The 105,814-nt window shown below is 33.4% G+C and overlaps 7 protein-coding genes and 1 non-coding gene across 8 annotated transcripts; 2 read left to right on the top strand and 6 right to left on the bottom strand.

Annotated features, from left to right (window-relative positions):
- The first annotated feature begins 3,509 nt into the window (after positions 1-3,509).
- Positions 3,510-3,614, top strand: LOC133293601 (small nucleolar RNA R71). The gene has a single exon (XR_009749078.1). It is a non-coding gene; the product is annotated as a small nucleolar RNA R71 (small nucleolar RNA).
- Positions 3,615-14,761: 11,147 nt separating this feature from the next.
- LOC133293593 (uncharacterized) lies at positions 14,762-15,983 on the bottom strand. The gene has a single exon (XM_061492184.1). The coding sequence runs from the start codon at positions 15,952-15,954 to the stop codon at positions 14,950-14,952; it is 1,005 nt and encodes a 334-aa protein (XP_061348168.1). The 5' UTR covers positions 15,955-15,983; the 3' UTR covers positions 14,762-14,949.
- A 10,329-nt stretch (positions 15,984-26,312) lies between these two features.
- LOC133293599 (uncharacterized) lies at positions 26,313-27,360 on the bottom strand. The gene has a single exon (XM_061492189.1). The coding sequence runs from the start codon at positions 27,358-27,360 to the stop codon at positions 26,371-26,373; it is 990 nt and encodes a 329-aa protein (XP_061348173.1). The 3' UTR covers positions 26,313-26,370.
- Positions 27,361-46,556: 19,196 nt separating this feature from the next.
- Positions 46,557-47,567, bottom strand: LOC133293541 (uncharacterized). The gene has a single exon (XM_061492117.1). The coding sequence runs from the start codon at positions 47,565-47,567 to the stop codon at positions 46,557-46,559; it is 1,011 nt and encodes a 336-aa protein (XP_061348101.1).
- Positions 47,568-53,101: 5,534 nt separating this feature from the next.
- Positions 53,102-53,687, bottom strand: LOC133293595 (basic blue protein-like). The gene is made up of 2 exons (XM_061492186.1): positions 53,495-53,687; positions 53,102-53,384 (listed from the first exon to the last, which is right to left on the bottom strand). Exons 1-2 carry the CDS (start codon positions 53,685-53,687, stop codon positions 53,176-53,178), a joined length of 402 nt encoding a protein of 133 aa, XP_061348170.1. The 3' UTR covers positions 53,102-53,175.
- A 7,922-nt stretch (positions 53,688-61,609) lies between these two features.
- On the bottom strand, positions 61,610-62,118 carry LOC133293579 (basic blue protein-like). The gene is made up of 2 exons (XM_061492168.1): positions 61,929-62,118; positions 61,610-61,818 (listed from the first exon to the last, which is right to left on the bottom strand). Exons 1-2 carry the CDS (start codon positions 62,116-62,118, stop codon positions 61,610-61,612), a joined length of 399 nt encoding a protein of 132 aa, XP_061348152.1.
- Positions 62,119-69,341: 7,223 nt separating this feature from the next.
- On the top strand, positions 69,342-71,661 carry LOC133293578 (uncharacterized). Its single transcript, XM_061492167.1, has 4 exons — positions 69,342-70,124; positions 70,230-70,626; positions 70,773-70,892; positions 70,958-71,661. Exons 1-4 carry the CDS (start codon positions 69,342-69,344, stop codon positions 71,659-71,661), a joined length of 2,004 nt encoding a protein of 667 aa, XP_061348151.1.
- Positions 71,662-88,254: 16,593 nt separating this feature from the next.
- On the bottom strand, positions 88,255-89,836 carry LOC133293594 (transcription factor MYB54-like). The gene is made up of 2 exons (XM_061492185.1): positions 89,640-89,836; positions 88,255-89,389 (listed from the first exon to the last, which is right to left on the bottom strand). The coding sequence occupies exons 1-2, from the start codon at positions 89,785-89,787 to the stop codon at positions 88,602-88,604; spliced, it is 936 nt and encodes a 311-aa protein (XP_061348169.1). The 5' UTR covers positions 89,788-89,836; the 3' UTR covers positions 88,255-88,601.
- Positions 89,837-105,814: the final 15,978 nt, after the last annotated feature.

Here is a 105,814-nt window from a genome sequence, read left to right as displayed (position 1 = left end):
AAACCAAGGAGCTTGTTTTTCAGCGATCATTAGAAGCTGCTCATCAGGGAATGTCTCCTTGATATGATCTCCTTCTTGCGGGCTTGCTCTCTCTAATCGAGATAGGTGGTCAGCCACCTTGTTATCACTTTCTCTCTGGTCCTTGATCTCAAGGTCAAATTGTTGGAGCAATAGTACCCATCTAATTAGTCTTGGCTTTGCATCCTTCTTAGCAAAGAGTTGCTTGATTGCTGAATGATCAGTGAAGACTATGACTTAGGAACATATTAGATATGAACGAAACTTGTCACATGTAAATACAACTGCCAGCATCTCCTTCTCCGTCACTGTGTAGTTGGCTTGTACCGGAGTAAGAGTTCTACTAGCGTAGTAAACAGTTCTGAAGACTTTGTCTTTTCGCTGCCCAAGAACTACTCCCAAGCCGAAGTCGCTGGCGTCACACATTAGTTCAAAAGGAAGACTCCAATCTGGGCTTTGAATGATGGGTGCAGACATCATCCTCAACTTGAGCTCCAGGAAGGCTGTCAAACATTTTTCATCAAAATTGAACTTCCTGTCTTGCTCCAGAAGTTCACAAAGTGGTTTGGCGATTTTGGAGAAGTCTTTAATGAAACGTCTGTAGAACCCAGCATGTCCCAAGAAGCTTCTGATCCCTTTTACGGTGGTAGGGGGAGGTAGCTTCTCGATTACTTCCACCTTAGCCTTGTCCACCTCGAGGCCCTTGCTTGAGATTTTGTGTCCTAGCACAATGCCTTCTCTTACCATGAAGTGGCATTTTTCCCAATTCAGCACCAAATTGCTTTTGACACATCTTTTCAATACCTGTTCAAGGTTATTGAGGCAAGTAGGAAAAAAGCAACCAATGACAGAAAAATCATCCATGAAAATTTCTACTGTTTCTCCTACCAAATCAGTAAACAAAGCAAACATGCATCTCTGAAAAGTTGCAGGGGCATTACATAGCCCAAAAGGCATTCTTCTGAATGCAAACGTCCCAAAGGGGCACGTAAAAGTGGTTTTGTGCTGGTCTTCAGGAGCAACCGGGATTTGGTTGTATCCCGAATACCCATCTAAGAAACAAAAGAATTCTTTCCCAGCTAGATGATCCAGCATTTGGTCAATAAAAGGAAGGGGGAAATGATCCTTTCGGGTAGCATTATTTAATTTCCTGTAGTCTTGACAAATCCTCCACCCAATTATTTTTTTGGTGGCTATTAACTCTTGTTTGTCATTTTCAACTACAGTAATGCCACCCTTTTTTGGAACGCATTGCATAGGAGCAACCTATTTACTATCTGAGATGGGATAGATTATACCTGCATCAAGCCATTTGATGATTTCTTTTCTTACCACCTCCTTCATATTGGGATTCAGCCTCCTTTGATTCTCCGCAGATGAGCTGTCAGGGTCTTGGAGCAAAATCTTGTGCATGCAAATTGTTGGGCTAATTCCTTTTATGCCAGCCATGGTCCAGCCGATTGCTCCTTTGTAATCTTTGAGCTTTTGTGTGAGTTGAAGTTCCTGTTCATGGGTTAGCAAAGAAGAAATAATCACAGGGAGAGTGTTGTCTTTACCCAAATAAGTATATTTCAGGTGTTCAGGTAAGGGTTTTAACTCCAAGGTAGGTGGTTGCTCTACTGAAGGCAATTTCGGTCTTTGCTCTTGCTCTGATCGATTTAAGGATTCAAAGACCCTTTCTTTCCTTCCCTGGGGTTGGTGGAAACTGATGGATGCAAGGTATTCTTCCAGCTCCTCAAAGTCCTTAATGCCTATCTCTGGCTGCAAATGCTCCTGCTGTTCTTCTCGTATGACCGAGTCAAGGATCGAAATGCTAGAGCATTCCTCAGTGTTATCTTCATCAAACCTTATTGCTTTCATGACATTAAACTTCACTTCTTCTCCGTTTACACATAGAAAGTTCACCCTTTCTGACATTTATGATAGCATCACCGGTAGCCAGAAATGGTCTGCCCAAAATTATTGGAACTTCTTGATCTGCTTCAAAATCTAAGATGATGAAGTCAGCTGGTAGAATGAACTTGTCTACTTGGACAAGGACATTCTCAATTTTTCCTTCTGGCTTGGCTATAGATCGGCCTGCAAGTTGAAGAGTGATTGTGGTTGGTCTTGCTACTCCTATGTCAAGCTGCTTGAAGATGGAAGCTGGCATTAGATTTACACTTGAGCCCAGATCACAAAGTGCCCGACCAAGATAGTTCTTCCCAACTGTACACGGGATGGTGAATATACCAGGATCCTTTAGTTTGGGAGGAATTTTAGTCAGGTACTTGCACGATTGTTGAGTGAGGGCTACGGTCTCAAACTCTTCGATCTTTCTTCTTTTTGACAAAATGTCCTTCATGAATTTTGCATATGAAGGCATTTGCTCCAGAGCTTCTACTAGAGGGATATTTATGTGAAGTTGTTTCATCAAGTCAAGAAACTGGCTAAACTGCTTATCCTCGTGTTGCTTTTTCAACCTCTGTGGAAAAGGAGGCTCGATCGGTTCACTCCTTCTCTTGCATGGGGGAACATAAGTTGGAACTGAAACTGGTTCACTGACTTTTGTTGCTCCAAGTTCTGCTACAGGTGTTGCGTCATCCGATTTGATTTCAGCAGACTCATTGCTTTGGACCTTCTCTTCTGGTCCTGTCTGAGCTTCAAGGTGTGAAGGGTCAGTGGCTTCTTCAACTTCCTTTCCTATAGGCTGTTTTGCTGGTTCGCGCTTTCGAGGTCGTGCCACTAAGTTTGGGGGTGGTAAGGTTTTTCCATCTCGCAGGCTTATAGCATTACAATGCTCCTGGTTATCTTGAGACAGCTTTTCTGTATCACTAGGGAGTGTCCCTGATTGCCTCTGTTTGAGTGCTCCAGCCAGCTGACCAATTTGGGTTTCTAGGTTTCGCATGGCTGCGCTGTTCTGATTTATGTACTCCTTGACAGAAGTCTCAAAGGATTAGGACTTCCCTTCACCCTTATCCCAGTTTTGTTGGTTCTGCCTGGGATACGGGGGTCGGTTCTGGTAGTTTCCTCCACTACCTCCAGCATTATTCTGAATCTTCCAGCCTCGGTTATTGTTCCCTTGATGGTTGTCATTGCTCCTGTTGTTGTTGTTATACCCTCCTGCATAGCACACAGCAGCTAGATTGTTACTGTCCTCATATTCATGAGGACCTCCACAAGTGGGGCAACTCTGACTTGATTGAGTCAAAAGAAGCTGCTCAGTTGTTTTTTTCTGTTCCATGGGCTTCCAGTTTTTTATAGTGTTTTGGAGCGAAGCCATTTGTGCAGAAAGAGCATCAGCTGAGCTTAGCTCAAGAACTCCTGCTTTCTTAGGAGCACTGTGTCGTGTGGAAGGCCATGAAATATGTTTTTTTGAAAGTTTTTCCAACAACAGGTAGGTTTCTGGATAAGTAAAATCCAAAAGATCTCCCCCTGCGGCTGCATCAACAGTTGCTTTCAATGGTGGGGTTAAACCATGATAAAACGTGTGAATGAAGCCCCAATCAGAAACTCCATGATTCGGGCAGATTCGTATCAACTCTTTAAAGCGTTCCCACGCTTCATACAGACTTTCTCCATCATACATTTGAAAAGAAGTTATATCAGCCCTCACTTGGGCTTGTTTTGCTTGGGAAAAAAATCGGGTAACAAACTGTTCCGCCAATTGCTCCCAACTGGTGATAGAGTTTGGGGGCAATGTTCTCCTCCATTCTTTGGCTTTTCCAGCTAAGGAAAATGGAAAAAGCCGCATCCGCATGTTTTCTTCCGAAATACCATGAACTTTGAAATTGTCAACTATCTCAGTGAAGTTGTCCAAATGACTGTGAGGGTCTTCCATGGGTAGTCCATGGAACTGACCAGCGTTCATAATCATTTGGAACATTGCAGGTTTTATTTCAAAGTTCGGGATATTCAGAGGAGGGGGAACATATCCTCTTTCTGGACCATTTCTGAAGGGAGCAGCCATATCATTCAATGATGGCCCTCTTCCTTCATTCGGTCCTTGTTCAGGCTCATGATTATGATTTCCATTGTTATCATTGTTTACAACCTCCTCCATTGTACTGTTTTTCAACCTTTGAACTCTTCTTCTATTTCTGAAGGTTCTCTCGGGTTCTGGATCAAAAAGTACTATTTCCAGTCCAAGTTCTGTAGGTTCTGTGCTCATACAAATGGAGGAGGTTTATTAAAACAAAAAGACTGCGATTAAACAGAAAAAATGTTTCCTTAAAAACGCCCGTTCTTGCCAAATGATCCCCGGCAACGGCGCCAATTGCTTGGTCGAACCGAGAGTTGCTCGGGAATATTTCTTTCAGAGAGCAAGAGTGTAGAGTAGTAATCAGGATTGTCAACAGGAGCAATCTACTCTGACTAAGAGCAACCCTCTTCAACTATACGCAAGCGTACGTGTCAAGCAATATAGGGTATTATAGCCCCAGATTTATCGTCCTCAGGGAGCAGTTGTGAAGTAAGAAGCGCTAAAGGAAACTTAATTTGTAAAATGGAGCAATAAAAGAAATCACTATTCTCAGCTAAGCTTCACAAAGAGCAATCTCTGGGCAGCTAGTTAAACAATGTTAACCATTCTGAACCAGATGAAAGCAGTGAATGACTTAGCATGGTCATCGAATAAAATGGCATCAATTGAAGTAACTTTAAGAGCAGTCAACGAAATGAAAGTAAGAGCATCAGCTAGTAAAACACAGTACAGTTATCGTGAGGAAAAGGTTGTGATAGGAATTTAGTTAAGATTAATTTCAGGAAGAAAAAGATCAAGTAGGTGTTACGGGTTCCATGTTTTCATCTCTTTGGTTAACCCTGCCTGGTAGCATATTTTACAAGTGGATTTTGCTCCTTCCCTTGTTTTGCTATAGGTAAGCAGAGGGTAAGGCCTTACTCTCCATGTTACTCCATAGTACTTGGAGTTATATGCAAGGAAACCATGCTGCCTTCTCAAAAGAGCATGGATTCACATGGCAGTGCTCCCCATTCCAGGTGTTTATCCCTCCTTTCTTCACGCTAAACTACCCCAGGATTTTGAGAATGCTCTACACGCCTTTGTCAGTGTTTCATCAACCGAGTGGTCCCGGGATGAGGTTGCCAGCCCAAAGGGTTTCACAAAATCAACAAATTAAACCAAAGAGCAACTCAAAATTCATTTATAAAATATGTGTTCCTTACAAAGCTATCCTAAGACAAAAGGGATTACTTCTATGGAACCCTCACCTACTTAGAGGAAGTTAGCTCCTAGTGAGCATTTTTACAAAGAAATAAGAAAACAAAGAGATAACCAGTCCTAGGATGGGTGTTGATCCCCTTTATGAGGATTGTTTGTTCCTTTTATAGGGTTCTTCATTTGATTTTCATTGTTCCTTTCATCAAGGGTCGTGCTTTTTCTAAATCCTCTCCAATGGTAGCTTTGCTTCTTGCCAGCTTGGCCTTAAATGGAAGTGGTCCCCCTTGCTTTTGGCTCCCTTTGTGAGTAGGAGTATCGGATTCAGGGTGGCACCTCCACTCCTTCTGCTGTAGCTGACGTGGCGGCTCCCCATTGCTCAGCTTCTTTGCTTTCGTACTGTAGCAGAGGCAGCACCTCCACTCCTTCTGTTGTAGCTGACGTGGCAGCTCCCCATTGCTTCTTTTGACTGCTGTTGTACTATAGCAGACTTCTTTTTCCTTCCTGCGCAACACTCCTTCTTCTCTCTTCATTTTGTGGTTCCTTTTGATGGGCCTTAGGTGTCCTGAACAAAGCAAACTAACCCAATAGTCATATGTGAAAAAGATAATGTTAAATTTGCTCCAGGTCTACCTTAATTCCCACTTTCGGCATTGCTCTGGTCCACTATTCAAAACAGTTGCTCTATATGAAAAGAAGAAGGTTAAAGGGCGTGATTTATAACCAAAACATGGGTTTTGTGAAACAATTTGCACTTAATGGGCCTCAACTCTTGAGGACTATCAATCCATAAAAATCCATGTGTTGTTACTGTTAAGAGCATTGATTTCTTCCCTCATAACAGCAACCCATTCAATGGATTGAGCTGCCTGTTTATATGTGTCTGGCTCAACTAAAGAGCTGATATTATTACATAATGTGGAATATGCAACAGAAACACAATTGTAGGACATAACAGAGGAGATAGGATAGAGACAAGTACAAGAATTTTGATGAGGTGAAGTAGCATGACATCCAGTGATTAAGTTGCATTGGTAGTCCTGAAAATGTTTAGGTTGTACCTTTATACGAGTAGATCTCCTTGGAAGAGGAGGTACTGATGTATTGTCCAAGGATGCATGAGTGTCAGCATCCAAAGAAATTGGTATATAAGAGTTGTTTAAAACAAGATTTTCTGAAATTGGAATTTGATACTCAATATTAGTGACATCTTTAGGAACGGATTGCTCAAGTTCAATATGCCCTTATTATGGAGGCATATCATACAATGTAAAAGAATAAACAATGAGTGGCCAAGGGAAGTCTTGCTTGGATTGATTTGGCACAGAAAAGGGAAAATGCTCCTAATAGAAAATAGCATTTCTTGAAATTAAAATCTGTTTAGAAAATAGGTCATAGAGCACATACCCTTTGACACCATCTTTGTGACCAAGATAAATACATTTTCGAGCTCTTGGATCAAATTTGGAATGACTAGTTGTCAGGGTAGATGCATATGTCAAGCATCCAAATGTCCTTAAGTGGATGAGGACTGGTGGTTCACTGTATAAAAGTTCAAAAGGTGATTTTTTTTGCGGTGTTGGAGAGCAAAGCCTATTAATGATGTGAATAGCATGACTAACACAATAAGACCATAGGCTTCGTGGCAAATCGCTTTGAAAGAAAAGAGATCTTGCAATATTAAGAATGTGTTGGTGCTTTCTTTCAAAAGTCCTATTTTGTTGAGGGGACTCAACATAAGAAGTCTGATGGAGAATGTCTTTTGAAGCAAAAAAATTCATTCATACGAAATTCTTGGCCATTGTCACGCGAAAACATTTTACAACCACCTTAAATTGATTTTCAATGAGAGCCACAAAAGTCTGAATATGACTACGAGTTTCAGATTTTGATTTCATAAGAATCCCCCAAGTATAACGACTATAATCATCAACAACAGTTAAGAGATATCGGTGTCCATGAATTGAAGTGACAGAGCAAGGCCCCTATATATCTATGTCCACAATATCAAAAGCAGAATTTGAAGCTGAAGAGCTGTTAGAAAATGATAACTTTTTTTTGTTTTGCCAAATGACAAATATCACATGGATCATCTAAATGTTTACAAGAAATGAATGAAAATTGAATCATCATGGATTTTATTACAGACTTGGAACAGTGGCCTAAACGTGAATGCCACACTTCAGCATAGTTTGATTGTATAGCAAAGCTACTATTACAAGGATAACTATCCTTTATTCCATGACTACAAATTGCATTTTCAGAACTTGTATGTTGCAGCACGTACAATCCTTTCATCAACTCATCTAAACCAATCCTCTCTATGGAGGGCACTTGCTAAATAATACACATTGGATGCTGAAAAACAACACGACAATTAGAATCCTTTAGCAGTTTATTAACTGATATTAAGTTCACTGTGAATTCCTTGACATACAACACATTTGTTAATCTGAGAGAGTTTGAAAATACTACTATTCCAGAGAGATAAGAAAATACTTGACTCCCGTTAGGCAAAAAAATTGCAATACGCTTAATTTTCTGAATGTTAAACATATTTGCACAGGAACAAGTAATGTGATCTGTGTCCTCCGTGTCTAAAATCCATTGAGGATTAGAAGTACTCGATGAGGTCTCTATGGTTTCTGCATTAAGATCCTTAGCTTGTACCATGTTACTTGTATGAGGGCTCTGCATTGTCTGTTGGATCATTTCAAGGATCAATTTGTATTGCTCCTTTGTAAAGTTATCTTTCACATCAGCTTGTGAAGAGTTGTTGATCTTCTCCATAGTGTTTTGTACTTCATCAGTGCCTAAGGCTACTGCATTGGCCTTGTGTGTGAATCCTCTCTGCTTGAAACCAGGAGAAAAACCATGTTTCTCAAAACAAGTGTCAACTGTATAACTTGTTTTCCCACAGTAAGTGCAAAGTCATGATGGACCTGATCTTCCTCTTCTATTGAAGACACCACCACATCCTCTCCCACGTGGATAAGAATGTCTTCTCCCTTGAACCTGCTCCACAGAATTGTAGAATGATCTATGAATATCTTGATTAACAGTACTTTCTTCTATCTTTAGTTGCCTTTCTTGTTGCATGACCAAAGAAAATACTCTTTTGACTGATGGCAATGGGTCCATTAACATTATCTGAGACCTCACATTGGAAAACTGATCACTTAACCCCTTCAGAAAATGAATCGAGTAATCCCTTTCTCAAATCTTTTTGACTTCTGCTGAAATTGAACAGCAATGGTGTATGCATCTGCATGTTGGTGTTGGCTGCAAAGCTTCTAGTTCATCCCACATGATCTTAAGTTTGGTGTAGTAATTAGAAACATTACTATCACCCTGATGTAACTTGTATAGGTCATCTTGTAAATCAGAGATCCTAAAAACATCATATTGAGAGAACCTCTCTTTAAGATCATTCCATACGTCTAAAGCGCTATCCATCCATAATATCGATCGAGAGATAGAATATGTTATTGATCGATGCAGCCATGAAAGGACCATGGTGTTACATCTCTCACATGCTGCATACCTCTGATATGTTGGATCTGGTACCAATATTGCTCCATTCACAAAGGAAAGCTTGTTCTTCGAAATTTGGGCCATTTTCATGGCTCTAGCCTAACCATGGTAGTTCTTACCATTCATGAGTGTTGAAACTAATACAAGAGAAGGATTCTCATTAGGATGCAAAATATAAGGACTACCTGTATCTGAAGCATAAAAAATGTTCGATGCATTTCTTGAGGTTGTGCTCAAGTTCAAATTCTGATCTGCTACTGGTTCTCGACTGTCAGGGATCATCGCCATTAGAAAGAACCTCAGAGAATAGCAAGAGTCAAACAATCCATGAACAATTCATGAACAAGAAACGAATTTAAAGAAAATTGAAAATGGCGATCAGAGCTCTGCGTAGAGCTCTGATACCATGTTACAATTGAAGACAGAGAATATGGGAATATGAATTATCATTTGAGAAAGTATGAATCAAGTGAGTTAAGTTACACTTTTCACACATATATATAGTGTGAACTTAACAGAAATGTAGAGTAACAAAAAATGACTAACTAACTTCCTAACTAAACTAACTAACTAATACTCAACAGATATTGTGAATTTTGTGATAAACCTATATTTTAGAAATTAAGTATTTGAAAGTTTTTACATTATTATTCAAATGATGTAGAAAATATGAATTTCAAAAATTAATTATACTTTTATTTAATTTAAAAATGACTTTTATAATGTTTGACTTAGTTTTAATTTATACTGATAAATATTATGGAAGAATATGATTCATTTAAGACATGTTTATAATATTACGCTTGAATATTTGAGAAACATGTATTTGAACAATCCTAATTTTCCACCACATCCATCAACACTAAAATCTTATACACATTAATTCGATCAGTAATGAAAAAAAATATGTAACTCACAATAAAACTCAAAATGATTAATAATGAAACTCGAGCACACAAGCACTCAAACATCATAAGTAATTTGATACGTGAAGAACAACTAACCCTAATTTCATCCTTCATGTAAAATTAAAAGTTATATGCATCATTAAAACAGCTTTTGCATTAAAGGATCCTCTAATGATGTATTGTATTTCAAGAGAGGATTTTTAATTGTCTTGAATAAGAGTTGGATATTTATTTTTAGATCTTTTTAGGGAAATAAGGAAACATAAAGAAATAATAAAGAAAAACCTAATTGCGGATTATCCGGGGATACGCCACCCACATCAGATCATTACCCACAAATACCTTACCATCTTGTGGAGAAAAATTAAATACATGCACATTCCAATCATGGACAACTGTATAGGAAGCTAGCTAACCAACTATATTATGGCATTTTTGTGTGTATGAGACAACTTCACATTCCTTGGTCGTTTGATAAGAAAAAAAATCCTGGTAACTAAATTGAAGAAAGGTTAGTATTCCTTACACCCTGAAGCCATTAGTTTAACAGCTACTATTGTGTCTGTTATGTTTATGTTCTTTTACTAGAATCTAATTGGGCTGAGAATAGCCTAAGAGGCCTAGCCTAGAGCCCAAGAAACTTAGGGCTAAGGTTTTTCGGTGTCTATATAAATAGTCTCATTTTAGTCATCAACCTTCAGTGTTATTGCTGACAGATTTGAGAACTGAAACCCTAGAATACCCACACATTCCTCCCCCTTCCATTTTAGAATAGTCTGGAAGATACTACCATCCTCCGAAGGCCATATTCATATATTTGATTGTGAAGCTTCAGCAAAAAGATCTGTTCATGCTGTGACGCAGAGGAGTTTTCATGCTGAGATGCGAATGAGTGTTTGTGCTGAGACACGAAAGACGAGATTCCATGGCAGCAGAGGCGAGGGGGATCACCACACCGATACAAAGGGGGATTCTTGTAGATCTGCACAATAAGAGGTAATATTCTGTGAAACCAAGAACATAGATAATCTTTTGCATTTTAAACCACAACGATCTTTATACTTCTTCAGATCTAATTGTGCCAACATAGTCTCACCCTAGAAATACATCTATTTATTTCTTCTAAGTTTAGCCCATGAAAGAGCCCCAATGTTCTGCTAAGAGGGAGTTTCTACTTCCCAGACTTTTTTTTAAACCTGTAATCCATTGCCCAGAGCTATTTCTAATCACTCATCCACATCCTCTTATGTGACCTTTCAAATATATGATCCACCAATATTAATTTAAACCTAACCATCATTGGGAAAGATCAATTTAATCATAACCTCCCAATTAAGTGTTGCGAGGATTCCTTTTGAGGAAAGGCTAACTTCTGCTTGCATAATATCATTCACATATATTGTTGCTCTACAAACCACAACTTATGGGGTGAACGTGTTTCCTATTAAAACAAGGTCATTTTAATCTCTCCAAATAAACCAGTAGACCACTCCAAAAGTGGTTCTCTTGTTGAAGATCAATTGATCTTGAACCCATTTTGCTCTAGGTTAGGAAAATGTTTTCGGTGCTCCAAGAGCACAGAGTACGTGGTACTCCTTTTACCAAATATAGTAAAAAGTAACACTTTTACACTACCCTTACCTTTATATTTATTTCCTCTCGTATCCCACATTTTCCCATTTTTGGGCAAGGAGCATGTGCTTCTGGAGCACAAAAATAAGCTCCTAGGTTAGATGTTAATCAATCGGCGAAACTAAAACTAAAGAACCTTGCTTTGTCTATTTGTCAGACTAGTCTACACTATGGGTGTGCATGATAATCATTCTGTTCCCCAGCACTGTTTATGAGATGATACATTTTTTTTTTCTGATTCTGTGTCTAGGAAGAGTTCTGAGAATCAGAATTACGTTTGTTAACACATTTTATTTTTATTCGAAGAATTAGAATTATGTTTGTTAACACATTTTTTGTTATTCCAAGAATCAGAATTGTTTTTTGTTTTACAAATTTGATCAACTGTATAAGATAACAAATTGCAATAGATTTTAACCAAAATGCCAAAATTTCATATATTAAAAAAATATATCTAAAAATTATAATATTTTATTATCTAAAAATCACAATGCAAACATTATTGTTGTTGTATTGAATGGGAATGGTTGATTGATGGCCGAAGAGAAGGGTCAGTCAAGGTGGGTCTAGGCTTTTGGAGGTTAATGGAAAATGAAATGAGGGTTTCACCGTGGTAGTGGGAGTGGGTGTCGAAGGTGGTGGTAGGCGGAGAATAGGGTGGTTCGATGGAGGAAGGCGGTAGGCTTAAACGACGACAGTGATGGAATGGGTGTGGTTGTGTGAAGGTGTTTAGATGGTGAGTGGTCCTGTTGTAGTGGCGATTGGACAGTGAAGAATATGGTGGTGCGGTGGAGGTGAGTTGGATGAATGTCTATCTTTGGTGGCTGGGAAGGTTTACCGGCAGTGAAGCTCCCACGGTGGGCTGTAGGTTTTTTTGGCCGATGGAAGAATGGTGGTTTTGTAGGTTCGGGTTTAGTTCAAGGAAAAGGAAGAAGATGGCAGCGATGGGGTTGTTGGAAGGTTGCAGTGTGGGAATGAGTCACTAGTGGTAGTGTGTTTTTGGCCGATGGTGAAGGCCAGAAGTTGCATATTATGGCTTCTTGGTGTAATGGTGGGTCAGTTGAAGAGGATGAGATTTGGGTTTAAAGAAGAGGCTGGAGCTGTGAGGGGAAGAAATGACGAGGAAAAAAAGTCATTCTCATTTGTGCCCATAAACAGAGAAGCTAATATTTTTTTATTCTTTTTTTCCTTCCTCAACATACAAATTGAATCGGTTCATTCTATGAAACAAAAAAATAAATCGATTTTATCAAACACTGTTTCTATCCGTTTCTGTTCTTGAGAATATAAATTGAAGAAAAATTGACTCTGGGATGGTTGTCATGCACACCCTATATGTCCCTAGCATTACAATCTCTAAATATATAGTTACTATCCTCCACTTGGTGGTTGCATCTGGGACAAGAAGCATGGTTTGGCATGTCTCTCCTTACTCCACTTGTTGGTGAGTAAGGATTTATGTATGAGGGGTAACAATAAACAAATTCGTTGAAGATTTAAACAAAACAATGTTCGCATGAATAATAATTAAATATTTATTTCATCCCCAAAACATACATAATTTTACAAGTGAAGGAGATATAGCTATAATCTATGTTGCACAGACATCGACACGTGACACGACACTCTGACATGTTAATTTAAAAAAAATTAGATTTTGACACGTTAGGACATATTTCGATATTAAATAATATTTTTAACTTATAGGTAGTGTATATAATATTTAATATTTAATAATTTAATAAAAAATGAAGCTAAACTTATAATACCTATCAATTTTACAAAGAAATATAAGATATCATAAATATTTATATTAAACTCAATAAAATGGTAATTGTAATCCAACAAATCTAATAGTTGAAACTAGAAACATAACGCAACGCAACTTTTGAATCCTTTTTTAAGTCTTTTCAACGCGTGTTGGAGTGTCGGAGTATCGGCGAGTGTGGAACACGATACATCAAGTTTTTTGAAGTGTCGGTGCATCATAAGCCCTAATCTTATTTGTTCATCTAAAATTGGAAGTCATCAACAACTAAACTTTTACACTAAAAAATATGCGTTTAATATATCTACTATAAGTTAGAAATAAAATTATCTCCTACAGATACATAAGAATGAGTAGGGCCCAATAAGGAGAAGCCAAAGAAAAGGAAAAGATGGATCACATCTAATTTCATCTATCTCCTACAGATACATATATAAGAGTGAGTATGGCCCAATAATGGGTTGAACTATTGTGGATTTGACGCTTGGACTGTATCCCACAATGGGTGATGTATATCTCTATGTAGGTATGGGTACATGTAGGTATGGGTACGGTATGCAAAAGAACTAAAAAACTGAATTGCACATGAAAAAACTGGTTTTTAAAAAGCAGTTCTTGAACTGAATTGGTTTAAAAAACTATGAACCAGATTGATTTTTTCTTCTTCTTCTCTTATTTTTTTTTATCTTTTTTTCCTCTATTTTTCTTCTTTATTTATTTTGTTCCTTCTTTTATCTTTATTTTGTTCTTTAGTTTTTATTTTTATTTTTTCTCTTAAGTATTTTTCTCTCTTATTTTCATTTCATTTTATTTTTTAATTATCTATTGCTTTTTTTTTTCAAATGTGTAGTATCATTTGTATTTTTTATTTTAATTTTTCTTCAATATTTTCATACTTTTTTTCAAGTTTGGTTTTTTGAACCGAATTACTTTAATTCGGTTCAGTTTTTTAAAAAATTCAGTTCAATTCGACCCATACCTACCCCTGCGTGCAGGTGCTCGAAGTAGTAGTGGTATGGAACAAAGTATCATGAGAGACACCATAGGTGCAATCTCAAGCAAGGATGAGAAAGGGAAAATGTGTATGGGCATGGTGGTTATAGATTTTGATAATGTAACAACTCATAAATATATGGTAATTTTCATATATCTATTCAATGGAAGAAGAAGGATTAATATAAATGAGAATTATATTCCCTAATGCTATGAGAGAGAAAAGGAACCTAACCGTTTTTGCCCACTTCTCACTGTCGTGTGTGAGGAATTGTTTCACTACTATGTGTAATAGATGAGTTATGCAGGGGGGTAAGAGATTCTCAAATGAACCTTTAGAGGCCAATCCACATGTAGTGGGCTGTTAAAGCCGGCCCGGAGCACACGTCATTATATTTTGTACGAGTAGTAACAAGCAGATTAGAAATGTTTTTCTTTAGCAGGATCCATTAAAATTTCTGCAAGAAAGTCTAGCCCGCCTATCATCTATTTAGCGGAAGTAAGAATAAAATTATTTTTTTAAAAAAAAATTGAAATGTCAAGAACGAAAATAATAACGTTTGTATTATAAAAGTGTAAATTTACTGTAAAATGAACCCAATTTTTGTATACCTGCAGGCTGCAGCTACCACACACAGAGTTAGGCCAAGTCAGATTTTAAAGGAAATTCAATGCTGAAATTCGTTAGTTAATTCAGCTAATATACAAAACCTTTATGAACAAATTAAACTCAAATTATTTATTAATATCGTATGCAAAGAAGCCACATGCTTTCATTATACAGATGTCCTTTGGAATTCACTACATATAAATATTCATTTCTGCTTTGATATCACACACACACACACACACATATATCTTAAGGCATAAAGAAATTAAACTATAGCAGATATATGGAATATTCATTTAGATTTATAGATTATGATTCATCTAGCTAGCTATCAGACATGGTAGTCCAGCTGAACATCCTTAGCCATCAATGGCTCATACTTTGCTTGATAACCTTCCAGGTGATCTGATAAAACAGACTTGTCAATATTCTGATTGTGGTAAGATTTGCAAACAAAATAAAGCACAGTTTGCAGAACAAGCATCAACAAAAACAAATGAGACAACAACAAGAAACATAGTATCCCATATGATGTTCTTCCAATGGAGCTCATTCCGAACAGCTTCCATCCATTCACAACCACCATCATGAACAAAAACTGTATCAGAAAGAAGGAAACATTGAGCTTCAAACAAATGAATACGGACAAACCCATCTTCCCCTTTATCAATTCCTTGCTCTTCGTCATTGCTTCAAATGCGTACGAGTCTTCCAACACGGTAACAACACTAGCTAATTGCCAAACCACTGTCAGATACATAATCCCAATTAAATATAAGATCGTTATGACCAACAAAATTGCAATCCCACCACTTCTTACACCAATCGTAAGTGCCCATATGATTATAACCATCACTGCCATAACGTTGTAAACGAAAAAAGCAACAACGGTGCACAAAAAAGTTACCACAAGCCTCTTCCAGACCTTTGGGACAACGCTTATGACCTTGTTGAAAGTTACCTCTCTGCCAGTGTAAATGGAAGCGACGGTGTAAACCACCGCAGAGGTGGAGATGAGGGAGAAGATGAGCATGAAAGTGAAGTAAACTAGCTTGAAGAGAGTCAAAGTGGCCCATTCGGATGAGATCATTTCAATGAGTTTCTGTTGTTGGGGTGTGCCAGGTTCGGTTTCGGTGATTTGCACCGAGTCATGTACAATCTTCCCGAAGAGGAAATCGGACACTTGTATGTGACCGAGGAAGATGAAGGTGAGAGGGAGGATAAGAGTTAAGGTAATCTGGCTGAAGATCTTCCTCCATGAAAATATGATTTTGTAGGATTCTTTGTACACGCCTAAGAGCCCAAGAAATTGCATATTTTCTTGTTTTGTCTCCATGGTTCTGTTTGGAGAGGTGTGGAAAACGTAAAGGTTTTAGGGACGAGTGAATAGGAAGAATAGGTGATCACTATTTAAAGGGAAGACAATATACCAAGCGTTGACATGAAATATGGTTAGAAACTATACCCTTTTACTTTATAAATGAGTTCATGTTCAAAGACAAAGGATATTTTGCTTTTGCTAACAGTACAGCGTCTAATATTTACAATTTAAAAAGAAATAAATGTGTTTCCTCTTTTCTTTTCTTTTTGGTTACATGTTTTCTTATGTTGCATGAAAATATGAGATAACAAAAGTAGAGACAAATTACATGTGGATCCCACATTTTATATTAGAAAAAAAAAATTAATTAACACAGAAAACGAATTAGTGTAGGAAAACTTTTTGCTCTCCTATTGCATAAGAGTATAATTTCCCTTTCTTTTTTTCTTTCCCAGTTTGATTTTGTAGATATATATATATATATATATATATATATATATATATATATATATATATATATATATTATTAAGGGATAAATTATTGTACCTACTTTTTTTTTTATGTCTACTACTTTTTAATATTGTTGGATCAAAATCTTTACTAACCTTCATCATTTATCTCTTTTCTCTTAAGATTCTAATCTAACAGTATTGGAGATTAGTAGGTAAGACATGAAAAAAAAGTAGGTAGAATAACATATCATTGTTATTAAATAAAAATGTAAGAAGAGAAAAATATATGATTTTTAAATGAGTGACTGTGATCAAATAACATGATCATATGATTAATATGTCCACATGACCATTTTTTCACATAAAAGATATAAATTCATATTTTAATGCTTATTTGTGGTAATAATTCAGATCGTACTCGTGAATCGTGATAGTATTTAAGGCTAAAAATACCATTTGCTTCACAATAAATCGAATGTAATAAACCAATAATTTGTTGATAATTAATATAGCTGAAAAATCAAATGAAAAGTTCAGCTTCTCCAAAAAATACAAAAGTAAATCACTTTAAAAAAAATAATTCACCGTATATTTGACTGTTATATATCTCTTAAAGCTATTGCGGTGTGGAAAAACCTGATTAACACCTAAAATTTAATTAAAAATATTTATGACTGAAACTATTTAATTTAATTTTGGATTATTTTAATATAAAACATTTCAAAGACTATTTCATACATTATTCAAATAATTTAAACTTTATGGTAATTATTATCACAATAAAGTATTTTTAGTCATTTAAATACTGTGTCCATAAAAAATATTTTTAAAAAAATATTAATTCAATGATCAGAGTTTAAAAATATTATGTTTAGAATAATTAAAATTAGGCAAGAAAAAAGATATTTTGTTGAATCCTTGTGTAATAATAGACCGAATCTGATTCCGCTTTACATATTACTTGAACTTATTTTTTTCATTCTTATATTAGATTTTAAGTTTTTATAACGAAATAATTTCAAATTTTTCAATAAATCAATTTTTTTTTTTTTTTTCTCTAAACGTTGATTGAACAATAGCTGCCCGTAGTTTCGGCGAAAGCGAACGGGGGCTTCCAGTTCCAGATAAGCAAAGACTTCTGTTTTGTCATGAAAGGATACGGAAACGAAGACCGACTTATCTAGTCGTTACCGTAATGCAGGGGGTGAAGAAAACGAGTAAGATTAAGAATTGTCCTCCTTCAACTCAGACAAAAACTTTCTTCGGTCTCATCAAGGACGATAGTTCCCATAAAGAGACAGTGATACTATGCTGAAAAATTGGCTTTTCCTTTTCTTCTTTTTTTAATCGTATTTTTCTTTTTTCTTTTTCTGGTAACACATTTTTAAAGGTTTGTTTTTTTTAAAGTTACTTTAGATAACTTTATCTATTATTCACTGAAACGACGTCGTTTTGGAGCACAAATCATAGTGTTTTTATAATTTGAATTTTTTTTCAGGATTATAATAGTTTTTATCATTCTAATTTTTTATTTTTTCAATTATAAATCAATGAACATTAGACAAAGTTGTCTAAAGTATCATTAAATACTTTTTCCCCTTTTTTAATCGTATTTGTCCACATGTAACTTTGTTTTTACAGGAACTCATTACTCACAATACACAAGCATAACCAAATTCATAGTTTGAGGATGCATCTTTTTGTCGCATTTTGATTAGTGAATATGTTAGCGAATAATATAAATTATTAAAAAGTCTTCATCCATGCTTTTGGGTTGAATTGATTATTCTATTGAGGGGACGTGTTAAAAAATAATATAAACCATTAAAAAATCTTCACCCATCAGCCTAGACTTTTGAGTTGAATTGGTTTTTAACAGAATATTAGTTCAGGGATTATGACCATGAGTTACTTCCATTTCGAGCTAGGTAACATTGTCTTGTGCTGCACAAATTCATTTTCTTTTGGTCGGCTTTTCTTAATTTCATCTGAAAGTGGTGGCAGTGAGGATCGAACTCGTAACCTCGTGGTCACTAAAGCTCTAATATTATGATAAAATTCAATTTAACCCAAAACCTTAAGGCTTTGGGTGAGATTAGATTAATTATTTTATATCTCTATAATAGATTTTCTTCATTATTATTTTTATTTTTTATTGCTGGTAATCATATATGATTTTCATAGATTGGTTTGATTTTTTATTTTTTATTTAAATAATGAGATTGACACTGCAATTGGTGATTCTAGGACTGCTTAACGGTGGATTTTGATTATATTGGCCAACAAATGATCAATGCACGTTTTCAGACGGTCAGCATGTGCATTTTGGGTCTTTTTTCTGCCGTTAACGTAGATAAGTTATTTACATTGAACTCAAAACGATATAGTTTTGGGAGTGAATACAGATAACTTATCTATATTCACTGTATAAATATATATATGCTTGCAAGATTTTGTTTTTCTTGACAGAGACAAGTTGCCTTGTTCCGAACTTGGTCCTTTCTTGTTCATTCTCACTCTTCATTGTTTTATTTAGTTAGACAGAGTCATAGACGACATTTCTTATTTCACGTTGATAGACTTATTTTATACCAAATATTGAAAGGTCTTTAATTTTCTCTAAAGCTCATTCAACTGCTTTTACTTGTCTAACATAAATAAGTCTTTTTCGTCCACTTATTTGCACGGCGTGCACGCTCACGTAGATACAACCTACTTACAGACAGATAATTGCAACTTGTCTCTAATTAATATATAGTTATATACGTATCTAAGCCGGTCGATTTTCTCATTTACGATAACTATGCTCTATAAGATTTTTGTTTTCATTATTGGCAGTGTACATTTGTAAATTGGGGGCCTACTAGAGTTTTGAACCAATAACCTCATGCAAATTACTTAAATTTCTCACTTTTAATATATAAAAAATTATTCACCAAATAAAATTAGGATTTAGTGTGTGTTCTTTTAATGGATGTAAGTTGTGTCCTTTTAGTTTTTTATTCTAAGTATTGTTATAACATGAAAATTTGTTTTTTTTTTCAATTTCCACGCCAGTTGATGTGACTGAGGAAAGAAAAAAAAAATTAATTTTTCATATTATAACTATGTACTACTACCGAGAGTACATATAAAAATTAAAAAGACACAACTTATACCATTTTAAAGCACAAATAGTTTTTCCGTAAAATTATCTATAAACTAAATAAATAAAATATATATAATTTAATATAAAATATTTGGTGATGTTAATCCATTAAATAATTTAAAAAATAAATATATTATTTCTCACTTATTTTAAAATATCCTCACTTTAAAATAGTATTTTTCATTATATACAATACATTATGTACATTGATTAATAATTTTGTGTATCAAGAGAATAAGGAAATAGAGTTAGTTTTACGCAATGTTATCAAACCCGGCCCGATGACCGAACTGGTAGAGGTACTGGGTCAATGGGTCACTGGTTCAACCTCTTAAACCAGATAAATATATATTAATTTAAATTTTATATTTCATATTTCAAAATTTTTTTAAAATTATGACATAAAATTAATATTTGTGGCATCAAAATAAAATAAAAAAACACAAATGCAATACTCGTTATAATAAAGAACGTAAAAATAATAGAAATAAAGAATTGTAAATTTAAATAATAAAAAATTAAAAAAGAAGAAGATATAGATAAGAAATGAGTGGCCCAAATGAAATCAGATGCCAAAAAGTAAAACAGTCCATGGTTTTGTGATTTTATTGCGCAAGTCTCTCTCTCCTTGTTTTCTCTTTCTCCTGCATATCGTTTTGAAATTTCAGTTTTTCTCTCTATGTCTTCTCCTCAATGGCAATTGGACATCATGCCGATGCTTTTTCTAATGTCTTCGACTTCTTCATCGTCTTCGACTCTTCCTTCTTCTTCTCTATGTCTACACTGTATGGTTTCATTCCAAAAGTTTTTTTTTCTGACTAGGCGAGTCACCGATTTTAGTAAAAACGGTCGGTTCACTCCGATTCGCACCAGGTCACGCCGAGTCACGTACATCTTCTATCTATTACTCTACCCGGACTGGTCACATGACCGGTTTACTGGTTTTGGGTTCGAACCGACCGATCCGATCCAATTTTTGTAACATTGACATAACTAATTCATCATCCTCTTCGTTAGGGTAGTCATTTGACTCATCTATCATTTCTTTTTAAACAATTTGAGGTCATTTTCCCTTGTCATTCTTTTTGGCAATATCTTTTGTTTATCAACTGCTGACATTTTCTTGTTCTTGTATGATGATACCTTTACTTTTTATCATTCTTCTCGGCTTTAAGATTTCGAGGACCTAAAAAATAAAAAATGTACATAACAAAATCTACAATTACATATATAAATAAATGAGATAAGGCGTTTGACTAAAAGAAACACTATACGAGCAAATATACCTCTCTTTATCTTTTTGCTTTGGTCTCCTTCATCAATGTTGAAGACTAATAGACATCCATCGAAGATTCCCCATCCATTACAGAAGGCTCCACTTGCTCAATAATCCATTCATCATCGAAATCTAAATCTGATAAACAAATAGGATCATTTGTGTCTCCTTTCTTCTCCATTTGCTTTTGCCTAATTTCAAGTTAGAGGTTGTATTAAACAAAGACAACAACATTCAACCTTTGTTGCTCTAAGCAGTTTCTTCTCTTAGAGTGAATTTGATCAAACACACTCCTTGGCTTTCTTTTGCGTACGTGTGCTCATCTATCCTTTAATAGAAAGAAGCAATTTCTCTGGTCGAAATTAAGCTACGAGCCATCTTTGATGGCGGTAGAACAGCTAGCAAGTGGTGTGTGCCCAGCGTTAACGAGCTCATGAATTTCACTTTCAAGCGAACCTCATGCCTTATGGTTTTAGAGTTTGTTTGAGGATAAGTCTTTAGAATGGTTATATATACTTTAGAAAAGGGCTATCTCTCTCTAGCTTTCCTTTCTTGCTTGCGTGCCTACCTACTTGCTTGCTTTCTAGCCCCGATGCCAATGCCTTTCCTACTATCGAGTCTTTGCAATCTTCTGTCATTCCTCGAGTACTATCCCTTTGAAATGGTTAAACTTTTTTTCTTTCCATGTAAGAACCCGCACCGCTAAATAATTAATTAAATAAGAGTATCGATGCCGGAGCATGGATTTGATAAAGATTATGCATAATTATGGTAAGATAAATATTTAGAAAGTCGAATAATGTTTAAAGTTGCTTTTCAGACGAAAAGTGCAGATACCGGTTCTGATTCGCAGTATAAATGTGTACCGGTGAAGTATCCCAAAAAATTATAATAAAAATATAAATATTCCTAAAAAAAATATCTAGGTCGATTTTTGCAAGTTTGGAGTAAGAATAATGAGCGTTGATGTTAGAACTAATACTGGCCATGTATAAAACGCGTGCCGGCAAAGTGCTGCGAAAATTATAAGAAAAATATGATAAATCCTAGAAAAATGGCTAGGTTTAGAATATGAAGTTTAAAATTAAAATAATTAGCGGAGCTATTAGAAATAATATGGATGAATTAAGTTAATGCACCTTTAAATAGGAGGGCACATTAACCTAGGTCAGAAATATGCACCCTCCTACGTGACACTCAGAAGCTGCACTTTGCTCTTCACATTTCCACCACCCATCTTCTCCAAGGAAACCTTCAAGAGACAACTTTTTCTCTTGATTTCTTCACAAAAACTCCATTTTTGAGTGTACATAAGCCTAGGGAGGTTGAAAGGCACTCCATTTCTGAGTTGTAGCCATTTAGTAGAGTCAGTTGAGGGCTGACTTCTTTGGTTAGTGAAGGGGGAGCCATTTCATTGGCACTTGAAGCTTCAAGAAGCTATTTTGGGAGAAAAATAGACCAAGCTTGTGAACCATTTTCGTGGCCTTGAAGTGGCAGAATCATTGAGTTGAGTAGAGAGCTCCAAGATCATCCATTTCCTCTATTTTGGAAGCTTGGTATACATTCTCAACCTTTGTTCATGAGTTTCTATGTTAAAGATTAAGTATTGGCATGTAAAATGATATGATTAAGTAACTAACATGAACATTGTCCTGAATGTGTTTAAAAATACATGTTTGAACGTCTGGTCACATGAAAAATGAAGTCTTGGAAGGATACCTTCGTGAAATGCAGAACAACATTTTGTCGTGAAATGTCCGAATATGATATCCGAATATTGATATCCGGATATGGATATCGGGATATTGGATTTGTGATATCCGGATATGCCTCGAGGAATATCCAGATATTCTGGAAAATTCGTAGTTTGAGCCATTCTGTCCAAACAGAGGTGTGGTTTGGATTTTTGGATCCTATAGTGGCTAGGGTGAACCCTGTAATGAAGAAACTAAGTCAAAATATATAATATTGAAGACTTATGGCTTTGAGAGAAGCCTACGGTCATTAAACGGTAAAGGAAATGTGTTTAAATATAATGAAAACCTAGACTATGAATGTTGATAATGTGAATATTATGAAACTAGATCCTTCACTATGCTGGACCTTGTTATTGCTTGTGACCCTATGGACACCGTGTTGTGAGGAAGGAGTTAGCTTGACAGGTAAGCTTCTGGTCCTCGGATTGATCTGTTGCTTGTTCCATCGACCTCCATGGGAGGGTGATTTATGTGCATGGTATGGTTTTATGAAAATGATATATGCATTGTTATATACCTAATATATGTGGATATGCCTGTTGATCTAATGTATGGATGTGATGTTGATTACTTACACGATCAGGCTGCGTCCCTGGTGTGTAAGACATACGGCTGCGACCCTTATGTTTAGGTAGGTCGCAGACGTGTATAATTCCTATCATGTTCTCTGGCCAGTTGAACCACACTTGCATATAAGGGTGGCTATACAGGTATTGACCCGCGGGTTGACCCGTGACCCGACCCGCCAAATCACGTGTCGTGTCAACCTGCGGGTCAGGGCGGGTTGTGTCAGGGTTGTGTAAATGTGACCCGTTTTTTTTTGTGTCGGGTCACGTGTCAACCCGCGGGTTCGCGTGTCAACCCGCACAGTGTCATTTTTTTAATTTTCAATTAAATATTTTATTATATTATTATTTTTATTCATTTATATATTGATATATATAGTCATTGTTTAGTATAGAAAAGAATACAAGGAACTAAAAATCTCAAGAAACAGAAGCTAATCTTTTTTTATTTTATTTTTTATTTTTTTGTTGTTTTTAATTTATTTATTTTTCAAAAAATTCCACTTTTTTTTAAATTTTAAATTTTGTGGGTCGTGTCGTGTCGACCCGTGACCCGCAACGGATCGTGTCAGGGTTCGTGTTTTGTGACCCGTTTACAAAACTGGTCGTGTCAAGGTCGTGTCAAATAGTGTACGGGTCGAAAACGTGTCATGTCGTGTCGTGTCTGGTTGACCCGTATTGCCACCCCTACTTGCATACATCACATGAGATATTAGCAGTGGTATTTGACTCGCTGAGTATTCATATATATTGTCATGATTATACTGTTTTATCAGAAACATGCATTGTACTTAGCTTTTTGAACGTATATATATACTTGTAAGTGAGCTTGGGGCGGAAGAGTCCTTGAGGACCCCTTGTCTTACTGAGATTTTTTGTTAGAGATCTCACCCCGTGTGGGGCATATTTTCAGGTACAGGTACCTCTGAGGTTGAGACCTCTGGCGTAGGGAGGCCGAAATTGAGCTGATATTATGCATGCTGCCTTACTGTCATATCTGGTCATGATTATGCTTTATTATTGCTATATGGCTTTATGGTTTGAGACTTGATTTAGATATGTGTTTTATTTGGGGAGCATGAGGGTTGTCCATGCCACATTGGTATAAGATATGTTCATTCCAGACTTGAGTTGTATATTGTATCAGAATATTGTCCAGTCTACAAGTTGTAGTTTCGTGACTTGATACATAATTATATTATGAGGTTATTCAATGTAGTTATTTATTGCAATTTACATACAGGCGATATTTTGAAAAGAAATAAGTAAATTCACTTGGTTAATATAATATGATTCATAATTGAAAAAAGTTAGCTTTCGCATTTATTGAGCTGCGCTATTACCATTTGTATGTTTAATACACCGGGTGCACACGGGGTGTTACAGTCTACAACCTTCAAGTACGATTAAGAAATAATGGATTGGAATACCAGGAAGTAAGTATGACTAAGGTCAGAGTCTGGTTGAGTAACTCATGATAGAAAGAGTCCTTCATTTCTAATGTACCAATCACAATAAAAAAATAGAAAACGAAGGAAAATGACAATTAATTGTAATTAATGTATTAATCATAATTAATGTATCAATCACCAATCACAATTAATGTTCACAATTAATTTTGATCGCAATTAATGTATCAATCACCAATCACAATTAAAAAATAGAAAACGAAGGAAAATGACAATTAATTGTAATTAATGTATTAATCATAATTAATGTACCAATCACCAATCACAATTAATGTATCAATCACTATTCACAATTAATTTTGATCGCAATTAATGCACTAATCACCAATCACAATTAATGGATCAATCACCAATCACAATCAATTGTTTGTGATACTATTGTTACAAATTTGAACGATGTTTGTGAGAGATAAAATATGTCAAATGAAGTGTCATTGAGTAGATCTCAAAAAATTATGTGAAATAAAATAAAAAATATCTGATTTGGATATCCGAATTAAAAGTTATGGCCCTCCAAAGTGATTGGTGATTGATACATTAATTATGATTGATACAGTCAAAAGTTAATCCCATTTGTATGCTAATTGTGATTGGTGATTGGTACATTAATTGTGATTGGTGATTAGTATATTAATTTTCTTTTTTTGATTGTGATTGATACATTAATTCTGATCGGACAACGAGATTGTGCCACGTAGCGCACCAAGTTCGCTAACCCAGGTAGCGAACTTTGTCCAGTCAGCTTTTCCTGCAAAAGTGTGCCACATGTCACGAAATTATTGGCTACCAAGTTCGCTACAAGTAGTAGCGAACTTGGACACGTGGCAGTCAGCTTTTCCTACGAAAGTGTGTCACGTGTAACAAAATCATTGGATACCAAGTTCGCTGGGCACTGTAGCAAACTTGTCCGCGTGGCATATTGAAAAATAACACTGTTCGCGAGATATTTGGGTAAAAAACTTAATGAACAGTAGTATTTTAGTCACTGTTCCGATTTGCTCATTGACGTGACTTCGGGATGTAGGATAGAGAGACTGAGAGTCAGAAGAGATAGCAGAGAAAGAACAGTATCTCAATGCCATTTAAGCAAACTTATATGAAAATTTAATAAATGCGTCGCAATTTGTGTTACGGTAGTACTAAAACTCTGAAATACTCCAAAATCATAGAATTTCATATTTGGCCATCAATTTTATATGGACTCAATGATAGCCCCTCCCACTTTTGTTTCTTCCTTAGGGTGTTCGTTCTTTTCTCCACACAATATAGTCGAGTATACGAGTGGTGTACTCGAGTAAATTCCATCAACAACCCAGTTCACAAACAATACTTGAGTATGACACTTGTGTATCTTAATATTTATTGTTTCACGTAATATACTCTAAGTACATAACTTAGTTAGGTCAAATAGGGACAGGTGAGTGAAATATTTTGGTACGACAGTGAAGCAATAATTTTTAATTAAATTAGGGGTACAATGGTCAAAAAAACCACTTAATTCGCTCAATAGATTCAATCTACTCGGATTTTACAGGATTTAAATGACTTCCGGATATCATTTTCCTTTTAAGAAAATAAAAATCAAGCATTCATTAATATATTATGCAAAGAAAAGCCACAAGCTGATGATAATCCTCGGGAATTCAATGCACACACATATCTGCTCAATTTAATTTCACACATACAGATATTTCTTATGACATCAACAAACTATAGCAGATATACGCATAACAATTTAGATAAATAATGTTTGATCTATCTATCAGACATTGTAATGCTCTAGCTGAACATCTTTAGCCTTCAATGGCTCATATTCTCCGTGATAAACTTCGAGGTGATCTGACAAAGCAGACTTGTCAATATTCTGATGGTGATAGGATTTGCAAACAAAATAGAGCACAGTTTGGATGACAAGCCCAAACAGAAACAAATGAGGCAAAAGCGAGAAACACAATATCCCATATCCTACTGAGCTCATTCCCCATCCTTGCATGACCGCTTTCTTGAACAAAAACTGTATCAGGACAAATGAAACATTGAGCTTCAAAAATATGAGTATGGACAAACCCATCTTTCCCTTTATCAATTCCTTGCTAATCATCATGGCTTGAAATCCACACGAGTCTTCCAACACTGTCACAACACTAGCTAATTGCCAAACCACTGTAAGGTACACAAACCCTATTAAATATAATATCGCAATGACCACTAAAATGACAATCGCTCCACTATGTACCCCAATTGTAAGTGCCCATATGAAGATAACAAACACTGTCATAGCGTTGTAAGCAAAGAAAGCAACGAAGGTGCACAAAAAAGTGACCATAAGTCTCTTCCAGACCTTTGGAACAACGCTCATGACCTTGTTGAAAGTTACATCTCTTGCGGTATAAATGGAAGCGATGGTGTATACCACTGCAGATGTGGATAGGAGTGAGAAGATGAAGAGAAAAGTGAAGTAAACGAGCTTGAAGAAAAAGAAAGTGGCCCATTCAGAGGAGAGTATATCAGAGAGCTTCTTGTATTGGGGTGTGCCCTGTTGGGTTTCGATTATTTCCTGTGTGTTGTGCATAATCTTCCTGAAGAGGAAATTGGACACCTCTATATGAATGAGGAAGATGAAGGAGAGGGGGAGGATTAGAGTTAAGGTGATCTGGCTGAAGATCTTCTTCCATGAAAGTATGATCTTGTAGGATTCTTTGTAGATGTCAAAGAGCCCAAGAAATTGCATCTCTTCTTGTTCTCTGTCCATTGCTCAATTTTTCTTTCGATAGTGTTTTAGTTTGCAATGGTGGGGAAGCTATGGATTGAGAATAGATGATGAAGAGGTAGGAGACTATAATAGCAAGAGAATGCGTCAAAGTTTTATATCGTGGTAGCAAATTAGACTCAGTTGGTCTTCCATGCGCTCTAACTAGCGCTACTTTTTAAATGAACGTGTTATTTGACAAGTATAGGTCAATGGTGAAGTTTGTTCAAGGGAAAAGTGTGTGTCATTTTAAAGGACGTAAAGTTGTGTCATTTTAAGAGAGTAAAAGAGATAGATAAACGAGGAGAGATAGTTGACAAAAAAAATAAAGGTATGGATCCCACCTCTTTGTGAGAGTGAAAGGATATAAGTTATGTCATTTAAAAGGATAAACATTTTTTCTTTTGTTTAATAATGTCCAATACTACATAAATAAAAAGGAAAAAAATGTGCTTTCCACGTGTTTTCTTTTTCTCAACGATGTTTAATTACCACGATAGTATAATTAATCAAAATTGTCTAGAAGTTTAATTAATGTTTAGTAAATGGTGAGCATTATAATTTTGTTATTAACAAAATCACTAGTTTACTGAGAATTGATTAACTGTCAAATATTTGTTTTTCTTTGATTATTCTTGTTTACTCTAACAATAGCATTAATGAACATTATTTTGATAAGAATCAATTTAATTACTGGTACAAAAAGTTTTACCTAGATGTTTGAATAATTACATCATACCCTGATGGCATACAAATGCAAGGCCAAAAGAGGAATTTACTATGAGATACAAAATAAAAGAAGATTCATTGGTAGTGGACAATATTTCCGGAAAAATCAATGGCTTTGATTTTGTCTTGAAGGACGGCGAAGAACAAGTCTTCGGAAAGATATAAAGTTATTGTTGTGCAAGTATTTAATATGAACCACACAAGAGATTGGGATAATATAAATCAAGCTCTAAAATGAATTGTCAAATCATTTTAATATTTAAGTACTTAACATCAGGAACTAAGCTAAGGCGAAGACTACGAAAAAGATTATATCTCAATAAATAAATAACAACGCTTCATTTTTGTTCTTTTTTATAACTTTCTTCGGTTTCTTCGATACTTCCAATTTCAAATCCTTGTCAAATAAATAAATCCTGCCATATTATTTATAGGGATGTTTTTTGCTTCTTTTTGTTTTGGTAGACTCCAAGGTGCTCTTTTACATAAATTATTGATGTTTTATTTAATTTTATGCTGAAAACTGATTATTATTTTTTTTTTAGTGGAAGTTCTTATGTTCTTTATATGAAAAAAACAAAATCTTTACTTAAACCCTGGTTTGGCTCTATAAATAAAATGCTACCATGATGCTGTTGTAATTCAGTTTATAAAATAAGCCAAATTTCTTGTTTAAATTGGTTTTATTTTATTGTATTCTCCATATTTAATTTTTGTTTTGATATTAAACTCATTACTTTATGGGTGCATATTTTCTTATGTTGTAGAATAGTAGGAGAGAAAAAAAGTAGAGATAAGTTAAATGTGGGTCCCACATTTTAAATTAAAAAAGAAAAGAAAAATTAATTGGCACGGAAAATGAATTTGAGTAGGAAAAAGTTCTTATCTCATGTAGAAGGAGATAATGATTTCCCTTACTTTATTACTTACTATTTGTTCTTGGTCACGTGCGTGAGACAAAATTCTGCGTCCCAGACCCTTGTAGTCCGCCAAGAGAGACTAGGGAGGAAAGAGAAGAGAGAGGGGAAAAAAGGGGAGGGGACCTGGAAATTAATTCCCCACTCGCGTAGCCCAGCAGCCAACCGATCAAGCATCTCAGCAGTCAGCACTTGTTTTGGCTTCTGACATTTGTGTTGCCCCGCGGTGTCTCAATATATCTTAATATCTCAGTGTATGTACCACTTATATGATATGTGACATGTGATACGACACGATATTTTGACACGTTAATTTTAAAAAAATATGAATTTTGACACGTTAGGACACGTTCTAATATTAAATAATATTTTTAATTTATATAGTATATATTTCATTTAATATTCAATAATTTAACAAAAAAATAAAACTAAATTAATAATACCCATCAACACGTTATAAAGGTGGAAACTTTAATAAAAAAAATAAGAACTGGGATGAGAGATAGATAATATCAGATAGAGAGATCAAATCATATTAGAGAGAGATCAGAGAGAAGGAGATACAACAAGAGCGTAATAGGAATTGACAACAATAATGCTGAGATGATCTCTTATCTACTTAAGGGAAAAAAAGATAAAAAAATAAAATTGATATGATCAGGTGGAAACTTTATTAATATATTTTAATTTTATAAAAAAATATTTTTTTTTTTTTAAATTTAAAATTTTTTTTACAAAAATGTCATTTGACCGTGTCGGAGCGTATCGGACACAATCAAATTCACGTGTCAGGAATGTTGACCGCGTGTCGGACACCGTGTCGGGAATGTTGACCGCGTGTCGGCGTGTTGGACACGACACTCCTTGTTTTTTGGAGTGTCTGTGCTTCCTTGACCTCAGTAGTCTTCTTTGTACCAAGAAAATGCTACCTTCCTTAACACGTGTTATATAAATCGTTTAATGTGGTAAAAGAAAAAAAGATACAAAGATTCAAAATATAATATAAAACTATTAATTGACTTTTTCAAAATATCAGAAAGGCTAAAAAATTTAAATATTTTTTTTATTAAAAATTACAAAAATATTACATTTTAAAATTTATTTACGAATTTATGACAATAAATCCCGCCAACAATGGGGTGGGATTGGTTCCGCCTAAAGCTAAGTACATTAGGGGGCTTGGTCACGCCTGTTTTGGACGCGATCCAGCCCAAAAAGTGTCACCGCATTTGTTTCTTCCTGTATATCCTTTTCTTTTTCTTCTAGATTCTAACCACACAATAGAGCGTACCCCCACACCCTTTCGTGTGCTCCTTCATCTTCCATTAATGTCCCTTCCCTCACTAACTTCAAACTCTCTCTAAAGAGTAAAACCACTCTCTCTAAAGAGTAAAACCACCCCTTCTTTTCCTCCTTTTTTCTCGCTTTATATATATACACACATATATTTTGGAACGAACTTGGTCCGTCATTCTTGGCTAAGAAGTCTTTGCGAAAGTCAAACATCAAGTTAGGAGCTTGGCTATCAAAGAGGTCGACCTGAACTCACCAGGTCGGCCTATACGCAGCAGAAACAAAAATATAGAAAGGGGGGAGAGAGAGATAAACATAAACAAATTTTTAACGTGAGAAAACCTTCTCTAATGTGAAGAAGTACAAAACCCAAGATGTACTAGTCTAAAATCAAACTTTCACTATGAGATTAATGGGTACAAGATATCAAACTTCACCAATAATGGTGGTAAACTCCTACAATAGTGGTATTCTCTCAAACTTTCTTAAGGAGGTCTAACATTCAAGTTTCTCCCTAGAGGTGTTCTCAAAATTGTCTCAAAAATGTCTAACTCTAAGGTCTCATATAACACAAACTTATATAGTAGAGGAGGGAAAAATCTAGAATATCAAGAGTGGGAGAAGCTTGAGTGTTAGACCTCCTTAGGAAAGTTTGAGAGAATACCACCATTGTAGGTGAGGTTTGAGTGTACCACCATTATTGGTGAAGTTTGATATCTTGTACCCATTATTTTCATAGTAAAAGTTTAATTCTGGACTAGTGTCCTGTGAGTTTTTACTTCTTCACATTGGAGAAGATTTTCCCACGTTAAAAATCTGTCTGTGTTCATCTTTCTCTCTCTCCTTTCTATATTTTAGTTTCTGCTGCGAATAGGTCGACCTGTTGAGTTCAAGCTGAGCGCTTTAATAGTCGAGCTCCTAGCTTGATGTTTGACTTCCGCAAAGGCTTTTCAGCCGATATTGAAGGTATTAAAGCCAGGGTTAGACAATATTGTTACAATGGCTTGCCCTTCATCGGAGAAACCCTGCAGCTCATTTCGACTTGCCTTTAAACGCTCTAGTGACAGTATTGTTACAAATTCAAACGGTGTAAATGGGAGATGGAACTTCAACTAAAATATACTTCTCTCTGCTTGCACTCGCCAGATTTGAATATTTTTAAAAAGGGTAAATACTCATAAAAATTACATATAAAATATTTGAATAGATCGAATTTTGATTTAAATTTCTTATTATTTAAAATAATTACAAAAACATAAAATCTATAATTACGAGAACATCGATATATAGATACACACACACACACACACATATATAGGTTTAAAACTTTTTATAGCCGCTTTAGATAAGGTTGTCTACAGCTACTTGTTTTTAACTAAGTCTGACTAGTAAGACATAAAAATTGTATTTTCTCTCTCCGCCACGTCAGTCGACAATGTCGGAGAGAGAAAAAAAAGAACAACTTTATTATTACAACAAAGTCTTACTGATCAGACTTAGCTAAAAAGGGGTATATGTAGATAATGTTATCTAAAGTGACTATAGAATTTTTTTTTCACATATATATAATTAAATCGATTGATTTATTAAAATGATAATAAATAAAAATTAAAAAAAGAAATAATTATTTGTTTGGCCGGAATATTCAGAAGTGAGTATAATTTCATATAAGGGACTATTTAGTTGTAAGTAGCTATAAGTTATCAGAAGTAATGAGTGCCAAAAAGTGGACTTTAAGATGATTTAGAAGTGAGTATCATACCATATAGGGCAGTGTTATAAAAATCGAACCGGACCGGCCAGGTCGAACCGAAAACCGGTAAACTGGTCATGTGACAGGTCCGGGTAGAATAATAGATCGGACATGCAAACAAACCAGCGTGACCCGGTGTGAACCGGAATAAACCGGTTGGTTTTGCTAAAACCGGCGACTCGCCAAGTCAAAAAATAAACAACAAAAAGGAAGAAAAAACGTCGAAAAAAATGGAACGCTGGCCGCCGGGAGATGACTTGGCCAACAATGGGGTCCACCAGGGAAGACCACACGGTGGTACAAATGTCTAGCCAGAGATCTGGTCGGTGCAGAGGCGATAAACACACAAAGAAGAAGAAGAAGAAGTAGCACATAAAGAGACGATAACTATTTTCAAAAAAAAGAGAAAGAGAGACGATAATGGCAAAGAAGAAGTAGCAGATAAAGAGATGATAGCTATTTTCAAAAATTAAAGAAAGGGAGACGAAGAAGTAGCACATAAAGAGACGATAACTATTTTCAAAAAATAAAGAAAGAGAGACGATAATGGCAGTAGTAGATAATGAGATGATAGCTATTTTCAAAAATTAAAGAAAGGGAGACGATAGTTGTTTTCAAAAAAGAGAAATGCTTTTGTACTTTGCATTTATTACATTGTATTGGAAAATGAAATCTACAGAAGTACATTATTGCATTGATAAATTGAAAGGGGTAGTTTCGGTGGAAGGACTATATACAGAGCCCTAGCTATTACCCACACTCAACCGAACCTAGTGAAAGGAGTAGTTAATCACTTAATTCAAATGGAACGACATTTTGCAAAGCTACGACCTTTTTGAAAAATTTATTATATTAAATTATATTTAAAATATGATATTTTTCTTTTGGAATACAAAATGTAATATTCATTATTAATAAAGTTAGAATATTTATTTATCAAAAAAAGGAGAATATTTGAAATTGAAATTATTTTTATAAGTATTTAGATATATTTAAACTTTTTAATATAAATTATAAATTTATATATATTTACCGGGTCATGCGATTGAACCAGTGACTCACTGGTTGAATCAGTGTTCCACTAACCCAGTACCTCGACCGGTTCAATAACCGGGTCGAGTTTAACAACATTGATATAAGGGATGGGTTGCGCCTCATTTTAGGCAGGATCCAACCTCATTCGCTCCTCATTTTGGATGGGATTGATTGCTATAGATTTATAAATATATTTTAAAATGTAACATTTTTGTTTTTTTTTTTCCTTAAAAATATAATAATTGATTTTTTTTTGCCTTTGACAAAGCTTATAAGAGAAATAATTCTTGATATAGTATGAGAAGATCTTTATAAGTCCCTACATCTTTCATACTTCCACTGCAAAAAACAGGGGTTTAGCCACGTTTAAAAACGTGGCTAATTGGCACAAAAGTTGTGGCTAAATAAAACAACCACACTTTTTACTAAATGTGGCTAATCGTGGTGTTACAAAATTTTAGCTACATTTGTTGTTTTATGTAGCTACACTCTATATAAATGCAGTAACATTTATTTAGCCATATTTATTGTTATATAACCACGCAAACAACCACAACTAATTACTGTAAAAGAAAATTTGATATCCTTGTTTAGGCACGTATTAACCGTGGCTAATATATTGTTATTTTTATATAAAAAAAATTAATAGCCAAACGTGGCTATTGTTTTATTTTGCTGATATTATTTAATTGTGAAACCAATAAAACCAAACCTCAAATTGAATATACATGCAGTCAAATTTTTCGCATAAATAGAAATAAGATCCATAAATTTTATTTTATTATAACCTAATTAAATTAGCCTTCAAACTAAACCTTGTAAGATCAACTTGGCTATTTTTAGAAATAATATTAAGTATTTTTTTTCATTCAATTTAGAGAATATTTAGTACAGAGCATTGTATTGTCAATATCATAAAAAGAGGATAGTTGCAATAAAATGGTCAATTGTTTTCCTGAGAGAAATATAGATTTCAGGTAAAGGGTTTCCCCATCAGAACTCATCGTTGCATTGCCTCCCACATTGATATTGTTGGCATCACTTTACAACATATGAAGTTCTGAACTTCCACTTGAACTCTCACCAAGTTGGCTGTGCAATGTTTGCTGCTGTTAAGTGCTGAGTAAGGTTGTTGAGCACATAGAAGGGAGGACCATTGAGATGCCTTCAGCATATAGAGATTTCTAAGGTAAAAAGAGCAAGAAATTGATCTTAATTCAGTGATAAATGATGTTATTTGATAGAATTATTGACAATCCATTCTCAGACACACTCTCACTGAGTTTTTATATTTTGCAGAAGAAAATACATGCAAAAAGATTACTTTCAAACTGACAGCCATCCATTGGCGCGAATCGCGTGAGATTGGCGCTGATCGTGCCAAGGAAAAATACATTCACTGGACAACCACGCTAAACGCGCCACACTGGCGCCAATAGCGCCAAGGAGGAGAATTAAACAGCAATCTTCACTGATTTCCTGCGCAGATCGCGCGGGTTCGACGTGTTCAGCATCTAAATGATTTGATTTTAATCAGATAAGGATTGTGAATCAAATATTTGGAAAGATATGGCTGGATTTGATTTGTTTCTTATAAATAAGGGAGTAAAAATCCTTAGAAGGTATCTTTGGCAGAGTGGATTGCAAAAAAACACAAAAAAAGAGAGAGCTTTTGGAGATTGATGCTGAAGATCAACGCTCAGAGAAACTGAAGACTAAAGATTTCTTCTTCGTCTTCTTCTTCTTTTCCATTCTTTCATGAATTCTTTTTATTTTGATTTGTTAAAGTCAGATATGTCAGGCTAAATTCTCTTTGTAGTTGGGATCACGGATCCAATAGGAATCTTTTATAGTTTTTAAATTGTTTTTATAATTAATTTAATTTATTTAGTTTTATTCTACCTGTGTTAATTTTTCCATACTCTTTTTAGAATTGATCGTTCTATTATAGGGTTTCGAGAGTTAGAGCTCACATTAGGAATATTGGGGTTTTAATTCTGACAAGGGTAGAATAACAAACTGTGTATAATCTAGACATAGGCTTACATAGGTTGCAGACTTTTAAATTCATCTGCTTCATACTTGATTCAAGAGAAATTACTAGGACACTAAGGTTCTAATTGGGTTAAAGGGTTGAATACACTAAGACATTAGGGTTCAACTTTTAATAGGAAAAAGATGAATTGTCTGAGCTAATGAATTAATTAATTATAAGAATTAATTTATAATTATAAGGGAGGATCAAAGGTGAAGTGCATCCGACTGCAGTTTCCTTTACAACCTTATTTACTCATATTTCTTTTACATTCTTGATTATTATTGAATGCTGTAGATTATTATTGTCTTTAAATTACAGTCAACAATTACTTTATCAATTAAACTGAGTTTTCCAAATTAAGGGGACTAATTAGAGTAATAATTGGTGCATTAGTCCTTGAGGGAATGATATTTCTTATCACTTTATTACTTGGCACGATCGGTATACTTGCCGTAATCGCAACAAGTTTTTTTTCCTGTGAATATTATTTGGTGCCGTAATCACAATAGATTTTATTTTATTATAACCTAATTAAATGGGCCTTCAAACTAAACCTTGTAAGATCAACCTGACTATTTTTAGAAATAATATTAAGTATTTTTTTCATTCAATTTAGAAAATATTTAGTACAGAGCATTGTATTCACAATATCATAAAAAAGGATTTGATAAATATTGATAACTCTCGGATAGAGTATTAGAAAGGAAAAATCCATTAGATAATGAACTATTGGGTGAGAAATATAGATTTTAGGTAAAGGGTTTCCCCACGAGAACTCATCGTTGCATTGCCTCCCACATTGATATTGTTGGCATCACTTTGCAACATGTGAAGTCCTGAACTTCCACTTGAACTCTCACCAAGTTGGCTGTGCAATGCTTGCTGCTGTTAAGTGCTGAGTAAGGTTGTTGTTGAGCACATAGAAGGGAGGACCATGCAGCCATTAGTTGTTGTTGTATCATCTGTTGAGCCTGCATGCACTGTGCTCCCTGCAGGATCATCCCACTAGGAGGGTACTGCAGCAAAAAACCCAAAATATTGAGCACTAGTATTTATTAGTAGTGATAAACAAATTAAAAGTATTTGAACACATTTGAAATGAACACCATATAATCATATAAATAAAAGAGAATCAAATTAAGATTAATAAAAAAAATATACTTATAATATAAATGTTTCTTTGCGCGAATTAACTTTTCACTTACTATTTTAAGGTAAAAGCTTTTCAAACTTACCAAGTAGTACCCCTGTAAGCAAAGGGGTTTAAAATATTTAGTCTAGTTTTGATTTCTCCAATTCAGTTGTAACACCATCAGCTATGTATATCCTCACCTGCATAAAGAGAAGAACGAGTTCCACAACACGGACCAAATATGGCATTAGGATCTATAGACTCAAGTTCATAAAGAGAACACACTGCCAAGGAGTAAAGAAAAGTATTATTCTTGAAATGGACAAAAATGAAATACTTCCATTAAAGTTAACTCATACAGTTTAGGAGCCTCTCTTTATATACAGAGGTATACACCAGCTATCAAAGGGAAAAATAACCAAAAGATCAAAACTGAAATCTAACAAACTTCCAATGCAAAAATATTTTGAGAGGAGAAGGGAGGTAGGTCCGGGTAGCTCCTATGTGAAGGTACAATATTAACCCTTATGTCATGTCCGGGCCATGGTACGTAAGATCAGTAGGGTCCAATTCTTTAATGTTGAGGAATTAATTACCAGTGACAACTTCTATCGGCGAGTTTCTAAACAGTTAATAAATTAAAAAAATTACATTTGTACCATTTTTTTATTCTTATCTTCTTGAACGACTTAAATATCAAAAAAAAAAAAAACTTTTTATCACAAGTATTTCTTGAAGCTACAAATTTGTAATTAAGTTTGAGTTTCGAAAATAAGAGTCAAACCATCATTTACTTTCATTAAAGAATGTAACCACTAGTTCACCAAAAAAAATAAAAATGTAACCACTGTATTTGTTAGTAGTTGCAAGGGAAGTGTAAAAAATGATTAAACACTTTGACGTGAAAATATTATTTTCGTTTTGTAAATGATGTTATTCGGGATGGATACAGTAATAAAGAAATAAAAAACATAGAGAGTTGTGGCAAACAAGAAATTGACTCTGAAGTCTGAACTTCAATATGCGGCTATTTGGGTTTACGGATGTGCAAAAATAACAAAAACCAGTCATCAAATTTATTTGAACTACATGCATTACTTAATACAATGAAAGAGACTTTAATAGAACCCAACGCTTGCACAAGATACAAGAATATTTTATAAATGTATAAGCGCAAGTATGATATGATTTATGGATATAGTATATGTTAAAAATATGACAAATTCAATTGGCAACTGTGAAAAAAAGTTTTTGATTTCGGAAGTACAGCACTGGCATTATTAGGATGCAGTTACTAACCAAATCAGTTATACTATTCTGTGATAGCTAGGAAAGAGAGAGGGTATTACAAGATGACAAATGTAGGCTCTTTTTAGCTTCTATCTCAACCCATCTGTTTGTCCCCCGATCCTCTCCTTCCCCAATGCCCATCCTAGCAAGTGGGAGGCGGGTTCCCTCTCATCTACATATGAAATCTTTATTTTTTTCCCATCTACATATGTGGTCAAGTGTAGAATAATTACTTCGAGAACATGATTGCAAGATAATTTGTTACTTTCACGAAAACAAAGATAATATGTTCCATACAATCCTTGTCTAGTTCCTTTTCCCTATATTTTTATTTATTTATTTATTTAATTTTCTCTTTAATTTATCTTTCTCTTTTATTGATCTATTTTTATTTTCTCTATTTCTTTATTTCATTATTTTTTTTCTATCATCTTATTTATTTTTTATTATTTCATTATTTCATTACAAAATTATATCATCTTATGAGCCAACTTGCTTCATTATCACCTCATATTCTTATATAACACTTAATTTTATGTATCACCTCTAATTGGCTAGCCAATATTTGACTCATGCTCTAATGTGTACTCCATGTAAATAATCTGATGCATGTCTCCCTTGTGGAAAGATATTTTTAATCCGATCAAATGCCAATGTAAAACGCATACAGCTTAGTGTTATTATTTTCACCCACTTGGCTTATTTCTAAATTCAACATAAGGTTTCTATCCTTATCTCCATAGGACAAGGTATACAGTTGCAAAGTGGGATTAAATTTTATACAATAACAAAAGGAACCGTTTATACTGCTATCTAACTCACCTTGACAGAGTGCCAATGAGATCACTTATGCTAGTTATAGTACCCATGTACCTGCAAAACAAAGGGGAGACATGGATAAGTAAAGGAAAAATAGTATGGTGCAGCACTACCAGAGAATAATTTTTATTTATGTAGATTGAAAATCCCAATAATAATAGAACATTGATAAAATCAATGGCTTTGATTTTGTCTTGAAGGACGGCGAAGAACAAGTCTTCGGAAAGATATAATTGTTGTGCATGTATTTAATATGAACCACACTAGAGATTGGGATAATAGAAATCAAGCTCTAAAATGAATTGTCAAATCATTTTAATATTTAAAGTTAACATCAGGAACTAAGCTAAGGCGAAGACTACGAAAAAGATTATATGTCAATAAATAAATAACAACGCTTCATTTTTGTTCTTTTTTATAACTTTCTTCGGTTTCTTCGATACTTCCAATTTCAAATCCTTGTCAAATAAATAAATCCTGCCATATTATTTGTAGGGATGTTTTTTGCTTCTTTTTGTTTTGGTAGACTCCAAGGTGCTCTTTTAGATAAATTATTGATGTTTTATTTAATTTTATGCTGAAAACTGTTTTTTTTTTTAGTGGAAGTTCTTATGTTCTTTATATGAAAAAAAAAATCTTTACTTAAACCCTGGACGGAATTTCATTGATTTTCATTGATTTTCCGTCGAAAATCTTTACTTTGAGGTGATCTGTTTTTCATTGATTTTCTGTCTGTTATCTGTGGAAAACAATCACAACATTTTTCGACGGAATTTTATTTATTTTTCGTCGAAAATTTTCGACGGAATCCTTAATTCCGTCGAAAAAATTGTTAGCAACAAAGGAATTGTCGACGGCCTGAATTTCGTCGATAATTCCGTCAAAAACTTCATTTTCGACTGAATTTTTACAATTTTCGACGGAATTTTTCCATCGAAAAAATGGACTTTTCTAGTAGTTGGGTTTTGTCTCAGAAAAAGGCAAATGGAGTTGTCAAAGGAAAAGAGTCATTCTGGTGGAAAATGTCTAAAAACAAAACCAGATAGTTTCATACCAAGGTGAAAATACTAAAGTTTCATACCAAGGTGAAAATTGTGTGTGTACCAAGGTGAAAATACAAAAGTTTCATACCAAGGTGAAGATTGTGTGTGTGTGTCTACCAAGGTGTGTGTGTGTGTACCAAGGTGTGTGTGTACCAAGGGGTGTGTGTGTGGAACACTCAGGTCAAACACGTCATAATACTTCAAATCTTAATGTAACACAAATTTCAAAACATCAGAATAATAATAACGTTGTCCACATCATTCCTAGGGTATGAGCAGAAAAATTGCATCCCTCTATTAAAAAAGGACATCCCATTTTTAAAAGTCTAAGAGGCAAAACAACAATATACATGATGATACATTTACCCACAGCAAACTAGGAATAGTGAGGAAATATTAAGTCAGACATTTCATCAAACATGTTATGTTCAATTACTGAGATACACATCATAGTTACCACATTGCTTGGTTCAACTCTTGCGGTGCTTGAAGTAACTATTGAATGCGAAACAAAGTCCCTGATAATCTGCAAAAAAATCACCAATCGATTCATACAGGCACATTCAATTTGATAGACAAAAAAACACAAGGAAGAAACACCATACAGCCACTACAATTTGAATGAATGCAGTAACACACAACTAGATCGAAAGAACCAATTTACAATTCTTTGTGAGATTGGCAAGCGCGTTAGTGGCGCACTTGGCCATTACTCGATCGGCTTCGTTCAATTTGCTCGTTAACAGAAAAGAGAGAAAAAGAGATAAAGAAATAGAAACAGCTGTTTTAAGATTTTGAAGGAATGAATTCAAAAAAATCAAAAAGAGCGAGATTGAATCCTAGTATATGAAATCGAAAAAATTAAGCAATAATCACATTGTAGTCATGATACAAACACGAAATAGGTGCATAGATCCAAAGAGTGTGGAAGGAGAATTATTGGGAGGGTGTGTGAAATGAACCCTAAATAGCTCCTTAAGAAAGAGAGTTAAGGAGAAAACGAAAACTGTGTAGGATGCAAATGCAGTTCTGTTTTTCGTGTAGTGGAGAGAGAAATTATTTGGGTTCATTTTGCTAAGGGGACTCATTGTGTTGCACATAGAGCTGGCAAAATGGGCCGAGCCCGCCGGGCTGGCCCGCCCCGCCAGCCAAACAGGGCGGGGCGGGCTGAGTTTTTCAACTCGCCAGCCCGCCAAGCCCGCCCCCCAAGCCCACCAGCCCACCAAGATCGCCCCGCTACGGGGCGGGCTAGCCCGCCAAACCCGTTTTTTATTATTATTATTATTTTTATTTATTTTAAGTTACTCAAATTAGATAAGATCAAAATATTTTCTTCATTCAGACACGCAAACAATCTTGAATCCTGACCCACGTGACATGACAGCGCTGATCATGAAAAAAAATTTCTTTGCTGCTAGAAATCTTTGAGCATCACCGTCAGTCAACATCCTTTCTTTGTAACTCTTTCTCGACGCCAGCTCCTGCAAGGAAACCGCATGGTATATTTGGTTTAAGCGAAAGCTACACACGCATTAAGTCATCTTCATTCTTTTGATAAACTATCGATTAAGTCATTTGGTTTATCAAACCGCATGGTATATTTGATAAACTATTGTAACCCATTTTTTTATTATTATTTTTGTTCTTTTTCACTATCGATTATCTGCAACCATTAAGTCATCTTCATTCTTTTTTCTTCTTCAGTCACATCTTCATTCTTTTTTACTTGTCAAAATAATGTGTAATGAAGTAATTTTTGTTTTATGTAGGATCCTTCTAATGAACTTTGCTGCAAATCGTTGGAAGTGTCTGCTAAGGTATGTTTTGTATTGTTATGGTTTTCTATCATACTATTTTGATTGCACCTTTTCATCTATTGTGTGTTTTGGAAGCTGTGATATGTGAATGTAATATTGAAATGGCTATTGCTATTTTGTTCGGTTTTGTTTTGATTTGTTTTTTCTTCTTCTGTGTGTCTTGGTTGAGGAAACTAAGAGATTTTTGGATTTTGGATTTTTTTTGTGACTTATCTTTTTAATTTGAATGCTTGATATTATGTTTATAGTCTATTTATAACACTGAATGGAACCCTAAACTTTTTTTGATGTTTAATTGATACCTGTGTTGTCACGTAATACTTAGTGAGAGTGATGTTTAATTGATTTCACATCATAACACTAGTACCCAATTTGCATTTATAATATGCTCTTCCTTCAGCGAAAAAAATGTGCACATGGATGATAGTACTCTGCATCCTTGGTATTCAATAATGCAGATGAGGAAATTGATTTTGAATTTTTCTCTTTCTTTAATGGTTAAAAAAAATCTAAATGCTATATTATGTTTGAAATGAGGTCACTAAATTAGTTTTGTATATTTTGATATTTGCAGAATTGCAGTTAATTATTTTATCTAATATCTGCATTGAAATTGAAACTATTACAATTGATATCCCTATTGATATTGAATCTAATGATGTGGAAAAAAGTCAAGAAGAATCTCAAAGCAACAAAAGGGTCAAGATATCAACAGCAGATTGTTGGAAATTTTTCACAAAATTAGGACCCGATAAGGATGGTGTTGAAAAGGCAAAATGTAATGCTTGTGGTCAAGAGTATAAGGCTGGTGGAAAAACACATGGAACAACATCTTTAAATCGACATATTGAAAAGTGTAAAGAAATCAAATTTGAAGATATAGGTCAGATGGTGATAGTTATGCACGGTAGATTGAAGCCAGGAAAGATAGATCAAATGGTGGCACGTGAGATGTTGGCAGTTGCAATTATTGAACATGATTTGCCATTTAACTTTGTTGAATATGAGAAGATTAGAGAATGGGTAAAATACTTGAATCCTGACTTTGTTCCTATTTCAAGAAATACTGCCAAAAGTGATATCCTAAATATTTACAAGAGAGAGAAGGAGAAGCTGAAGCTAACAATAGCTAGCATTCCTGGTAGAAATTGCTTAACTTCTGATTTATGGACATCTTGTACAACTGAAGGTTACATATGTTTGACAGCACACTTTGTAGATAAAAAATGGAGGTTAAATAGCAAAATTATCAACTTCCAACATATGCCTCCTCCTCACACTGGATTTGAATTGTCTAAAAAAATACTTGGTTTCTTGAAGGAATGGGAAATAGAGAAGAAGGTTTTTAGCCTTACTTTGGATAATGCATCTTCCAATGATAATATGATTGGTCATATTTTAAAAAGTCAACTTGTTATGCATAATATGTTGTTATGTGATGGAGAATTTTTTCATGTGCGTTGTTCTGCACACATTTTGAATCTAATTGTGCAAGAAGGGTTGAAAGTAGCTAGTGTTTCTTTGATGAAGATTAGAGAGAGTGTCGAATATGTTAAGGGCTCAGAAGGTAGAGCAATAAAATTTAAGGAATGCATTGAATATGTTGGAGATGTTGACAATTCAATTGGCCTGCGCCTGGATGTTCCTACTAGATGGAACTCTACTTATTTGATGCTCCAAAGTGCTCTTAGTTACCAACGTGTGTTTGCATGCCTTCAATTGAATGACAACCATTATAAATTTTGTCCATCAGCTGAAGAATGGAAAAGAGGAGAAAAACTTTGTATTTTCTTGAAGCCATTTTATGATATTACCACCTTGATTTCTGGCACATCTTATCCTACTTCCAACATGTATTTTGAGCAGGTTTGGAAAATTCAATGCATTCTAATTCATCATTTGAATGATGAAGATGAGGTTTTAAAGACTATGGCTGAAAATATGTTGTTGAAGTTTGAGAAATATTGGGATGAATATAGCGTTCAACTTGCATTTGGATTTGTTCTTGATCCCCGGATGAAGTTAGATTCATTGAAATTTTGTTACTCACAAGTTAATGAATCTACAGTTGATCAAAAGGTAGAGCAAACAAGGAGAAAGTTGTACATGCTCTATGAGAAATATGCAAGTAATAATTCTTCTACTTCCACTTCCACTGATCAAAGTGATATTACATCTCTGTCATCAAGTGGGTCAAGGTCAAGGGATAAGAAAGATTGGGAATTGCCAATGTTTGGTGTAAGTTTATATAGTTTATTTACTTTAAATTCTATCCTTTTGTAAGCATAATCTTACTTATAGTTTCATTTTTCATGTTACAGAATTTGAAGATGCTCAATCATCACCTTGCAATAAAAACTGGAAGGTCTCAACTTGACATTTATTTGGAAGAGTCATCATTGTGTTTTGAATATTATGAACATTTGGATGTATTGCAATGGTGGAGGGAAAATAGTAAACGCTTTCCAGATCTATCGTTAATGGCTCGTGACTTATTGAGCATTCCTATCACCACTGTGGCATCTGAGTCTGCATTTAGCATTGGGGCACGTGTCCTTAATAAATATAGAAATAGTCTCTTGCCCAAATGTGTTGAAGCTTTGATTTGCACCCGTAATTGGTTAAATGATTTTCATGCCAATGGTAATTTATTTAAATTGAATGTATTTGCTATATTATTTTCAACCATAATTTTTTGTTAATATGATTATTTTCTTTTTTGAATTGTGATTTGTAGATAAAGATGTTGAAGATGGAATTTTAATTGTGGCATCAAATAACGAACAGCATGGTGAATCGTGATTGTGTTGGAAGTTTGAGTGGTTTTTTTGTTTATGTTTTTAGTGAGATTAGTATTTTGGATGTATTTTGCTTCTCACTTCTAACTGAAATTAGTATTTTGCTAATAGAATTGTCAAATGTTGTTCATGAAACCATAGTCCTAGTCCCACTGTCAACGTCAAAGTTACGGCTTTTTGGAGAAAGCAAATGCAATCCGCCAAGTATTGTTATCTAATACTCTTTTCCTTTATTGTTTTTGGTGTTTGCAATTTATATCTAACTTAGCATCCATAATGGAGAAACTTTCAGGTTGTTGCAGCGACCAGCAAGTGATGATGGCTAAGATGATGATAACTGGAGTGATACGTGAATTTTATTTTAGTTTTTTTTTTATTTTCATACATGAATAGTCCTCCATGTTATTTAGCCTCTTAAAGTGATGTTGCATAAGGTTTTGTTGTATTTGTATGTACGTTGTACGCATGTGTGAATCAATCTTGTGTATATATTATTAAGTATAGTGCAGCAGCAACATCTAGTTTCTCTAATTTCATTTTCAATCGAATTTGTCTTTACATGTAGTTTTTGCTTTGCTTTGAGTCTCTGAGCAGGCTGATTGGTGATTTCCATTAAAAAAAGATTATTTAGAGTACTCAAATAAGTAATTAATATTGTAAAATCTCAATACATAGGCGGGCTGGCGGGGCGGGGCGGGCTGGCTTTCTTAGCCCACTATCAAAAGCGGGGCGGGGCAGGCTAACTCATTTTTTGGCGGGCTTATGACGGGGCGGGGCGGGCGGCCCGCTTTGCCACCTCTAGTTGCACATACGTGGCATTTTAAGGTTTTGCCACATGTTTTACGAATGTGGATAAATGAATGTACCTAAAAGCCGCATTTTTTGTAGTGTTCAATCCCAAAAAGAGTTTTTATGTGATGAACCTGTATATTTTTCACACTTCAAGCTTTAAAAAAAAATATTCTTGGCATGAACAAAGGTGTTAGAGATTGAATATAAAACTTTATATTTTCCCTAAACCAATTACAAAATCTTTTTAACGATATTAAAACAAATACCGTGTTAGTGATTTTAATATAAAACTTTATATTATCCCTAAACCAATTACAAAATCTTATTAACGACATTAAAAAAAAATACCCCTAACAGATTCGTTATTCCAGCTTTATTATGCATAAAACAATGCATAACAAATGAGTATTACCACAAATTATGCTTTATTCTATCTATGAATATCACAATTTTAAGTCATATGCATTAATCATCAAACAACTAACAATTTAAAAAAAAATGCAACTCACCCTAACTTATCTCTTTAAATAGAATCACTTAACTCAACTAGGCCTCTTTGGATGAGTTTTTGAAAAAATAACCTTTTATGAATTTTTTTTTTTAAAAGTCAAAGTTATTTTTCGTTTAGATGTAATATTTGAAAAATATTTTTAAGTAAAAATACTATTTGGATGTTAAAAAAAATCACTTTTTAAGTATATAATTATGGGTTTTATTAGTGTTATGTTACATGATTTAAGTGTTGTTTCCAACATTCACAAAAAAAAAATGGAGAGAGAAAGTGGAATGACGAAAAAGAAAGAAAAACATGTGGACCCCACCTCTTTAATGTGTGGGTAAAAAGGTGATGTTATATCATGTTACATGGTAAACATAAAACCCTATAATTATTGTTGTGTCCTTTTCTCTTTGTGCATTCTGCTTCTTTTGCAGTGTCATTTCTGGCTTGTCCATTGTGACTGTTTCATGCATTATAGGGTTTGAAACTCTCCACCGTGCGCCCTTGTAAGTTTGAATAGAAAGAATAACAATTTTTTATTTTCTCTTACTCTTTCTCTCTCTAAGCATTTTTCCTTTTCATTTTGATCGTTGCAACAATGCATTATGCAGATCCTTCTTCGCAAAAACTCTGTTCATGGATCTACAACTGCGAACAGTCTCGATTATATCATTGCATATCTCCATCCTTGGCGTTCTCTAGTTTAGTACATGAGTGTTCAATTTGCTTAATTGATTATGATATTTTCTTCGCATCTACCCTATTCAGTAACGAAGGAAACAAAGGAGAAACAAGTGAAAGATGTTGAAGATGGTTATTCACTAGCTTTTGACTTCTCTTTTTTTCCAAAAGTTATTTTGAAAAATGTTAGATTTTGGCTTTTTTTATTGCCTTTTGCTTTTTTTAAAAGCCAACGTCCAAATAGTCAAAAAAAAAATTTAAAATCACTTTTTTTCAAATACAAAAAAGAAGAAGCAACTATTGAAAAAGTAGAATTCCATCTAAACACTCTTATTCCTGCGATAATGATAATTCACTTTCAGATATCAAATAATTTCCTATATAAAAAAAATAAAAAATCCAAGCATTTATTAAGATACTATGCAAAGTAATCCACAGGCTGCAAACAATCCTCGTAATCCAGTACTCATACATGTACGCATAATGATAATTCTTATGACATCGATAAACTATTATAGATATCCGAATCCCAATTTAGATAAATGATGTTTTATTTATAACTATCACACATGCGATTGCTCCTGGTGAACATCTTTAGCCTTCAATGGCTCATAGTACTCTCCGTGATAGTCTTCAAGGTCATCTAACAAATCAGACTCGTCAATATTCTGATACTGGTAGGACTTGCAAACAAAATAGAGCACAGATTGGAGAACAAGTCCAAAAATGAACAAATGAGACATCATCAAGAAACGCAGCATCCCAAATGCCGTTCTGTCCACCAAACTCAGCCTCCATCCATGCACGAATACCACTTCCACTTTCTTAAACAAAAACTGTACCAGGATAAAGGAAACGATGAGTTTCAAAAATATGAGTAAGGACAAACCCATCTTCCCCTTTATCAATTCATTGCTCATCATCATGGCTTCAACTCCATACGAGTCTTCCAACACCGTCACAACACTAGATAATTGCCAAACCACTGCAAGGTACACAAACCCTATTAAATATAAGATCCCTATAACCACTAAACCTAGAATCCCACCACTCTGTACCCCAATAGTAAGGGCATATACGATGAAAATAAACACTGCCATAGCGTTGTAAGCTAAAAAAGCAAAGATGGTGCACATAAAGGTGACCATAAGTCTCTTCAGGACCATTGGAATAACGCTCATGACCTTGCTGAAAGTTATATCTCTTGCAGTATAAAAGGAAGCGATGGTGTATACTACTGCAGAAGTGGATAGGAGTAAGAAGATGAATAGAAAAGTGAAGTAAACGAGCTTAAAGAGCCAGAAAGTGGCATATTCAGAGGTGATCATGTCAGAGAGGTTCTGGTATTGGGGTGTGCCCTGTGGGGTTTCGATTATTTCCTCTATGTTGTGAATGATCTTCCTGTAGAGGAAATGGGATATTTGTATGTGAATAAGGAAGATGAAGGAGAAAGGGAGGACAAGAGTTAAGGTTATCTGGCTGAAGATATTCCTCCATGAAAGTATGATCTTGAAGGATTCTTTGTAAACACCATAGAGCCCAAGAAATTGCATATCTTCTTGTTCTCTGTTCATGGCTCTGTTTTTCTTCGATGGACTTTTGATTTGCAGTGGTGGAAGAAGAAATGGGTTGAGTATAGATGATGAAGAGGCACGAGATTGATGGCAAGAGAATGTGCAAAAGTTCGAGTAATTTTATGGGGAGTTTGGCAGAGGAAAAAAAAAAATTTAACTGCGAATCTCAATTTTCCATAATATCTGTAAATTTAAAATTTAAAAAAATTTAATTTTCCAAAATTATTGAAGAATCTCGCGTACCAAATGCTTCCTCTTAGCCATGTGACGTTAATGATAAAAGGAGTGGTTAGAATAATTGGAGACTTTTTTATTTAGTAGGTGATACCCATTTCAAAACTTCATATAATATAATGTTACATTAGACTCAGTTGGTCTTTCGTATCCTCTAACTACCCCTACTTTTGAAGTGAATAAGTTATTTGAAAACTGAAGGTCAATGGTTACTTCGTTGCTCTCTTTCCCCCACTCTAATAATACTATATATATAAAAAAAGAAACAAAAAATGTGTATAGAATTAAATATTATTCAGTGATAATAAATAAGTTTATAATCAAAATTATCTAAGAGTTTAGTGCTAAATAAAGATCTCCACCCTAAAATTTTATTTACAAAAAAATACTAGTTTATTGAGAATTTATTAATTGTTAAATATTTGCTTTAATTTTGATTCTTCTATCTCTCTTACAATAGCATTAATGAATATTATAGATGTCATTTACATTTACATGTAAAATAAGTTTTATCCAGATGTTCGAATTACAGAATATCTGGTAGTTCACAAATGCAAGGCCAAAAAAGGAATATAGGATTAGATAAAAAAGTTAAAATAATTAAGTTATTTGAGAGTTGAGAAAATAGTGAGAACAGTGACCAAAGTACCACGTTTGGACAAAAAATTTACCGGACTGTCACGCTAACTTGGTTCTGTGCGTTTTGACGTGGCATATTTCGATAAATTTTGCAAAATTCGCTACATAGGTAGCGAATTTTGCAAAATTTGACATGTGGCATTTTTGGTTCTGACGTGGCATATTTCGCTACACTGTGTAGCGAATTATGCCGCGTGACATTTTGGCAAAATTTGCTGTTAGCGTGGCAGTCTGATAATTTTTTTGTCCAAACATGACAAAAATGAAACAGGGAGAATACTGGCATATCCGTAATTCTGGTGAAGCGGGATTGGGTTTCCGGAAAACAATGGCCGTCATTTAGTCTTGAAAGGGATAAGAAAAACTCATTGGAAAGAAAAATATGCAATTATATTTTATTTATGAGTAATACTTTTCTTATGTTGTATAAGAGAAATATTATCTGTTACTCAAACAATAAATAAGATAAAGAAAAAAGTTGAAAGTGAGAGAAAAAAAATTTATATAACCCATATAAAAATTATGAGTGTAAGAAATAATATTTTTCTTATGTAACTTAAAAAAATATTACCCATTATTTATTGATGCAAATGTAATGTGAACCCTCAAGAGAGATGGCAATGATAAAAGTCAAGATCTAAATTATATGATTACAAAGATTCTGATCATGTTATGAATTAATTATTTTAAAATCTTATTATATAACTCAACATATAACGCTCATGCGAACGTCAACGTTAGGCATTTAGCCACTACGAATAAGATTAATTCTCAATGAATGATGCCTCGTTTTTGTTTTTGTGTTTTTTCAAAACTTTCTTCGGTCACACGTCATCAATGACGAAACGTCCGCACGCTGTTTGAGTTCAGTTTATTAAATAAGCAGTTAAATTGGTTATAGCTATTTATCACTTTGTTTTATATTATTGATTTGTCGGTAATTTTTTTATTTAAGGAAGGTTTGAACTTATAATTTTATACAAATTATTTGAGTCCTTCACCATTAATTCATTTCTATATTAAACTCATAACTTGTATTCCTTACTATTCATAACCAACAACAAAATTCAAATGTTTAGAGGATGCATCTTCTATTCTGATTAGTGAATATTATTTTAAGGATTATGTCTACTTCTATTTCCAGCATGCACCAGCAGCATTCGAGAAGACTTTTTTTAAAAACTAATTGAATGATCTATCATATTTCATACTTCAATTTGGGTACAATTTTTTTTTCCAAGCGAGCAAACTCAAATTTGGAGTCAAGAAAGTGACCCATGCATGTAATTAATTTATCACGCATCATAGATGTATGTCTTGTATCTGAATATTGAGTTTTTTCACTAAATAATTTATAATTGTGATTTAAAATCTTGTTGTGATTGGTAATTTATTTGTACCATAGAATGGGAAAAATATCTCTTTACTTTACACTTATCTACATAAAAAAAAAAGTTTAAATTGAATGAGAAAGAAATATTAATAAATGGGTGGGACTAAATTAAAAAAAAAAAAAAAAAAAAAACCAATAGCAGACGGGCCGTTGGGTCAAACTTTATTGGGTCAATTCAATTTTTTACATTACCATATTGATTTTGGCCTCTTAGACCCAAAGTCATTTAACTTGTGAAAAAATAATAAAAATGAAGGATTAAAAGCTCTAAATATCATATTCTTATTCATGCTATTGTTATTGTTTTGAACTTTCGTTTACTTACATGTATACATTCGTGCGTGTCTATTCAAGTAGTTAAATTTTGACCAAATCATGTATCACCATTCTTCTGTCCAGTTGAATCAATTTTTTAAAACTAATTCAATAGTCGCTAACATATATCTTTCCAAACTGGAGAAATCAAATATAACTTATCCGTGATACTTATCTACTAGAGTTTATCTTATTATATTTTTGGTTATTAAAGAATCAATTCAACTCAAAAGCTTAAACTGTTGGGTGAGATTATATTAATGATTTTATATATCTCTGCCTCTCCATACGAGAGCTCACTGTACTTGAAAGGTGAATAATGTACAGCTCTACATACCTATGTTAAAAAATTTCACAAAACTTAATTAATTATTAATTAAATAAGGACGGTGAGGATCGAACCTGTAATACCAAAGCTCTTATACCATGTAAAGGAATTTTTTAGAAGATTGTTATTATTATTGGTCATTTAGGATTTGCATTATTAATTATTTTTTTCCGAGATTTTTTACTACAAATGTTGGTTATTGTTTAGCTTTTCAACGGATTTGGGCCAACAAAACATCAATGCATGGAGCGATTTTAGAGGATGTTGGACATAGTTGCTTTTCTGTGTTCTTTTTTATCTTAGCTCAATGAGATTGGATATTTATATACGTCTATGAGAAAATGCTGACCCAAAAGAACGAGGCTCTGCCGTATCATTTCACTTTCGGCCTAGGCCCGCAAAAATAGCAGATCTTATTGCCACTAGTAAGGATCCAACTTTCCAATAGTTCCTGAACAAACAAAAAAAGTTGCATAAGTTTAGGAAGAAGGTTATATTTACAAACTTTTTATTTACAACTCTTACAAACTATACTACACTAAGTATGACCGGTCATACCTTAATCAAGAGTATATAATCGGTCATACTTAATGTAATTTGTAAAAAAAAATTATAAACAGATCTTTTCCCAAGTTTAGGAGCGATATCGTGTATACATTATTACTTACATATGTTAAAAAAACCATTTTGTACACTTGCATGCACAAAATCAATAGAAATGAGCAAATAATGTACCCAGAGAAAAAGGAAAAAGAAAAGTAAATAATTAAATAGTCATTTTAACAAAATTGTATGGTAAGACTCGTTTATATTTATTAACTTGGTTTTATAAGAGTTATGTTGTAGGAAAAATGATTGTGTAATGTTATAGAGATTCGTTTTGCGTGCCTTAATTTTTATTTTATTTTTTTGTTTTAAAAAGTGTGGGCCCCACAAAATGTTGTGAGAGTAGGAAAGTTTGTTGTGTTATGTTAAAGGATAAAAGTAAAACCCATTAACTTTATATAGAGTTCGCTTGCATGGGTTCTTTTTTTTTTTTTTTTTGGTAAACACATGGGTTCTTTTTTTAGTCAGCAAATGCTTCTTCTTTTAAAAAAAAAAAAAAAGTATTTCTACTACAAAACTTAGGATTTTTAGTTTATCCTGTTACATGAACACTATTCATCATTCTTGCTGATACATAAAAAATCTCACTTTCCTTTATTTTTATTTTTTTTATTCTTTTAAAGTGGCCCACCAAAATCTCTTTTCTGCAGGACTACTATTCATTTTTCCCGTAACATAACAAACTAAAGGCCCCAAAACTTATATGGATATTTGCTTTAAAAAAAAGTTACAAAAAGTCAAAAATTTATTTATTTTGGAAGCTAAAAATTTTAGCATCTAAAAATAATAATAAGTTAAAAGTCAAATTTTTTTTAAAATTTAAACAATTTTAATTTTTGTGAAAAGCATTTCTAAAATAAGTTAGATATAAAAGTCTTCTCTTTACAAGCTCATCCAAACGGGCCTTACATAGTTTAGGGCATTAAATAAAGAAATAATTTCTAAAATAAAAATAAAAATTAGTTTAGTGCATAAATTGGTTAAAACATTATACGAATATCTAGAGTGATGATCATTTTACACTGGTTTAAGTTACATTCAGAGTCTTAGTCGTTAATCCTATTTATTTCAACGACTTTGATTTATTAGCTATTTAAACTGTTAAATGTAAACAAATAATCAATAGTCAAGATTTGATATAAGATTACATATTGTTGTACCGGTATAACAATAACAATTGACACTTTATATGAATTTATAAATCATTATACTTATATGTATCATGCTTAGCTCATTCCCTTAATTCCACTAGAAACTGAGGTATAGTAAGAATCAAACTCGTAATTCCGTAATCACGGACAACAATTAATCACCTAATAACTTAAGCTTAGAAGTGAACGACTTAATAAATTTTATTATATCCCTCTAACATCTATCATTATGGTAAAAGTAATAACTATTAGTTAGAGGGTAATTTTTTCTATTTAAGAGCTTATAAATAAATGTCACGCGCGGTCCCAACTTAAACTTTGCCAAAGTATAATACCCACTTACAACAACAATTCATAGTGCTAATGATCATTCCTTTCAAAATAAGAAACTCAGAGATCATACTAGAAAGTCAATTATATAATCATTAGTATGCAGGCACTGAATAATTTCACACGTGATGGATACTCGACTAATTAAAGAGTAGAAATGATTTGTTCAGTTTCGATGTAAACAGACAAAACAATTTTGAGTTGTACTAGTGGTCAATATAATAACATCAATACTTATCCTCAAAGCTAGCTCTCCCCAAATGCTTTTGCGGTCATCCTTAGTGGAGCAATGTAGAAAATTTAATTTATTTGCACAACCACACATGACGACGCCGTCACACAAATACACATTATTGGCACACAGACTTAAATAATTTTACAGTATGCAGATACAAGGTCCAAGAAGAGTCCGTTACTGAGGGACCGTCTCTGCTTCATCCTAACATATTTCTCACCACAAAGCCAGCTCACTCCCACTCTCTGTACAAAACTATGATGTGATTGATATTCCAAATCCATACAATACAACAAAGTACACACATGATCAAACACTAATACTATTATTTTGGGATAATTAAAGAGAAACTCTTGGTTAATTGACCATTAACTATTCTATCTTAATACTGCATTGATGGCAAGCTTCATCCCAGATTCACAGTGACCAGTAAAGTTGCATATGAAGCAGTTCATCCCTCTGTATACCCTGATTTGGTCATTCCCTGAACTGTAAACTTTAGCATTCGCCGGCGACGTCTTGCAGTTGCTGTATCCAGTGCTGTCCACGGCAACCACATTGTGGGTCGTTGGGTCGTAGTTGAAGACTGTAACAATTAGCATATGCATAGTTACAAACTTTATTCTAGACAATATCTAGAAAATTAAGAAAGGGACATAACATAAATATAAGGGGTGGATGCTTAATTTAACTTACTTAGCACATCATCATGTAAAAACTTTTGTCCAATGGGCCAAGTATCAGTGTTGAAGGTCCATCCCCCAGGTCCTCCAACGATGTGTGTTTTTGCTGCAGGACTATGGCGTTCCACCATAACCAACAGGCATAGTAGTGAAATCAAAGTGACCATAACTATAACTGAAGATGCACTGCCTCTTCCCCGAGACATTTTCTCAGTAAAGAACTTTGCTATAATTAAGAACAAGAAAATTAAGTGGAAAGGTTGTGTTGTACTGCAAGGTTGAGAGGCTTAGCCCTTTATATAATGGGATTAATTGATTATGTTGGATTATGGGATTTAAAGCATGTTTAATAAATAGATTTAATAACGACACAGGCAGACACAAATTGGTGGCTTTTCCTCAATAGTTAAGGTCAATTCATTAATTCGTTGATAAAGTTGGATGCAATGCAACCGCTAGGTACCACATGATAACCCTCCACTTTTGATTTTTTTAACTGTTCAATTATATGATAAGTGGGGTCTAAATAAATAAATAACTTAGTGTATTTTTAAAAAGTGTGCCCTTAGGCCTTAGCATTAGACACATTTAATTTTAATGAAATTATTTATTTACAATTTATACCAATAGTGATAAAATTATTTGATATTAAATAAATGAATTGTTTAATTATAATAATAATAATAATTTAGTTCATATGTAAATTAATGATTATTCCAAAAAAAAAACTCGTTAACGGTGTCCAATAAATTAAAGGCTATTAACTAATACGAGTCAATTAAGTTGTCATAGGGTTATTCTAATTTAATTAATAATTTTAAATTCATGCGAGTCTTAAAAATGGGTTTAATGTGTGTCCTTGTAAAGAAGGTAAATTATGTCTTTTTAGTGACTTACAGAAAGTCTGATCGGTCATATTTTATGTAAATCTGAAAAGTTACTTTTTTTTACTTTACACGTCAGCGATGTGAATGGAAAGAGAGAGACAAAAAGTAACTTTTAAGATTTACACAAAATATGATCAGTTGAACTTTGTGTAAATCACCTAAAAGGATACAAGCTTGTGTCCTTTCAGAGGATACTTCTTTTTTCCTTTTAAAAATACAGCTTTGTTAAAAAATTAATAGAGAAAATTTTAACACTCTTATGAACCTATTTGGTTCGAATCTAAATCAATCGGTATCGGTTGACAATCGAATGCTGAATAATTTATGGGATTTATTAATCTCCTTTAATAGAAGACAACTTACTTCATGCCATAAAAATAAATTATGTGAGTCCCATTATTTTAAAAATAATAATATAATTTTCTATATTTTTCTGGCATAAGATAATTGTTTCCTACGAAAGGAGACAATTTAAACCCATAATTTATATCAAAAACATTAAGTTAAAGTCTAAGAACTAAACGTCGATCTTGTCAGAAATCTAATTATAGAATTAATCGCATGAATTTCGGGGCCATAATGGAGAGGATCAAGGCCGCCGGAACATAATTAAAGCAATTGCAGTAGTAATTGCAATGTTGACAGCATACTTTAATGAAAGTTTCTTGTGCCCACCCGTGAAGCTTGATTGGACAGCTCTTTCACTAACCTCATATCCAATTCCTGTCACTTTGGTACTGCTTTGATCTCTGGGTTGTGGGAGGGAATACTTCCAAGCCTACGAAGACTAGTCATTTGTACTTTCATGTTATTCATATAATAAAGAGTAAAATTTCTTTTGAATTTCTAACAAAATAACAAACAAACAAAAAACGGTTTTCACTTTCATTTTTTACAAAACAATAAAATAAAATTAATTTTTGGTTCTTTTATAATTTCAGTTTTTTGAAAATATAATTTTTCAGAAATTTAACGAAGATCCAATTTAATCTATAAAAAAAGATTAATATAAATATTTTTTTTATAAAAGATGAAAATGAGAATTGTATTTTATATTAAGGACCCAATAGACACTTTAGTCTATAATAAATGTCATTCTCTTTAGAATTTCTCGAAAGACTTTTTGGCCTCAGCTTAATTAACAAAATTTCTATTCGAGCCGGTAGCATTGCAGCAGCTTTCTAGCAAATAAGCCATGCTGTGTTTTAGTAATAGACATGGTCATGTTAAATTAAGACGTGGTCATATTCTCTTTTAAGAATACACACAATTTTGTAACTAATTAATTGTAAATAAGTATATTATTATTAGTCGATAATTAGTTGGTATTTTTATCTCAAACAGTATATAAAATATACTTTCGGATCTAGAAGAATGAGTGCTTAGATACTGGGGAGGGGAAAAAGATACTTTCGAACAAAGGAAGAGTTCATCAATTCATAGAAAAATTAAAAGTACGGGAATAATACACGCTTTTCTTCTCCTTCTTTTATTTGCCTCAGTAAATATGATTATGATCAGCCATTCAAATAGATGATGTGGGCGGTGCGGTGGTGGTGTCGAATTGCTTTGTGTTGGGTCCATATTTTCGTTACTGTTAAATACTAATTAGTTCCTTTAATTAACTACGTCAAAAGGCAATAATTACGCATTGACTATAGAGGAGAGACCGTTTAAAATGCTTTACATTGTTGCCCAACCACCATTGGATGGATTCGATGAGAAAATGAAACCAAAGAAAATGCAGGAAAGAAGTAAGATCACATTTGATACAGTGTAAAGAGTGCAGCGGCGGTGAGAAAAAATTTACACATCAATTATAAATTGAATTTGGAAATTGTCTGTATAATTTTACTATCTTGAACTATAGCGTTGAAAATGAAAACCATCCTATACGTGAGATGTTAATTCTTTGATTTTCTAAAAAGAAACAACTATCTTGTACGATTTTTTAAAATTTAGGTAAAATATAAAGAATAAATGTTTAATTTAGTCATTAAAAAATTAATGTATCACAACATCAATTATTTGAAGATTTTTTTAATTGTATTAGTTCTTCTTTTTTTGAAACATCTAAGGAAAGAAAAGAAACAAAAACTAGCTATAGATCAGCCTAGGGTACATGACCCCTCTAAGATCATTCCTAACAAGAACATTACAGCCCTCAGGAGGAGAATAAAACAAATGTATGAGCCAGTTGGCCTCAACCTTATGTGTAGCAAGCCAGTCAACAACACCATTAGCGTCTCTATGCACATGAGTAATCTTGACATTCTAGGTTTTGGTAAGCAGGCTTTGAATTCTTCTCACTAAACTAGCAAAAGGTTGCTGAAAGTTCCCCAAATTCTGGATCGCTTGGATAGCCGAAGAGGAGTCGGTCTCCAACCAAACGCACGTATACCCTGACGACCAAGAAAGATCAAGGCCAATAAGGATACCCCAAAGCTCAACCATAAAAGAGTTGCAAGCACCAAGGTTCCTGGAAAATCCCACAAGCCATCAACCACTGCAGTCTCTGATAACTCCTCCACAACCAACCTAATTACCATTAATACTACAGGCATCATCAGTGGTAACTTTCACCCAGGTTGGGTCAGGAAACGTCCAAGCGATAAGGGCTTCCTTTTTTTCCTGTCTGACAAGGCCAACATCTGACAACATGGCTTTAGCGAAAAAGAAATTCTCAGCTACATGGCCAGCGCTAAAGCTAAGCTTATGAGGAGTGACAGAAAGGCATTAAAAATAAGATTGTTTATGGGTTTTCATTTTATCATTTAACATAACACAACAAACTTTTCTACACTCACAACATTTTGTGGGGCCCACATTTTTTAAAACAAAAAAAAAATAAATAATTAAGGCACGCAAAACGAATCTCTATAACATTACACAATCACTTTTCCTACGACATAACTCTTATAAAACCCATTGTTTATTTCCTTCCGGATGAGCCAACAAGTTCCACTAAAGATAAGGCTCCAACTGCAATTGTTATCTCCTTCACCCTTCTTACTTAAGTTGCCAGACACCCATTCGATGAGATTTCCTTGGAACAAAGCTGGTCTATCACCAAAATGGATAAAATGGAACCAAACCTCTCCATCCTAACTGCAATCTCGAAGAAGGTGAAGACAACTCTCTACCGCAGCATTGCACCTCGGGCAGATATCATAGTCACCCAACCTTCTTTGGGTCCTAAGCTCATTTGTCATCAATTTGTTTACCAATAGAGGACATAGAAAGGTTTTGACTATTTGGGGGCCTTCCCATCACTATGGAATCTTCCAATCAATAATACTGCCATTGGGAAGGAGATGATCAAGGATCCTATAAGCACTCTTGACCGAAAAGACCCCATTGTGAGATAAATTCCAGATGGCCCTATCCTCTTCATCAAGAGGGGTGCGGGGAGAATGGATGCGAGAAAGGTTTTGACTCTTTGGGGGCCTTCCCAGCACTATGGAATCTTCCAATCAATAATACTGTCATTGGGAGGGACAGGATCAAGGATCCTATAAGCACTCTTGACCGAAAAGACCCCATCGTGAGATAAATTCCAGATGGCCCTATCCTCTTCATCAAGAGGGGTGGGGGGGAGAATGGATGCGATAATAATAGAGATGTTTGTGGGAAGTCAGTTATGAAACATGTCCCAGTTCCAGTCTCCATTCGGATAAACACAAATAGCAACCTTCCAACTTAAGGCTTCCGACGGAACAGAGCTAATGGAGTAGGACAACAAAGCGTCAGTTTTATTCGTCCACCTATCCAACCAAAACCTAGTCGAGGTGTCGTTACCAAGAAGGATCTGAGAGCCTTTCTCCACAAAGTCTCTATTCCTCCTAATACCCTGCCAAAGATTAGAGTAGGTTCCAACCCTGTCGATGGAATGGATGGGATCGTTTCCCATCTTATACTTATTCCCTAAGACTTTGGCCCACAGACAGTTCTTATTGGATAACAAACCCTGCCCTAACTTCATGATCATGGCATTATTGACACTCCGAAGATTTTTGAGCCCCAGTCCACCTTCCTTGATAGGAGAACAAACAACATCCATTAACCAAATGAACTCTTTTATGGGATCAATATAAGAAGGAAGAGTAGACACCTTCCTTGAGTTCAACTCTTAACGAAAGCACCAATATAATAGGAGCTAATATTGAGAATTGGGAACAGTGGGAAAAGAGAGCAAGAACATAAGATATATATATATATATATATATATATATATTGAATATTACCTATCTATTTTACTCATTCCACGGTGTAGTTATACTCATAGCTGAGTTACATGATAATAGAAAGACTGTAATTAATAATTACTTGGGTAATTAGAAACACACAACAACTATCATAGTTACTGAATTAACCCATAGGCCCTTCTACTTCAGCCCAAAATATAATCCTTCAGATAGGCTGGTGTACTCTTCCTTCTTATATTGTCACCATGAGTGAGAGTTGGGTCTGACTCTACAACTTGGCCCGTTATAATAACCTTAATTATATGACTTTTAAATTAGAGAGTTATGACGAGGACCTTAGGGTCATAAATAAAATAAGGATGAAATTCTAAGAATTTTGATATCCATATTGAGGGCATTTTACACAGCTGAATTTTCAGCTGTTAATTTTGACTGCTGACACAGTAACAATTTGTAGAATAGCTCTAAGTTAGTAAATTAGAGTTATAGAGCTAATCTAATTATATAAACATCATGAATGTGGTTAGTATATGATTTGATAAAGTTTGATACCTATATTGGGGTATTTTGAAAAAGTCACTTATGTCAGGTATTTTGTACTGTTGTAGAAGCAGCCGGTAGAATCCCGGAACGGGAAAAAGATGAGAAAATGGAATTAAAGACCAATATATGCCTAAAAATTCATAATTAGACCAATAATGTTAAAGTTAAGAAGATTATGAAATCCGGGTACAGTTAAGAACATCGGTAAAGACTATAGTGCAATTAAATAACTGTTAGTGGATCTGTGATCTACTAATCAAATTTTTAAGTTATGAACATGATAATTAGACAAAATTAATGTTAGGTACTTAAAGTTATAGTCTTGGGTGTTTCTGGATAAAATTTTGATAATGGTTCAAATAAAAATTACACCTGATTTCACTAAAGGACAAGGTGCCACTTAAGTAACATGGCAAGGGCAACATCCCTCCCTTCTCCCCATTCAGATTAGCCGCCCAACTCCTCCCCTCTCTCTCTCTCAAATTTGAATTTCAACTTTGCTCTCACTTCTCTCTAGAATTTCATCTCCAAAACCTCTCCAAATCACAAAACCTCCTTCACCAAACTTGCTCCCATCGCTCTCCTCTTCACAACCATACCATTTTCATGGTGTGAAGCAAATTTTCAAGGTCCAAACCTCCATGAACAACCACAGTTATGTGAAGTTTCAAGGACATGGAGTTGTGTTCTTGAGTTCTCTTGAAGAACAACACATGTTTGCTTGGTTCCCTTGATTTTAGTGTAAGTTCTCTTAAACTTTTCTTGAAAAACCTCATATTTCTCTCTTGTGTTCATGAGCTCTAACTCTTGAGCATGTTGTTAAAGGTATGTTCTTATTTATTAATAAAATAATATAATTTTAGTTTAATTGTTGAATGTTTACTAGGCTTAAACAGGCTAACAGACCTAGGCCAAAACTTTTATTTTTTAAATATAGATCAGGCCAGATTCTTAATTTGGGGCCTACACAGGCTAACAGGTCAGGCCAGACCCAATATTTTTTATGCAGATTTGACCTATTTAAGTCAAAGTCTAGTCTAACCTAGCCTATTTACACCTCTATCTCCAAACATATTATGGATCTGTTAATAAAATAATAGAAAAATATTTTTGCAGTTAATGCAGATAAATTATCTGCATTTACTTCCAAATCGACGTCGTTTTGGGATTGAAATATTAAAAAATTATAATTATAAAGATTATAATAATTCTAAAATAAATTAAAATTACAATAATACCATGATTTTCGCTCAAAATAACGTCATATTGAATTTACTGCAGATAACTTATCTGTATTAAGCGCATAAAAATGAACCCATAAAATAATTATATGAAACCCACCGAATAACTATGGTTGGATATTAGAAAGTCAATTATATGATCATCAGTTTGCAGGCACTGAATAATTTCACACGTGATGGATACTCGACTAAAGAGTAGATATGATTTGTTCAGTTTCGATGTAAACAGACAAAGCAATTTTGAGTTGTACTGGTGGTCAATATAACATCAATACTTATCCGCAAAGCTAGCTCTCCCCAAATACTTTTGCGGTCATCCTTAGTGGAGCACTGTAGAAAATTTAATTCATGCAAAAAATATATTGTTATTTTAAAAGAAGTAAAGTTATATTATTTGAAGAGAGATGTAGATAAAGAAAGAGAGAAAGTTCACAAAAAAAAGTGAAAATAGATCCTCTCATACAATATTATTAAAATCGAGATCTTAAGTAAAATTAGAAGGGGATTAAAAAATCGTAAAACATAAAATCGTAATGTAAAAAAATCAAAAAAAATCATAAAAACGTAAAAGCGTTTGAAATATTAGTAAAATCATTTTGATGAAAAAAAAATCGTAAAAACCTAAAATCGTAGTGATAAATCGAGATTTTAACAACAATGCTCTTATATGAAAAAGTAGTTATGTTATCATATTATTTGATCACAACCATTAATTTAAAAATTATACACTTTTTTTTCTCTTATCTCATCATCAATGAGAGGTTGTGAATTTGTGATCAAATAACATGACCACTTTTTCACACGAGAGGATTCACTCCCAAAAAAAATTAATGTATGGGTCTCATCTCTTTACGAGAATGAAATGACACAATTTATGTCATTTAAAAAGATAAACACTTCTCCCTTAATTTATTTGCACAACCACACGTCACGACGCCGTAACACAAATACACATTATTGGCACACAGACTTAAATAATTTTACAGTATGCAGATACAAAGTTCAAGAAGAGTCCGTGACTGAGGGACCATCTCTGCTTCCTAACATATTTCTCACCACAAAAACAAATGAAACAGAGCAAGTTCTAACAAACCAGCACACTCCCACTCTCTGTACAAAATTATGATGTGATTGATATTACAAATCCATACAATACAACAAATTACAAGCATGATCAAACACTAATATCTACAAATACTATTATTTTGGGAGAATTAAAGAGAAACTCTTAGCTAATTGACCATTAACTATTCTACCTTGTTATTGCATTGATGGCAAGCTTCATCCCAGATTCACAGTGGCCAGTAAAGTTGCATATGAAGTAGTTCATCCCTCTGTATACCCTGATTTGGTCATTCCCTGAACTGTAAACTTTAGCACTCGCCGGCGAAGTCATGCAGCTGTTGTATCCAGTGTGGTCCACGGCAACCACATTGTGGGTCGTTGGGTCGTAGTTGAAGACTGCAACAATTAGCATATGCATAGTTACAAACTTTAGTCTAAACAATATTTAGAAAATTAAGAAAGGGACATAACATAAATATAAGGGGTCGATGCATAATTTAACTTACTTAGCACATCACCAGGTAAAAACTTTTTTCCATGGGGCCAAGTATCAGTGTTGAAGGTCCATCCCCCAGGTCCTCCAACGGTGTATTTTGCTCTAGGACTAAGGCTTTCCACCATAACCAACAGGCATAGTAGTGAAATCAAAGTGACCATAACTATAATTGAAGATGCACTGCCTCTTCCCCGAGACATTTTCTCAGTAAAGACCTTGGCTATAATTAAGAACAAGAAAATTAAGTGGAAAGGTTGTGTTGGAATGCAAGGTTGAGGTTTAGCCCTTTATATAATGGGATTAATTGATTATGTTGGATTATGGGATTTAAAGCATGTTTAATAAATAGATTTAATAACGACACAGGCAGACACAAATTGGTGGCTTTTCCTAAATAGTTAAGGTCAATTCACTAATTCGTTGGTAAAGTTGGATGCAACCGCTAGGTACCACATGATAACACTCCACTTTTGATTTTTTAACTGTTCAATTATATGATAAGTGGGGTCTAAATAAATAAATAACTTAGTGTATTTTTAAAAAGTGTGCCCTTAGGCCTTTGCATTAGACACATTTGATTTCAATGAAATTATTTATTTACAATTTATACCAATAGTGATAAAAATATTTGATATTAAATAAATAAATTTTTAATTATAATAATAATAATTTAGTTCATATGTAAATTAATAATTATTCCAAAAAAACTCGTTAACGGTGTCCAATAAATTAAAGGCTAAACACAGATACGAGTCAATTAAATTGTCATAAGGTCTACACCAAAAAAAAATAAAAAATTGTCATAAGGTTATTCTAACTTAATTAATAATTTTAAATTCATGCGAGTTTTAAAAATACAGTCATGGTAAAAAATTAATAGAGAAAATTTTAACGCTTCTGAACATATTTGGTTCGAATCTGAATCAATCGGTATCGGTTGACGATCGAATGCTGAATAATTTATATCGAAAATATTATGTTAAGGGCTAAGAACTAAACGTCGATCTTGTCAGAAATCTAATTGTAGAATTAATCGCATGAATTTCGGGGGCACAATGGAGGGGATCAAGGCCGGAACATAATTAAAGCAATTGCAGTAGTTATTTGTTCTTTCACGTTATCCATATAATAAATGTCATATGCCCTTTAGAATTTCTAGATAGACTTTTTGGCCTAAGCTTAATTAACAAAATTGCTATTCGAGCCGGTAGCATTGCAGCAGCTTTGTAGCGAATAAGCCATGCTGTGTTTTAGTAATAAACATGGCCATATTAAATTAAGACGTGGTTATATAAGGCATGTTTGATTATGTTTTGATTTTTTTGTTTTAAAATTGTTTTGTAGAATAATTATGAAAATAGTTATTTTTTTATGTTTTTTTTTAAAGTTAAAAATCAAAACAGAAAACAAAAACAACTCAGACATGTTCTTTAAATTTGATTCTAAAAATAAAAAATAGTTACAGTTTTAATTTTCTTTTTACAAAACAAACTTTACTAAATGAGTTTTTTTTGTTCTGAAAATTAAAAAAACTATTTTTATAAACAATAATCAAACAGAGTCATATTCTCTTTTAAGAATACACACAATTTTGTAACTAATTAATAGAAAATAAATATATTATTATTAGTCGATAATTAGTAGGTATTTTTTATCTCAAACAGTATATAAAATATACTTTCGGATCTAGAAGAATGAGTGCTTAGATACTGGGGAGGAGAAAAAGATACTTTCGAACAAAGGAAGAGTTCATCAATTCATAGAAAAATTAAAAGTATGGGAATAATACATGCTTTTCTTCTCCTTCTTTTATTTGCCTCAGTAAATATGATTATGATCAGCCATTCAAATAGATGATGTGGGCGGTGCGGTGGTGGTGTCGAATTGCTTTGTGTTGGGTCCATATTTTCGTTATTGTTAAATACTAATTAGTTCCTTTAACTAAGTACGTCAAAAGGCAATAATTACGCATTGACTATAGAGGAGAGACCGTTTAAAATGCTTTACATTGTTGCCCAACCACCATTGAATGGATTCGACGAGAAAATGAAACCACAAGAAAATGCAGGAAAGAAGTAAGATCACATTTGATACAGATACAGAGTAACAGAGTGCAGCAGCGGTGAGAAAAAATTTACACATCAATTATAAATTGAATTTGGAGATTTTTCTGTATACTTTTACAGTTTTACTATCTTAAACTTTAAACTATGGGTTCGCTTTTTCTGGAGTTATTGCGTATAAGTCCAATATGACATTGTTTTGGGCAGAAATCATGGTATTTTTATTATTTTAATTTATTTTAATATTATAATAGTATTTATATTTATAATTTTTTAAAATTTCAATACCAAAACGACGTCGTTTTGAAAATAAATACAGATAACTTATCTGCAGTAACTGCATACATATTTTTCCCTTAAACTATAGCGTTGAAAATAAAAACCATCCTATACGTGAGATGTCAATTTTTGATTTTCTAAAAAGAAACAACTATCTTGTACAATTTTTAAAATTTAGGTAAAAAAGAAAGAATAAATGTTTAATTTAGTCAATAAAAAATTAATGTATCACAACATTAATTATTTAATTTGAAGATTTTTTTAAATTGTATTAGTTCTTTAAAGTCGGTAAATCATCACATTAATTCTTGGAAAATTTTGTCAGTGAATCAACTCTCAATCTTACAAAACAATTACTGAATTCATTTTTTTTTTTTTGGAAATTTAATGAATATAAAAACAAAAAACAAAGAAAAGTCTAACTAGAAATCATTCTTGGAGTAGCCACTCCTATACGATCTTCCAGAACAGGTTTATGCAACCATCAGGAGGGTGATCAAATTCCTGCACCTCAAAGTTGTGAGCCTGGGAAGCTAATCAATCTGCAACTCGATTTCCCTTCCTATAAGTGTGTGTTATCTCCACCTTCCAAGCTCTTTGCACGAGGGTCTGAATGTGCTGAATCATATTAAACAGCGGGTGGGTGAATTCAATATTGCATTATCATCATTTTAGTAAGTATTTTATATGATCACTTTAGTCTTATATAAAGATAAATATAGGGTTGAGTTTGAATTACTCTCCTTAGTCACTGTAACAATAAAATACAAAAGAAAAGAAAAGAAAAGAAAAACAATTTTTAAAATTTAAAAATCAAATAATTAACATAACTGAAAAAGGCTCAAATCCAACTATATATATCTTGGAAAAGAATCATCACACGTTATTTAACATGGTCCTTTTATACGAGAGAATCATAAACATACAAAGATAAATTAATAATAATTAAAGAAGAGAAAAAGAAATAGAATGAATTGTTACAAAATCATCACCGCCAATTCATCATTGTATGGTTAGAATTATCTTATATGACATCATCATATTAAATAATATGTGAGAAAATCCATTCATATATATATATCTCATTACTACAAGAAATTTTTTTAAAAATAAATTAAAAGCTCAACTTTATGTTTGTTTGTAAAATGTAACATTCGGTAAACTTCAAAATCATAGCCATGTCCATGATCGATCTCCCTCTCTCTCACTTTTCAAAAGAAAAATAATTTTTGTTTTTGGAAAACCAAAAGAAAAATAATTTAAATATTACAAGAAATATATGATTTTTTTAAGCTATATATTACTATATTGTACAATAAGTTAGCAGTCAAGTTACTAGAATTTGACTAATCGCCAGTAAATAATTTATACAAAAATATTAGTTCAATATTCATTGTCACTTTGCATTAAAAATAAGGCAAGCTTTATTAATAATATTGTACTTCAATAAATAAGTACTAAAATAAAAATGTTCAAGAAGATTGACTATTGTGCAATGCTTACTTCATTCTTTTTAATTCCAAAAAAGTCTGCAGACCTTTATTATAGTAAGATGAAGAAGAGCAAGGATAAATACGTAGGAGTAATATTTGAGTACAGTTGGAAAAGTATACGCACCTTAACATGAAACTGATCATTTTGTGACCTGAAAATATTTTCTACGAGTCAAGATATAGAAGGAGTTCATTCTGCATTGTATTTGGCTATCAAGAAATCATATTACATAGTATGGCGAGATAAGATTTTTTAAAGTGATATATTTTTTTAAAATAAACATATATTTATTATTAATTTAAATTAAATTTCATCATATTTTTGTTGGGTCTTACGCCTTGTCTAGTTTTGATGATAACAAACAAGTGGAGCCAAATTATTTAATAGTTTGTTTAGTTTTTGAAAAGTTGTTGCAAGACTGAACTTGTGATCAAGGTTGTTAAAATCGCGTGGAATATTGTAGGATCGTTCGATCCTACGATTTTTTCCCTTCCAACGAGCTGAATCGCGCATAGGATCGTTTTCTTCTCAGATTGATTGAGATCGATGGGTAAACACGTAGAATCAGTGAGCTCGGACGATCCCACAAATTCAGCGATTCAAGAGAAAAAAACCACAGAAAAAAGAGTGGGAGAGAGGAAGGAGTTGGCTGTTGCTGTTGTCATCGGCGACCATCACTGAAAGAGAGAGACAAAGAAATCAACCCTATCGCTTGAAGTAAGAAGAGGACTGTTCTTTTTTAAGAGAGAAGAAGACTATTTTATTTCTTCTTCTTCTTTTGAAATCGGAGGAAATAAAGAGAATAATTGAAAGCAAAAACACAGAAGCTTCATCCTAGTTTCAGCTAATACATCCTTCAAGAGCAGGTCGCAGGTCGAAGCAAGCCAACAGTGGAGATTGAAGATTGGGTTTTTAGAATTAACGTGTCGGCGTGTCGTGTCCCGTGTCAGTGTCGGTGTATCATAGGGAACCAATGAGGTAAATTAATCTAAAATTGATCTCTTAATGCATCAATATGAATTATTTACCATGAAACCAAAAGAGTCAATTAGAGATATAATTACATGTTTTACTAATATTATAAATGAGTTAAGTGCTTTAGGCAGGAAAATCATAGTTGAAGAACTGATAATTCATATTTATTACACTTATTTGTTACTCTTGATTAGTGATTTTTGGATTGTTTAGTGTGTAAATAATGGTTTTTGGGTTAAACTAGATGTTGGGTTTTTAATTGGGTTTATTTTGAATTTCGTAATAAAAATCCAGATTTACGTTACTGCAGTATTTTGACCGTAACTCATTCCAAATTTTTCCGATTGACCCCATTCTTATTGCGTTTTGCAGCTAACTCAAAGGGATACAAATGTTATGAAGACATGAAAGCCCAGTTCGGACAATAGGATGGTCAAAAATCAATCCCAAGTTGGTCACGAGTTGCTACAGTTTTAATTAGTTAATTGGATTTAAGTTTGTAATTGGGAACCCAATCTTTATGTGGCCCAAATCTATTATTTATCTTTTATTTCCTTTTATAATAGGTCAGACTTGTAGAGCCTATATAAAGGCATGATTAGGAGACCTTGTGATTCAGTTTTAGTTTTTGTTTTCAGAGTTTATGTTTTTACAGTTTCAAGATTCAATTGCAATTTACGTTTTCTCTCTTCTACTCTTTTGTTTTTCTTTATTTTCTTAATTTCAATTATGGTTTTCTACTTAGCCATGCTAGGCTAAGCGTTCTTTAATCAATCCAAGAATTAAGGATTCCGCGGTTGAATTCGGACGACCTGCGCTTCATCTTGATCCAAATTGTTTCTCTTCCTTCAACTCAGATTCTAGTTCTGCGATTGCAGCTAAGGAAAGTGATTGAATGTTAGATTTAATGTTTAGGTTGATTAACCCAATGATCTTAAGTCAAACGGGCTGATACTCCGCGATTGCGCGAGTAGATTTGTCGTATTGATCAAACGTTAGGCGATCGTCTAGAGAGGGGTTCCTAAGCAATTGCAGGGATTCTGAATTTCTTAGGGTCAACCACGATTTGGAAATCCTTTGTCCAATGATGGATATCTTGGAATCCTAATTCTTGGGTTGATTGCTTTTAATTGATAATTTCAGTTTTTAAATCCTTGTTTTTACTTTCTATTTTTAATCACACAAAACCCCTTTTTTTTACTTCTTGTTTTTAATTGATCGTTTAAGATCCTTGCAAATTCCTTGAGAGACGATTCAAGTTGCCCACTTTATTACAAATCTTTATTTTTACAAACCTAATTCATTTGAGTGACTTCGACAGCTCACATCAAATTTGGCGCCATTGCCGGGGAATTTGCATCGTTCTTTATCGTTCTTGAATCTTTCTTGAATCTTTCTTCTTCGTTCTTGAATCTTTCTTCTTCTTTCTTAAATCTTTCTTCTTCTTTCTTTATTCTTTTTTGAATCTTTCTTTAATCTTTCTTCTTGGTTCTTTTCTGTTTTACTTCTTTGTTTCTTTGCGATTTTGGGTGTTTTTGTGATTGGGAAGACAACTGTCTTACCCAATCCGATCTCAGAAGTTCAATTCCCAAAGAAATTTGACCTTTTGAGCAAAAGTCACTCCCTAAAAGGGAATGAGGGCGCCCTTAATTTCGCGAAATTCTGTTATTTACTAACCCTTTTTACTATTTCTTAGTCATTTTAGGACGAATCAGGTATTTCGACAGTTGTTCGACTCGCTCTTATTGCTCTGGGAATTGGTGAGCTGAAGGAGACGATCATCCCTATCAAAAGTCGTGAGGCATAGTCTCACGATTCAGGCCCTGGTTTAGCCAAATTTCTTCGTTTACTATTTTATTTTATTTTTTGAAAAAAATTTATTTGAATTTTGAGTTCCTAGATAGGATTAGAAATTTTGTGTGGTGGTCCCATAATTTTTAAAAATCGTTTGATATTTTTTCTGTATTTTTTAGGTCAATTTTCAGTGTTTGCCATGATTTTCGTATGTTTCATATGCTTATAGCGATTTTACCTGTTGTAGCACCTTATGATGCATGACTAGGAGTAGTGGTAGTCCTCTATTTGAACTTTACCCTGAGATAGAGAGACAATTGCATGCTGCTAGGAGAGCTCGTAGGTTAAGTTATAGTAGCGCTATTGAACTTGGCTCTGTTTCTGAGCATTCTGAACATACTGAACATTCTGAGTTTATTTCTTCTTCTAATTTTCCTAGTTCTTCTAGTAGAGTAAATTTTATTTTTCCTAACTGTAATGTCATTAATTCAAAAAATAAAAAAATGGACAATAGAAGTTTAAAGCAGTTAGCTGCACCTGAGGTTGACTACCAACCTTCATGCATTCGTTATCCTGAACTTAATACTGCTTTTGAACTTAATTCTGGTCTAATACATTTGCTTCCCAAGTTTCATGGCCTTGCAGGTGAGGACCCTCATAAGCACTTAAAGGAGTTTCATGTGGTCTGTAGCACTATGAAGCCGCAAGGAGTTGATGAAGAGCAGGTCAAACTGAGAGCCTTTCCTTTCCCCCTGGATGGAGGAGCTAAGGATTGGTTGTACTGCCTTCAACCTTCATCTATCGAGACTTAGAATGACATGGCCAGATTGTTTTTTGAGAAGTTTTTCCCTTCCTCAAGAACAACTTCAATCAGAAAGGAGATAAGTGGCATAAAACAAGCAAATGGGGAGAACTTGCATGAGTACTGGGAGCGGTTTAAAAGACTTTATGCAAGTTTTCCACATCACCAGATTTCGGAGCAATTGCTAATTGTCTACTTCTATGAAGGCTTGCTGCCTATGGAGTTGATTGCAAAGATGGCAGCCAATGCTCAACAATTTGACACTAGAGCGAATAGCAGTGCAGTGTTCCAAGTGCAAGCATCTTCTATCCAGAATTCAGTAGTAGCAGCAGCAGTGGCGTCGAGCACAGATAATCAGAGAATAGAGAATAGGTTTGACGAGCTGACTTCACTGGTGAGACAGTTGGCTGTGACGCAAATAGTCCAACCTCCTACTCCCACTCCACAAGTGAGCAACTCATGCGGTATTTGCTGCAACCGGCCGCACCCCACTGATGCTTGCCCCAGTATACAAGAAGGTGCCCCTCTAGTAGACCAGACAGTTGCTGCAGTAGGAGTCTTCCCTGGTAAATCACAGTACCAGCAGCAACAACAGTACAACCTATTCTCTAACACCTATAACCCTAGCTGGAAGGACCATCCCAACTTGAAGTGGAACCAAAACCAGAATCAGAACCAGTACCAACAGAGGCAGCAGTTCGTACCTCAGCAGCAGAGGCAAAATTTCCAACCTGCTGCACCTCCACAACAGCCACATGTACCGCAACATCCAGGAAGTGGTGCTTCTCTAGAATATTTGGTTAAACAGCTTGCCACTAGTAATCTGCAATTCTAGCAGCGAACTGAATCATCAATTCAGAACTTACAGACTCAGATCGGGCAATTGGCTTCTTCTTTGAGACAGACCCAACCTCAAGAGCCTGGTTCCCTTCCTTCCCAGATAGTTCCAAATCCGAAGGGAAATCTGAATGTTAGTGCTATATCCCTAAGGTCTGACAAGCAACTAGAAGAGCCCAAGCAAGCTGTATTTGACCAGCAACTAGAAGAACCCAAGCAAGCTGCATCTGAGACTGAACCAGCATTAGAAAAAGAGGAGACAGTGCAAGATAAGCAAGGTCATGATGAGCCTGAGTTTTCCATTCCTCTTCCTTTCCCTCAAAGAGCCATCAAATCTAAGAAGCTGGCAGAGACAACACAAGAGAAGGGAATCCTAGAGACGTTCAAAAAAGTTGCAATTAATATTCCTCTCTTAGAAGCAATCAAGAAGTTTCCTAAATATGCCAAGTTCCTGAAGGAGTTATGTACCAACAAGAGGCGGCTGAAGGGGGACGAATTAGTAAGCATGAGCTGAAACATATCCAGCCCATGCTTGAGAAGTGCAATGATCCAGGAACGTTTACTATTCCTTGCCTTATTGGAAATTATAAATTTGATGATTGCATGCTAGATATAGGTGCTGCCATAAATGTTATGTCTAAATCTGTTTATGATTCTCTTGGTCTTGGTCCTTTACATGCCACTAGTGTTGTTATCCAGTTAGCTAATAGGAATAGTGCTCACCCTACTGGTTTGATAGAAGATTTTTTAGTTAGGTGCATGAATTGATTTTCCCTGTTGATTTTTATATTTTAGACATGGAAGGTGAATCTCCTAACAGTAGGCCCCCAATCATTCTAGGAATGTCTTTCATGAAAACAGTTAGGACTAAGATAGATGTACATACTTGTGCTCTTTCCTTAGAATTTGGTGATAGTATTGTGCATTTTAGTATCCTTAATGCCATGAAGCATTCTAGGGTCAAGGTTGAGCATTCAGCTTCGTGCAATAATGTGATTCATGATGTGAATAATAATGTTGATACTGATTTGATTGTGGATTCTGCATTACTTGTGGATTCTGACTTGCCTACTGATAATAATTCGGATCATATGTCTAATTTGATTCTGTCTGCACTTAGTCCTAAAAAGGAAATTGATTATATTAGGAAGAACAAGACATCTTGCACACACATTGTATGCAATAACTATGGTAAGATAAGACACATTTCTTATTTGTGCTATCATAGAAAGAACTTTATTATGAGAAAATTTTCTACCAACTTTGATCCTAACTCTCATGGACCCAAGATGAAATGGGTATCAAAAAGTCCTCCTTTTGTCTTCAATATGCAGAATACTATTCATAAGGTTGGACGAAATGATCAAAAGAAGAAAAATTTACGTGATAAAAAGACTGGGCAGACCTTAACTGTGAATGGACACCCCCTCAAGCTTTTTCATGAGGGACCCCAGCAGCAGCCTGTGGAGGCAGAGCTCAGGCTCACTAACGCCACTTAACCTCCCTAAAGAGGACATAGAGTTTTCCTTGTCCTTTTCCTTTTCTTTATTTTAGTTTATTTTGTTGTATCTGCAATTTTAATTTTAGTTTTAATTTTCAATAAGTAGATTTTCCTTTTTTTTCCTTATAATTGTTGAGTTATACATAGTGTGAACTTGGATATGTTGTTCTTGATGGATCATTCTAATTGGGCAGAGTTCTTGATTGTCAGATTACTTGGCTTGGTAGTTGAATTCATGATGCTAATTGCATGAGTTGGTATTAACCTTGTGAGAGTTTGAGCCTTTATGAATGAAATTTATCTTTTTGTCATTCTTTCTTTGCTGTGTGTTTTTCCTCATGATTTTTGTTCTCTAGAGCTTGTTCCTTTTCTTTTTAAAACTACATTTTTCACTTGCATGCATAAACATGATAGATGCCTTCTTTCTTTTATTTCTCTACTTTGGCCAAATAGCCATCCCTTACATTACATTTCCTTTGGTTAGCCCCTTTGTGCCTTTTTATCTCATTCTTTTCTTAGCCACATTACAAGCCTAAGTGTAAAATCATGTAATCCTACACCTTGGAAATTTATTGAGTATTGGTTTCATCTTAGTTTGGTGTTTAAGTGTGGGGGTTGCCCAAGGCGTTCAACATCTTAAGTGTGGGGGAGGTATTTTATGCCATTCATCACTTGGCATTGCATTTGTTGGTCATTGGATTATGAAAAAGAGAAATAAAAAGAAAAAGAGTTCTGAAAAAAATGATAGAAAAGTAGCGTTGAAAAAAGAAAAGAAAAGAAAAGAAAAGCAATAGAAAAATAGAAAGGAAAGAGAAAAACAAAAAGAGAAATGACCGCTTAGTCTTAATCTTTGTCTCATTTTTTTATTTTATTTCTTGTTTTGTTTTTTAGTTTGATTTTAACTAGTGCTCTTTAAATTTTCTTGGGTGCTTAGCCTCTTTTTTTCATATTTTTCCATACCTTCACTCTAGCCTCAATACAACCTTGTAAAAAGTGATCTTGATTTTTGCATGCATGTGTTTTGAGTAGTGGAGAAGTAGAAATTGAGCAAGCCTATGGTAGGGCAATTTTCTTGAGTTGAACTTGAGTGATACACTGATTTACCCTATACACTTGAGAGATTAATTGAGAGCATTCCATGAGAAACCATCTTGTGTGATTAGCATTAATAAATGAGATTACTATGTTTTTGTAATTTAAGATAAAGGAATGTCTATCTCAATTGGTTGATCTTTTGAAGCTTTATTATCCTTGTTTAGATTATTGTATTCTTAGCAATTGTTTGAAAGCATTGGTTATCTTTAAGTCTTTTTCTTTGTTGTGTCATTTCTTTTAGTTTTTGTTTCAAGTTTTAACTATGCTCAGGAGTGCAAAAGGATAAGTGTGGGGAAATTTGATAATTCATATTTATTACACTTATTTGTTACTCTTGATTAGTGATTTTTGGATTGTTTAGTGTGTAAATAATGGTTTTTGGGTTAAATTATATGTTGGGTTTTTAATTGGATTTATTTTGAATTACATAATAAAAATCCATATTTACGTTACTGCAGTATTTTGACCATAACTCATTCCAAAGAATTGAAGAAAATAATCAATAGTCTTAGAGAGGAGATCATTAGGCTTATGAACAATACTTTTAAATTAGAAAGCAAGAATGCATCTTGGATACAGAAATTGCAAGAAACCAAGAAAGAGGAATGTGTCGTGATAAGCGATGCACAGTTGGATGAAGAGATTGATCGATTTGAGGGCAAGGTAAAAGAATTGACTAAAGAGAAATAAGACTTCCAAAATAAGCTAGAAACTACCCTTAGGACCCCATGGTAGATAGACCAAAAGTTGTCAAGTGGTTGAATAAGAATTGCAACAAATCTAGGCATGGGTTAGGATTTGAAGGAAATAAGAAATCTGCTTAAAAAACCAAAAGTAAGCATGTGAACTTGTATGAGAATAGGGTGTGCTATCATTGTGGTAATTTAGGACATCTAAAATTTGAGTACAAGGCTAGGATAAAAAGCAATTGAAAAGAATGTATAATATATTAAAAATAGCTCTATGTATATATGCAAAGTAAAAAATATGGATTATAAAAGATGTGTTTTCTATTTTTGTTGAAAAGAGGAAGGGACCTAAGCTAGTCTGAGTTCCCAAACCTAACAAGTGATTTAAGAATGCAAGTTAGATTGATGGGAAGCAATATAAGTATCTTGACAACGATTGTTCTAAGAATATTACAAGAGATATTTTCATATTTCTCTCACTCAAACCATTCCAATATGAATGTGTGACTTTTGGTGACAACCACAAAGGTTAAATTATAGGCAAAGTAAAGTTTGTAAATAACCTCATACTCCATTGATAATTTTTATTATGTTAAGGGATTAAGGCATAATTTTTTGAGTATTTGCTAATTTTGTGAAAAAAGAAATAAGATCTTGTGTGCATAATGTATAGTTAAAATTAATTGCTCATGATGTTAGTAGTATATCAACTTAATCATGTGGGTCTGCTGATGTGCTAAATTTTGACATTGCTAAACTATTTTCTTTATAACTTGAGCTAGAAAAATCATTTTTTGATTAAACCAATTGCTATTGAAATCTAAGATGATGAAGTTTGACTCTAGAAATTTTCATAATTTTTTTCTTAACCCAACTATTCCCATAAATTTTGTGAAAGTGGTGTTCAGTTCTAAATTCTATTTTGAGCTAAGTTAACTTTAAACAGTCACAACTTGAGTTATACAAATCTTTTTTGGATAAAATCAATGGCATTGGAAAGCTAACTTCATAAACTTCAAGAATTTCAGAATTTTTTGATGTGTATACTACTACTCTTAGTTGATATGTCAATGTGATAGAATTGCTGATTATTTTATTTTTTTAGATAATGTACTTTAACTGGTTATATCTTGACTTGTAGGACTCCAATTTTAGTGATCTATACCGCCTTAAAAAGCTTGAGATGTGTAATATAATATATACAACATTTATAATTTTTTTCAAAAAAGAAAAGGGAGTTGAGGTTGGAATTAGGATTGATAAATCTAAACTAGGTATCAAAACTTTATTCCTTCCAATGATTGGCTAGTTAAGACAACTTCATCATTCATGATAGAGATTCTTGTGCATAAATAACTTTGAGTTATCACAATCAATTGTGTTTGCTATTTAAGCATAATCATCAAGTTTCATCTTATCATCTTAATCATGACTTTTTCTAACAACAAATATTCATTTAGCTAGAACAACTTGTTAAACCCAATATTTTGTTGGTTGAATAATATTTCTTGTGTGCATGACTTGATTTTGTTGTAAATTGAGTGTTGAAGTGCAGATACAACATTTGTGTGAGATAGGTGAGGAAAGGCTATCTAGAACTTGTACAATTAAGGCTGAAGACTCATTATTGAAGTACTCTACAGGATAACCAAAAAGGAAATATGCCATCTTTGAACGTTTTAGCCTTTCAAGCCAACCCGTATATTAAATATCACTAGTCACATATTTTGCTCCTTAAGCCATTTTATTTCTTTTGTAAAAATAAACATATATATCTTTTTTTTCAATATTTTCTAAAGGTGCAGGTATGCATAGTCTATAAAACCATATCACAAAATTACACCACAAGGGCTAACAAGAAAGAATCAGAAGAGCATGTATACAACAAAAAAAGGTTGAAGAAAAAGAAGAATAAAAATAAATAAATAAAAATGGGCTAGCAGCATGTACTTTGAAGAACATCAATATTGAAGTCAGGGGAACTTGTATCAAAAGTAAAAAGATAAATATTAGCATACCCTTTGACACTTGCTGCAAATTTTAGCTATGTTACAAAATATGCCATGTGAAAAAGTTAAGTTAATGAGGGAAAACTGCAATATATTTGGTTATCTAAGATGCATATTCGCGCTTGACCACCAATACTTTAAGTCTCACACCTTGTTATTATTTTCTCCTTACCCTTTTGCAATACAATTCATCAAAGTCATATGAATTTAATGTCTCATGGAGGAACTTCATCACCACAACTGGTGGACCCTCATGACGTACGAGCTTATGTAACTCCTTAAGTGCAAACACTTAAGTGATTCCTAAATTTATGAGAGTGAGAATTTACTATAATTTTAAGTGTGGGTGAACATTCAAGAGAAAGAGCGCATTGAATATATAGTAAGTATTTCTTCTTAAGGTGCATTTAAAATTATTCGGCAACCAAGGTATGAGCAAATTTGTTGAGTCCACCATTTAAATTTTATTTTAACTTATTTGCTTATTGATTAGAAGTGTCCAGGTAACCAATTTGTAATGTGTTTTTATTACCTTAGAAAATGCCGTGGCTTAGAAATAAGTTGATTTTTATTCATTGTAAATAAAGACGAGGGCCTTTTAGCTTCGGCAAGTCTTTGATTAGACTTCGTGAAAATCCTAGGGTTAGGGTTCCAGAAACCCAGGGTTATGTTTCAGGTTAATTCTTGTATAAGGATAGAATATATTCTATTTTGTACTTTGAATTATGAGTGTGACTCACAATAATGGATTTATCTCCAAATTCAATAGAGGTATCCTGATTTGGGTCGTGAGTTTTCTTCCTCCAGTTGGAGTTTTTCTCACATTAAAATAACTGTCACTTTTTCATTTTACTCTCTCTCTTTTTTCTGTAAACTTTTATTTTACTCTTTATTTTATCGCAGTTGTGTGTATTTTTAAATTATAAATTTTCAATAAATTTAATTTAATATCCCACTTGAGTTTATCTGAGACCAATAATTTTTAGTATGTTAAAATTTATAAGTGAACACACACACATATATATATAAATAGGATCCTTTGACACTAGTGTCAAATTTAAAGTTTGACACCTTATCTGAGATCCATTAGATCAAAAAAGATGAACAACTCTGATTTGTAAGCATGTGACACCATTGATCTTTTTTGATCTAATGACTCTCAGATGAGGTGTCAAAGGATCCTACTTATATATATATATATATATATATATATATATATATATATATATATGTGGGAAAAACTACTCTTATGCTACATGTGATAAATTTCTCTCGTACACACCCTACGATAACTGTGCCACCTTTTTTTTTCAGATGGTGGAGCCCACAAGTTTATCTCTATGACATGAGATAACTTATCTTCTTTAAGATGAGATTAATAAAACCCTATATATATATATATGGGCTTATCATTTCTCAAGCTGCTTGAGGTAATTTTATCTCCGACTACCAAATAATAACCGTATAAAGATGGATCAATTGTGATAAAGGAAGAGAGAGAAAAAGGGAATCATAATCATTCAAAGGTGAATCAATATATATAAGGAAATAAATAAACAAAACGACGTAGTTTTGGAGTGGCCGGAGATAAAATTATCTCAAGCAGCTTGAGAAATATTTTTTCCTATATATATAGGGCTTATCATTTCTCAAGCTGCCGAAGATAACTTTATCTCCGTCTACTAAATCATAACCATACAAAGATGGATCAATGGTAATAAAGGAAGAGAGAGAAAAAGAGAATCATAACCATTCAAAGGTGAATCAATTAATATAAGAAAATAAATAAATAAAACACGTCGTTTTGGGGTAGCTGGAGATAAACTTATCTCAAGTTGCCGGAGAAATATTTTTTTCATATATATATATATAGGTTTATATTTCAGCAGCAGTTAATTATTTATCATATATATAGGTGACAATATTAAATGTGGAGAATTTTAACCACACAAAATGTGAAAACATTAAACATGGGTAATTATAATTATGCACTTGTCTTTACTAGACGTCAAGAAGCAGGAGAAATGATATATATAGAGGATCCGGATCATTTTACACCAGTGTAAGATTAATAAGTCTTACACCACATCTAACCGTTGATTTTCGTACATCCAACGGTTATAATTTAGGAAGTTATACGAATTAATTAATATTAATTAATTACATTACAAATATCAACCGATGATTTCTGTCCATCAACGATTGAGATGTGGTGTAAGACTTGTTAGTCTTACACTGGTGTAAAAAGAACCTACCTCATATATATATATATATATATATATATATATATATATATATATATATATAGGGAAAAACATTTCTCAAGCAGCTTGAAATAAGTTTATCTCCGGCTATCTCAAAACTGCGTCGTTTTATTTATTTATTTCCTTATATTAATTGATTCACCATTGAATGGTTATGATTCCCTTTTTTCTCTCTCTTTCTTTATTACCATTGACCCATCTTTGTACGGTTATGATTTAGTAGCCGAAGATAAGATTATCTCAAGCAGCTTAATAAACGATATATATATATATATATATATATATATATATATATATATATATATAGGGAAAAACATTTCTCAAGCAGCTTGAGATAAGTTTATCTCCAGCTACCTCAAAACTACGTCGTTTTATTTATTTATTTCCTTATATTAATTGATTCACCTTTGAATGGTTATGATTTCCTTTTTCTCTCTCTTCCTTTATCACCAATGATCCATCTTTGTACGGTTATGATTTAGTAGTCGGAGATAAGATTATCTCAAGCAGCTTGAGAAACGATAAGCCCATATATATATATATATATATATATATATATATATATATATATATATATATATATATGGGAAAGATTCGTTTACAAACTTTTTTTGCAAATTACACTAAGTATGACCGGTCATACAGCAGTCAAATATTTGCCATATATATACGTGAAAATATTTAAATATGGGGAATCATAACCATACAAAATGGAAAATCATTAAATGTAGGAAATCATAACCATACAACTGTCACTGTTGTACATAAAGCAGCTGTAAAAATAATTTTACCATATATATATATGGGGTAAATATTTTTACAGCCACTTTAGATAAGCTTATCTACAATACTCCAAAAACTACGTCGTTTTGATTAATGAAGGGTATTTTTGTAATTTTAGGTGAATTAATGAAGGGTGTTTCTGTAATTTTGTTTAATTTTTTTTATCATGTACATTTTACTGAAACACCTTCATTAATTCATCTAAAATTACAAAAATACCATTCATTAATCTAAATGATGTAATTTTTGGGTAGCTGTAGATAACCTTATCTAAAGTGGCTGTATAAATATTTTTTCATATATATATATATATATATATATATATATATATATATATATATATATATATATATATATATATATATAGGGTTTAATGTATGTCATTTAAAAGGACACAAGTTGTGTCTTTTTAGTGACTTACACAGAGAATGACCGGTCATACTCTGTATAATTTTGAAAAGTTGCTTTTTTTCACTTTACACGTCAGCGATGTGCCTGAAGAGAGAAAAAAAAGTAACTTTTCAGATTTATAAAAGTATAACCGGTCATACTTTGCATAAATCATCTAAAAGGACACAACTTGTGTCTTTTTAAATGATAGTCTTTTTTCGCATATATATATATATATATATATATATATATATATATATATATATATATAGAGAGAGAGAGAGAGAGAGAGAGAGAGAGAGAGAGAGAGAGAGGAGGGGTAGGATCATTTGACACCAGTGTCAAATTTGAAATTTGACACCTCGTCTGAGAGCCATTAGATCAAAAAAGATCAACGACTCTTATTTGTAAGCATGTGACACCATTGATCTTTTTTTATCTAAAGACTCTCAGATGAGGTGTCAAATTTTAAATTTGACACTGGTGTCAAAGAATCCTACCTCATATATATATATATATAGGGGTTATGTTTATCTCATTTTACATGAGATAAACAACTCTCCTACACACACAAAAAGGGTTTGGGTCTCACCCCTCTTTTTTCTCTCTTCTCTTACCTGTGGATCCCACTTATACTTTTATTTCTATAACATGAGGTATTTTTTTCCTACAAAAAATATATCCATATATATATATATATATATATATATATATATATATATATATATATATATATATATTCGTATCCAAATTATATTTACTTTAAAGATAACCTTATTTTAATTGTTTTTCAGTCTTGTAAGGTTGAAGAGTTCCCGTATTTCCAAATTGACGGATTCAGTAAAATTAAATACTATAGTAGTGTTTGGTTCGGGAGAAAAGAATTTTAACTAGGGAAATGTAATTGATAGGGAAATGGTTGAAAAGTGAGTTTGGTAAGAAAATGTAAAAAAATTTGTTTGGTTGACCCAAATATTACTAGAAAAATTTATTTAAATATGTAAAATCTATGTTCAGGAGAAACTTTGCACCTGTTTTTTTACTTCCCCAGTTATCTCAAAATACCACATCTCAAGTGGTATTCTGTAACAGTAAATTTCATCCAAAAATCAACACAAAAGTCATTTTCCCATCTATCCTATTTTCCTGGTATTTTTTGAAAAAACCTAAATCAAATGTGGTATTTTTCAATATCCACTTACACTTTTCCATCAATCTCAAAATAAATCTTCAACCAAACACTACGTAAGAAAGTTTCTGTATTCAGTACTCTTATTCTTTCACAAGACCTATATACCGATATATGTCAAAGATAGTGGCTATGACTAGAACCTATGATTCAATGAATGCTGCAATTTTAAGAAAAGGAGTAATATTATATAATAATATATTAATTATAGGTTAAATCAGAAGGAAAAGCTGTGATTGGGAAGTGCATGAGTGTGCATGTGTAACACTTGATTTCGATGGTTAATTCTATTTGGCTCATACAAAGAAAGCTATCGTGCGCTAATTAATTTTGCATCTGCCAACTGCCGGCACTAGCTTTTTTAAGTTTTTAACCGGAACTTTATAGGATATTTAGTTTCTGTTGTTCTAGAAGAATGACACATATCCAAGAAAAAGTATTAAAAAAAGAAGTGGGTAACGGATTTATAAAAAAATGAAAGGATTTAATTTGTATATACTTTCAATGTATAAAAATATGTACATCGTCTTAAATAGTCAACCACATTATGTATTGTTAAATTCATTAAATGATATAACAACATATTATAAGATAATATTATAATTTTTTACACTAAAAGTGTATCAAAATTAAATTCACGATAAAACTTTAGCTAAGTCAAAAAATGAAAAATTATATTACTATTCAAATATATTTATTATGCTATATTTCTTGCTCAATTTCATAAAATAATTTTTTAATTTAAATTAAAAAGGATACATTTTTTTAAAGCTTAATAACAAAAAAATTTGATTTAAAATTGAAGTTATTTCATTTGTTCATGTTTGATTATCATTGGCATCATTTTTTAATTTAGTAATTTATATATATTATCGTAAGTTTTATTATATGTTGATGCAAGTAACTAGCCAACTCGGATTTTTTACCGGTTTGGCTCACAACAAGTTATTAATAACGAGCTAAATTAAATTGGTTAAATTTTAATGGATTAAAAAAAGTTAATTTAAGCTAAAGAAGGTGGGCACAATTGATTAAGGATTAGACTCATACTCCACAAGGGCGTGATGCGAGAACCTTATTGATGATGCGATTTGTAATCCGTCTGATGCCGAAAGCGCATAGAAAATGTAGCTAAACAGAAAGTTAAGATTTTAACAAAAGATTAACCCTCTGGTTCTTAAATTCTTTTAAAAAAATAATAAAATTCCACATACAATAAGGGTCATAAGCACTAGGGGTGAAAGTGGGCTGGGCTGGGCCAAGCTTTGTCTTGAAAAGCCCAAGCGTACGCCAAAAAATTTCAATTTGGTCTTACTCAAGCCTAGTACGAGTCTAACTGTTAGCCATGTTTTGCCCGTTTATAAAAAAATAAATGGCCTGGCCTAGCTCATTAGCCTGTTAATTTTTAACTTCCAAGTAGAACCATGAATCAATTTTATAAAATACTCAAATTTTGTTGCTAATCCAAAAATCATAATCTCAACGTCCAAACAGAATCATGAATAACAACAAAACTCATACAATCTACATTTAAGTCACTTTCAAAAGCAAAATGCTCAAACTAAATAACATATATTTCATCAGATCCAACAAACAAATCCACATTATGTAAATTAAAATAACTATATGAATCCAACAAAAACATCATGATGTTTGTAGTAAGTATAATCTCTCCCAAAAATCTTTTAATATATTTATATACACAATCTAACGTGCTAAGATGTTGGTTCCTCCTACCTAAAAAATAAAGTCAGATTTCTATTAAAATATAATCAAATATAATTAAGTTTTAAATAATTGGAATTGATTAATTTATATTTTTTTGTTTTTTTTTCAAGGCATACTTATTCTTTTCAATAAATAGTACAATATAGGCCAGACCTTCTGAAAGTAGGCCTACATCCTTTTTATTAAACAAGCTTTTTCAAGGCTCAAGTTCGACCTATGTTACGAAATATACTAGGTCAGATTTGGCCTGATGTAGGCCGAGCCGTAGGCCCCTGTAGGCCGGCTCAACCCAGTTTCACCCCTAATAAGCACCCTTTCTTAGACTAATTACAAATTGATCCAAAATTTCAAATCTAAAATCCTAATAATTAGAAAAATTTCTAAAAAAAAATCTAACGGTAATTAAATTCTAAAAATAAATAAATAATTACAATTAAATCATTCAAACACATTCCAAATCTTAGATCTCATATCATGCCAAATGTGTTGCTTTTATTTTCTTTCTAAACAAATCGCAATCATATTTGTTGCATCATTTGGATGTAGATTTGATCGTAATTCGTTATATTTCAAATTACTATTTCTTTTATCAATCGAGCTATACTTATTAGGCTATTATCCTGGTTGACTTTGGACTTCTTAAATTAATGGTTGGGCTATGTGCAATGATTCTCCCTTACTACGAAAAGATTCGTCCTCAAATCTTCTTCATCTTCACTGATATCAATCTCTTGAGGTAGAAACTCGAATAATAATTCTTTCTATTTTAGATCTTCATCATCAGATTCTCCATCAGATTTAACATAGACTGGATTATCATCATAAAATAAATTTTCATCATAAGATGGATAATCATCATAAATCGAATAATTATCACAAACTGCGTTATGATCATAGACATAAAAGTTAGGAATGTTGAGTTGCATCTCGATATCTTGAAAGGTGAACTGATTTCCAGGTCGTACTCCCCAATTTCGTCCCTAGTTTAGAATCCACAAAGGATTGACGTCCTCATCTTTGTCATCAAATGCGTCCTCTAATTTCATTCCCTCTGCGAATTGAATGCCTAACTTTGTTCGCGCAATTAATTAGCCGCTCCAAATCTTCGATTTTCATGCTTTGCGTCTCCAAAAGTTATCGTTTCAAAATTTGGATTTTCTCGTTATGCGCCTGCACGGTTGGTGCTCCAAATCTTGAATTTTCTTGCTTTGCGCCCGCACAAGTAGTCACTCCAAAACTTGATTATTCTTGTCTAACGCCTGCTCAAGTTGTCACTTCAATTCCTGGATCTACCTTCCGAGCTCTTTTTTATGTCACGCAGGTCTATCTAACGTGGTTGTCTGTTTTCTTTAGGAACAAATCCATATCCCTTGCCTTCACGGCTCCGCCATCGATGACCTCTACGATTTTGTTCAGCCATTAGTTGAAGGCAATTTAGTGCTATAATACCAAATGATGCCGAAAGCACATAGAAAAGTGACTAAACAGAAAGTTGGGATACGATAAAAGAGTAACCATCCTGTTCTCAATTTCTAATTTCTATTAACAAAGTAACAAAATTTCACCTACAAGAAGGGTCATAAGCACCCTTTTATAGACTAATTATAAATTGATCCAAAATTTCAAATCTTAAATCTAAAAATTAGAAAAATTCCTAAAAATAAATATAACGGTAATTAACTTCTAAAAATAAATAAATATTATAATTAAATCATTCAAAACAAGTCATAAATCTTAGATCTCGAATCATGCCAAATGTGTTGCTTTCCTTTTCTTGTTAATCAAATCACAATCATATTTGTTGCTTCATTTGAACGTGGATTTGATCGTAATTTATTATATTTCAAATTATTATTTCTTTTAATAATTAGGCCATACTTATTGGACTATAATTCTTGTTGACTCTGGACTTCTTTAATTAATAGTTTGGTTATGTGCAATGGGTCAACTGTAAGTGTATCACCCTCCCAGAAATCCTTAAAGAAGTTGAAGGGTCAGCTTGACCCTGATGTAATACCGGTGTCTAATCCTATCCAAACTTTTATGTGAAAACATTGGTGGGATGACCCAACAATTTTTCATTTGTTGATCATTTTATTAAAAAAGAAATTATTGTTATTTTTTTAAGTTAAGGTAATTTTATTGTTGATCATTTTCAAATTTTATTGTTTTTTTTAATTATGGGTTCGCTTTGCAGATAAGTTATCTGCAGTAAACTTAATATGACATTATTTTGGGGCAAAAATCATGGTGTTTTTATAATATTAATTTATTTCAATGTTATTATAGTCTTTATAATTTTAATTATTTAATTTTTCAATCACAAAAAAATGTCGTTTGCGAATAAATGCAGATAATTTATCTGCGGTAACTGCAGAAATATTATTCTGGTTAATTATATGGTGTAAAGTTTTTCATCAATTTCATATTCACTTTGTTTTTGGAGAGAACGATTTAAATGAGATCAAGTTGCAAAGATTATGCTTCAACTCCTATATTCTCTTAACATTTCCCCCGTATGACAATAAATTTTTAGCTTGTGCTTTCTGTTCTTCCAATATTAATCCTCCCCCCATTTCACCTGTTTGATGTAAATGTGTAAGATTTTCTTCGGGATAAATAAGGATCAAAAGAAAAGCAATACTATTTGACACCTCAGTTTCTACAATTCACATACGCGTACGCATCTAGTTTTTAGTACGTACGTACGTACACATCTTCTCATATATAAAAAGATTTATTATTTAATCATAATTATATCAATGGTGAAAATAAGGTATTAATTAAGGGTGTGCTATAAAGAGGTGCATGTAGCATTTCTTTATAAGTAAGTATTTGGAATGACAAGTAGAAAAATAAATAAATGCTCTGCTTTTTTGGATGTCAGATAATTGAGTGAAATAGCGATAAAGAAAAAGCTGCATAAAATAAGAAAGAATAATTTAAAATCTTACTTTATTTGGAAATTACGCACCCATTGTAAACGCATAATAAACAGACTATTGCACTTGATCTATTGAATCAGCATCTACTGACATTGACACGAAACACGACACGATATGTATGTCGACACGTTAATTCTAAAAAATGTTATATTTTGATACTAAATAATAATTTATATTTAATACATATAACAGCCTATAATAAGTTATATAACCAATCAAATATTCAAATTTCATAACATAAATATAAACAAAAATAATTTTTTGTACCTTGTAATTTATCATGTAAATTTCATATAAAAAAAAATTAATTTATATTTTTTTTTTATTTTTAGTTAATAAAATAAAATTAAGAAGTAAAAAAAAATGTGTCGGAGCGCTGACCACGTGTCCCAAAATGTTGTCATATTAAGTTTACTGCAGATAACTTATTTGCAAACCACGTGTCGGTATTCGACATGTGTCCGACACGCACATTTTGAAAAAAAGAACGTGTTGGTGCTTTGTTGAGTGTCACACTAAATCTGACAATCCAATGGCATGCAAAGGGGTCTTCGACCGTTGAAATAATTTTAACATATATATATATATATGGGTTTCGATTTTCTCATGCGGTAGTAGGAGAAAATTTTCTCACGTCGTAGACACATCTTATCTGGACCCCAAATCTCTTCAAAAAATAAAAAAGTAAAAAAAATATTGCACGAAATTCGAAGGGTCACTAGTAGGAGAAAACAACTCTCCTACGACATGAGAAATTTTTTTCTATATATATATATAAGGTAGAATCTTTTGACACTAGTGTCAAATTTCACATCTAAGAGCCGTTAGATCAAAAAAGATCAAAGACTCTGATTTGTAAGCATGTGACACCATTGATCTTTTTTGATCTAATGGCTCTTAGATGAGGTGTCAAATTTTAAATTTGACACTGATATCAAAAGATTCTACCTATACACACACACACACACACACACACACACACACACACACATATATATATATGGGAAAAATATTTCTCAAGCAGCTTGAGATAAGTTTATCTCCGGCTACCACAAAACTACGTCGTTTTATTTATTTATTTCTTTAAATCAATTGATTTACCTTTGAATGGTTATGATTTAGTAGCCGGAGATAAAATTATCTCAAGCAACTTCAGAAACGATAAGCTATATATATATATATATATATATATATATATATATATATATATATATATATATATATGACTCACAGCAAACAATAAAATTGGTTTAGGTTGAAAAAAAAATTAATTTTAAAAAACATTTAACTTTTGTTTTCTATTTTTTTCAAGTCAAAAATTTTAATTTTTCTTTTACTTTTTTTTTTATTAGAAGCGTTTATAGTGAAAATAACTTTAAACAAAAATAACTTATGAGAAAGAAAAAAAACTATCCATACGAGCTCTAACTCCATGTATATTCACATCAATTACTAATACCTTTTGTACTAAAACAAAAACTTATTGATATTTTGCTAAAGGAAAAAATGTTTGTCGTTTTAAATGACATAATTTATATTCTTTTACATTTACAAAGAGGTGAAACCTACACTTTTATATTTTTTGTCCATTATCTCTTCTTTTTTATTTATTTCTTTCTCTTATTTCAAATAACACAATTTTACATCCTTTAAAATGATACATATTTTTTATGTGGTTTTGACTTTTAGTTTTTATACACCCGATGAAAACTTATTGTCCGCATTATTCCGAGGTCTACATACATATTTCTTTTTTCACTCTCCCCCTCCTCCACTGTCTTTGCATTTTATTGGCATATGTCCAAATTGACAGTTTTGACGTCATTGTTTGATTCCAATGACCATTTTACGTCAGAATATGAAGTTTCAATACGGTCAAGAATGGAAAAAAATATATGGGCAGTTGCAAGTTCAGAGGATCCGTAGTATATATGGGGTACTGCCCACCGAGATCCTGCTTAAAATCATTTAATTATATATTGTACTTTATTCAAATTTAATTGATCATATGGGAGTGGTTTGTTTGTTCACTTCGTATGTATGCTTGGGGGTTGGGATTTTGGGGGGAGGGGGAGGTGGTGGCAACGAAGTTAAATTGCTTCACAGATTTTAATCATAAATAATGATTAATTTATCTTGGATTTGAGGAGGAAAAAAGGGGAAAATATTAAAAAAGAGTGATGTGAAAACTATTTTGTAATATGATAAATAAAATAAATTCCTGTAAAAAATAGAGCTAAGGATTTGATTCTTTTCTTTTGAATTACTTTATATCTATCTCTACCTAAACATCGTTAGGAAATTCCATATTTTACCGAAAAACTAATCCCACGTTCGAATTTAATAACTGTGTGCTTAATTGTGATAATTAAGTAGAGTTTCTACACACAAAAATCAATCCAAACCAATTTTTGGCTCGGATTGTATATTCTGAATTCTAAGTCAGTCATACATTAATTACACATTATTGAGTGTTTAGAAATCATAGTAAAATGATACAAATCAAAGATATTTTAGCTCATTAAAAAATCTATGAAAATTTTGAAAGCTTAATTAAGGGTGGCAATTTTCAACACAACTTGTTAACACAACATGAACATGATACGAGAAATTTATATTCTGGTCGACTTATTTTTAAATTTGTGTTATATTCGTGCTCGTAAAACTAACATGAAAAATTTTGTATCATGTTGCTTGTCAATTTGCAAATACAAAATTGATCTGCATTAGTTTTCTTACATGTTATTTGTGTCGATATAACGTTGGTAAAAACAACATTTAATATATTTATATCTTATCATGTCATGTTAATCTGCATAATAATCATACTTTGAGATTGACGGATTATTTATATCATGTCTTGTCCACAGGTAAAATTAATAAGCACGCCACAGTGTCGCAGGTTTTGACTCAGGTTCAAATTAATGTCACGTTGTTATCTCTAAGCTCAATAGATCTGTGCATTCTATAATAATAATAATAATAATAATAATTTTTGAGATATGTACCTTAGTTTAGCAATTTCAAACCGTGTGTAGTGATAGCCAAAAATCTCCCAAGGATTTAATGCATTTAAAATGATATCATTTTAAAACCATTCCGTAATCAATCAATCAACCTAACCCTATAGTGGTCCAGAAAATTTTCAAATAAAGCATCGTAAACAATCTTTACTATACAATTTAATCTCATAGGTTATAAACTTACTTTCTAAATATGAGACTCTACATAAACACATGGAGGAAGGACAAAGTTGGCTTCAATCTCATGAATTTTTTAGCAGGGAAGAATTAATGCATGCATTATATTCATTAAGAAGTTACACCTACATTTACAACCTTCCAATTAGTACTATATGCTAATTTGGCATTAAAGACAGCTGTATCTGGCACCACTTTTGTTCTTCGTGTGAGCTTACAATCGAAGTTGCCATTACATAGAAACAAGAAATTTCAGTCAATGTCTGCAAATTTTCAATACCTTCTGTACTTTCTACATTCTCATAGAGAGCTCCAAGCGACGCGCAACAAATGTACATGTACCTCACACGAGTTACTACCCTTCATCTGATCCACACTGAAAGCCTTATCCCTCAGATGGGACAAGAAAAAAAGATAAGCACAAAAAAAGTTGGAAAATTTTCACTCTAATCACAACCTATAGAAGAAAATGAGGCAGCATCCTTACATCTGAATTGAAAGGCCTCATGATAAATGCGAGCCTCGTCCAGATAGACTAAAATTGCTAGTTGCTAATTGCTATAAATTATAATGGAGTAAAAAACTAGTAAACTAAACTATAAATATTTATTTATAGGAAATTAAATAATTAAATACTCTCTAGTTATTATGATGAAGAGACACCCACACCAAGAAAATCAATGAAAGGAACTTCTTTGTGCTCAACATTGGACTCATTATCTGCTTTCTCTTTCTCCATAGAAGCCCTCAAATTCTTTAATGTGGATGAGTTATCACAGAAACTCATCAAGTCCCTCTTCATCCTTGCATCTTCAGAAGAACCGACGAATCCAAAAGGACTAGGAACAACCCTCTTGTAGTTTGGAAGAGAGAATGGGGTAGTGGAACCGCGAAAGCTTCCTAGGGATGTTGTTGGATTTGGATAAATTCTATAAGGACTATTAACATATTCTCTCCCTCCTTTTCTAACTGAATCTGCTACAGAAGAACTGTTTGTGGTGGTTGGCACTGATGCAAAATTCCAAGAGGCCAAAGAACTAGAAGGAGTATCAGCAACTTTATTCAGGTTCCGGAAGTCAAAGAATCTCGTATTCTCTAACCCAATTCTCGTCCTAAATACTGAGTCTTGAGGTTGTGGTCTCTTTTCGGGGAAGTTAATGTACGAGGAACTGTTGGAATGGTCATTATAAATATCTGGAAAGCTTCTCTTCCCACTTAGCTTTGATTGTTCTCTTTGTTTCCTTGCCATTATAACATGCCAGTGATTTTTCACTGCATTATCTGTTCGACCAGGGAAAAGCCTCGCTATGAGGGCCCACTTGTTCCCATGAATGCGATGAGCTGCAAGTAGCTTCTCTTCTTCCTCTTCCGAGAATGGTCTTCTGTTAATTCTGGGGTCAAGTTGGTTGAACCACCTTAGCCGACAACTTTTCCCTGCAATAAAAAGGAACAACACATGAACATAAGTTTAAGGTTAATTAATCATACAGACATGATAATTTTTATGTAATATATAGATAATAGATCGATGATAATGAAATGAAATATATATGTATCTACTAAACAGATAAACATGCTCAAGGAATCTTGTAGGTGCAATATTATTAATTCAAGCTAATTAAACCTTTGAATTAGATCTCCTTCAATTGATAATCCAATTTAATTAGATGAGATTAATTTATACCTGATCTTCCTTGGAGCTTCTCAGCAATTGAATTCCAATTCTGAGCACCATATTGTTCAACAAGTTGCCGGAGCTTTTCATCCTCAGCGGGTCTCCAGTGACCTCTAGGACAACTCTTGGTGTCTTCACATGCTGAAGAATCCTCCATGACAGGGTGGTGTTACTGTGGATGCAGGCTCAGGGTACCGATATTTTGCAGAAAGAAATCTTGAACATGAAGCACAACAGAGAGAAGAAGTCTTGAACAAGATATATAAGGAAGTGGAGGGGAGGGGTTGGTTTAGGGTTGTGGATGGGAAGTCACTTTTGTTGTCTTCACACGACAGATTGTGCCCATGTACATGTGCATAAATAGACCTTAATTATGTCATTGGCCCTTGAACTTCTTTATCAAATTCCTCTTTTTCTTTCGACAAGAAAAAAAGAAAAAAAAAAAAGAAAGAAAGAAAAAAAAACCCTATTGCCTGTGTTTTCAAATTCCCTCAATTATTGTATAAACCAAAGAACCAAAATCAAATCCACTTGTTTGGTTACCGTATAGTTTTTATTAAAGGGACATCTCGCCTTGATCAAAGACTGACTGATTTCCCACATTAGATAATTGTGACCTTAAAATGAAGCATTTTCTAAGCAATATCAATAAAGTTGTTGAAGAATTACCAATCTTAAAATATTATTTTATGCACAATAAAATCCTTCCAAAATGTTCCTTTCCATATGGTAGCACAATATTTTTGAACAATACGTATGTGATGTACGTGTATTTTTTTTTTCTGCGATGTAGGGTAGTACATTTGTATATTTATCCTAAAATATACTTTCTTGGATTATTGCAATTAATATGTTAAACTTTTGTAGTTCTGCTAAAAAAACTAATATTGTCATTGTAATTGTAATTGAAACGATACGTAAAAGTACCTTATTGATTGGGGGATAATATTGATCACCTATATTTGGATGTAAATGCAATTAATTTTCCATCAGTTGAACTTTGCCCCTTTTGGCTCATCCAGCTTTTAACTTGAAGAACTCAGGTAGTAGATGAAAATTAACAAATCATATATTCATTAATCAATGCAAAAGAAAGTTTGGTAAGCCCAAAGTCATCATGTCCTAAATTGGAAAAAAAGCAGTATTAAATTTGGTGAGTTTAAAGACATCCACATTTACCCAATATCTTCAGCTGGTAAGTGGTAAGAGCAATTTGCTCACAATATTCATCACCTTGTCAAAAATGCATTGAGCATTATTGAGCAATTGAGCGTAAGCTAGTACGATCAAATTAGCTTCTACCGTGTACATAATGCACCAGCTGCGTAAGATCCACATATTAGAACTTACGATATTCTCCGAAAAATATTGAAGTATTACGTCAATAAAAATAAGTTTTGTTAACAATTTTTTTCTTGGCAGACAATTTGTGAATATTACCGGAAGAGAAATATAATATAAAATTATTAATATAGTTTCACCTAATAACTTAAGTTTTTTTGTTGAAATAATTCTTTACATGGATGGTATCAGAGCCTCCGTAGCCAAGTGGTTAGGAGTTTGATTCTTACAACCCCATTCTAATAATAAATAACTAAATATTATTTAATTTTTTTGCACAGGTAGGTGAGTTAGGCCTGTGCACTATCCACCTTTCAAAATCAATGGACTCTCGTATGAGGAAGAGTATTAGAAAAATATAATATAAAATTATTAACGTAGTTTTACAACGCTAATAAACTCGAATCAATCATCGACTCGGTTAGGGTATCAAGTCAGTGGGTCACTGGTTCAACCAGTGGATTACTGATTGAATCGCATGGCCAGATAGATGTATATAAATTTATATTCAAAATTCAAAATTACTCTATAGTAACTTCTATATATTGTTTAGCAAAATACATAATTAAGTCTATTCATAATTATCCAAAATTATGTCTGACAACAAATGCAATAATTGGTATACGAAACAAGGTCTTGGCATGAAAGAGGATATTATCATCTTTAACGTTAATTATGTATGGAGATTTACTTGTTTTTCAACAAATGCAATAGTATATGGTTAACCAGCCTCCTCCTGAAATGATCCGTTTATATGATGGAGATTTACTTGTTTTTCATAATTATAGAACTCTTACATCTTTATATTTTATTTTTCGCGCTTAGGCCCTCCCTAATTACTGAAGAAAATAATTATCCATTGGGTGAGTAATAAAGAAAAAAATTAGTATCATTTTTCATATTTCACATTACCTTTCCCTATTGTCTTCTATACTTTCAAATTTCAATCCAACTTACATAGGATTTTCATTTTCATTTCAATTTTATTATTCTTAACTTTAAATGTTTAATCGTGTTTTTTTTTTCTTTTTTGTGATTCTTATGTGTATTAGTAAATTGAAAATGGTGCATTGCAACTTAGAGATTTTGCACTTGGTTGTTGCTTAAAAAACGTTGTTGTTTCGCTTTAATTTTTTTAATAAAAAAAAATATGCATGACCCGACTGGGTTAACAAAAATCGACTGGGTCACTGATTTTGATAAAAATCGGCCGGGTCAAATCGATTTTCATTGGTTCTGTTGCATGGCTGATCCATTGGCTAACTCGAACCAGTTAGGTACCGGTCCAACAATTCTTGGGTCATCCTGACCGAGTCGAGTCGGATTTAATAACATTAATTTCATCTAATAATTTAAGTTTTTGAATTGAAATGTGTTGGGATAAATCAAGAGTGATGGAGTCCCACATTAGTTATTAATGGGTTAAGTAAAGTTCATATAAATGAGAGGACCCATGAATTCAATGCATTAAAGTTTTGGTTTGAGACATGATGTTGGATACACTTGCTACAGTTGGTGTAGCTTGGCATACATATGGTGATCCCCCGCCAAAGACTTTCCCCAGCTCGTTTGATAGTAGTATCAGAGTTGAGTTGGGCTTAGGCTGCCCTAGTGATTATCAATATGGGATTTCACATTTGAGAAGGAGATTGTTAGATATTCATGTGTGATGGAGTTTCTCAATGATTGGTAATAGGCTAAGTAAAAATTATATAAATGGGAGGACCTATTAACGCAATGCCTTAATATTTTAGGTTGAGACGTAATGTCAAAACTATTTACTATGATTGGTGTAACTTATCTCATTAGTAATTGTATCTCGCCATGAATTCCTTTTGCTCCCTTGAGAGTAACTAAAATTTGATAAATAAACAGGAGTAAGACGTATAATATAAGTTAAAGTTGATAAAGAATATTTAAGGGGCTAGCGGTGACATAGCTCCCTAAGGCAGAAAGCACCTATTAAAAAAATTAAATTTACTTAAAAATTTGTAATTAAGACGTATAAAATTTTAGGATTTTATTAATTTCATGTTAAAGGAAATAAGTTATTTCATGTCATAGAGATAAACTTGTGAACTCCATCACCTAAAAAAAAAAAAAAAAGGTGACACACATATCGAAGGATGTGTAGAAGTAATTTTTCCCAAAAATTTATATGCGAAACATTTAAAAGAAGTAAAATTAATATAATTGTCCCCCCCCCCCCCGAAAAAATATATATAATTTTTAGCTCTGCCAAAAAAAAAGTGTTATTGTAAGTTTTTGATAAGGCATGTGATAAGCCTTAACTTCTTTCTGAATGTAAATATAGGTAACATCCCCTTAACATTGTATATTAATTGTAATAAACAAATTTTACTTCGGCCACTTTAATTCAAAATTTCCTATAATCTTCTTTCTTGTTCAATAAGTCACAAGTAATAGAGCAAGTGCTTGCTTCTCTTACTGAACTTTAGAGTAAATATCTTTTTGGGTAATAACAAAAAATATGGAACCTATTTTAATTTTTTAGGGAAAAAAGTTGATTTGTGATCCCTCTGAAATTTTAATTTTTTGAACTTGTGGTTTCTTATAAATTCAAAAAAGATTCATATTAGTCCCTCAAAAAGGACTAATATAAATTTTTTTTTAAGAAATTAAAATTTATTCCGTATTTTTTATTGAAGACCCAGTATTTACTCTAAACTTTATGACCAGAATTCTATATATGTCGTCTCGTATTATAAAAACATTGAAGGTTTGTGACATTAATAATTTTAGGGTTTAATATTGAAAAATTGGATGCGAGGTGTGATAGGTACCCCAATTTAGGGATGTTATGCTCATTTCTAGTAGTGCAGCAAGTTAATTGGACGACTAAATCAATTTGTTTTACTAATGTTATTTGCCTTGAATGAGAATAACTAAGTTGAAATATTAATTACACCCGTTTTGATTTATGTATATTTCTATTTTCAGTCGACCTTCTAAAAATGCTTCCATAAATAGAAAGAGTTTGTTTTCCTTTTTGTTTAAGGAAAGATCCGCCTTTAAAATAATCCTAAAAAAAGTCTAAATGAAATCGCACGAGAAAGAAGAAGGGAAACAAATTGCATTATGAAATTTGAACTCGCATATTTGATTTCTAACTACGTAAAGAACACTTATAATAGGTTACTGCCGCGTAAATCGTTTAAGATACAAATAGCTATCTTGAAGACAATTGATCCGCATATGATGTAAGATTGTTGGCAAAAATGTTTTGGTGGCAAAATACAGGAGGTTAACTTGTTTCACGGATCATACTCTAATTATTTATAACAAAAAAATACAGCAAGACTGGTAAACATGAGGAAATCATCCTAATTTTTTTATTCAATTTTGTTTGTAGGGGATGTAAATGGGCTAGGCCGGCTTACAGAGGCTTACGACCTAGCCTATATTAGGTCTGACATGGTCTATTGCAAATAAGAAAATAGAACAGGCCTAGGCTTTTAAAAATTATAAGTAGAAAACAGGCCATAGGTTTTTTGTACATGTCGGGCCTATAAGCTTACAAGCCGGTCTGTATCATATTATTTCTTTTAAATAAAATTATTATTTTAATAATTTTGAATAATAAAATAATATTATTTTAATTATTCTTTTAATTGTTGAATGTTTAATATGCTTAAATAGGCTAACAGACGGCCTAAGCCAAGACTTTTATTTTTAAAATATAGATCAGGTCAGACTTGTAATTTGGGCCAGGCTAGACTCAATGTCTTTTTACATAAGTCTTGCCTATTTAAGTCAAAGTCTAACCTAGCCTAGTTACACCCCTAATTGCTGGTCATTTTGGAGAGAGTTTTTGGTTGGGCGATGGTACGGTAGTCTCCTCCCAAAATAGAAAAAAATAGAGATTAATAAGAGGGGAAAAATCAAAAACTGAGGGATAAAAATGGAAGAAAAATTATTATTTATAAAAAAAGACCCCCGAATAAATGATGGGGCGCGAAGATAATAAATTTTTCGGTCATTTTGATGGGCATAAGAGAGGTAAAGAGGTGTCAAAATCAGCTTTAATCTTAAGGATTAGTTCAAATGCCGTGTAAGTATAGCATCAAGAAAAGTACTTCTAAACCGTCTGCCTTTAATTTCCATTCTTCAATTCCATGCAGATGGCAAGTCAAATAAAACATTGAGACGCACAGTGAAATAAGTATTACTTTAATGTGTTTCTTAACCGATTGAGATTTCATACCCCACGAAATCAAATGTTTATCTTCCCGTCAAAATATGAGTAGAGTTTGTCCATAAACATCAGGTTGATCAATCTAACAGTAAAATTACCTCACAGTTCACTGGATATTAAATGGATATCTAATAGTAATTGGTGGATCTAACCCATCCAACAGCTGAATCACATCTCAAACCAAATTTTCTTCCTTTTTTATAATTCAACTAGGGGTATATATGGAGAAAAAGGAGATGGATCTTATTTGCAACTTAAATTTTATGTGGAAAAATTTTATTATATAATGTATAATTGGAAACTCATAGGATGATAACAAAAGCCAGTGCGAGAAAATAAGGGTCTGTTTGATTGTGTTTTGATTTTTTTTTGTTCTTAAAATTATTTTGTATACTAGTTAATGAAATAGGTATTTTTTATGGGTTTTTTGTTTTGTTTTGAGAGTTAAAAGTCAAAACACAAAATATAAACAATTCATATATGTTTTTTAAATTTGATTCTAAAAACAAAAACAAAATTACAATTTTTCAAAAAAAATTTACAAAATAGACCAAGTTTCAAAACAGATTTCAAATAGGTCCTAATATTCCGACTATTGACTAAGTTCACTTTTGATTACATTTGATTTGATATAGTTAACGATATTAGGTTTGGTTTTTTGGAAAGCCCAACGACGACCATTTGCTTAAAAAAAAAAAATTAATTTCAATCACATAATTATTTAGATTGATATTTGATAACTCCAATAGTATATCTACCGAATGAAAATTTTACTGTTACTAGTTTACTGCATGTCTTAACGTAAGATTTAAGAATTATTATTTGATAACATTTTTATTTTTAAAAATAAATCACATTCCGTACATAAACTTTTTTATAATAGACAATTTATTTAAGGAATTTTTTGTAAGAACTTAATTGTAATTAAAAAACTAAAAAAATGAATATATCAATTCTGAATTTGATTTTGAAAAATATTTTCTGGCCCATTTACATTTGAAATTTTCAACTAGAATTTCAAATAGAAAATTTCAAATGTTTTATAGTTTGCATAAATTTAATTTCTTTGTAGTGTCCAAAATTGAAACGTGTTAAAATACACCAATTAAAACATGTAAAATTTGAGCTGGAAAAAATATAGTAAAGGCACAAGAAATATTATAGGCTATGTTTGATTACTGTTTTTCAAAACAGTTTTTTAGTTTTCAGAACAAAAAATCTCATTTGATAAGGTCTATTTTGTAAAAAAAAAATTTAAAAACTGTAACTATTTTTTTGTTTTTAGAATCAAATTTAGAGAACATGTCTGAGTTGTTTTTGTTTTCTGTTTTTGTTTTTAATTTTCAAAACAAAAAAAAAACACAGAAAACAATTGTTTTCATAATTATTCTACAAAACAGTTTTAAGAATAAAAAAATCAAAACACAATCAAACAGACCCTATATCTCTCAAGGATTAATATATTAGTTTCATTCAAATTAAAACCTTTTTATTTAGATTGATTCATAAATTGCAAATTGTCATGCGAGCATAACTATTACAGTTTTATGGCTTATCCAAACTATCCATCCTTTTTTACAATCATCTCCTCCCATTGGAGAACATCTTTTTTTTACAACCATCCCCTCTCACGGGAGAACATTTTTTACAATACCATCGCACTGAGTGATGAGTAGGACTTGTTCAAAATAAAATTATATATTATGTATTTCTAAAAGTATATAAATATAAAAAAAAAATTCTCTTCATAAAACATGTCAGTACAAATATTATGATTTTATTGAGCGGATATAAATAGTATATATTAAAATTTTCGCTCCCATGGATATGCAGTGCTATTCACAACGTGAACTTTGACTTGGGCGTGTGTGTTGGGGAAACATTTGATTTTGAACCTTCGTAACTGTATAGGGCAAATAAATTTTGAATAAATTATTTTCCAGAAAAATCTTAGAAAAAAATTTATTCCTCTTCCGTCATTATTTGAATTGAAAACTGTGCTCAATACTGCACATAACTAACTATGGTAATAGCACACGCCCGGTCACAAGTAAGACCAAGTCCAGTCATATATATCAATCTTGCAAGCTTTTAATACATAATCATAAATTAATCCTTTTTGAAGTCTTTCATATGCATGCTACTTTTCATGAAGATCACACTGTCAAAGTAATAAATTGACCTAGCACACCCTATAGCATTCTTGAATATACCACCTGAAGACTCTTTGATATCAAATATTAATTTGGGCGCGTGCAATCTTAAATAGGTTATAATAATAATTATTATTATTTCTATAATCGTTGGAGCCGGAGGCATCAAAAGTTTATAATGTTTGGCAAGATCATAAAACTAATTCCTGATGGAAAAACAAGATGACCTGTCTAAATTAATGGGGTATGAACTATTACTTAACTAAGTAAAGTTTCAATTAAGAAGAAACTCGCCAAGTTGAGGTAGTCTCTCAAATTTGAAAACGACTGCAACAGAATCCTTGAAGGTTCAACCCTCGTGGATGAAATAATGCAATCTTAAGCAACCATAAAAAAGGAGAGGAGTTAACCCGCAAGGTGGCTCGATCAGTTGGTAAGCCGAGTGTTCAAAGGTTTGCTTTTATAAGGTTCAAATCTTGGCTAAAACAAATTTTTAGATTTCTTTAGGGGCCAGAGGGAAATTGTCTTCCTGTCAAAGGGAATTAGTCTAACATTTCTTCCAGGGAACAAGGTGAATGGAAGAAGTTAAATGAGAATACCTTCATGAGACGTTTGGTACGAGAGATTTTTTTTTTTACCTAGAAAAATAGATGGTTGAGGATTTGGTAGGAATTTTTTTATCCCAGATAAGTTACGAAAAAGTTTTTGGTTAGCCAAAATTTTATTGGAAAAGTTGGGTTCATTGTACTGAGGGGGTGTTTGGTATGGAATAATGGAAAAGTGAGGTAGAGAATATTTATTTACCATGTTTGGTATGAGTATTGTGAACAAAATGCCAGCAAATTTTTTTCTCCAGTATTTTCCTTTTCAACTACACAAAGGCAAAATATTATCCCACTTAATCTTTGGTATTTTTTTTTGCCATGGTCTTGGATTTTGATTGTAATATATTGAGTCAAAAATACCCTTGTAATATATGACATCATGTGTAAAGAGATTGTCCATGGTCTTTGATATTTTGGTAATTTCAATTCACATTCTCATCAATATTTTACTATCAACCAAACATAGCATAAGTAAAATAACCCTACTTTCTCAGTAAAATTTTGGCCAACCAAACACTTTTTCATAACTTACCCGAAATAAAAAATTTCCCACCAAATTCCCAACAATCTTTTTTTCTCAGTAAAAAAAAATATCTCTCATACCAAACGTTTTAGGGTGTTTGGTATGGCTATTTGGTATGGAATGATAGGGAAGTGGGGTGGAGAATATTTAATTACCATGTTTGGTATGGGTATTGTGAAAAAAATCTCAGCAAATAATTTTCTCAGGTATTTCCCTTTTCAACTACTCAAAGACAAATAATTATCTCAATGATCCTTTGATATTTTTTTTGCCTAGGGTCTTAGATTCTGAATATAATATGTTGACTCAAATAATTATCTTATCAGTATTTTATCATAAACTAAAACATAAGGTTATCTAAAAAAAAAAAGTGATAGTAGTTCAATGCATCTTATATTTTAATGAAGAGCTAACCTTAAAGCCATACTTTAGAAATAAGGTGGATGGAAGAAGTTAAATAAGAATATCTTCAGGTTATCTCGAAAAAGAAAAAGAAAAAAAGAAAAAAAGAGAAGAGTTGAAGATAACATAACGTTGCAGTGATGATTTAACATATATAGTATAAGATGATTTTCTTGATATTTTGGTTAGCTGGCACCCCCGTATATATCATGTTTTTACCTTAAAACAAGTAGAGCCATGATATAAAAAAAAAAAAAAAAAAAAAAAAAAAAAAAAAAAAAAAAAAAAAAAAAAACTAGAGCCAAAATTGAGAATGGGCTTGACTTCAATTTACACCGCAAAAAAATAGTTTTTTAGTGTATAATATCACTAGCTATAATTAGTTATAACAAAATTACAAGAATCCATCAAGCAAGCAATCAAATAAACTTCCTGGTTGGATGAAATAAAATACTACTTTAAGGTAGAACTTACTATCATGCTCTGTGTACGGGTAAGTGATAGTATTACTTTTGGTGCTCGAGGTCATATTTCAGTAAGTTGTTTGTTAAAGGAATGATAACAAGGTACCATTGTTGTATCTATCATGATTTGTCATTATATGTATTGTTGCTTGATTCAAATCTACACATATATATGTACATGCCACGGCAACAGAGAAATAGACCGTTAACATGATGCTACTAACTCTGTTTTCTCCATGAGTGTGTGTGGGGGAAGCGCAAATAGGAGGATTTGAAATAGCTTTCAAACAGTAAATGCAAACTTGCACAGACAAACATCCATTTCCTTCAACTGTCTTTATATGAAAACCATAATATACCTTTTTTTTCTCTCACCTACCAACGTAACCTAAGCAACCCACCATTTTCATCATCATAACCCACACCGTAATTTGACATCAACAGGCCTTGAAAATCCTCAACAAACTACTTTGACTCTTCCCATCCAACCCTTTTTTTGTACACATAGCATGCTTATCGTATATCATACACATATAGATATTTTTTATGCAGTTTGCGAACCCTAACTTTCCTCAGCTTACCCTTTTTATCATTCTCAATAAATGCATTCTGTTACTACTGATGGTAGCTTCATTTAATTTAAATCGTGCAAAATGGTATTCTAAAGTTCACCAATCCTTTGATTGGACTTTTCACAAACTTGAAGGAGGAAGAGTAAGAATAAAATAAAATAAAACGAAATCATGCTTCTTTTTTTCTTTTTCTTTTTTTCTTTTTTTTAGGTAAATTAGGCTTCTATTTGATTAATTTCTGGAGAGAAAAAAAGTCTCCTGATCATGTTCACTTTCATCAGCCACCACTTATCTTTTTTTGGGTACAAACTTGTTGAGTCTTGATCATGTGTCATAATAGGTTTGTCTGTAGTGACAATCAAGGGTCAGAATCGAATATTTCGAGATATTAACACTAATTTTTTTTTCCCCTTCTTCTAGAGGTTCATAAAACACTTTGACGCGTAATCCGACAAGGGTGAAGTAACCCATACTAAGGATGTATTTGTGTTTTGGACTTCAATTGCTCTCATAGGCATTCAATACAAAATTGCCTTAATTGATGACGATATTATAATTATATTGTGTTTAAAATTGATTTTATTTTATAGGCACACCCAAGTACGGTTTGTTGGCAATTTAGTGGCCTTCTTTATTTCTTGTCTCGAATTTCAGCCAAAAGCGACATCCCCATTCTGCGGTGAGATATAACTCCAAAATGGTATTGTTAGTGGCACTAGATAATGACGTTTCACCTAACTACACAGCTACCCTGTTCATTGTTCATTTTGCTTTATCAACGCTTTATTAATTCTTTCAACTAATTATGAATTAAAATGTTTAGTCCAACATGCTTGTAGTCAATTCGTCACATAAAGAATCAATTAGGATGCAACTTCATGAATGTGGGCTTTCTCTAGCAAATAGGGAGCCCATAAACCAAACCCTGGCCAATTAAAATTGTACGTGAAGGTTAAATGCTGTTTCATTTCTTCATAATGCTAGAACCAGACAAAATACCCACTTAATCCTAGTTTAGCACGTAATTTAATTATTTTCTCTTTGTTTGGAGCCTAATCCAAATGCCGTGGCTTTGTGCTTTAGAACGTGATGGGATGTTCAAATCAAATCAGTGAACATTTGCACTATTTTTGCCGTCATTTTTTTGAGTTGGGGATATTACTTTCTTATTAGAAAACTGTTTTAAGTCTTAGTTGCTTACTAAAACAAACCATGTGGAAGTTATGCGCTTATGCCACGAGGCATGCTTGATGCCTTTTCTTGTCATCAATAGCAGCAATTAATTAGGGTAGAGTAGTTATTATATATAGCAATAGAATGACATCCTAACTATCGTTTCAGAACCCATTTAAGAACGCAGATTTAGAAAACTTTCGTATTTACATCATTAAATGTGTATACAGTACAGAATGTGCTTAATTGATATGATGATAATTAAATACTACATGTATATCTATGTTCCTTGATTAATCTCCCACGTTCTTTTCTACTCAAATTGAAATCCGCTAATCTGAATCTCACATTGATTGTTTCAGCTGAGTCGTGTGTTTGTCTAATCATTTTAGGTAAATTGGGAGATGAAGCAATTAAGGACAACGATGTGTGCTTGATTACAAAATGGAAGAGGTTATTCTAGTAAAAATAAGGGGGCGAGGGGAGCGGTATAACCATGAAAGGGATTTTTCGTTTTAAATTTGGCTTTATTTTCTAAAAAATAAAAATTGAAGGAGCTATAAAGGGTGTCTATGACAATTGTTAGAATATATTAAATATGATTAGATATGATTAGTCTGTAATTATGTTGATTAGTCTGTAATTATGTTGATTGTATTAGTCTATTATTATGATGATTGTAATTAGGTCTGGGTCTTTCACTTAAAGCCTATTAGAGTCTCTATATATTATAACTCTCTGAATTAGATCAATACACACAGAATATTATTTCAAATATTCCTCTCTTCTCTCTCTCTTTCGTTATTTAACATGGTATCAAGAGCCTAAGGAACTTTGAGAAAAAAAATTCTGGTGAACCCACTGTTCATCGTGGTTTAAATTTTTTTCCGGAGCTGTCTCCTTGTCAGTTTCCGGACGCTTCTCTCTCCGCATACAGCTTCTAACTCGTCCAAAACCACCGTCCGATCACCGTTTCCGGCGATCAACATACCGTCGTGCTCGTCTCAGCCGCGTGGTTCCAACGCCACCGGTCCTGTCTGATTTCAAGGTCACACGCGCCCTCATGTGCGCGTGACAGTTCGGCCACTCTCGGCCACTCTCCTTCACTCAGGTGGCGCGTGGAGGCTCATCTCCGGCCGTGGCTGGTTGCGATCTTCTTGTCTCCTTGCATAGGTTCTGGATCTGGTCTTGTTTTGGTGTTTGGACCTCTTTTTGCATTGATGTACAGATTCCTCTTCTACCGGTTAGTTGTGTGATCTGTCCTTTCTGATTTTTTTTTTGTTACGGATCCTCCTGTCTCTAATGTATCTGTTACTGGGACTCCGACTGAACAAAAGTCGGAGAAGCAAACATCAGGCCCACCTACTGCATCCATTGCACCCTCTGGTAATTCTTTTGCTGGCATCTCTCAGTTGCACTCTATAGGCCCTTGGACTCTTGATTCTGGGGCTTATAATCACATTTCTGGTAATAAGTCCTTATTCACTTCCCTTTGTACTACTGGTTCTTTTCCCACTATTACTATGGCCAATGGGTCTCTGGTCCAATCAAAGGGGATTGGCACGGTTCTTCTTTTATCCCATTTATCTCTGGATCATGTTCTATATGTGCCCGATTCTCCTTTTAACTTACTTTCTGTTAGTCGTTTGACCAAATCCATTGACTGTGTTGTTTCTTTTACTAAAACCTCTATCAACTAGTTCCCTCTTCTTCAGCCTGCTCCACTGTGGATTCTCCTCTTACTATCCATGCTCGTCTGGGCCATCCTAGTCTTGTAAAGCTTCAGAAGATGGTTCCCCATTTATTGTCTCTTTCTACTTTAAATTGTGAGTCTTGTCAGTTTGGGAAACATACTCGTAGTACGTTTTCGAGTCGTCTTAGTCGTCAAGTTGTTTCTCCTTTTTCTGTGGTCCACTCTGATGTTTGGGGACCAAGTCGTCATTCTTCTACTTTGGGTTTTAAGTACTTTGTTACTTTTATTGATGATTATTCCAGATGCACTTGGTTATTTTTAATGAAAAATCGGTCTGAGTTATTTTCTATTTTTCAGTTATTTTATAATGAAATAAAAACTCAATTTGGTATTCCTATTCGTACTTTTCGTAGTGATAATGCATGTGAGTACTTATCTCATCAATTTCAACAATTCTTTTCATCTCATGGCATTCTTCATCAAACATCTTACCCTCATACACCTCAACAAAATGGTGTAGCCGAGCGCAAGAATCGCCATCTGGTTGAAACCACTCGTGCCTTGTTAATTGATGGCAATGTTTCATACACATTCTGGGGTGATGCTATACTTACTGCATACTATCTCATTAATCGCATGCCATCATCTGTTCTCAATCATAAGGTACCTCACTCTATTTTATTTCCCTATCAAGCTTTATATCCTTTAACTCCACATGTGTTTGGTTCTGCGTGTTTTGTTCATCATCTTGGTACAGGTTTGGATAAATTAGCTCCCAAGTCTCATAAATGTGTTTTTCTGGGTTATCCTCGGTCTCAGAAGGGTTACCGTTGCTATTCTCCCACTTTACGTCGATACGTTATCTCGATGGATGTCTCCTTTTTTGAATCAGTTCCCTTTTTTGGATCCTCTACTACTCTTGTGGATACTGATTTTGTACAGTCATCCCTCCCAGGTGACCTTCTTTACCTTCCGTCTTTACCCGTCCATGTTTCTGACTCTCCTTCTATCACCTCTTCTGCTGATGAGATCGAGCATAGTTCGTCAGATGTCTCTGTGGACTCACATTCAACTGCATCTTCTCCCACGGCTTCGGTCCCACCTTCGGATAGTGACCTTCTCATTGCTCTTCGTAAGGGTACTCGTGATACTCGCTCTCCGGCCAGGTATACAATCAATATTAGTTACCATCGTCTTTCTCCATCATACTTTGCTTGTTTTTCCTCTTTGTCCTCTGTATCTGTTCCTAAGACTACAGGTGATGCACTTTCACATTCGGGATGGAGACAAGCTATGATTGATGAAATGAGTGCTCTTCATCATAATGGCACGTGGGATCTGGTGCCTCTTCCTTCTGGAAAATCTGTGGTTGGTTGCAGATGGATTTATGCTGTTAAGGTTGGACCTGATGGTCAAGTGGATCGTCTTAAAGCTCGCTTGGTGGCGAAGGGTTTCACTCAAGTCTTTGGCTTGGATTATATTGATACTTTTTCTCCTGTGGCGAAAATGTCTACCGTTCGCCTTTTTATTGCCATGGCTGCTATTCGCCATTGGCCTCTCTACCAACTGGATATCAAGAATGTTTTTCTTTATGGTGATCTTGAGGAAGAAATTTATATGGAGCAACCTCCTGGATTTGTTGCTCAGGGGAGTCAGGTCTTGTTTGTCGTCTCTGTAAGTCTCTCTATGGCCTCAAACAATCTCCACGAGCTTGCTTTGGTAAATTTAGCAATGTTGTTCAAATTTTTGGCATGACTCGGAGTGCAGCTGATCATTCTCTCTTTTATCGTCATTATGCTCCTGGATCTATTTATCTGGTGGTATATGTGGATGATATTGTCATCACAGGAAGTGATCGGCATGAGATCACTCGATTGAAACAATATTTATGTCATCATTTTCAGACTAAGGATCTTGGGAAACTTCGATACTTCTTGGGAATCGAGGTGGCCCAATCTAAAACTGGTGTTGTGATATCTCAGAGAAAATATGCTCTGGATATCCTTGAAGAAACTGCTCTGTTGAATTCAAAGTCTGTTGATACTCCTATGGATCCAAGTATCAAGCTTCTACCAAATCAGGGGGAGCCCTTTTCAGATCCTGAACAGTATAGAAGATTGGTTGGAAAATTGAACTACCTCACAGTCACTCGGCCTGAAATTTCCTTTGCAGTGAGTGTTGTCAGTCAATTTCTCAATTCTCCATGTCAAGAACATTGGAATGCAGTCATTCGTATTCTTAAGTACATCAAGGCATCTCCAGGAAAAGGCCTTGAATATGACGATAAAGGTCATGATAAAGTTGTTGGGTACTGTGATGCCGATTGGGCTGGTTGTCAAGCTGATAGGAGATCTACTTCTGGGTATTGTGTCTTTGTTGGAGGCAACTTGATTTCCTGGAAAAGTAAGAAACAAAGCGTGGTTTCCAGATCAAGTGCTGAAGCAGAATACCGCTCCATGGCGACTACTACTTGCGAGCTCATCTGGCTTAAACAGCTTTTCAGAGAGCTTAAGTTTGGAGACACTGGACAGACAACTCTTATTTGTGATAATCAAGCAGCTCTGCACATTTCATCAAATCCAGTGTTTCATGAAAGAACCAAGCATATAGAAATAGATTGTCACTTTGTTCGAGAAAAGATTCTTGCTGGTGAAATTAAAACTAGTTTTGTACCCTCTAATGAGCAATTAGCAGATGTGTTTACAAAATCTTTGAGGGGTCCTCGAATAGAGTTTATATGTAACAAGCTTGGTGCTTATGACCTATACGCTCCAGCTTGAGGGGAGTGTTAGAATATATTAAATATGATTAGATATGATTAGTCTGTAATTATGCTAATTGTATTAGTCTGTTATTATGATGATTGTAATTAGGTCTGGGTCTTTCACTTAAAGCCTATTAGAGTCTCTATATATTGTAACTCTCTGAATTAGATCAACACACACAGAATATTATTTCAAATGTTCCTCTCTTCTCTCTCACTCTCTCGTTATTTAACAACAATCTTTCCCGAATTAGTTTTTTTTTTAAGTTTTATTCTCG

This window comes from Gastrolobium bilobum, unplaced genomic scaffold (assembly GCF_033153095.1).
Source record: "Gastrolobium bilobum isolate Gb01-03AN ecotype WA unplaced genomic scaffold, APGP_CSIRO_Gbil_v1 utg1090, whole genome shotgun sequence".
Lineage (NCBI taxonomy): Eukaryota > Viridiplantae > Streptophyta > Magnoliopsida > Fabales > Fabaceae > Gastrolobium > Gastrolobium bilobum.
The sequence above is the reverse complement of the archived record's forward strand: the minus strand, read 5'-3'. Positions and strand labels throughout refer to the sequence as shown.

Excerpts from the sequence above, each read along its gene's own strand:
- LOC133293593 (XM_061492184.1), bottom strand. The coding sequence starts at position 15,954 with ATGGAGACAAAACAAGAAAATATGCAATTTCTTGGGCTCTTAGGCGTG.
- LOC133293595 (XM_061492186.1), bottom strand. The coding sequence starts at position 53,687 with ATGTCTCGGGGAAGAGGCAGTGCATCTTCAGTTATAGTTATGGTCACT. Across the intron at positions 53,385-53,494 it reads TTTACATGATGATGTGCTAA|TCTTCAACTACGACCCAACG; the intron begins GTAAGTTAAATT and ends TAATTGTTACAG.
- LOC133293594 (XM_061492185.1), bottom strand. The coding sequence starts at position 89,787 with ATGGAGGATTCTTCAGCATGTGAAGACACCAAGAGTTGTCCTAGAGGT. Across the intron at positions 89,390-89,639 it reads GAAGCTCCAAGGAAGATCAG|GGAAAAGTTGTCGGCTAAGG; the intron begins GTATAAATTAAT and ends TTTTTATTGCAG.
- LOC133293579 (XM_061492168.1), bottom strand. The coding sequence starts at position 62,118 with ATGTCTCGGGGAAGAGGCAGTGCATCTTCAATTATAGTTATGGTCACT. Across the intron at positions 61,819-61,928 it reads TTTACCTGGTGATGTGCTAA|TCTTCAACTACGACCCAACG; the intron begins GTAAGTTAAATT and ends TAATTGTTGCAG.
- LOC133293541 (XM_061492117.1), bottom strand. The coding sequence starts at position 47,567 with ATGAACAGAGAACAAGAAGATATGCAATTTCTTGGGCTCTATGGTGTT.
- LOC133293578 (XM_061492167.1), top strand. The coding sequence starts at position 69,342 with ATGGCCAGATTGTTTTTTGAGAAGTTTTTCCCTTCCTCAAGAACAACT. Across the intron at positions 70,627-70,772 it reads CAAGTTCCTGAAGGAGTTAT|ATATAGGTGCTGCCATAAAT; the intron begins GTACCAACAAGA and ends ATTGCATGCTAG. Across the intron at positions 70,893-70,957 it reads GAATAGTGCTCACCCTACTG|ACATGGAAGGTGAATCTCCT; the intron begins GTTTGATAGAAG and ends TTTATATTTTAG.
- LOC133293599 (XM_061492189.1), bottom strand. The coding sequence starts at position 27,360 with ATGGACAGAGAACAAGAAGAGATGCAATTTCTTGGGCTCTTTGACATC.